The 103,052-nt window shown below is 44.1% G+C and overlaps 11 protein-coding genes, 1 long non-coding RNA gene and 2 other non-coding genes across 19 annotated transcripts; 9 read left to right on the top strand and 5 right to left on the bottom strand.

The window, feature by feature from the left end:
- Window positions 1-10,180: 10,180 nt before the first annotated feature.
- On the bottom strand, window positions 10,181-28,717 carry clic4 (chloride intracellular channel 4). The gene is made up of 6 exons (XM_030357263.1): window positions 28,325-28,717; window positions 17,874-17,983; window positions 14,930-15,055; window positions 13,938-14,044; window positions 12,445-12,626; window positions 10,181-12,061 (listed from the first exon to the last, which is right to left on the bottom strand). Exons 1-6 carry the CDS (start codon window positions 28,391-28,393, stop codon window positions 11,897-11,899), a joined length of 759 nt encoding a protein of 252 aa, XP_030213123.1. The 5' UTR covers window positions 28,394-28,717; the 3' UTR covers window positions 10,181-11,896.
- On the top strand, window positions 13,161-16,303 carry LOC115544358 (uncharacterized). The gene is made up of 2 exons (XR_003976843.1): window positions 13,161-13,212; window positions 14,811-16,303. It is a non-coding gene; the product is annotated as an uncharacterized LOC115544358 (long non-coding RNA).
- A 246-nt stretch (window positions 28,718-28,963) lies between the features above and the next one.
- On the bottom strand, window positions 28,964-38,052 carry srrm1 (serine/arginine repetitive matrix 1). Of its 2 annotated transcripts, none has more exons than XM_030357254.1 (17): window positions 37,899-38,052; window positions 37,088-37,177; window positions 36,838-36,960; window positions 34,762-34,932; window positions 34,539-34,639; window positions 34,222-34,446; window positions 33,935-34,120; window positions 33,701-33,820; window positions 33,155-33,363; window positions 32,915-32,998; window positions 32,006-32,092; window positions 31,690-31,831; window positions 31,483-31,569; window positions 30,874-31,392; window positions 30,323-30,512; window positions 29,961-30,131; window positions 28,964-29,819 (listed from the first exon to the last, which is right to left on the bottom strand). In XM_030357254.1, the coding sequence occupies exons 1-17, from the start codon at window positions 37,917-37,919 to the stop codon at window positions 29,709-29,711; spliced, it is 2,637 nt and encodes an 878-aa protein (XP_030213114.1). In that variant the 5' UTR covers window positions 37,920-38,052; the 3' UTR covers window positions 28,964-29,708. The 2 variants fall into 2 exon arrangements, with proteins under 2 accessions (XP_030213114.1, XP_030213115.1); XM_030357255.1 differs by having other exon boundaries at window positions 32,021-32,092.
- Window positions 38,053-38,384: 332 nt separating this feature from the next.
- tdh2 (L-threonine dehydrogenase 2) lies at window positions 38,385-42,133 on the bottom strand. Its single transcript, XM_030357262.1, has 9 exons — window positions 41,779-42,133; window positions 41,384-41,581; window positions 40,969-41,011; window positions 40,805-40,875; window positions 40,495-40,644; window positions 40,237-40,409; window positions 40,038-40,128; window positions 39,680-39,949; window positions 38,385-39,017 (listed from the first exon to the last, which is right to left on the bottom strand). The coding sequence occupies exons 2-9, from the start codon at window positions 41,565-41,567 to the stop codon at window positions 38,872-38,874; spliced, it is 1,128 nt and encodes a 375-aa protein (XP_030213122.1). The 5' UTR covers window positions 41,568-41,581; window positions 41,779-42,133; the 3' UTR covers window positions 38,385-38,871.
- Window positions 42,134-42,284: 151 nt separating this feature from the next.
- Window positions 42,285-49,386, bottom strand: zgc:154055 (PH-GRAM_MTMR9 and Myotub-related domain-containing protein). Of its 5 annotated transcripts, none has more exons than XM_030357258.1 (12): window positions 48,953-49,386; window positions 48,181-48,879; window positions 47,954-48,010; window positions 47,221-47,332; window positions 46,495-46,620; window positions 45,473-45,646; window positions 44,957-45,177; window positions 44,608-44,769; window positions 44,076-44,217; window positions 43,341-43,561; window positions 42,707-42,858; window positions 42,285-42,593 (listed from the first exon to the last, which is right to left on the bottom strand). In XM_030357258.1, the coding sequence occupies exons 2-12, from the start codon at window positions 48,363-48,365 to the stop codon at window positions 42,493-42,495; spliced, it is 1,653 nt and encodes a 550-aa protein (XP_030213118.1). In that variant the 5' UTR covers window positions 48,366-48,879; window positions 48,953-49,386; the 3' UTR covers window positions 42,285-42,492. The 5 variants fall into 5 exon arrangements, with proteins under 5 accessions (XP_030213118.1, XP_030213116.1, XP_030213121.1 ...); XM_030357256.1 differs by having other exon boundaries at window positions 45,473-45,649; window positions 48,953-49,385; XM_030357261.1 differs by lacking the exon at window positions 47,954-48,010.
- Window positions 48,744-48,814, top strand: trnag-ccc (transfer RNA glycine (anticodon CCC)). The gene has a single exon. It is a non-coding gene; the product is annotated as a tRNA-Gly (tRNA).
- trnag-ccc (transfer RNA glycine (anticodon CCC)) lies at window positions 48,969-49,039 on the top strand. The gene has a single exon. It is a non-coding gene; the product is annotated as a tRNA-Gly (tRNA).
- Window positions 49,387-50,224: 838 nt separating the features above from the next.
- fam167b (family with sequence similarity 167 member B) lies at window positions 50,225-52,655 on the top strand. Its single transcript, XM_030357172.1, has 2 exons — window positions 50,225-50,701; window positions 51,059-52,655. The coding sequence occupies exons 1-2, from the start codon at window positions 50,390-50,392 to the stop codon at window positions 51,320-51,322; spliced, it is 576 nt and encodes a 191-aa protein (XP_030213032.1). The 5' UTR covers window positions 50,225-50,389; the 3' UTR covers window positions 51,323-52,655.
- A 2,136-nt stretch (window positions 52,656-54,791) lies between these two features.
- Window positions 54,792-66,533, top strand: lck (LCK proto-oncogene, Src family tyrosine kinase). Its single transcript, XM_030355983.1, has 13 exons — window positions 54,792-55,000; window positions 55,949-56,070; window positions 56,712-56,772; window positions 57,707-57,797; window positions 58,137-58,238; window positions 58,405-58,508; window positions 58,806-58,955; window positions 59,070-59,222; window positions 60,401-60,580; window positions 63,283-63,359; window positions 65,215-65,368; window positions 65,602-65,733; window positions 65,994-66,533. The coding sequence occupies exons 2-13, from the start codon at window positions 55,957-55,959 to the stop codon at window positions 66,197-66,199; spliced, it is 1,524 nt and encodes a 507-aa protein (XP_030211843.1). The 5' UTR covers window positions 54,792-55,000; window positions 55,949-55,956; the 3' UTR covers window positions 66,200-66,533.
- A 120-nt stretch (window positions 66,534-66,653) lies between these two features.
- LOC115543581 (probable histone deacetylase 1-B) lies at window positions 66,654-72,044 on the top strand. The gene is made up of 14 exons (XM_030355982.1): window positions 66,654-66,802; window positions 67,501-67,613; window positions 67,705-67,822; window positions 67,950-68,024; window positions 68,144-68,282; window positions 68,573-68,714; window positions 68,828-68,920; window positions 69,007-69,115; window positions 69,738-69,878; window positions 69,980-70,088; window positions 70,313-70,443; window positions 70,559-70,711; window positions 70,888-70,939; window positions 71,036-72,044. Exons 1-14 carry the CDS (start codon window positions 66,655-66,657, stop codon window positions 71,061-71,063), a joined length of 1,551 nt encoding a protein of 516 aa, XP_030211842.1. The 5' UTR covers window position 66,654; the 3' UTR covers window positions 71,064-72,044.
- On the bottom strand, window positions 71,831-75,271 carry tmem54a (transmembrane protein 54a). The gene is made up of 6 exons (XM_030355986.1): window positions 75,121-75,271; window positions 74,008-74,204; window positions 73,487-73,546; window positions 73,050-73,241; window positions 72,742-72,879; window positions 71,831-72,381 (listed from the first exon to the last, which is right to left on the bottom strand). The coding sequence occupies exons 1-6, from the start codon at window positions 75,131-75,133 to the stop codon at window positions 72,247-72,249; spliced, it is 735 nt and encodes a 244-aa protein (XP_030211846.1). The 5' UTR covers window positions 75,134-75,271; the 3' UTR covers window positions 71,831-72,246.
- A 57-nt stretch (window positions 75,272-75,328) lies between these two features.
- zpcx (zona pellucida protein C) lies at window positions 75,329-78,331 on the top strand. Its single transcript, XM_030355980.1, has 9 exons — window positions 75,329-75,936; window positions 76,013-76,125; window positions 76,247-76,323; window positions 76,403-76,574; window positions 76,718-76,826; window positions 76,909-76,994; window positions 77,077-77,156; window positions 77,272-78,169; window positions 78,249-78,331. The coding sequence occupies exons 1-9, from the start codon at window positions 75,523-75,525 to the stop codon at window positions 78,265-78,267; spliced, it is 1,968 nt and encodes a 655-aa protein (XP_030211840.1). The 5' UTR covers window positions 75,329-75,522; the 3' UTR covers window positions 78,268-78,331.
- Window positions 78,332-78,591: 260 nt separating this feature from the next.
- pabpc4 (poly(A) binding protein, cytoplasmic 4 (inducible form)) lies at window positions 78,592-87,882 on the top strand. The gene is made up of 15 exons (XM_030355981.1): window positions 78,592-79,188; window positions 82,263-82,456; window positions 82,920-83,035; window positions 84,247-84,386; window positions 84,596-84,690; window positions 84,910-85,047; window positions 85,197-85,292; window positions 85,431-85,706; window positions 85,813-85,906; window positions 86,012-86,101; window positions 86,278-86,408; window positions 86,525-86,615; window positions 86,779-86,909; window positions 87,229-87,353; window positions 87,484-87,882. Exons 1-14 carry the CDS (start codon window positions 78,993-78,995, stop codon window positions 87,328-87,330), a joined length of 1,890 nt encoding a protein of 629 aa, XP_030211841.1. The 5' UTR covers window positions 78,592-78,992; the 3' UTR covers window positions 87,331-87,353; window positions 87,484-87,882.
- A 1,927-nt stretch (window positions 87,883-89,809) lies between these two features.
- On the top strand, window positions 89,810-93,539 carry ppie (peptidylprolyl isomerase E (cyclophilin E)). The gene is made up of 10 exons (XM_030355985.1): window positions 89,810-89,913; window positions 90,353-90,451; window positions 90,549-90,592; window positions 90,691-90,717; window positions 91,124-91,205; window positions 91,288-91,391; window positions 91,546-91,669; window positions 91,891-92,076; window positions 92,878-93,020; window positions 93,375-93,539. Exons 1-10 carry the CDS (start codon window positions 89,883-89,885, stop codon window positions 93,441-93,443), a joined length of 909 nt encoding a protein of 302 aa, XP_030211845.1. The 5' UTR covers window positions 89,810-89,882; the 3' UTR covers window positions 93,444-93,539.
- The last annotated feature ends 9,513 nt before the right edge of the window (window positions 93,540-103,052 follow it).

The following is a 103,052-nucleotide window of genomic DNA, read 5'->3' as shown; positions in this document are numbered from 1 at the left end:
AGCCATCTATCCTCTTGTTTTTTGCTATGTGAATGAACGTCCGCGTCGATGCCTCGATCGCAAGTCTAGTGTTGCGAGCGGACATTGCCATGACATCTAGAAATCATACCGTATTTAATGGGTTGCAGTGGGTGTAACATAATTCACCTACAGTATTTTGTTGTGTTGCAGAAGTGTTGAGACGAAAGATGATCAAGACATTTACAGAATATTCCCAATCACATTGATTCTTCGCACAACCTGCAGGTTGGAGAGACTGAAATAACCCCCAAAATGAGTAATAATGTAAAAGCAGCCAAGTCCCACAAATTGCTTGAACTATTTATTTCATTCCATTGTTTCGTTGATATGCATTATTGAAAAGTTTCAAGCATATGGATTTAATGCAATATCCACAAACGGTTCAAAATGGTACCATGATATGCGGTCACAAGTACATAGTTGTCACCTGACAAACATGTCACGGGTTGAAATCAAAGGCAGTACAAATAGATAAAAATGTAGCTGAAGTTTCAAATGTCTTGTTTATTGTATTAACCAGTTCATTTCTCTTTTGTGAAAGTAACCAAAAGTCCAAAAAAGTTAAACGCAAGGTCACAGGCTAACAGTGGAGCAGTGTTGGGAACCAGCAGCCAAGAGCTTCCATGGAAACTTTCTACCCATGTTAAATAGATTTAGTTGGCAGTTCCTTTTGCCCATTTTTTAAACTTGTGGAAGCACTTTGCAGTACTGGGAGACACCATTTCTAACGGCAATGGAGCTAGATTCTAAAAATATCCAAAGATGCCCAAAGCAAATACCTTTAACCCATAGTTGCGTTTTATCAAATTAAAAAATTTGAGTTTCATTGACCACAAATTCAGCAGAAATATTTTGCATACAAATCTTTAAATAGTTTAACCACATTAAGAAAAATACATTAGTTAATTTTTTTTATTAGTGAAGCCACAAGTTTTGCACATTATCCAAACAGATTACCTGAAATGTTGATATTTTCAGCCCTTTCGGGTTAAAACAAGAGAAAAGGACAACCTAACAAGAGTGAAAAGTTTGGGTTAGGTGACCTATAGTTCAAAGATGTTCCTGGTCAGGTAGACTAAATAAAAGTGTATTCCCAATTGCTCCAGGACATTCGTGTAATTTACTTGTGAGCTCTCCCTCAAGCCTAGAGAGACATCAGTGTTGAACCACCAACTGAAAGGGGGTATTTGCCATTAGTATGAGTGACTATTAATTTCATGGCTATTAATTTAGTTCATTATATTTAGCCGATTTGAATAGACTTTTCTAGCAGGTGAGGCTGTCAAAGAACTAAATATGGAGCAACTACAAAAAGTAAATTTTCAGCATGACCAAATTATACAAAAAGTATAGGAACTGTTCTAGCAGATATGTTTTAGAAGTCTCTTTTGATAGGCAGGGAATAATTGTCTTTGTCACCCTGTCGTCATGCCATCAAATCTGTTGGGCAAAGTACCGCTACTGATTAATCCAGTAGACTCACCAGTCAAGTCCCCCTAGTTAGAAAATGGAAGAAACCCAGTTAGTCATGTTAATTATTCTGTTACAAATGAAGACTAATACTTTCCACATATTGCGATCCAAGTTACTGGCTGCAGTCTTGGATTTTATAGTTCTATATGAATAGATTCAATTTACTAAACTATTAATCATGCTTCAGAAGAATTAACCTTTCTTGGATGGCAGATCTACCACAAGCCTCCATTGCCACAACCTCCAGATGGCTTACGACCTACGGCAACTCCTCGACTACTGCAAGCCAACAAATTGGCTCTTGCACACCAGACACGCATTTTGCTTTATTTTAGGTTTTCAAGCATCTTGCTCCAATACACAAGTCAGCTTATGGCCTACAAGGAAATGCTGAAGCTAGTGATGGCGATAGAAATGGACAAGCTTGCGTGTACAAATATGCAACTAGAATTGCAAGGTTCACAGCCCAGTTGCATAAGTGGTCGCAACCGTTGGATTGTAAGCAAGGGTAAAAAAAAAAAAAAAACTTCCCACAAACTAGTCAACATGGTAAATTGAAAGCCTGTACAAAACGACCCTGGAATAGTCAAATGCAGCGGATGAATTAAGCCAAATTGCATAAACATCCAATGGTAAACAGTATACAAATGCAATCAAGGTTGCACTCACACTAGGCCATCTGGCCGTGGCCGTCGCAACTGTGGCCTGGCCACGGTAGGCTCTTGTACATACGCCATCACGTCGCTAGCATCCAAACAATTCTACCAAACCTTAACCAACTAGTGAAAAATGGAACAAAACTTTAGCACACACCCAGTGACTAATCACCTTGTCCAGGGGTGTTCCAACGCGGTTTACCAGAGGGCCTTGTGGACTTAAAGTAAGCCACACATTTGACAGACAGCACCGAATGACGTTAAACTAAGCTAATCTACAGGTTACCAGTGCTAGTGCAATTACATGAGCATTTTGCACAATATTTGTACTCCAATGCTACGTAAAGCAGGCTTCTTCAGAAACCTACATTGAAGGGCAACTGTAACAAATCCTGACCAAGACCGAAAGATAGCTCTGGAAGCCACTACGGCCCACGCAGCAGGATGTTTGGAAGACACTAGAGTCCCATGGCACTAGATTCCTTTGAAGACTAAGTTGGTATGGGGGGGCCCAAAGGGGGCCCCCCCATAGATCTTGTCAGTCATCTAACACCTGTTAAGAAAAACCCACACACACACATCACAAGATACAAATCCCCAAAGCTAGGTTAACAAACAGCGGTGACATGCATGTCAAGGTGCAAAGAGCAGGGATACTGGTGGCTTGTGTCTGAGGAGACAAAAACGTCAACATTTAATAAAGGAAAATAACTTTTACTCACTGCGGTGGTCTGTTTCCAAGTGCCATGTTGGTAGCAATATTTGTCTGGGCTGTTCAGTCAAATGCCCACAAAAACAAACACGCAACAACGCATACTTTCAGTTTGTATAAAGTGACAATAGTGATCTGCAATCTAGATCGAAAACTTTCAACCCTCACTAAACTCAACCTCGATTGACAAAGGCCGATGCGAAAAGTAAACCAAACCCATTGTGTTCACCATTAATAAAGGGGTGCGTGACAGGTGATCTCAATTAAGAGCTAATCAGAAAGAACACACTGATCGGCCATGAGTGAGACTATCAAAACGAGGACGAGGATTTAACGGAATTGTTACCATTCAAATTCAAATTTCTTTATTATTGGATAGGGTATGATATCAAAAAAAAAAAAAAGTAAGTAATTTGACACTTCTGGGATGATTGCACTGCCTTGTTTGCCTAGTTTGGCTCATCCTGAGACACTCATGCAGCTTCTCATAGGTCATGGAGCAACGTGCCCTTGTTCTGATGGCATTCATATGAGAAAAGCTAGACTCGCACGTATCGGTTGAGCCAAACATTGTCAGAATAAGTGATGCCAGTTCCTGATTGTGGGGTACTGATACTGGCTAGTATCACCGGCTACACACAGAAACCTGATTTGCATGCAACTATGTTTCTCCTTTATTTTCTTTATTTTTTGCATGCAACCTCTTGCGGGCCAGAAAAAAAGTAAGAGGGGCAGCATTTGGCCCACGGGCCGCTAGTTGAATAGGCCTGGCCTAGTGTAAGTGCAGGCCAGAGAACAACGGGGCCAGTTGAGCACGGTTAGGTGTGAAAACGGCCAACGGCCAAGGCCAGACGGCCTAGTGTGAGTGCACCCTTAAAGGGGTGGTTCGGAATTTTGGACATAGGGCCCGATTCCCAAGTGAGCATTGGTATTCTTTATCATTGGAGACAGTTTTCAACACATTTCATTCAGTCCTTCTAGTTGCAGAGTTCGCTCGTGCTAGGCTAGCGCACGGCAACGGGCAATGCTAGCCTGCTATTAAAAACAGTCTTACCCACTCCACAGTTCACCCGAGGTAAATCAATTATAACGCCAGACTATAGATTTAAATGTCTGTGTTGATAGAATAATGTTAGAAATAAAACTAACCTTGCATCGCATGAATCATCGAGGGACTACTTGCTCAGCAGAAGCGGAATTTTACTATGCGCCGGTTAGTTTTGTAACCGAATCACGACAGAAGAACGTAAACAGAGAAGCGTGGGACAGAAGCGCAATTGAACGACTAGGCAACATGGTGGTTCAGTGTGCTTTTAGAAATTGTAGAAATATACGCTACAGAGGGGCACCACAAAGTTTCCACCAATTTCCAGTGCGAGATCCAGAAAGGACTCAACTGTGGCTTGTTGCTGCTGGCTTGGTGCTTAGTCTACGGTTAAAGGAATGCTTTTTATCTGTTGATTTGCATAACATAAAACCTTATTAAGTTTAGATATTTGTGTTCACGACAACATTGTTGGGGCAACTTTAATTGCAAAATAACACTATGTATATACATATTTATACAACGGGGGACCTAAATCCAGCGATCTGATTGGTTCCCAACTGTTGTATAATGAGCGTATACATAACTGCTTTGACGCCCGATCATTTTGTGAAAGTTTGCATATCACTCCGCGCCTGGAAGTAGAAACAGTTACAAAGTAAAACATATGTTGGATGATGGAGAGCGTGTAAATGTTGTTACTCCGGGAGTGAGCAAGGCGATGGAGAGACTAACGAAAGCTTAGGCACACGGCGAGTGAACTGCTCCATAGGATAATTTGCCGGCGAACCGCTCTATCGGAGCCTTCTCTCGGAGGGACGCTAAAGTGTGTTGCATAGCGACCGTCGATGCATAGCGGCAGCCAGGAGGGACTACTTTTTTTTATTATTTAATTAAACGGCTATTTTGACTTTCTTGGTTTCTTTTTAAATGTAGTGTGTCTATGACTTTCGTTTCGCCATAATAGTAACCGTTGTATAAAAGCAATAGATCACTTCAGTCAGTGGCATGTGCTCATTATACCACTGTGAAGGGGGTCGCCGGCCCTCCGCTGCGCGTCGGGGCCGGACAACGCCCCTTAACAGTGGTATAATGAGCACATGCCACAGCCTGGCGTGATCTATTGCTTAAATATATCATATTTTATTTAGATTGTTATTACCTCTTAAGAACTATCCATTTTGCTTATTTATTTTTTTACTCATCCATGATGGAGTGTGAACGTCACTCTATGCTATCTAAGAGAGAACTTCTGTCATTATGTATCAGCCAACAGTGGACCCCTGTCATTCCATACAGTACAAGTGTGGACCATTTTCTGTGATGCAAATCAACAATTCAAATGCATTTCTTTAAAAATAGATTGGGGACTGGAGTACATTGTAAAATGGTAAATTAAGGCTAATTTGGGGATTGAACCATTTCAAAGGTCTAGACCCTTATATTGTATTTGTTTATCATTTTTATTGATACAAATGAATAGATAGGTTTTTTGTTTGACAATTCTATTCCTAAAAACACACTAACAAATCAAGTTTGACAAATTTTTATTACATTAGTTGAGATTACTATCTTTCCCTTACAGTATATATAGTTATTACCTCTTTTCATAAAAGAAGGAGTGTGAATGTCGCTCCATGCTATCTAAGAAGGGACTTGTGTCATTTTGTAATAGCCAACAGTGTCATCCAAATTAAATGTATTATTATTATTATTATTATTATTATTATTATTATTATTATTATTATTATTAGTGGACCCCTGTCACTACATACAAACAAAGTGTGGAACTTTTAAAGCTGAGCCTTTTTTGTTTGATTGTTTCAAGAGACTTTACTAAGTAGTCTGTTTAACAGCCCTCTACACTCTGACAGACGTGTGAACGACTGCAGGTCGTTCACACAATAGAGGAGTGTTTGAAGCGACGTGTATGGATTGGTCGTTGAAAATCAAGCTCTGGCCAGCAGAGGCGCTATAGAGTATGGACTAAACACTCACACACTTTCAGGTCCCCTCTTGGCAAAAGTTGTGAAAATGCGTCAAAATATTTTAAGCATGTTTTTAGTTTTGATTTAAGGCATGACCAAAAGGGGACCTGAAAAATGTCCCCTCTTGGCTCGGAGGTCCCCTGTTGGTGAAGGTGTTACGACGCCGAAGTCCACTGTTGGATAGTTAGGCGAGTACACACACACACACACACACACACACACACACACACACACACACACACACACACACACACACACACACACACACACACACACACACACACACACACACACACACACAATATTTTGACCTCTCTTTCTTCTTTGTAGTGCTTCCTGTGAATTCTGCTGACAATTTTCTTGAGAAAAAAACTCCCCAGGAGAATAGTTCCTGTTTTGTCTTGCACTTTTCAGCTTGCTGTTTTTGGGTGCCCTCTAGTGGTCGTTTAAACGAATTACTTCCGGCCTCTCACTCTGGCCCTGGCAAGGTAAAGAGCGGGCCAGATGGGTACTGTAAGGGCAACCAGGGAAGATGATGAAGCAACATCCCTGGGGCAGCCCAGTAGGGGGGTCCACGGCATTCCCGGGTGCTCCGTGCCGCACTAGCCACCGAGCCCTGGAGGGGAGAAGCCACCGCGCCGCAATTCATAAAGGCTAAAGTAAACAATGGGAACTCACAAAGCCACCCTTGGTTAACTGCAGGCGCTTGGCATGGAGCACACAGAAGGGAGTGGAGCGGCCTATTCTGGTGGTCCTGGAGTGGGGGGGAGCAGCTGACGCCACATGGCGGCCCCGAGGTCTATGAATTCCCTCGAAATGGAAAAACTCACAGTGCCAAATCATTATAAACAATACTGTTAGGAGCCCGAACTGAAACACATCCAGAAGGAAGACATTAAGCCTGTTGTTCGTAGGTATTTACCAACACAGGAAATTATGCCGATTTGACTCACTCGCCGGTTTATGGCAATGGAATAGAAAATGCCGCGATAGGTTGAATTAGCACCTTTAAATTAAATGCATTAACAGATAATAACGATCCTTCTATGAGTTTTCCCATCATGCAAACTGTGCCGTTCATGCTGGTGCATTAGTCTGAACCTCGGCCTATTTATGAGGACTTAAATGGCACCAGGCAAGAATCCCTTGCCCCAGCCAAGAGAGACATACAGAGGAGGCCTAGGACAGGGTGTATGGGTTTCACGAGCCTGGCAAAGAGGCACACCTTGTTGGAGGACAGACATATCACAGCCACGGCCCTCCCGCTATAACAAATCGCAGACATTTAAAAAGGACGCATTGGATGCCAACATATTTTTGGAATAAAGGCCAACACGGCTCTAGATGCAAGGCTCAGATAAAGTGCATGGAAAGCATTAGGGGGGGGGGCTGTGAGAGTTACAGTAATGTAGTCAGTGAGGAATGTCACCGCTCACACCTTCCAAGAACAACAACCCCGCGCCGTGCGCCCGCCATGCCCAGGCGTGGACACACGCGTGTTTCCGTGATTGTTTGTGTGTGAGGTGGCTTACAGAGTATTCAAGATGGCAGCCCCTTGCCAGCGGGCCAGGTGTAGCCTGATTCCTGAACACTGCTTTGTGTTAGGAGGTAGTCGGGGAGATCAACTGCGCTCTTGGCAGCGAATATGCAGTGAAAGTATAACTTAGTATTTATAGGCCTATCTTATTTTAAGGCCGTCACTGAGGTTATGACAGGGGTGGGTGCATTGTATAAACAGCAACGGTATACAGTTTCCTGGCTGTCTGACAATATTAAACTATAGCCTACTTGAATCGGCTGAGATGAGGGAGACAAGACTCAACGAAAATCAACATTTGAAACATTTGGGGGGTAGGCCTAGTGGGTTCAGTACAGGACATTAAGTTTGGATCTGTCCTTAAAGCACACGTGTCAAGTATAGGAGAATGCACACCATAGGCCTACAAATTGGGATACAATTCAATAATATACAGGCAAAAAAGAAATATGGGGGCCTTCTGAGCTTTGAGTCAATTCAGAACTGCATGTTTGATTCTCTGTGACACCATTTATATCAGACAGATTAAGGCCCCGTTTACACGAAGGGAAAACTCAGATATTTTCACACGGTTTGGCCTCTCATTTACACGAAAACGCCGTTCTTGTCACAGAAAACGATCATTTCTAAAAACTCCGGCCAAAGTGGAGATTTCTGAAAACGCCGGTTACGTGTTGTCGTGTCAACGGGTAGAAACGGGGTTTTAGGTTCTGAAACGTGACATTATGCGCCAGGAAATGCTTAACGTCGCGCCTTATGTTTACAGTTTGTTTGTTACAGGAAGACGCTCGTGTTATTCGTTGTTGTTGATTCTGAGGATTCTGATTGGCTTGCATGGCTTTATCCTTCTCCCTACACTGCCGCCCATAGGTTTGGCATAGTTATAATCTCCCAACGGCGTATTTATCCGTTTTGATGTAAACGACAACTTTTTTTGAAAACGATGTTGTGTGCACAATGTTATTTTTGAAAACGGAGGGGGGGAAATATTCGTTTCTATAAATACCCTGCTACGTATTTACGTGGCCTAAGTCAACAAAGAAAGGCCGGCAAACAAGGTCTACAAGGTGAGCCCTACATTATCGCATGCGTGCTTAGAGGAGTCCCTCTCCACATGAAATGCTTGAGATAGCATGCACAACCGGTTTGCTGATTTGGTAACGAGGTCACCCACCGGCTGATTAATCGTTGATGCGACACACCTGTCCTCAGGGCGTTCACCGGGTTGCTGGCAACCCTGCCCCAGAGTGAAAGAATGAAAATATATTTTGTAAAGGCAAAGGGTCCTTTCGGGTCCTTTACAGAAGGTGAAACACATGAATCTGGCACCGGTTTTTGAAAGAAAAATGTTTATTGAGTGATGCACAGCACAATCAAATGCAGTCGAATTCATGTTGGAACTGCCAGCTAAACTAATTTATGAACCAGGAAGTGAGGCGTTCCGTTTATGAATATAGACACATCGTAACATTGAGGGATGATTAAATACAATAAACGTTAAAGTACTCAGACAGTCATCAGAAACAATATAAAACCAATTAAACTTCCCTCCAATGGCTCCCATGGATATAAAACAGTCAAACCAAAGCCAGCAGCACCAAACGCATAAAAGAACATGTCTAGAAATTCCATGAGGTTAAATCCAGCGCAACCAGATCTGTACAAAGAAATAAGTATGATATTTATATCCTTGATGATTATACTTGGTTCAAATATGTAGGCCTACAATGAAATCCTTACCATAAACTCTAACAGCGCTTGTAGGTTCTTGCAGGGCTTGCTTTTACCGTTTGCTGTTGAAAGGCCTTGCAGGTGTTGGTGATCAGCTATAACCTATTGGAGGGAAGGGCCATGACTGAACGAGTTTGTGATCGGCTCATGTTAGGTGTCTTACTATAAATGATAGGCCTACGAAATAAAAAGAAATAAGGAGTAGGCTATATACATTTGCATTAAAGGAGTAGGCTATAGTAGCCATGCATTTGGGACTCGTTGGAAAGAAAAACTTAAAAGCCCTTTTCAAAGCACAATGGAAAAAAAACGGACAAAGTGAGTTTACTTTTAATTCTAATGTTCCTTCTTGCCCTGCTATAGCAAACATGATACGGACGTTGAGCCGGTGTGGTTCACCACCTTCCCCCTGGGTTGGCGTTCATGTGAACCTGGCTGTGAACCCACGCAGGGGTAAACTCATCAGACAACACGTCGTCTCGACTTTGATAGCTTCTCACACTCCTTCAATAGGGGAGCCACTGTTCGTTACAACCATAGACGATTCCAACGCCCACACACCCGCGCCTGCGCAGGAACGGTCGCTCACGTCTACGTTCATTTCCTCGCCATAAAGTGACACGTTTCTACTGTTGGATAAGGGAATGTCTCGCCTGAAACGAGACACTATAATGACCTGGAGACCGGCCAAAAGCCAACACAGCCCCTCCACACCTTTCAGTCTCTTGTGAAATACTGGCTGAAAGGAGGATTGCCGAATCGATTGGGCAGAGATGCTGAAAAACAGCTCTGAAAAAAGGGTGTCTTCATGAGAGCGAAGGAGGAGCTGTCATGGTGGGTGGGCACCCACTTGGGACATTCCTTGGGTCAGTGGGCGCTGGAGGGGCAGACTGCAAAACAAACAAAGTGTTATGCTACGATGTTCCCTGTTTATCATCTGCTGAAAGGAGTGGCCGACCAGACTGGAAGGTTCGTTATGTATGGGTTTAATACTACAAACACACGAGACAGCTGGGCGAGTGTCGATAACGTTTTTATTTCAATTCAATCATTGTTATGAAAAGAAAAGCCATGACGCAGTCTTATTTTCGTACTCAGTGAAACTCATTTCGCAATGCAGTGACCTCTGTAAAATAATAAGCAGAGAAAAAGTAAGGCAAGATACAATTCCTAGAAATAAAATCAAACCGGGCTGAATTCAGCCCTGCTTCTAAAAGTTCAAACAGATGAATGTATAAAATGTACACACTGAACTCTTAGCAATCAAAACATAATATTTACAATTACTTTTATCAAATGGTTTTTTTTCTAACAAATATCCGACAGAAAGGTGGTGAATTTGTTTGCTTGAAGCATCCACTTTTATTTCATTTTATCAACCTAGCCCTAAACTTTAGCGAACATTCCCGTTAACCTTCTCAGAACAGGATGCACACATCCTGAACATTATACAGGGTACTACATGCCTCTCCTTCACTGGTATCTTCTAATCCATTCCTTTATAAATATATTTAGTGTCACTTTTCCTCCTGCCTGACCACAGACCAGCGTCCTTCCTTCCTTCCGTATGACATGGAGACAGGGAGAGAATGTGGTTTGTTTTGTTGAAGTCGCTAGTTGCATTTTTACGAGTCATCCAATCCACAGTGAGACCAGAATAATGTGCCATTTTTAGTTGTTCTTTTTGGTATGGTTTCCATTTAATGTGGATTTAACCTAATGCTACTAACCGAGCACCCAGAGTGAAGACTTCCTAAACCCCACTGTGCTTCGGGACATACATCTGCGGGGTGTTTTTGGCTGCTAGATGGAGCATTTATCCTCAGTGTTTCTTAAATAAGACAGTTTTCCCTTCAGTACAGTCTTCAAATGGGTCTATAAGCTACATTTCTTAAAATAGCTAAAACAGTTGGTTTTGCTTTGGCCACATATTGCGAATAGGAGTCAGAGCATGGATGCCAGTAACTTCACCTGCTGATTAGTTATTTTTGGATAGACATGTATTTGAGCAACTCAGCATTAAAATAAAGCATTTTTCACTTGATATGTTAACCGTAATGGTTTGGGTTAGCTTCTGATAAACAAAAACTTTTGAATACTTAAGCCAAAAACAACAAAACACTGAAGCGTTAAACACTGTTTACACCACCTCTAGCTAAACATGTATAAAGTTATATAATCAGCTTCTGTGATCTGGTCTATGGAGCAGCCGAAATGGAGGCAACTGGTATTAAACAAATATAAATGACAAAAACAAAACAACGACAATGAAAATAGCTCTGCCACCTCAGAGATTTGAAGGTCAACTTGAAGGTCACTTATCGGTGGAGTGAGTCTGCCCGGTTTCCCTACACTGATAGGCACTAGTGCGCGACAGTAAATCAGACAAAAACATTACAACAGTTAACAGAAAATAAGCAGTTTATGCCTGCAAAAATGGAAGGTCATAATTTGCTGAATTTACTTTTCAACCGAAAGTACCTCACCAACACCGGAGAGAGCGAGAGTGAGAAAGAGATAGAAAGTGAGAGAGGGAGAAATGTCAGGGTTCATGCTGATCAAGTGTTTGGCCCTAAAATGGAGGAGAGAAGTACAGGAATCCATAGTTTTTGTGTTTTCTTTCTCGAGGATGAGCAGACATTGTCCCAGCGCTGGACTGAGGGAAGAAGGGGGGGGGGGTCGAGAGAAGTGGGGGGGGGGGGGGGGGGGGGCTGTAGGAGTGGGGTTGGGGGTTTATTTGACCAGCCTCTTGGCTACGTCTCCGTAGGCGATCTCGATCTCGTTGTCGCTGGGGCAGGTGTTGGTGAACTCCTCGCGGGCGTAGGCGTTGTTCAGGTACTTCCAGATGGACGTCATCTGCTTGGGGATGTCGAAGCCCCGGTACTTTTTGGCCACCACCTGGAGGGGAGGAGAGGCAGCGGAGATGAGGTCAGAGCCCGTGAACACGCCGTGTCACACGATGGACGGGGGATCGTTTCCAAAGCCACGGTTCCTCTGTGTATTTTGATACGATTTATTTTTATTTAATTATTTGTCATAATTTAATGGATATGATTTTGATGGAGTGCCTTATAAGCCAATTTGGGATGGGCATCTGAATTGCCGACGGACCTGTATTCAAGTAATTAAAATGCAGCATCAATTGCTCAATGTATTTTCTCAATTACTTTTTGTGATGGTGTTGGCCGACCAGTTTTTATTTTGTTTTGCATCACCAACACTGCCCACCAGAGGGCAGCACCCACCACAATCTCCGCCATCACCTTGACTGTGGTCCTCACCTTGACTATGTGCAACTTGGGGAGCAGGTTGCAGTCCGCTAGCGTCATCTCGTCTCCGTCCAGGAACATGCGGCTGGAGTCCTTGACGTCCTCGATGCTGTTATGGTCGATCTCGTCGGGTAGCGGTGAGCGCAGGTACTCATCCAGCTTCTGCAGGGTCTTCAGAAGACCACGCTCCAGAACTGCAAATGAAGCAAGTATATTATAAGCTCAATGATGACACAACATGTTATTGTAAAAGGCTTCGTGGCAGGGTACAGTGGGAACCCGAAAATTGTTTGTTACAACAAATATTGAAGTCATTCCTCAGAGACCAACAATAATAAATACCCTAGTTAAATTATGGTGGCATCTTGAGTAAACCATCGGCTGACTATTTGTTGGGACAAAGCAAACCCTGCAGCTTTTGTGAAATAGTTCGCTGTTGCGTTGTAACTCTTTCACCGGAGCCTCTCGTCTCAACCCAAGCTGTAGCATCACCACATGGGGGCGACATATCACTTCAATGCGCAGGTTCAGCATAGTTTAGTAACATGTAAATCATTAATGTAGATTAATACAAACCCAAAACTTACATTGTTATGAAATATTTGAAAAATCTAAACGTTTGCTGTTTCTTTCATTTCTTTTTGTGCTGCAGGACAATATAAACCTTTGACTGATAAAAACATGACATTCAACCTCATAACCTTTGCCAACTATTTCTACTGTTTGTACAGAGAGGCGAACTGGCACGATGACTCTATTTCCCAAGGTGGAGTCACAAAGGTACAATTTACAGAATGTTGGACCTCTTTGGGGAATGTAATCGATACCATGTCTAATCAGAGCTGTAACATTGAAATTTCACAATAATTTTCCTAAAGATTTTCCCCAAATTTTCCTGAATACCAAACAATCATTAAACAGGATGACTGCTTCTCCTGTTACACGTATGTTTTACGTCTGAGATCCAATGTAGTAAAAATGTATAGGATCGAATTAAGATTAAAACAATGAAGAATGAAAAAAGAGTGCACGGGTTTGTACAGTATGGCTCAGCTGTTTTCTAGAGAGCTCTGGCAGGTGAGGCGAGGAGACAGAGAGACAGAGACAGAGACAGAGACAGATAGAGAGAGAGAGAGAGAGAGAGAGAGAGAGAGAGAGAGAGAGAGAGAGAGAGAGAGAGAGAGATGGGGGTGACAGTAGTGTGTCAGGAATGGGACTGGAGAGCAGAGGGAGGCGGCACGACAGAACAAAAGCCCTCTGTTCCCCGTGTCAGGCCCTCTTCTGTCTCAAGCCGCCAATCGCCGTGGGGCTAACGCCGTTGCCTGGCGACCGGAAGAAACTCTGGACACCGTTCTGACACAATTGGAAGTCTTCTCGGTATTATCCTCGCACCGAGCCAACTCACCGCTGTGAGAGAGAGAGAGAGAGAGAGAGAGAGAGAGAGAGAGAGAGAGAGAGAGAGAGAGCGAGCGAGAGAGAGAGAGCATAAGGGCCGTGTTACCCACCCTCGTTGCCGTCTGGTTTGGAGTTCTTAATGAAGGCTGAAAACTTGGCGAAGATGTCCATCCCAGCTGTGTTCGACTCAGGGTGCCTCGGGCTGAGCTTAGTGAACCTGCACACACACACACACACACACACACACACACACACACACACACACACACACACACACACACACACACACACACACACACACACACACACACACACACACACACACACACACACACACACACACGTTAAGAGATCTGGCCCGGACACTGCACGATCATGTGGTGATGTGTGGGATCATTGTGCCACAGAAGCTCCCTGCTATAGGCAGTATCGATAACCCCATAATGATATAGGTAATAGATAAACGCATACTAAGGCAATATACACAAGACAACTGCATACTGCTATGGGCAGTATAGCTGACTCCATAATGCTATAGCTAATACAGAAAACCGAATACTGCTACAGGCAATATAGGCAACTGCATCAACGGATGAAAATGAGCAGAAGTGCAATAAGTTAACTATGGGAACACTATGAGCTTTCACGTCGGCTCTGCCTAGGCCATCCCTGTACAGGTAGTGTTTTACGACGGCGCTGTTACTACTAGAAACCACCCACAGCACATCATGGGAAATAGAGTGCTACGTGAAACGTGATAAACATGGTGATCAACCTACACAGTGTGTAAATAAAGACGGCTACTGGGGATATAATCTCACTACAGTCACACTTCAGCTAAAGGAGGAAATAAAAATATATATTAAAAGGTTTGAATAGCCTCAATATCTCTTCACTCGTCTTCTAGTCACAACTCCTTCTGCAAACAGTTGTGCAAACCATATCCCCTTATTTTCTCTCCATTTGTTTTCCATGTTTCACAGTGAGCTCACTACATTCAGGGCATGTCCAGTAATCCTCTCTTCAGCCAGGAGGGCTGTGTGACTCTGCTGTTGGGAAGCAGGCCGGCTGTTGCTCTCCTCTCAGGATATCCAGAACTCACTTGGGTGGGCTGAGGACGTCTTCCAGGAACTCCTCAATCTTGTTGACGTCCGTCTTGACCTCGCCGTTGAAGGTGATGAAGGGCGGGTGCGTGCCTGGGGCCAGATTCTGGAGGTCTGCCGGCTTCCTGCAGGAGACATAACAGAGCCTTTAGAAAGCTCAGATAAAGACTGGATGTTTTTACTTGTGAATGTATAAACTGAAGGTACGTATTGGGTGGTTTTCTGACTCAGCCTAAGAGTTGATGGGAAAGACTAAACATTGTGTTTGACTCATGTGAAACCTGATTATATGGGTATTGCTTGGTGGTTTCTCGTTAAAGGGCTTCTTTTCCTTGTTTTTTTCCCCCGGGGTGAATCATGGTCCCTGGGGACTCACAGGGTGGAATTAACACTGTTGCCCCAGACTCCTCTGGTGCAGCACCGCCACAGCCCTGTTCCCGGAGTCCCTGCTGCTATCGGTGTGTGTGTCTGCCTTCCCGTCTCCCTTGTGCACCGCTAGCTGGCACATTTTCTTCCAGATGTCTCCAGCGGACCAGATATGATAACACATAAGTGTGAGCACACAGACACACACACACACACACACACACACACACACACACACACACACACACACACACACACACACACACACACAAATGAGCATGTGTTAAGTGACACCACACAGGCAAAATATATAAAAGACCCATGACACATTATCCCTCCACCATTCTTCTCGTCAACACTTTCCACGGCAGGGTTTGACCTTGAGAGAGAGAAGCAAAGCAAGGCTCTGTGCAGGACCCTGTCCTTTATCAGGCAGCGCCAACCAAACCCTTGTATCAAGTCCCTCCATACATGAGGATGAAATCTATTCACTGTGCGCTACTACAAAATAAGCAATGGACTTCTATAATAAAGCAAGGAATTTCATGGGCTGAATTTAACACCAAACAGGAAATGTTGGCACACGCGCAGGAAGTGGCGCTCTTGGCTCAGGCCGCCATCTTTCATATGTGACCTAAGTCGGGCTCCTGCTGTGGAGTCCCATCGACGTCTGAAGCCAGCTCAACGTTGCTCTCTGCTCGCTCACAGCACTCGCAGGCCCCTCCCCCGCGCTCCGCTGACCCCAGAGCTCAGGGTCGGACATGAAGGGAGGTTCCTCATTGTACGACTGGAGGGAGTGGGCGGCGCCCGGTACTGCAGTGAGCTGGATACGGTCACCGGGAATCTGAGATCAACAGCTTCTAAATCACAACCAATGGGCTGATTTAAAAAAAAACATCAACGGATGTTCTGTATTTAAATATGTTCTGTAATTAAATTAAAATCGGCCGATTAAATTATAAGCAGTGAGTGTGGCATGTGACTTTGTGAAAATAAAAATCGAATTATAAAAATGCACTGTTCATTCTAGGGCTTACGAAGACCTGAATACAGCACACTTTACTTTGCTTATAGTGATCGCAGATCTGGAGATCCTCGACAAAACGCAAGCCTGTGAAAGCTTTAGAGAAAGCGTCCAGCCAGCGCTCTCCCAGCAGCCCGAACAAAGGCCTGTTTGAGCAGCCAGGGGGTAAACAGACACTGCTAAGTGGGCGGACATCCTCCGCTGCCTTTTGCCAGACCTTTCGCAGGCTGTGTGTTTTTTGTGCAACAACCGCCACAACTCGCAGAGCTGCGGAGGGAGCCACAGCAATACGCGGACCCATCACATCCGCAGCGAGTTACGGTGAAACCACATCCATGTCATGAAGGAGCAGGGTCAGGCAGGTTGCTCAAGGATGCATGAGAAACCGAATCCAATATCTTCTGTGCCTATCAGTCGGGACAAACGCCTAGCCACTATACTATCCTGGTTAATGAGCACACGACGCTCTGACACCACAGGGGTTTTATTGTATGCTTTAAAAAGGGTTCAACCTGTACCGAAACCCAACTGCTTGCACTTTAGAAGGCAGCAGACTTTGGCATGTACAGGGTGGGTTTGTGTGACTAAATGTAGTAATCTGAACACTGCCACTGTGGCTCTATGGTGGCTATCAGGGTGGGACAGGGAGGAGGGCATGTCTGGAATGGAGAGTGAGCCATGCCCTGAGTCTCTCTCATATCCCCCGACATGCCTCACACAGCCACGGTGACGAACGCACATGATGGGAGTGAGAGCCCCGTGGCAGCCAGAGACAGCACCTGACCGCGTCTGAAAATATCCAGCCCCTTGCCAGCCTTGGCCGTGGGTGCGGAACAAAAAACAAAAGCAACGCATGTCTATCCAGATGACTCACCGCCTTCAAAAAGCAAGCCCTGACGACCCTGGGAAAGGAGGAATAAATATATGTTTTCATAATTGCAGATGATTCTTGTTTTTGGATTCGGGGAGAAACTGCATGTTAACCACCTAAAGTCCTGGGCAGGAAGTGAGCGCAAAGAGCACAACCTCAATAAGACTCCCCAGAGAATGTTTCCTTTTTTCTGCCCTTGTTTCCCCTCGGGCTTGGAAGAGGGTCATGGGAAAACCAAATAAGCAGGCGGGCGGCAGCAGCAGCCGGCCAGCCAGCCAGCCAGCAAGCCAGTGGAGCACGAGAGACGGGGCCGATCAAAGCACTCTGCGATTCGTGAAGGAATCGTTTTCGAGCCGGAACGCCCCGGAAAGTTCTGGGAGGTAACAACAACAACAACATTTGGACGAGGAGGGAGAGGAGGAATAGGATGAGGGCGCGATGACGAGGGAAGAATGAATGAAGCATAAAAGCTTTTAATAACCGGCTGCAGATGTTTGTTGGGGGTTTAAAGAGTTGTCTCGCAGCCGGGTGAGGAGGAGGAGGAGGGGGAGGGGGAGGAGGAGGAGGAGGGGGAGGGGGAGGAGGAGGAGGAGGAGGAGGAGGAGGAGGAGGAGGAGGAGGAGGAGGAGGAGGAGGAGGGGGGGAAGGTTCAGAGAAGGAGGAAGTCGTGGTTGGGGGTCACCTCTTTAGGTCCACTGTGGTGACGTTGAAGACCACTCCCTTCAGCCACAGGATCATGAAGAGCCTCTGGGAGAAGGGGCAGTTCCCGATGCTTTCCCCATCACTGCCCGCCTGGGAGGAGAGAGAGGTAGAGAGAGGTAGAGAGAGGCGGACAGAGAGAGGTCCAGACAGACAGAGAGAGGTCGAGACCGACAGGCGGACAAGGCAGAAAAAAGAGTGATTAGATACAACATATATAATGCCGGACAGGTGCAATAGATCCTCTGTAACTGATTGAAGTCCAAACAGGATGTAACCTCTCTTTCATCAGGGGGTAAATGAGAGCCGAGGGTGATCAGAAGCAGAAACACACGGCGAGACACCGGCCCTCTGCAAAGGGATCGGAAGTGAACGATGGAGGGAGGGGCGCCGATCTCTATCAGGGCCCGTCTGACGCCTACGTGCAACAAGGTCCCGCCGTTGGGAGGGGGCCAATCTGTTGCACAACCATAACGACCTGGATTTGTGTTTATTCTGCAGTCCAACCAAAGAAGGGAACCATTTCAGAGAAGGGTTTTTTATCTTTCCCCCTCGCTTTTTGTCACACACACACACACACACACACACACACACACACACACACACACACACACACACACACACACACACACACACACACACACACACACACACACACACACACACACACACACACAGGGAAAGAAGGGTGCTGACACACGCCCCCTCTCCTCCACCTCCTCCTCTTTGAATGCTTGGTTTTGCACACTTCCTCCCCATGAATCTGAACCACTAATGTGTCGGGTGAAAGTGAAACCCTGTGAAGTGATTAAGGAGCGGGCTGCTTCCACATTAGCCATCTGATCCTTGACCAATAAAAGTCAATGTGGAGAAGACTGGGGAGATGGCTGTATTGAAGCAACACTCCTAACCCATTCTGGAGCTCATTGCCTATTGAAGTAATAGTTGCCTTTAGAGAACAACGAGGACGTAAGGGATGGCCGACGACTTGGACATTTGGCTTTCTCAACTCTCCAGCTCTCAGACAGCTTTCATCCATTGCCCTGTTTCCTACCACACAGTTGTGTTACTCTATAGCTGCAATTACTCATCTTTGCAGAGCGAGGGTCGTTCGCACACGTGCCTGTGTACGCATGTGCGGTAAAGAGGGCAGAAGGAAGAATACGGTTTGGATTTCACATCAAAAGATACTTAAGTTGGTTAACAGAGCTCGGTGCTCAGGGCTGAAATAACGTCTCTTTTTGCCGCTGGTTTCAGTTATTATTTCTCATCAGGGCATCTCATTTATTTTACAGTCAGGGTACTTAAGCCGTGCCAGCTAGCTCTGGGCTCATTAAGGGCAGAGTTACGGGCTTTGGCTCACCAAGGATCAGCCTCTTGAAAAACAACAGTGTCTAGAAGTCTTCTCGGAGGGCCGCGGTTGATACCCTTGAGTGTCAGAGGTTATATAGCTGGCGCCGGACAGTGCCAATGGCAGAGCAGCCTGCTGAAGAATGCCTGGCATTCATCCTTCCACAAGGAGTTGTTTGTGAATGAAAGGAATGTGTTCTCTCCATATAGTCTATAACTGTGGCAAGGCCTCTTTGGGAAAGGTTTAACCACTCTTTTAGCAGTTCTCTCATCTTCTGTCCCCCCTGCAGAGGGGATACGCAAACGATTATCCAAGGCCGCACATCAACGAGGTGAGATGCACACGCAAATCACTGATACTGATTAACTGAAACTGTGTCCCTTACTAACGGACAACTTTCAAATCTTCGATTAATTTGATGCAACCGATATTCAATTTAGGAAATGGTTGAGTGAACTATATAGATATGTCTAAATCACACAATGAGACACACAGAGCTTCAATATCCTTCTTCTCTATCTTCAACGGTGTGTTCCAGAAGCCCGCCGGCTGCCGCAGACAGACATGCAGCCTCTGTTCTCAGTGTGACACGGCTCTTGTCCGACCGGCTGGCTCCCATTGTACTAGATCGCTGCTCTCCAGCTCCCTATTCCCTCTCAGTTCAATGTGTGAGCCACAGAAACGGGGCCTTGGATTAGATCAGATAGCTTTGTTTTCCAGGTGAGTGGCCCCATTTTCAGCCTGCGTGATTCAATTCTTCTTATCAATGAGCTTTGGCTTGTGTCATCATTGAGGGGTTTTGTGGCCTGTGTCTTCCGTCCACAAAGCTAGTATAAGCCGATAGCAGTAGACTAGAGGATATAAAAATACGCACAAGTTTGAATGGTGTACGTCCTTGCACTTAAAAATAGTACTTGGCATTATGTAGCATCTTATTCTAGCTATCTTTGTTGTGGACAGGGAATGGGTTAACCTAGCAATTGTTAGTGCTTGGCACTTGTTCTATGAACATCCTGACTGTACCGACAGCAATATATTTTTCTCTTTTTACTGACAAATGTACTAATTTCACTTTGGATAAAGGCATCTGCCAAATGCCCTAGATGTTCATGTAAATGTAGTAAAAGATATCAATGAGCTACTACTCAGCCTACCCCCCTGCCCTCCCATAAACAGTACACCTGTAATGAAATCCATTCATGTTATTTGAGGGTGGAGATTTACCATGCATATCATTACCATGGCAACAGCCATGGCAATGATATGTATGACATTGAGTGCAGCTTGGAGTGGTCTAGCTCCATGTACAGGTAGAAGCCGTTTGAAGCCACCCCTCCCAGAGAGGAAGAAGAAAGAGAACGGGAGAGTGAAGATAAAACACATTCCCATTTGTAAATGAAAGGAGGGTCATTAGGGGCTTCTCTAAAGAATGCCGTGGCAGCTGAAAGAGACAATCCCTGTTCAGCTCAGTCCCTCCGTCTTCCTCCTCCTTCTGTGTGCTCCGTTACCGGGCTGGCCTCAGTGTTTCCCCCAGCACTGTATGGGTAAGGCGGCCGCCTCAACAACAATAGGGCCCCGCCTTGACTACCAATGTATAAAAAAAATAATATATATATATTAGAAAATATATATATATATTTTTTTTAATAAATATTTTTTAATTATTATGCATTAACAAAGTAGAAAACTCTTAGGGAAAAGAAAACCTAAAGATAAATAATGCATTAGCAACAGTGGTCGTGCCATAAAGGTTTTTCTTCGTCTTCGTCTCTTGGAGTCTGCAGCTGAGACCGTTGCCGCAGCCCTGGCCTCGAGACGGAGCAGAAGCAAGATCTGCAGCAGCTACGCAGAGAGAGCGAGTGTGAGAGCGAGAGAGAAAGAATGTAGCAATGCAGAAAGTATTCTTAGCGCAAGAGGCCATTAGGAAAAAAAAGTGGATACTTTTATTCTCACGTTTGATATAGAGGTTGAGAGTAAACACACTGTGCACGACAACAGATGCAAAGATGCAAACGGCAAAAGAGCAGCATCTGGAATTGAGTTCCTGAGTCGTCATGCTACACGTGCATCCTCCCCCTCCCCCCCCCATGCTACTCTTCCCACCCAACTTGGGCCCCTCACTAGTGCAGACAGAGGGGTACTTGGGAGGGGGGGGGGTGGTTGGTGAAGAGGTAAGTGCTGGGGCAGATAGAGGGTTAAACTATGCCAGCAATGTCCCACTACTTGAGGAGAGAAGGAGTGTGGGGGATGCATTGTTTAGTTCAGGAGGCTTGGGAGACCTGCTTCGAGGAACTGCATTTCCGCTGCCTTTAAGTGCACTAGACAGCCGTTACTAGAGACTGTGTCCCGGTGTCTGTGCCGGAGACAGGGACACACACAGCTTGTGTGAATAAGGACTGAGGTCTAATATCAAAATAGCAACGAAATCCAAAAAAAAAAAAAGAGGTATGGTCTAGGCATAGGAAATAAGAATCCTATACGATATAGTAAATAAGATCATGAAAATGTTTTAAATGTTTATGATACATTTCTCCTTTCAACAGAAGGATGTTTTGCCTACTGCCGTCGTTTAATCTAAAATGTTCTTACCAGGGGGGGCATTACTACACTGGATTGAGAAAGAACTTCTGGTTCTTTCTGGTTTCTTCGAAAAGCAAACGACAACAGACTGCTTTCATTCCGTTCTGCCAAGCGCTCCCCAAATTTGGGTGACCAAAGCCAAGGTGAACCCCCCCCCCCCCCTAATAAAAACCACAAATGAGGTTAGGCAATACTCTGAGACCGCTCCTTGTAAGGCTGTTTGAGAGCCTTACCCAAAAGAAAAATAGTTTCTACTTCGAAAAGTTGTAAATTTTTAACAGAACTGATAAATTACTCATTACTGGCCAAATCTCAAACCTTACAACGTGACAGAGTTTGTCGGTGTCAGCAGACGTGTGGTCAGAGTGTTTCCTTATTGCGCAAGTGTCAAACACTGAGTCAGAGCTTGCTGATCTGCCCCATTGCACCCCAATGTGAAGCGGCCATAGCAACGCAGTGAGGAGCACACACACACATGCAGAGAGCAACAGATGACCACTGCTGACCAACTACCAACTGTTTCATTTGGGAGAAGGACACAGATGCCTGTGGGGCGAACACACACACACACACACACACACACACACACACACACACACACACACACACACACACACACCCCCCCCCCCCCCCCCTTCTGGGTCTAAATTTGATGATTATATTACCATGCAGTAGCAGGAGTTTAAAGGACAAACAAGTTCTTGCCTCCCCAAGTTTCAAAACCTATTATGCCCTGGCATGTGAAAAAAGTGGTCCTTTAAAGCCACCCTTAATTTATAACCCTCCCAAATGGGCACAGTACACTTTCAGAGCATCACGCCTTCATAAGATAATGGATATTGTTTTAGCTGGCCGCAGTCCTCCTCCCAGTCTCCCGTCATAGCCTAAATTTAGCAACGCGACAGGCCTGGCCTTCCCCTCCCCGCTGCCTTCATCATCTAAATTGGGTGGCTTGTTCAGACCACACTTTGACCGAATAAGGAACTGACTGGCTCACAAGCGCAGCCGTTTTTCTTCCTGTGGTTCTCCAACACAGCGCAAGGAATGTCCCCTGGGAGGGGCTGGCTGTCGAAAAACGTCAGCAAAACACCTCTTCTCCACACTCGTCGGACATCTTGGTGTACATGTGAACTATACGGGCGGGTTGAAGAGGACAGGTCCCCCAACCCAACCTGTCCAGGGCTGGGTGCGTCTGGGCTGGATGATGTGGCCTATAAATACCAATCCTGTGAGGGAAAGGCCAGACGCAGAACAATTTGCGCTACTGTATTGGACATAGGGTGGGGGGACGCTGGGGCTGGGTGGGTCCCCGGCCTGAGATCATAGAGGGGAGGTGTGTGTAGAGGACTCGGACACGGCGTGCTCATGGAAAAAGGTTTTGGGTCCTGAGTGTGGCTCTGACTCGGGCTGACGTCACCCAGTGGAAAGCTCACATCTTCCAGTCAAACACAAGGCTACTGTGTGGTTTGTTTTGACAAGGTACCCTGAGCCGGGGAGGATTACCAGACAATCATGTTCAAATCATCAAATTATGTTATAAATGCCAATCTGCTGATTATTATTAGATGCGTGGACTTTTACCAACAGACCATGATAAAACTGGTTAGAGTGATAATGATCTAGTGTGGTCACAACATACAGACAGATAGCCTAGTCGGAGAGAGAGTAGGAGGCGTCTGTTGGTTTAATGGTTCCCAGGCAAACATTGCGTGCCATGCAGTTGTGCATCAGAGCTGAATCTGAACTGCTTTCAGCAGTAAGAGACCCATTGACAAGCACAACACAAATACAAACAAACAAACAAACAAACAAACAAACAAACGTCCATATATCGTCCCCGTTCTTCGCACAATTCCCCTTTCTAACCATTTAACAATAAACATTCCTTTATACATTTTTTACAAAGATCATTTCTGGAGATATAAGCGAGCTTTAAGTTGGCCTATAAACATTCACGCACACATACATGGATATCTACTTCTGACATACATAAGCAGAAGATGATTTCCATGATGACTCAAACCACAATGTTGATTCCAAACAGATAGCCTACAGCCAGACAAAGTCTAGGTCTATAGGACAAGCCTGATGGATGCAAATAGGTGTTATCTACACACCATAAAAGCCAAACATCATGCAAAGCACTTGGGATAAGTTTATGAACAACACACCACAATTCATGAAAAGAACAAACCAATAATATCAAATTGGACTGGGTCATGGCTTCCGTCCCAAGTACGCTGAATTTGAGAGTCCTTCTTCAAACTATAGGACGTTGGCTTTGCACATGCTTTGCACATGCTGCCATTTTGACAAAAAGCCAGAGAGGATCTATAGTCAGACATTTGGGTCACTTCACTTTTCAGCCGGGCACACGTTGACAGGAGTGGTGGAGGTTGGGTCATGTAGCTTGCTGTTATCCAATCCTCCATGTTTGGTAAATCTACTACTACGATGCTGCATGGAGGACTAGAGCCTGTGAAACTAGAGCAGAGTGGCCTGTGTCGGGACTGATTGAGTTACACAGGACCAGCAGGGTAGATTCCCCCAGTGCCGGAGAGGGGTCACTCATGGTGAAGATGATGTAACGGCCCACGCCTCGTTTTCTCTACCACTATTTGGTTACTTTTCTTTGCGTTCTTGACCCTTATATTATCTACAATTTGAAGGAGTTACTTCCTCCCCTAGTCGTGCTTTCTCCCCACCGGAATTTCGAGGCAAAGTCCTTCCAATGTTGTTGTACCGCTCGCCCCTTTTCCTGTCGTTGAGCTCATAGGAAACAACCCTTATCGACGTTCCTTGTAGGACAAACGCTTCCTGCTCATAAACATTAAACAGGGCCTTACCTAAAATGGTGATCAATGGTGTACTGACACCTTCATTGTGGGGTTCCGAGGGAAGCTGGAGTCAGAACAAGATTTGGAATTCCCTTCCATAAAGGCTCAGGCCTAAGTTATCATCAGGCGTGGCTTGCTTTGCTTCATTGCTACAGGACCAGTACTGGTCTAACAGTTTCCTTTAATGAAGCAGTTGGAAGTGCATTGACAGCGAGTCCATAGCGCACAACACCAGCTCACACTTAACCACATAACATGGGACACGGGATTCTCCAGCAAAAAACCAACCATTAATCTTTGTCTTCGAACTGATAATGCTGACTCCAGCAGTGCTTGAACATACAGTAGTAAGCTGCTCTATCGATTCTATTATTTAATAAATAATTAAAAGTTAACAGACTGCTCTCTGTGGCTCCAAATACTGCCCAAAGGAGAAAATGTGTTCTAATTAACCAACAAAATAAATGTATGATTGCAAACTATAGGCAAATTCTATTTCAGAGAGACTAGCCATCATTATAATGGCTATTTCCTAGGAATTGCCTGGAGTCAACCTTAATAAAGGTGTGACCCAATGCCAAACAGGGGGAAGTTGTAAATCCATATTACCAAGGGTCATAACTTGTGGATGTTTGTATTCCAACACATTAACAGTGTTTCGGTTTGTCACTGTAGCCATGGCTACCATTGTGTTAATTTGTGGGACACGCGCACACACACACACACACAAACAAACACATCCCTATCCTAGTTTACAGGCCATAATCTCAACTGTTTGGCCGTAGGTAGGGGGCGTGGCAGAGTACGCCTTCACTAATGACCTTGGTACCCTCACAGCCAAGAGGTGCAAGGCTGGAGATACACAGCTGTCGTTTTTCTCAACGCCCATCTACCTCCCACATGAGTGATAAAGTGAGTCACATGCTAGGTGGGGCAGATGGGGCTATGGGAGTGCCTGAAGTATTCAGGAGGAGATTTGCACTGACAATAATTGAAATGGACATGATTGGATAAAGGGTACCATGTTAGGGCTTAGGAAATATGGAAGGCTCTTATGAACCACATGCTTTTGAACCTAATAGTGTATGCACATATTTACAATCATACATTGTATCGAGATCAAACTCTTCCAGAAACATCATGTACATGTTATTCAAGGAAGGGAATCAGAGGATACAGATGAAGCACAGGGGTCGACCCATGGCCTTTACTTTGGTTACTTCAAAGGGAGGGGCCCATGCAGCATAGCCGAGTGAAGAGAGAATGAAATCATATATAATTATATCCTAGTTCAACGGTATTTTGTGTCAAACTTTCAAACAAAGTAAGACCTACGAAGTCCATTTCCTTTTTTATGCCAGAATGAAGAGTACCGGTAATGTCAGTTCCCTGCGAACAAAGATACACAACGTCTCCACAGCAACGTTGTACATGTTGCAAAGTCGACAGATGGCGTGACACTTTTTTTTACTTCAGGGGAACAAAGTGGGAGAGGTGCAAGAGTTTAGTTTCAAACTAAATACCAAGCACATCTCAGCTGCATCTTGACCTAACGTTGGGGCAATCAAGAAGCTGTCCAAGAGGTTTGCCCTCCCACACTTGAGGACAATAAAAAATACACTTCCCTAGCAACAAGGCAGCAGGTACAATAAACAATCCTTGGAAACATACCTGACAATAACCACGCAATAGCACAACAATGTAGCACAGTCAGCGAAGTGTGATGGATTTACAGTGCTGTAGTCCTGTCGACACAGAGAGAAGGTAGCTCATAAAACTTTAGAAGGCCTCAGGCCCCTATACAACACACCAAGCATTCTCCTTACAAACCAGACATGCACACAGAGCTCGCTATCAGCCTTTTCCAGTGCCCGGGGTTACAGCAGTGTGCCTATGGCAACCTGCAGCCTCGCTATCTCTCTACCATAGCAGTGTTTACCATGGCACAGTTGCAACAATGGCACGCAATAAGGGGACATCAATAATGGATATGGCCATGTCCCTACACAACCATTACACACCTAAAAGGACATGGGGTAGGGAGGAGAGACAAAGAGAATTATACAGGCAGGAGGGGAAAAGAAAGGGCCATGGCCCACCACGTAACAGGACAAACTTCTGTGTAACAATATGGGGTTCTGGCCGGGCCCAGCCCAGGACTTCACAAACCCTCAGGTAGCAGGTTTCGATACCCAGACCTCTCCAAAAATAGGACAAAGCAGTCATTCATTCTACAATCCATCAGCTTTTTAATCAAACGTCTAAAAATAACGTTTTGATTGTTGGTTTAAAAAGCTAACAACCTTAGATGTGTCCTTGTACTATGTGGGAAATATGATTTTTGGGGTCTTGTCTTGCCTCAGTGGTTGTTTTTATGTTGTTTTTGTTGTGCGTATCTGTCTATTCACTGTGAAAAATGTCCCCATGGGGACAATAAATTCTCTATCTATCTATCTATTTATCTATCTACCTATCCAGGGGGGAGGAGCTCAGGGAACAGCTCTGGCCTCATGTTTGACCAGGGACCTATTAAAGTGTTTGACCTATCAGGCCTAGGGATGATGTAATCCTGTGGGCAGTAAGAGTTAGCACTGGCTAGCTCTTCGCCACTACAGACTGACTAGACGTAACAGCTGCAGTCAAATCCTCCCAGCTTCCCCACTAGCAGGATCCCATGTTTCTCTACCTCCCAATCATCTTTAATGTTCTGTTAAGAATGTGATGAACACACACACCCTCCTCCTCCTCCTCCTCCTCAGTGGGCATTTGTTGGGGACCAACCCCCTCCCCGCTCTCTCTTTCGTTTTCCCGCCTAGCAAAAGCACCAAGATAAAGAAAGAAAAATAACCATTCTTCTGGTTCCTCCCCCTCATTATTCGCATCACTGCCAATAGAGTTGGAGTTGAATGGCCAAATTTCAGTGATGGCTTTAATTGAGTTAAGACACTAATGAACAAAGAAAAATAATCCAGCTTTGATTGTGTTTCAAAAACAACAAATGTAGTAGTGGCAATAACTGACAAATGAATGTCAATGAATTACATCAATAGAAATGTACAAACTTCCATTTGTCAAAGTCTTCAATTTGTCAAAATACACCTTAGACGTAAACGGCAGAATGACATTAAAGGAGCCCAACAGATAAACAAAACTCGTGCTGCAGTGGAAGACGTTCCCATTGTACCTTACACGATCAAGACTCCCACCGGGGAGACAATAGAGGGACACGGGACTCCCAATCCATCCTCTAAAACGTAACATATACATCCAAATAAAATGACTGCTGCTATCAGTAACAATTTTACGGGAAGCTTCCTTTCAGTAGTTTCTTCAGTGACCAGCTCGATCTTTGCCACGATGCGGGATCCGTATCCGCCCTATTGACACTTCAGCCATGGACCACATGGACATTAAGGCGAGGAGGTTACTGGTAGGACTAGGAAACCACCCAGTATGGCGAGGAATACTGTTCATCAAACGTGGATGCGCGAAAGAATCCCAAGGAGGGACAATGAAAAAATAACGGAATCAAGACAATGGCCGTATTCTCCTTTGTATGTATTTCAATGACGGAATATTTAAAAAAAACGAGACTGTTTATTGAATCCCAAGCGAAAAAAATATAGAACTTATTTCAACGATTTTATTTGACTATTGTTGTCTTACCTTGACAAAGAGCTCGATGACGGGTTCATTGTCAGACTTGATTCCGTTCTGCGGTACCGACAGAGACATCTTGGATTGTACTTAAAGTTCTCCAAACAAAAATACAACTATTTTCTGCCACCACGCCCGATTTAGCTTGGTCCTTTTTTCAGCCACCCCTCTTCGCAATGAAGCCAGATAACCGCTTTCCCAAGATCCAGCGGCTCCCGATTCTAAGCGTGCACACTTGAATAAAAAGATCTCACACGGGTCGGTAAAGTCTATGAACCAGATACGACGTATAGAGTTCCACAGGCTACAGAGTCATAGCTCAACCTTAACGGCTGGTTTACTTCTTGAGTAGTGATGATAGGAGGGAAGCATCGGGAATGTTTAAAGCCGTGATGTCATTTGTGCAGCAGGAAAAAATGTGGGCAGGGTCTTAGCGGAGTCTCAAAGGCAGGATGCCTAGCCCAGTATGACCGTGCTTTGAATCCCACTTGTGTGGAAGACCGAAGTCCTCCACGCAAACACTTCTAGAGATATCTTTGGACAATAAAACAGTATGTAGTCACTTCAAATATAAATAACATTTTAAAATATTTTCATCCGTTCAAAAAAAAACAAAAACGTATTTTGTAAGAAAGTACAACCCCCAGATATTATAAAAAAGGTTTTTAATTTCAAAGGATGTCAAAAGCCAGGTAGGAAATGGTACACGGGCGCAAGATCAACATAACGTTATACCAATTTATTTTGAAAATGAAAGTAACCTCTCAGACTGTTTCAGAGCCATACATTAACAGCATAGTTTTAAGATGCCAAACACCTGTAGAACATCAAATATGAGGCAAGACATTCTGCTACAATGTTGTATACAGTGCACGCAGAAGAGTGGTGTGAGACTGTCCTAGGTCTATGTATAGGTCCTTGTAACAGAATGCCAGTTCCCCTCTACACTCCTAGGTCGTTGGTCATGCACATCAGAGTTATGGAAGTCCTACATGCAGTCAAATTCACATGTAGTCGGCTATTGTGTGTGTGTGTGTGTGTGTATATGTTTGTGGTAGATTTGACATGTTCCCTAATGCAGGCCATGTTCTTTAGACCGTTTCAGTCCTTGAAAACCCATAAGTAGGAACGGGTATGTCACGGTTTAGATAATATACCTTCATAATACACAATGGGTTAAACTGAAATGAGATATCCTGGTTCAAATCAACCTATTAATAACCCCAACCTTGCAGACAAACCAAACCCGTAATAATAATAAAAAAAATATGACTAAAGAACAAATAATTTGTACATTCTAAAGCTGAACCAGGTCAGGGACAAACTTCAAAAAGAGAGAGGGGGGAGGATAAGGGGGAAAGAGACAGCAGAATTAACAGACACGCCCTGGCTCTCAGGACATCTGCGATGGGGAAATCTGTGCTTTCCTCATGGAGCGCAGTGCCTTCTCACGCAGGTGCTTCTCTAGATCATCCAGGCTGTCCTCTACTTCGCTGTCTGATTCCTTAAAGAAAGGTAGCATTAATTATGTCATATTCAAACTAAAACATTGGGACAAACGCTACCTCCCGTCACAGGCAGGCCCCGTTACACTGGTATGCTCCAATTAAGAACAATCCTCACGTATCAGTAAAGCAGACTTCACCTTTTTTGAATCTTGGTCCTCGTTCGCCCCAAGGCTCTCCTGGCCGTTTCCCGTCGCCGGGCCGCCGCTCTTCTCCTTCCTGTGCTTCTTGCGTTTCTTATGCTTCTTCTCTTTCTTGTGTTTCTTCTCCTTCTTCTTCTTCTTCTTCTTTCCGCCCTCTGCGTCCGAATTCTGCAGGAACAGCGGGGACAACCAGCAATTACAGATTATCCACATACCCAATACTGAAGAGCAAGACGGCGTCACGGTAATCCAAGGATTGCAGTGCACCGAAATGTCTTCCACATCCAAAACTACGGCTATACGGCAACACAAGATATTAGGGGGGCATGTCCCCCGGTCGGAGGGATAAGGGTGCTTGCCTTGCTGGGGGATGGGCTGGCAGAACCGCTGCTGGCCTTCTTGGCTGGAGGAGGAGAGCCGCTGGCAGAGCGAGAGGGAGAAGGAGAGGCAGAGCCCGGCGCCGGACGCTTCAGGGCCGCCGGCGGAGCCGGGGAGACGGACCTCGACCTGGAGGACATTCTCTTTATCGGTTGGGGGCTCGCAGAGGACCTGGAGCGTGGACATGGAGGAGAGGACGTCAGAGCTGTGCATTCATTAAAAATATAATCCTACGACAGATATATTCTACAAATAAAATCTGCCGGCCAGACCGTACCTCTCTTTGTGTACAAGAATTGTAGCATTGATACTCCCGAAACCTCTCGCACTCATGACAGCCAAGCTAAGCTAGTACCGTGACAGTTGCACAGCCTGTTACGTTGGACAGAACAGTCATTTCGTTTTCTTAATTCTGAAAGTCTCCTGCCTACTCACTTGGACTGGCTTAATCTTAAACATTAAGACTTTTAAGTGTTCCACCTAGGTGGTAGAATACCATCCCAGCATATGAATCATGGAGACGCGTGCTTGCCTCTGGTTCTTGCGTGGCTCCGGGGTCCTGGACACCCTGCGGATGGCTCTGTTGCCATGGGAGGGGGACGGCTGCCTCCTCTGATTGGATGGAGAGGTGCTGGTGGCATCGAAGCGCCTGGGGGGGCTTGCGGAGCCCCTGGCCCCGCCGCGGCCTCGCTGCGCCGGGGACGGGGAGAGGCGCTTGGCCGCGGCGGCCGGGGACCGCGCGTCCCTGCCGGGCCGCATGGAAGGCAACATGGGGCTCCGCCGGTGCCTTTGCATGGGAGACGTGGAAGACGGGGGCGTGCGCCTCTTCTGGCCGGGCGGAGGGCTCCTGCGCTTGGGAGACCTGGAGACGCGGCGCTTGGAGGCGGGCGGGGAGCCTTTGGTGGGGGAGCCGGACATCCTCCTCTTCTGCACTGGCACCGGCGAAGGGCTGTACCGGCGCTGGATGGGCGGGGAGTAGCGGCGCGGGGAGGGGGAGCGCCTGCGAGGGGGGGGGGAAGGGGAGCGCCTCCGGGGCGGCGGGGACGGGGACCTGGTGGGTACAACGAGGGGGTTATCAGGAGGGCGCTGGTCAGGGGCTTCGTGGGTTCAAACCGTGAGATGAGTCAGCGAGGGTCCGTACCTCCGTCTGGGGGGAGAGGGGGATCTGCGCCGGCGTGGGGATGGGGAGCGCCGCCCGCGTCCTCGTGGAGAAGGAGACCGTCTTCTCCTGATTGGGGGAGAGAGTAGGAAACATTTCAAATCAGTACTGGAGGAAGGAATGATGATGATCGATCTTTAACAACCAGCATAGGGGGGGGCCTCTCTACAGCAGGGCCACTCGGCTGACCTTGGTGACGCGTCCCGGTGGCGTCTCCGCGGGGAGGCCGAGTGGCTGCGCCTCCTGCGGACATCGCCGTTGCGGGGCGCTGGGCCGGGCGCCGGGGGTTTCTTGGCGGCCTCTTCCTCTGATGAGGAAGAAGAACCGGAACCTGGAAAACACAAAAAACAACAGCAAGTCATTCCATCCTTGGCTTCCACGTCTGTATGTATACAATTACAACGGCAAAAACAAAAAAAGAAAATCATAAAAAAAGAGAAAGTGTTGAGGTGGACTTTGTTTGGGAGAGACTCCAACTAAAACAAAAGCAAAATCCACTTCTAACCTGAGGAAGACTCACGATTCTGCCTGCGGTATTGACGCCTTTGTTGCACTGAATCTGCGGTTGCGTCTTTTTCATTTTTATCTTCGTCTGAAAAGTCAAGTTACAATCAGATAACATTCATACACCATGAAACCAGCTGGTCACGACAAGGCATCAGGGCCAATAAATCTTTATCTTATGTAAACTCTGGACACATTTCCGTCCTTGTCAAGTATGGCTCAATATAGCATTCTACTGTAGTTACTCACTGTCCTCTGAGCATAGTATTAGCGTATTACAAAAGCATAGATTACAGGATGTTGACGCGACATGAATTTCACATCTGGGACTAATCAAGAACATCTTATCTTATGTTGATAGTGAACATATTAGAGAAGCATCCTGTCATTGGCATAGTCCACATTAGTATTAGTATAAACTAGAGCTGTCAGTTAAACGCGTTATTAACGGCGTTAACGCAAACCAAATATAACGGCGTTAAAATTTTTATCGCGCGATTAACGCAATTATTGTATTTAAAAAAAAATAAACTTTTTTTTTTTTTTCTTTGGCTCAAAACAAAGAAGCAGTAGCCTGACTGCTATGTTCAAATGACATTTGTTCAAAGCAGTCGTTTAATTGCACTATAGGCTCTTTTTTTGTATCGTCCTGTTTTGATCAGTGTATGCCAATGTTGTTATCAATAAAAAATCATTTGCACAAGGCAAGCCGATGCACTTCACCATGTTGATAAGAGAATTAAAATGAGAAGAACTATGGGACAAAAAAAATCAAGGGATATTTAGCATAGAAAAATAATTTGCGATTAATCACGATTAATCGTGAGTCAACTATGACATTAATGCGATTAATCACGATTAAATATTTTAATCGCTCGACAGCTCTAGTATAAACATTTCAGATTCTCACCGGACTCCGAGTCTTCAGATCGTCTTGGTTTGGGATTGTCTGCTGGTGACTCGGCTCTGCCTACTACTGGTTTTCGTTTTACCCCTGGAAGAATGAATAAAAACACCTTTTAGGGCTGATGTCGACACGTCATGAGGTCCTTGCCTTCACCATCAGTGCCCAGTTCAGAAGTGATTAGGAATTAACAAATGACGAACGTTTGAAGACATTAAAAAACGAGCAGATTAGAGATGTTCATACCGGCAGCTCTGGAAGGAGAGGGGGAGCCGCGGCCCTTCCTGGCCCGCGGGGACGCGGAGCGGCGGTCCTTTCCTGGGGGGCTACCGGCGGGGTCCAGGAGGCGTGGCTGTTTACGGGGCGGCGTGGCAGACGTTCTCTTCACAGCCTTCTTGGGCGAGTGGGACTTGGAAGAACTGCTTCCCGAGGTCGAGGCGGAGCGAGAGCGCCTCCTGTGGCCCAGCAGTGGAAGGGGGAGCGTCATTACAAGCCGTCAAGTCACAACTCAAAACTCACCTGTTCAAACTCGCACACAACATCTAACTGATCACTGTCTTTATTGTTTGTTTTGTCTTGTTTTTTATTTATTTATTTATTTATTATTATTATTATTCCACAATGTTTTGTTTTTAAACGATTTATGATAACTTTATGCTCTGTAAGGTGACCTTGGGTGTCTTGAAAGGCGCCCTTTAAATTAAATGTATTATTATTATTACAGACGTGAGTGGCAGTGCTGAGAGACGGTTAAGGAGGTTGTGGCTGACCATGGATGCTGCGATCGCTTACCGTCGGACAGGTGAGCGCCTGTGTCTGTGTCGGGAGCTTTGTGGGCCACGTCGGGGAGGGCTCCTACGGCGCGGGGACATTCTCCTCCTGGGACTGGGCCTTCTGCGGGGCGAGTAGGATCTACAAGACAAACGCCATACATTAATACGGAATAACGAGGAATGTAAAAACACCGAGGAAAGTAGCATTCTGTCTTAAGTAGGATAGAGAAAGTTTGAGGGCAGCCGGCTTTACCTGGAGAAGGAGCGGCGGCGACGGGAGCGGGAGCGGGATCGGTGGCGGGGCCGGTCCCTCCGGCCGTCCTTGTCCCTCTCCCGGGACTTTGGCCGCTCCTCCTTCTTGGCAACCTTCTCTGGAGAAGGCTGCTTCAGCTCAGGGACAGGATCCACTTTCGCCACCTCCACTTCCACCACCTCCTCACTGGTGGCCGGGGGAACGACAAGCGAGAGGAATCTTAGAGGCCATGCTCCAATGATAGAAATGCTGCAGGATATGTTACATGGTGACAGTTCCCTGCTAACCTGATAGAGGCAAGCTGGGGGACGACAGGTTCTGGAACGGCGCTTGCTGGCACCTCGGGTTCGGGTTGGAGCTCCTCTGGCTTTGGGAGCAGCGGCATCAAAGCAGGTGGGGGTGTACCCCCGGTCACTGGGCCGGGCTTGTGACGTGGAGAGCGCGGGGGGCTGGGCTTCCTGTCCCGCTTCACGGGGGACCTTCGTCGTGGTGAAGGTGACCGTGACTTCCTCCTGGGCAGACATGAGGCGGCCACATTGAGTGGTCTGTTCTACCGTTTGACGTGCAACCCTCTTGAACCCTGCGTTGACCCTATTTGACTCACCTCCTGGGGCTCTTGGACTGAGCTCGTTCTCGCTCCTTGTTTTCTTTTTCCTTCTTGTCGTCATCCAGTTTCTTGAGAGACGCAAGCTTCTCCTGCTCAATCTGCAGGATAACAAAACGGACATGAACGGGTGCAAAAACCTTCGCGCAACACCGAGACAAGATACTACAAACTTCTTCATGCCTGTGGACTTGTAAAAGGGAGGATAAGAGAGTGGATGTACCTGTCTCTGCTTGATCTCCTCCTTCTTCTGCTCCAGGAAGGCAGAGGGGATTCCAGCGATGTTCTCCTGGGCACTGAGCAACAAGGGCCATAGGTCTCGCATGAACTCCCTGGCGTTCTTTCCATTCAGGAAGCCGGTCAGGTTGATCTGCATCATCTTGCTATCAGGGTGCTGCAACACGCACACACACACGCGCACACACACACACACACACACACACACACACACACACACACGAAGGGGAAGAGAACCAACAATATGGCCGTTGAAACATGGCAGAGATAGTACTGGTGGAGGAGGGAGTGTTCCATTAAGGGGACACCCTACCCTGGATCCTGACTAAACTACAACTGCTGTTATTACTGCTATTTCCAATGATAAGTAATTAAAAAAACATTTGCAACCACCCTGGGCCCAATAGTGAACCAACTAGTAACCAATAAAAAAAAAAAAGAGGGTGTGGCTGAATGAAATCATACTCCTGAAAACTGAGAACATAATCTAGATGAGTCTAGACTGATCTAAATATAAAAATATATCTGCATGCAAACTGATGATACACCCACAATTGACGCTGGTACTGCCCTCAAACACCCCCAGATTCTTCTTCTAAAAAATAAAGTCTATCAATGCTTTTTTACAGGGCCCACCCCAACAATGTTAAAACCCTGCACTCCTTGGCACATGTTTTGCCTCCCCATAGTCTAGCACCAGAGATAAACATATAGCCACATTACAGAGTGTAATAAACCCCAACACTGCAAGTACAGTTCCGGTGTCTTCCGTGAGGCCCTGGGATCAGAGGGTACGGAGCTCCCATGGCTTGCTTCCGCCGCCCTACTGCTTGAGACTCAACCACCTTGAGCTTAATGTTATATCATTTATCTAAATTGCAAGAGACGAACAAGCAATAATGAGTACACAGTTCATGAAAGCTGGGTTTTAACAACTGACAAAGATTGTGAAATGCCCCTTTCTGTGTCACTGATCACAACCTCTCATGCCACTAGCATACAGTACCCATTAGACTTAATAGTTACCACCACCCACCTCACGATACCCATTTATAGCACTTTACCGGCGTTCAGCACCAGTATATTGGTGTTTTTTATCACAGAAGTTAATGTGTTTAAAGTGAGTAAAATCCTTAGAGGGTGGGGAAGGATTACCAAAAATAGGTCAACAATGCTTCGATATGGAATCTAACTGGCAACTGCATGAATATTGCCATTGAAAGTTTTAAAGGTTTTTCTGCAAAAATTGATATTAGTGCTTGGTGTTTAGCAGGAATTAATCTTAGAAAGTGTATTCTACCATTTAAAACAATATCACTATATACAAAACATGATTTATATAAATAAATTAAAAAGGGATCATGCACATTTGAGCATTATTAGAATAATAAATAACAGTGGCTTTGCTCATAAACGCAATTTTGCCAGTCAAAATGGTGACTTCCACTGCATTCTTTTGCCAAAAAGAAAGTAAACGCATCTAATATAAATCTTACCAATATGATTATAATACTGTTACAATTATTCTGCTTCCAAATCCCTTCAATTTCAGAAAGAGTTTATGGGATTTAAGGTAACCAAATGATGCGTTGCAAGTATGATATACTATAATATTGCATAGTTCCAATTTATTCACCACTGATATGATATGGCAATCCCTACACATAACTCACCTCAAAACCACACAGTGCATCATGTAGGGAGAGTTGGGCTCAGTGACTTTGGGCTCAGGAGAGAGCTAATTAGGTGTTGGTGCTATACTTCTGATGCAAGGTATAACATCCATATTGGTTCAGGCCTTTTAAATCATAAATCACATCAGCATTAGAAGACGGCTACACAAAGGCACTTTGTCACATCACAGCAACAACAAGATTATGGCATTTTAATTGTTCTATGTTCTGGACAGCACTTTTGGTTAGTCTGTTCTGGTGATACCAAATAATCGTGTTTTTTACTCCAGTTTAATCTACAACCTGTGCTTGTCTGCTTGCTAATCAATTGGCTGCAATCACACATGTGCTTAGTAACAAAAGTAATGTTGTGCATTAAAAGGAATTACCTTCTCATCCAGCTGGTTAAATATGAATTCTATGACAACATCATCTTCGAATCCCAGGATCTCGGTGACTCGCTGAGTAATCCAGGGTTTGATGACCTCCAGGTTTACTTTGGTCATGTCCACCTAAAAGATAAAAAAAAAAATAAACAATCGAGTAATAGATTAGGCCACAACCAACTGTTTTGTTTATTGATTTTCTAAACAAGAAAACTATGGGAGCAGGCAGAATAGTTGTTGATGTGATATGTACCTTCTTGTCCAGACATTCTGCAAATTTGAGTTGCTTTAGTAGTTTCTTATGCTTGTTGCTGAATCGGTTGTCTTGTTCCGCACTCGTGCCCTGTAAAAAGACAAATTTACAACATGATGTACGTGCAAACTAAATACGCCCTTACACGGGATACCTGGCCATATCGTTTTTATGCAGATGTGCTGCCAGGTGAAGAGGATGATCACTATGGTACATGACCCTTAAGACAAGCTAAATAGCCGTTAGCTCCGCTCATGCTAATCTCTGGCCAGAAACTTGGCATAGCAGGTAGTGAGATCCAAGACTATTGCAAATGTTTATTATTCAGCAATGGCGTGTTAAGGACACTTTACGTCTATGTATTAGAATCGATGGGAGTGAGTTATAACACAGATCAACTGAGTGTAAGACATAATGTGTTATTAGTTGGGATGCGAAGACCGTTCTTGGTAACCTAATGTTCGGTCGCCATCTTCGATTAAGGCTAAAAGTCAGCCTGTTAGCTTCACCAAATGTTTTCGCCGACAGCAGCAATCCAAACCCCAGCAAATGCGTAAATAAATGCCTAGTACACCAAGGCTCCTAACTCATCGTGCATTTACAACTAGCTGACATAGAAAGAGCAGAACCCCCCACTATCTGCTTCCGCTCTGAACGCAAGGCCGAGCTACGTTAGCTCCAATCGGCAGCCTAATGGCGCATTAGCTAACTACGTATTATCCAACAATCATCTACACCCAACACAATAATCACAAATAAAGTTTTGTGTACAAACGTGTCAAATCATGGCTATAAAACACGGAGCACTTACGCGGAAGAATCCCGCGTCCATTCCTGTGGAGAGATATTAGCAGGCGCTGCTGAAGAAAGACGGACTACGCCAGCTGAGATCCAATCGACGAGCACTGGAGCCGCACGAGGCATACATCTACAGGACGTCCAGAGTACTGCACCGGCAACTAGAGGTCGCTCGTTTAGTAACGGTGCGCACATTTACTTTACGTAGTGGATACATTGGCTGTATTTGTTTACACAACACCTGGCGACAAAATATAAACGTGCGCAAATTAAAGAAAACAGTTTTGTATCAAATGTAATTCACGTTGGGAAACAGCACACATGCAAATAGATATTAGATGATGACTAGATATTTCGAATCAATATTGTTTTAGTTGTAAAGATGAGACGTAAAGAGTCATTTTTGTGGCAATTTGGTTTAATTTTCAATGCGAGTACACCAAGATTTTTTAAATATATATATATATATATATATATATATATATATATATATATATGCATATATTTATACATATTTTTTATTACTTACTACTTGCACTGCTGAAAATGTTACACATCTAGTGAACAAATCTGCTATGATTAAAGAATATATATATTTGACCTCATTATGTCAAGAAGTCATAGCCAATCAATTTAAATAGTAATTTGGTATATTTATGTGAACATTAAGTACAAATGGTATTTTGAAAAGAATATAAAGTCTAAGCAATTGTAAACTGTTGAAACAAGTTAAACAACAATAAAGGAAGACGACAGGAGAGTCCTTAGAAAGACAGTTGTACGGCTCCCTGAAAACCGTGTGTGTTTGTGCGCATTCATTCCTAGTGTCCGTAGTTAAAGAAGTGTTCTGGATCCGTTTGACCGTTGCATTTTAAATAGTACAGGATTGTACTGCAAAACTCTTTGGTCAAAGCATATTCAAACATAAAGCTCAAGTGACGGGTTCAGCATCAGGACTGCCCCTTCAGTCTGCAGCGCAGGCTTTGCTAGCTGACCGGCAGTCCCTCAACGGTCCTCTTTTCTCGGATGGAGCGGAGCATGTCCGAGACCAGCCCTTCAAGCCCGTAGACCGGTGCCCAGCCCCAGTCTCTCCTCGCGTTGGAGTCATCAAACCTCACAGGCCAGCTGTCCGCTGCAACATGATTAGAACTTTAATATTATTGGTGGTTAGTGCAGGATGGCGTAGTGGCATTGGCTGTGCAGACATTGTAAGAGGCCCACCCCTCTCCAGATTTCCTAAAGAGTCGCCAGACAATAATATGCCGATTCACCATTAGCTGATATATTTTGAATTTCATTTTTATGGAAAATATCCTCAGTAGTTGTAAAAACACAATAACAATGCAACTACTATTCAATCTATTCAATATTTTGGTTTTAGCCAATGATGGTTAATGGCAGTGGACTGGGTCACTGTCAACACTCCCGGGCCCCTGGTCTGTGGAGCAGCCAGACCAGGCAGAGAATGGGTCCGAGCAGAAAGTTACTAACTAAACTGGCTTTAGTCCCAGTCGCCCACAGTCTGCCTGTAGGTGTCCTTGAGCCAGATGTCTAACCCCTTCCTGCTTCTTAATCAATGAATTAAATCTAGTTTTTTTAATTAGATGACCAACATGTACTCAATTTATATTTGATATTCATAATTTGATTCAGAAATTATCAAGCATGATTGCACATCCCTCGTCTGATACTATTTAAATGCTTGCTTTCCAATCCCAAATTTAATCAATGATGCAATGTAATGCCATAAAACGGACCCATACGTAAATAGAATGAGACGAATGAATAACGCACCGATGGTTTGGCGGACTGTGTCTGGCTTGTAGGTGACCTTGAATTCAGGCACATGTTTTTGTATCTCCAGGGCCACCTCCTCTGGGGTGAAGCTCATGGCAGCGATGTTGTAGGTGCGCAGGGACAGCTGGCTCTCCGGCGCGTGCATGAACTCCACGGTGGCGCGGTGGCAGTCGGAGATGTGCATCATGGGAAGGCGCGTGTCGGACCTTAGGTAGCACTCGTGGTTGCCCGTGCTGACGGCGTCGTGGAAGATCTGCACCGCATAGTCTGCACAAAGACAGGAAAAGACCACCATGACCGACGTGTGGTCAACGGGGGAGATACGTGTGTTGTGTGAGTGCAGATGACCCGATACCAGTGGTCCCTCCCCCAGGGTGGGTGTGAGCCGAGATCACACCGGGGTAGCGAAGACAGCGGAAGTCCAGGCCATATTTGTGATGGAGATACTAATGGGAATGAAAAATGAAAAAGGTACTAAAAATAACAACAACAACAACAAAATTGTGCAATATTTTTTTGGTGTGTGAGTGAGTCAGCGTTGTCTAAGTCCTTACCTCCCCCATCAGCTCCCCGTGGACTTTGGACACGCCGTAAATAGTGCGAGGCCTCTGCACGCAAAGGTCAGGGGCAGGGTCGCGAGGAGATGAGGGCCCAAAGGCTCCGATGGTGCTGGGGACAAAGATACGCAGGCAGTTCTCCAAGGCCAGGTCCAGCACATTGTGAAGGCCTGATCAAAGAGCGGAGCAGTTGAGATGAAAGGCCTTTAGAAAGAGCGTCACCAAGACGACACTTTGTTTAAACCGTGTTTCTACCTGAGATGTTGATCTTGCGGGCTAAGGCCACGTTGGCCTCACCAACAGCACTGAGCAGAGCGCTGTAGTGGACCAACCAGGTGATACGATGGTTTACAATAAGTTCTCTGAGTTGTTTGAAGTCCAATACATCCGCATATACAAATGGGCCTGATGAAAGGAGACAGGCATACAGACAGACAGACGGACAGACAAACAGACAGATGACAGGGATTGATTTATTGGAGACGGTATGCTGATTGAATTCACCTGATTATTTCAATTTTATTTGTACATTTGAATATAAATGTTTGATTTTAAAAAGTCTTACCACTGCTCAACACATGTGCTGGGGGTTTCTTAATGTCTGACAGGATTACATTCTCTTTCCCATACTGTTCCCTGAAAATGTATACACACATTTCTTGTTTAATATTTTAATCGATATATAATTTTTTACATGCAGTCAAATAAGAATCCAAATTTGACTTTTACCTCAGTATTTGAGCAAGGCCAGAACCCAATTGTCCAAGGCCACCTTTACAAGGAAAAAATGTTTCAAGCAATGAAAAAGGGTGAAAAGTATATGTTTTTTGTATATATAATATTTTTTAACTGGGCAGTGACGTTGTTGTTTGGACCGAAGCTTAACCATGACAAAAAGTTAGTGCACCCCATTATGCTCCCATAGGCCTACTCGAAGGCTCTTTTATGACAGCAGCGCTGTCTGCAAGCGGTCTATTGTGAACACGTACATCATCGACACGCGCTCAGGCTTCCAGTGTCTACGTAAAACAACTCCAACACACAGGACACGTTCGGCCATGTTTTGAAACGTGCCGATCGACAAATGTCCTTGTTTATCAATGAATAAATACAAAAATAACTGATGGAATAAGCTATACGGAACCTGTGATGAGAACACGCGGACTGTCCCGAGGGGTCACGGATACTTGGCGGTTCCACCTGCTGGTTTGTCTGGGTGAACAAGTTAATTCTCTACAGGGCAACCGGTGCGCCCTGCTAAGGCAACGGAGGGTAGACGGACGAAACACGGCAGTAGATGGCCCACAGACCCGCATACCCAATAACATGTTGAGCAGCAGCCCTAAAAGAAAAAGTCCAGGTGAATATGGTGGTTTGTCAAGTCTGCTTTAGAGAGAACAGACTAGTCTACTCTACATAGTAGAGTAATTACAACTCAGTTGAAATACTACATTTTGTCACGTGCTGTCTCAAATTATAGCCTCAGGTATAAAGACCATAACATTTAAGCTAAAGGGAGACATAATTTAAATAGCCTACCTATCTTTGTTAAATCTGTTCTTGGATCAGATAAACCGCCTCTTGTTGATCCAGGGAAACTGTTACGTTTTGGGCCTACTATTAGCAACTAATCACATCTGTGGAAATTGAACTGTTGCATCCAACCGTTAGAATTGGGGTGTGCGGTGCGATTGGTCGCCGTTTTAGCGCACATAACATCCATTGGATAAGTAAGCAGGTGTAAAGATTCACGCTGGGCATTGTAGTTTTTACACACTCTATCGTCGCCGCGGCCTTTTCCACGTCACAGAAGAGAACTACAGACTCCGGCGGGCAAATCACAACGTGGGCAAAATGCTGACTCAAATGGATTTGTATTGTGTTTACCTGAGGCTGACAGATCTGGTTATGAATGTTAAAGCTGACTAATTTATTGGCGCCTAGGATAGTCTTTTGTACAAATATTTACAACGAAATTGTAACATTTTCTAACTCAACTTTGAAATCAGAACACTTAATTAAACAAACCACAGTACAATATATTGTGTCATGGTTAGAGTATTTTAAATTATTCGACATTATACATAATAATGAACAGTTGATAATGAACAGTAGTACTACATAATTGTACAGTCGGTCCGTAGTCTCTTCATCCGATAAGCATCCAAACAAATCGTGAGGGGTTTCAACATTCTGTACTCTCTGGATCTCCTCTGGCGCCAATCCTCCAGCAGGTGGAGCTACAGACACACTTCACCGGACCGCTAACCTTCCCCACTGGCAGATCATGTTCCTCATTTCGTCGTGGGCCTCTTCTAGATGACGTCCTTGTTGGCTCCACCTCAGGAAAAAGCCTGCGGACGACATGACTAATTTCAGTCAGGAAAAATATCATTCCTACCATCGACAGGATTGTTATCAATAAAGGTTATTTTTCATAAAGGTCAGGAAAGCGACATAGACTTGCCCCTCCAAAGTTGCAGGGACTGGGGGTGCACCGAGGGCCAGATAGCCAGCTCAGTGGACTCATATAGGGGGTTGCTGTAAAGCTCTCTCTCCTCTGGCTTCAGCAGGGCCTGGAAAAGACAGTGAGTCTTCTCCTTCACACCAATGGCACACCTTCGAAAACACATCACAGACGGATAGAAATAGGGGGAAAGTATACTTTCACTCTTGCAAGCTGTATCTCTGTCTGTATATGCATCAACAGATACTTTCTCCCAACACACCTTTACGAGGTAATTTTATACACTGTGTGTGTGTGTGTGTGTGTGTGTGTGTGTGTGTGTGTGTGTGTGTGTGTGTGTGTGTGTGTGTGTGTTTGTGTGTGTGTGTGTGTGTGTGTGTGTGTGTGTGTGTGTGTGTCTCTCTCTCTCTCTCTCTCTCTCTCTCTCTCTCTCTCTCTCTCTCTCTCTCAAGATAATGCGCTCAAAATTGGTTGTACATTTCTGAGGTGTGTGTGTCTGTGTGTTTCTTACTATAGTGGCATACACTCCCAGTCTCTCTTTTTGTACTATCTCAAGAGCTCCGACACACTTGACTCCAAAATATTCTAAAACGTACAATCCTGTCTACATTGACTCAGGACCGCAGCGACTGACCTCTCCCGGTCGCTGTTACAGAGGAAGGTGCCATAGTCGGAGGCATAGGCCTCAGTGGCCAGCCTGAGGAGCAGGTCCTCGGAGAACCCCAGGGCCAGGGGGAACTGGTACCACAGCTGCCACGCGCAGTCCAGCAGCAGCAGGAACACAGGGGCCTCCTGCTGCAGCCGGGCGTGGGAATGGGCCGACCGGGCACAGCGCTGCTGAAACGGGTGGCCGCCCTGTGGGGGAAACACACGCGTCCTTTATCCGGTGTGTGTGGATGTTCAGACCGCTCTGCATGTTCCCTTTTAGTCATAATGTGGAAGACCTTTAACGTTGGCGGAAAACAATGGTTTCACTTTCGTTTTTCGGGATTTCTTTTCACGATGTGATTTATTTTTGCTCTGGTTATTTGTATATTCTATTATTACATTCATTTAAAATAATGTAATTCAAAATGTTTACCAAAAGCCAACCATTATATTACGAAATGACGTTACCTTTGCATCGAAGAGGATGCGATTATGAGAGCACTACCATGAAGCACTTTATCATTCCTTAGGACTTAGAGAACTGCTTGTACACTCTCATCACATTTATACACACACACACACACACACGCACGCACGCACACACACACACACACACACACACACACACACACACACACACACACACACACACACACACACACACACACACACACACACACACACACACACACACACACACACACACACAAAACATACAGACCTGAACCCACTCCCTCTCCAGCAGAGTAAGGAAGCCTTCCAGCGTGCGGCAGGTTGGGTCCATAATGAGCTGTGCCAGAGTGCTGATGAGCAAGGTGCAGTCTGTGCCTTCAGAACCATGAACCAGGACTGAATGGCCGTCCCTGTCATCACAAACACAGTAAGGTGTGGATGAAAGGAAGATAGGTAGCGGGACTGATGTTTAAGTACTTTTACATGCGATTTGGTTCACATGCCAGGTGGTTGATTTTTCAGTTTTGAGAAAGAGGAAACAACTTGCTAACCAAAACCAGATCATCAACGCCCTTTAGCTGTATCAACAGGAATGTAATGCGTTTACTTTTGCTTTAGCTTTTACTTCTGCTATAAAATATATTTCCGACGATGCTAATGGCTTAAAGGTCCATCTTGTTATCTGAATGAGTCTCGTGATAAAATGTTATATTAAGTTGTAATAACTATCCTCCCCATCATTCATAACCTCTACATGGGGCCATGCTTTGTGTAGTAAACACGACTCATGTGGAGCCTACCTCTCCACGCACTCTGCCAGCAGCCCAGCCGTGGACAGAGCAGTCTGGACGTGGTAGAGCCACTTGGAGTTCTCCAGCTTGCTGAGCCAGCGGTCCATGTTGTTTGTCTGGTCCCCGCAGGCTTCCACCACTTTAATGAGGCTCTCCTGGAGGGATTTACCCCTGGAAGAAGAACCCAACGTCACACACACATGCACGCACGCAAACACACACGCACATATACACAGTCAAGAACACACACACATGGACAAACACATAGTTACATGTGCACAGACACATACACACAGGTGAACTCGTTGTTTCCATTAAAGTACATCAGCTCCAGCTAAAAACCATTGTGCAGACTCACTTTTCCATCTGCCTGTGCAGCCTTGTCCAGCCAGGGTAGCTGGATTTGGACTCAACCCCCCCCCCCGCCGTCATCCTGGCCTGCTGTGCCTGCTGACTGGAGCGAGTGTCAATGATGTAACCTTTGTCCGAGCCATCAATCACAGCCTGGAGGAGGAGCTCGTCCTCCTGGCAGCGTTTCCTATTGGCTCCCGTCAGGGGCTGACTGCTGCGCATGATAACCTGGGACACCAAGCATTATAAGGCTTGATTATCACTGTGTGTGCCAATCGGTTAATATGCATACTTTATACCCAAACTAGAATGGTACGATTAGTAAAATAGTTAAATGTTTAGAGCTGTGGTGAAGTTTAAGATTTTTTTTGGTTATATATGGTTAGACTATCAAACTAATTTGACCGCTCTAGTTTGGGGATTAATACTCTCATAAAGACTGCATACTATGTAGTGCTAGACTTGCAAGTGATGCAGATGCACAGACTCTCACACACTTCCTTCCTCACATGACCTATTGCACCTTGCCGTTCTTCCTGTGGTGGTAGCAGACGACGGGGAAGCGCCCCGCCTGCCTGAACCTGGCCACCTTCAGCAGCACCTCATCGCTGATGGCCTTGGGGACGAGCACAGTGGGCGGGTAGGAGGGACACACTGTGTGGTCTCCGTTCACATAGCTCAGGCGCCACCTGCCTCGCTGCTGGGAACACCACGGAGACAGAGGGGAGGGTCAGGGACGGGGGGGGTGGAGGGGAGGTTGATGGACATAGAGACGGGAATAAGCAATAATAATAGTAGATCAACATAGTTGAACAATACATATAAGCCCCCCCCCCCGCCCTTACTGCCCCAACCCCATAAAACAAACAATTGAATATTGGAAGATAAATATACTAATGCAGACCTGAGAAACAAAAAACGTTTCACTTTCATTTCTGCAAAGCGAAAATTTCCTTTGAGGTACCGAACAAAGAAATCAGGTTGGAGCATGTCGTTGTTAATGGTCTATTCGTTTTTATGTCCCCCTTAAGCATCTTCATAAATCTTCCCTGTATAGCAACTAATTAATTATTGTGACTACAGAGGTAAAACTTTGTCTTCCAAGCAAGGAGTTTAAGCAAGTCTTTATAGAGCAGATCCAGTTAAAGCACTTTACAGCATTGGGACACACAACTGCTGTTACCTATCCCCTACCATGGGGGATCGGTGTGTCAGTATGTGTGTGTTTGTCTGTGTGTGTGTGCGCGTCTGTGTGTGTGTGTGTGTGTGTGTCTGTTTGTGACCCCTACATTCTGTTGGCCCAGCATTTTCCTGTCATGTGCTCCCTGTCAACATTGGTGGAAAGTGTCGGTTATCGTGTAAAGAAAACACACAGAGCGAGTGTGTGTGTGTGTGTGTGTGTGTGTGAGTGTGTGTGTGCGTGTTTTCTTTTCAGGGACAGCATTGTGTGTGTACAAACACACCCACGTGTGTGTCACTGTGTTTGAACAGGGATGACTGTTCTTGTGTGTATGTGTATAGTTTTGACATGTGTGAGTTTCTCACCAGCGCCTCCATTTGATGGTACTGGTGCTGGGGGCTGGAGAGACCCCATTGGTCCTGTAGGCTGGCGTCATGGGGCCTGTGAAAGAAGGGATACATGTCTGCCACTTCATTCATGGAGGACAACGCCTGTTAGGGTGAGAAACAGGGAGAGAGAGAGAGAGAGAGAGAGAGAGAGAGAGAGAGAGAGAGAGAGAGGGAGAGAGAGAGAGAGAGAGAGAGAGAGAGAGAGAGAGAGAGAGAGAGAGAGAGAGAGAGAGAGAGAGAGAGAGTGAGAGAGAGAGAGAGAGAGAGAGAGAGAGAGAGTGAGAGAGAGAGAGAGAGAGAGAGAGAGAGAGAGAGAGAGAGAGAGAGAGAGAGAGAGAGAGAGAGAGAGAGAGAGAGAGACAGAGAGAGAGAGAGAGAGAGAGAGAGAGAGAGAGAGAGAGAGAGAGAGAGAGAGAGAGAGAGAGAGAGAGAACCATCCAGGGAAAGAAAAGAGGGGCAGAAGGGAATCAGCCTCATGTAAAAAAATAAATAGGGTTTAACAAATGATCACATTGATTTTTCAATGAGTGTGTTTCCAACTGAGTTTGAGTATAGAATACCATACCCTGGCCATACCCTCTAAATGACTTGGCTAGGAAAATGAACTGCCAAAATATAATTACATCATTCTGAAATGTTTTTAACAAATAATTTGATGACTTCTGTTTACAATAGGGGACTGCACAGACGGCTGACTGGTACCTCGATGGAGTGAGCGATGTTTAGACACTGCTCCATGCCCGGGATGTCCAACTGGAAAACACACAGGTCCTTGCACTTAATGGTGAGAGTCCCGGAGGAGGGTCCAGGTGCCCTGTACGCAGGCGTACACACCACACACACACACACACACACACACACACACACACACACACACACACACACACACACACACACACACACACACACACACACACACACACACACACACACACACACACACACACACACACACACACACACATGCGTACATGCAGACACACACACACACATGCAAGTACAAACCAGACAGTTTTAAAAGTTTGCGTTATTATTGTACAACTAAAGTTGAGGCTACTTTAACTATGGCCTCTGCTGCACGCACACACACACACACACACACACACACACACACACACACACACACACACACACACACACACACACACACACACACACACACACACACACACACACACACACACACACACACACACACACACACACAAACAAACAGATAAACTAAGCCTATTTATATAGCAGCAGGAGTTGAAGATGGCAGCGTCAAAGCTGTATGTGTAAGGGGCATTTCACATACATTTTCAGTTGACATCTATGCTGTCCTTACCGCAGTGAAAGCACATTAGAAAGGTAACATACAAAGAGCCAAATGAAAATATGAGCATTTGATCCTTGCATATGAAAAACAATATCGCAGAACACATGTATGCCCAACCTTTCCTTCCATCGAGCACTAGAGAGGAGACCGGAATTCCCCAAAAGGTTTTCCACGCTGATAAAAAAAATAAGATTTGAGGGACACCGTAATTAGACATTAATTAGACAGCCAATCATTAAATGGAAGAAAAGAGCCCTCGTTATTTGATTAGTCGTTGATTAGTCTGATTAGTTGTAACAAGTGAAAGTTGTCAAACTTGGACTCAACTGCCTGTGTACCCTCACCTTTTCTCGATGGCATCGATATTCCGGAGGAGCAAAAGTACTTGTCGACAGCTCTGGCTCTCTCGATCAGAAAAGATAAGGTGGTGTCCGGTTATGCATAATGTGCCTTTGGTCGATGGATGGAACGGCTGTCGCAGCACCACATTCTCCACGTTTGCGGTCCTTATATGTTCAGAAAACTCCATCAATTCAAGAGGCACCCAAATCTACTGCCAAATAGGCATCTCCTGCAGTCAAATTTAAATCACTTCCTTTGCTCCTTTCAGTCAATTAATTCTCAGATCTATCTATTCCCGTTGCAGTTTTTTTTTTATCAAAATGCTGACGGCGAAGCCAAACGCAGGGCAGTTTGGCTGATAAACTTTGTATTGATATTGGCTTGATGTTTATACCCCAATGAAGACCTACACGTTCAGTAAAGCATGTCTCCAACGGCTCTGAATGTGTGGCCACAAGATAAGGAAGTCAACGTTTCCTGAGTGAAAATGAAATGCAACTTGGTATTGGTAACACTTTGTTGAGCAAATGATTTTCAGAAAAACATTACCAATCGCTGTCAGGCTGCGCCGCTGGTGTAGTGGTATCATGCAAGATTCCCATTCTTGCGACCCGGGTTCGATTCCCGGGCGGCGCACGGCATTTTGATGATGGATATTATGCGCATGAATACCGATCAATAATGGACGAAGAAAGCAGTCGCTGAAATTTAAAATCATTAGTTATAACAAAATAGGTGTAGGAATGGCAATTCGAATTGTTAATAAAATATTACCGAGGACCGGAGAACTGCGCCGCTGGTGTAGTGGTATCATGCAAGATTCCCATTCTTGCGACCCGGGTTCGATTCCCGGGCGGCGCACGGTATTTTGATGATAAATATCCTACTGTACGATGAAAGCAGTCTTTGAGATGGACTTCAGTTATAAGACAATAGAGGCTACAACTAATGGTGTGACGCACGCCGTCCCTGGGCTGTTTTACATGGACATCTGTAATTTTAACGTCTAAAAATACGCCGCCCGCTTCTCCTTCTCCCGCGTGGGGCTCTCTAGTTTCCCTCTCCTCTCTGAGAGGCAGGTGGGCCAGGGGAGACGAGATAACTCCTCGTCTCCGAGTAAATCATCGACGTGCCCTTTGACCTCTGGGAGGTGGGAGGTTGTTGGAATTCTCTTTTGCTTGGGTCCCCTTTCTCTCTGTCTCGCTCGTTCCCTTTCTCTCTGTTTCGCTCGTTCTCTCTCTCGTTCTCTCTCTCTCTGTGTCTCTCGCTCTCGCTCTCGCTCTCGCTCTCGCTCTCGCTCTCGCTCTCTCTCTCTCTCGCTCTCGGTATGAAAGTGTTCATCTGAGAATGATACTATTGAGTGTCATGAGGACTGTGGATAGTTATAATCTTGCGGGGCCGTTTGGTTAGCGTCCGACCTTGTAAATATAGGCACAGGACGCACCGCACTTCAAACCCACTTCTCCATATTTCACCGCGGCCCCCGGAGCGCACCATTCTGTCGCCCTCACACCCAGGACCTCCGACGCACACCTGCCTGCTTTGTCTCTGTCACGAAAACGATACATAAGGGTCGAAGAAAGCAGTCTTTGAGATTTATGGACATTAGTTAGGCTATAAGATAATAGAGGCCACCACTAATTGCAATCATTATAGATAGCAGCGACATGGGTGCTGTTTCAAGAAACCATCAGTAGATGGCAGCGGTATCTCAAAAACAGAGTCCTACAGGTTGTATGACCAAAGTAGAACCAGCATTTGTAATATAATCTTTATGCGCTACATAAAAAAATATATATTACAAATATAAATCAACGAAACAATAGTTATTAAACATATTCCTGTGAGCCGCTACAAATTGATACATTTAGTTAATATATACAATTATAATAATGATTGCAAAACCAATTGGTTTATTGCAGCTAGGCCTATAACTTTATCACATGTAATTCAAAGTTAGTAGCCTAACTTAAAGTTAGTTAAGCACTCCCAACTATACTTCGTAACAGCCGATATGAGCAGCTTAGCTCGGATTGGGAATATGGGCGGTCACTGGTCCTTTATCCTCTATAAAGGAGCACAAGGAACCTGGCTCTCAACATATCCATATTGCTATCCCAGTGCAAGCCAACGTCGTTACGAGGACATAATCAAAGTCTCGGTCTTGCTGCTGCTGCTGCTGCTGCTAAAGCCACATCGAACGTTTCGTCAATGGAATTTAAGGAGTTGGGAGGAGAAGACAGCTCCGAGGGAGACACAGAAGACTTGGACAGTGTCAAAGCGCTTACAGAAAAGCTGAAATTGCAAACTCGCAGACCATCTTACTTTGAATGGCAGGAGAGCTTACAAAGTGGCCCGTGGAAGGATTGCTCAAACTGTGCAAAAGAAAGTGCCGAAGAAAGTCAGGATGTAGCCGCACTGGACAGCGTTATTTTGGACCGTGGGAATTCCGACTTGGTGGTCCGGAATATTTGTGGTTTTGAAACTATCGATGATGCCTTGGAATTTATTAGGAAGGAGCTGGTAAGTTACCAAATGAGCAAACGTTTCTTATATCCAAATTTGTTGCATTGGTCGTCCTGTAGGCAAAGTGATGACTGTCAAGATGTTATCTTCAAATGGCATTACTCATCAAATAACAGCACCATGAACGAATTAGCTACCTATAGAATATAAATCAATAAAAACCTTATTGTTTGGAGTAATTCCTGCCAAAAGGGCCATGTCATCATTTCAATCAGCTTTTCTTGATCATGTTTATGATGATGCGAATGATGATGCTGCGACTGATGATGACGATTTCGAGGATGATGAATATGAGGAGGACGACGACCACCGCGACAATTCCCACATGTCTCATGTCCTCCTCTTTCCCCATAGAGGGAAATGCAGCTGCAGGACAACCGCCTGGCCCGGCAGCTCATCCGCCTCCGCACGGAGATCCACCGGCTGAAGGTGGAGCAGGTCTGCCACCGCCACAAGGAGATGCTGGACAAGGCAACGTACGAGCTGGAGGAGTGCGGCGAGGAGTCCGACCTTCTCTGCGACATCCCCATGAAGGCCGCCTTCGCTCTCTCCACCCCGCTCAAGCACCTGGGACTGACCAAGATGAACATCAACTCACGGCGCTTCTCGCTGTGCTAAGGTTTCAACACCTCCACCATTTGACCTCCAAAGATCTCCATTTGAGAGGATCCTCTCTCCTGTAGGAACACGGGCTGCTTTTGGTGGACGTGTTTATATTCCACTGTGTTTGTGTGTCATGGTGAGATTGGAAGAACATGCGGAATTCATAAGGTGTGTGCTTGCACATGCTTGTAGTAGGCAAAGTCTAGCTAGACACACCCTTAGCCATGGCTTTTAATGAAATGCACTGATTGTGTGTTCAGTACAATTCGATTACATTGTGAAAGCACTTAGCCATGATGAAGTGATAACGTTCAGACTTAGAGCATAGAGTTACATTTTACATTGAAATGACAAAACAGCATAGTTATTTATAAAAAAAAAAAAACACTTTTACATGTTCACCCAGGCATGCATTTTCTCCACACGCCAGCACGTTGACCAATGTTCTCAGGGTAACTTCATGGCTTCATCATGAATGTGGGGTTATTTTGTCTGACAAGTAGCCTAAGATAACGCGAAAAAGCCATCGTCCACTGGCCCTTATCGAGGCGACACCGTCCACAGATACCGTCCATATTTAGTTGAGAATCTGTGAGTTTGGGATCATTTCCAAACAGGATGCTAGGGATCACGCTCCGCAGTTCTCACACCTCCTCTCCTCGGACCAAAAATAACAGGTCACCGTAGCGATATAGCCCCACGAAAGGTCGCGCCCTACGGTTTAGATTTCCATGACGCCGTCCAGATGTTGATGCGAGCGCAGATCTCACATCCATTGCGGTGTCGTTAAAGAGTAGCCTTTCATACAAAAAGCCTTGATGCATATTATTTTTATCCACTAGATGATGTAGGCTATATAAATACATTTATTAAAAGATATTAGAGGAGAGTTATGGTTTTTAGAGTTAGATGCCAAAATAGAATCCTTCATCAATTCGTAAAAATAAAACATTTCAAGAGCGCCAAGAATTTTTTTAATTTCTTAGTGGCTCCTCTCTAGACCTTTTAAAGTTCAAACACTGTTGACATGCCATGACTAGTGAGTGCTCTTGTTCTCCAACGTGTTCTCACTTCAAAACAGACATGCATACGCCGCAAATGCTGCTGCACATGTGGGCTCGCATCTCAAGGAAATCAAAGATGTTTAACCCCTTTTGGACCTGAACTTAATTAATTAAACTCAAGACGTTTCCTTTAAAACAGCGGTAACACTGTTAATTGATGTACTTGTATTTGCATTTTTCTGTCATATTTTAAAATCCCACTACGGGCCAAATGCACGCTATCTTTTTTTGTATTAACTGAAAATGTAGATATAAACTGCTTATTATTAAAAACTTGAACATAATATGGGCCTTTGGTCTCTGTTATTATCCAGGTTAACCAGCTTGATTTTACTCTATGGAATTCACCCTATTTGTTAAGATCTGTAGTCCTGTAGTCACAGTCCACAATGGTGTCCCCTTTCCTTTTTTTGACATTATCCCCCTGGTACCGTACTACTGAAACGGGGCCAAAAACATGCTTTCGCACACAAATAGCCATACTACAAAGTAATACGCTGTTTTAGCATGAAACTGGAGTAAACCAATCAGATCTAAACCGAAGACTGTGACGTGTGTTCCCACGTGGCCTGGAGGACGCTATGAACGGTATCGTATGAGGACGGGATATAGTTTTCGACCTCAAGGCTGTATTTCAATGGGCTGTCTTCCATGCGTTTCTCATGTGACCCCACCTGTGTTTCTCATGTCCACCTCTTCCCTGCAGAAATAGAGACGTTGTGTGTAACGGTCCCTCAGCGTGAGAATGTATAGCTGTAGTGAACTCAGTTTACAAGGTTTACAGTTTACAAGGCTTTGCTCTGGAGGTAGAGCAGTTGTCTTGTAACCTAAAGGTTGAGTGTTGTGTCCCTGAGCAAGACACTTAACCCTAACTGCTCCTGACGAGCAGAAATCTGGCCTTGCATCGTTGACTTTGCCGCCGGTGTGTCAATAAGTGTATTAACTGATGTAAGTTGCTTTGGATAATAGCGTCTGCTAAATGCCCTAAAAGTAAAAGTAAAAAGATGGATTAATTATGAATAAAAGTAATTTCCAGTTAAAATTTGATTTCATAGACATTTCAGACATGTCTGATGTGGATTTGAGCAATTACCTTATCTATATCATTATCCACTTCTGCAAATCTCACGTCCATGCACATAGGTTATTTGCATAATAAATGATCCCCAGACAGGAATATGTGATTCATGCTCAGTGCGCATCAATCCGCATTGACAACACTGAGCTTGTTGTCCTGACCTGAAAGCAGTCAGCACCTGCAATACCAGACAAACCGTGGAGGAGTTGGAAAGCGCTTGATGTTAAGATGTCAGACCGTATGTGAAGGGGAATTGGATTTCCAACCGCCAGTTAAATTGGTGTCATTGGTAGAATAAAGGAAAAAGGGGAGACCCATTGTGAGGGCGTGATGTCTGTGGACACCTGTAATGCATGCAGTGTGTGTCAATGCAGCCATTGTGCCACTTACATTCTAAAGTGGAAGAAATATTGAGTTTAAAATGCAGATAAAGACACAGCATACCTTTCAAATTACAGCAGAATCGCAATACTAAAACAAAGTAAAACTGTCAATACAATGTGTACTGTATATATTGTATTCGGTTGATATACAAAAATGTTGAAGACAGAAAGTACATTTCATCACATGCACTGTCATACTGCATCCTCTCAGTGTTGATGATGGAAAAACTCGGTTACCTCAAGCGGTTTTGTATAAAAAATACTATTTACGATGCGACAATCTTCTAAGCACCTATGTCAGCGTAGACTCTATGCAAGGTTTGGACTGGCTTCCTGTCATTTTCTCTAAAACAGCACCTCCGTCACCACAGACATCCTTTGGTAGCTCACAATGACAGCACGGACACACAGCATGCAACACTACACAATTTCACCTTAAAATGTATTCATGAGCGAATGTTCAGAGGTGCGGTGGTAAAGGTGTTACTATATGGAACCTTAGTCCACTGGTCAGTGTTATAATGCTTCAGTAGTTCAATAAGTGGTAACTTTTTTCTAACCCAACAACCAGGCGACCAAAATTCACCTGCATAACACACTGGAAGGTACCATAACTCATGATAGCTTCACACATAATAAAAGAGGCCCAAATGGATCAGGAGCCCCTCTTGACTGTTAGCAAATGCTAAAGTTCTCAATGCTAACATGCAGCTGCAGCGCTCGCACCTGCTAGCAGAGTGCAGAGCAAACTTTCAACGACAGGAAGCTCTTTGGGTAGCTATCCCTCAACCAGTTACTTTTTCTGATGTCAACGTGACTCTGTGTGTGTGTGTGTGTGTGTGTGTGTGTGTGTGTGTGTGTGTGTGTGTGTGTGTGTGTGTGTGTGTGTGTGTGTGCGTGTGCGTGTGCGTGTGGCTTTGTGTGTGTGTGTGTGTGTGTAGATGTGTCTGTGCATGGGGATGTGTGAGAAAGAGAGCAAGAGAGAGAGAGAGAGACATGCATCAGAATTCTTTGGTATGTGGGCAGACATACTCCATACCATATCAGATCATTATTTTTGGGCAAAGCAAACACATTTTTTTGTGATGAAATTTAGTCATGGATAACAATACGACTGCTAAAGCAATCTGAAATCATTGACAACAGAAGAGATCAGTTAATCCAACAGGTAAGTGACAAAAATATATGATTGCAGTATGATCCCAGTAAATGTATTTAAAGCAACAAAATCACCCAGCAGAATATATACATGATTCGACAGAATTAAAATATAAAGTTTGGTAATCAATAGTGAAAATATTTATTTTCATTTTAGTAGCGTACGATTTTCTATTAAGATTTTCTATTAAGACCATTCGTAGTTTAGCGAATGTCTTATTGATATTTAAGTGAACTGTTTAATGCAACACAACCTTAATCCAAGAAGAAATGCTCTAAACCATAAACCAGGTGTTTATTTTGTTTGTAAGTGAAATACTTTGGCATGTACTTTGGCAAGTAACAAGCAACAGTTTAGCACAGCCTTAACCATGGCCCTTCATTACCATGATGCTAAGCCCGCTGTAAGGCACATTGCAGATACAAATCGTCGGGTCACCCAGGGACTTCGTCTTTGAATCGTCCCTTTGGGTACAACGGGGAGTTGATACCAACAGGCCAAATCCTCCCGCATTTTTCTCACGGCTTTTTGGGCCTTTGGGACAGACGGCAACTGTGATTAGCCCAGTGACCCTGTTACATGAGTGGGCTGTTGAGGAGCCGGGGAAAGGCTGGGGGAAGCTGGTTCATGCAGCACGGCGTAAAACACAGTAGCCTACTCAGCACATTTAGGCACAAGATTACTCAAGATTACACAGTACTTAGGATGACTTAGTCAAAAATCAAGATCCGAATCTAAACAGATGATCCGAATCCTGATGAATATTCAAATAAAGCCTGTTTTTGATCTTCATTAATCATAAAAGGAACGTTTATGTCTGTTTATGATTGTGTCTGTGTGTGTGTATTTGTGTGTGTATGTGTGCACGTGCGTGTGTGAACATACTTTATGGATGTAAATGTGTGTTTGATGGTCATAGTGTTGTTTCGTCTGTAACCACTTCCTAAAACTTCCCAGTTTAAAAGATGGGATGTAGCTGCAGTTCAGATAATTCTTGCGCCGACGAATGGGAAGAGCACTTGGATGATGAATTCTGCGAGCACTGCACCTGTCCAGGGCGTCCCCGGTCAGGCAATCCAGTGAGTTCAAGTGTTTGTGCGTATGCATGTGTGTCTGTGTGTTATCATTTTGTCTTTTTGTTTGTATCCTTCGATAGTCTTTACATATTCACACTGGACTAGCTCAAACATGCATTGATGCGATCAAATTAGTGTGCAATGGTCTAGTTAAGGGTGTGCGTGCTGTGTTTATTTGAATTAGATTGTTAATTAACTGAATTGATATGCCCTTCATGTTCATGGAGGACATATATACATTGTGTTATCTGTCACATCAGTCATAATGTTGATGTCATAGGACTTGGTAAGTAACCTTTGAAGGATTTTAATATGTTCTTATAAACATAGACCATAACAAACTCCAGCCCCCAACACACAACCTGTTCAGTGGTGCCTGAGCGTTTTGTATCCGTTTTGATTTTGACGACATTGTGATAACATTACAATACAGGAAGCTGCCTTTTGTTAGGAGGGCATCTATTCCCTTGAGGATTTGATTATCCATATTGTATTCTGCTAGCGAAAGAGGAAAGCAACATGTGTGCACCACATTAGTGGGAGCCCTGATGTGTATGAACAAAACCAAACAACAAAGATGATGAAATCCACTTTAAATGTTCTCTTTCTGTATCACCTCATATCACCCTGATTCTCTCTACCAGTACACAGATGAGCTGATTCCAAACCCATCACATTGTACTCCTCCCACCTCGCCATTACCAGGTAATGTGATACCCTGTGTGTGTGTGTGTGTGTGTGTGTGTGTGTGTGTGTGTGTGTGTGTGTGTGTGTGTGTGTGTGTGTGTGTGTGTGTGTGTGTGTGTGTGTGTGTGTGTGTGTGTGTGTGTGTGTGTTTGTGTCTTTACATCAGCCAAGAACACAGAGGAGCTCCCTATATTTCTTTGGTTGAAAACAAAACCTCTACCTGACAGCTGACACCCTCTATACTTTCCATACACCTGTTTCCAACCCCGTCAGTCTTGCAGTGAAGATAATCTTATTCCTGCCTTTTCTTCCTGGCTCTTTCTCCTGACCATAAACGCTGAGAGTATTACATTACATGCATTGTCAGCTCTGTCTTCACAACTTACTTCTGTGTTTTCCTCCATTGACAGTGAGCAAACAATACTTTCATACAATACTCTAGTTTATTTTGTCTGTTTCTGTGTTGGGTATATATATATACATACAACACAGAAAAATATACATATTTAACTATTATATATAAGTGGATAATGGGGAAGAGTGGGGAATATTCCCCACTATTCTTGGAGCCTGAGGTGAATAATTGGTATATAGTATTTAATGGTAATTAGTATATACTACACGTGAAAAATCCCAAAATATACAAGATAACACTTTTTGCCGGGATATATTTATTTTTATTAGCGAACAACCAGGACATTTTGCGATGAAAACAATATCACGAGTTTGAGATCTCAATCATTGGATATTGCCCTTCATCCCGAGATAGCAAACCAATCAAATTGCGCCATCTTAGGAGGCTCATGTGTAGCTTATACTAAATAAATAAAATAAAAATATATATCTATATATGTGTTTGTGTGTGTGTGAATATGTGTGTGTGTGTGTGTGTGTGTGTGTGTGTGTGTGTGCGTGTTATGACCGCCTATTTATTGATCTATTTATTTTACAGATAACGTTGTCCTGGCGATATACAAATATGCACCCACTAGCAAAGAGGAGCTGGGCTTTGAAAAGGGAGACCACCTCAAGATCATTAACAAGTAGGAAAATTAATACATTGTCAAATTTCCCTTGTGATGAATAATCCACCTTTCGATCCGAAGCAAATGGTTGTCATTCATAAACAAATCAAACTATAGACAGACAGGAATAGCTTTACAGAAAATGGATCTGGTCTGTTCTGCAGAATCGGTTTATCATGTGCACCCTGCATCTCATGCACCCGGAATGCTCACCGCAGTCAAAGAAATTCACATGAGCCTGCTATTCGTCGTGACGTTTTCTACCCAGAGACTAAGGGGATTTGTGTCCAAGTTTAATGTGGCATTCCGTGAGTGCATCACCACATGCTCTTGTTACTGTCTTGTGTTGGTTACCAGGGATGATCCAGAGTGGTACATGGCAGAGTCTCTTATCACAGGCCAGAGGGGCTTCATCCCATTCAACTTCGTGGCGGCCAGCAACACAATGGAGACCGAGTCGTATGTGATACAGGAAATCTGCACGCCATTCCACACGCTGTACAAAAACCGAGACACCCCTTCTCACACGATGCACGCTAGTGACGCGTCGACAGGCACTGAGGGGAACGGATGTGGTTAGCCTAGGGGTAGAGCAATGAGAATCATTTTTCTATTTTGGCGACAGGTGGTTCTTCGCAAAAGTTTCCAGAAACGATGCCATCAGAATGCTGCACGCTCCAGGAAACATGCAGGGATCCTTCCTGGTCAGAGAGAGTGAGACCACTCCAGGTTTGTTGCTCATCTTTTTCCTGAGATTTACTGCTCCCAAAAATGTGATCATAAATAAAAACCTAATATATATACATCTCTCAAGAGACGCATTTCCCTCAACATCATACCTTGGTTGGCACCACATACATACACATACACACACCCACAGACACACTTACACATGCACAAACACGCCTCAACCCTGGTCAGGCAAGTCTATGTCTAGGTTACTGTATGACTTAGTCATTTAGTGGACATGTACTTTAGGGTAAGGCTGCATGATCTCACCAGTGTGTGCTCCTGGTGGTCCTATAGGTTCATACACCCTCTCTGTGAGGGACTTGGACCAGGACGAAGGGGACGTGGTCAAGCACTACAGGATACGCAACATGGACGACGGGGGCTTTTACATCACGGCCAAGATCTCCTTCAGCACCATCAGGGAGTTGGTCAAGCACCACAAACGTACGAGGGGGAGAAGGGGTCCACACTGAGGGTGGTGCACGCTAACACACCCTCAATGGGATCATTGACATCGGAGTGACTGACGCCAGGCCTGCTTTCTCCTCTGCGCTGCAGGCGACGCGAGCGGCCTGTGCACGAGGCTGCTGAGCGCGTGCCAGTCCAGGGCCCCCGAGAAGCCCTGGTGGCAGGACGAGTGGGAGATCTCCCGCGACACACTGAAACTGGAGCGCAAGCTGGGCGCCGGCCAGTTCGGAGAAGTGTGGATGGGTGAGTCAGGGGCAAAAAAATAAAGTCATACTGATAAAGGTTGGTTTTCGCCTGGAGGGGGGTGGGGATGAAGCCACATGGGAAATGTGGTTGTCAACACCTTCTGCCTCATAATCAAAACCAAAACCACCTTGGTGTGTGGCATTGGCTGTTTCGGAATACCCATTAGTAATATGCCAGTTTCTTCCAAAGCCCCAGATAATGTGAGAGGCGGTTGCTCAATCCGGCTCTGGGCCTGGCTCTGTGTGTGTCAGCCAGAGCAGCTTTAGCCCTTGCTGCTCCCGCGTCATACGTGGTGTTCTCCAAGCAAAGCCTGCTTCACGAGGACTTGTCGGAGCCGGTCTACCCTTGAGGGTCGGGATAGGTTTTGGGCTATCAGCACTGATACGCAACAACACTTTAAACGCCTGGGACTCCTTTTCAAACGGATCCATGTGGGTGTTACGTTCAAAAAATGCTCGCTTTACTCTACATTGTGAGTGTGGAATGTAATCATTAAGAAAGCTTGCTGAAAGCTTTGGGTGAAAGGGAGGATAAGTTGATAAGATCCTTGCCCCAATACTTTGTTATTACAATTAGTGGGAGGGCTTTCCTACTTTATTTCCAGCCCAGTTTGGAAGCACAATACCGCACTCAAAACATCCCATTGTATCAGAGCCTAAAATAGCTCTGGTTATTTTCCAGTCACTATCTATTTAAAACTTCCTCATCCACATGGGATATGGGCATTTGGTTTCTCAACAGTCACACCCCCACGATTACCACGTCATGTTTGCTCGTGCATTCAGAATTAAAAAAAGCTTCTCAGTATTTGTTTAAAGCTTTATTGCCGACGGTAAATTTGGCTGATGAGGCGTTAAATCCACAAACGCTACAATGTAATCACATAGCAGCGATGCGATTGGATTATATTAGCTATTAATGACATAACAATGACATAACCCTTCTGCTTGCGCTACTGCCTTAGACATGACCTCAACCCCCCCCCCCCCCCCCCCCCGCCTTCCTAACACTCTAAGCAAAGATAAAAGATAGCTATAGAACGCCTACCTATCGCACCAGAGGAACCACAGGGTACAGGCTTTGGTGTGCGTTCATTCCTCTGGTGGTTAAGATCCTCCTTTCTAATTCGATGGCACGCTGACAGCGAAACCGGTGTTAACGTGCGACTCCCTCAGGCATCTACAACAATGAACGGAAGGTGGCCATCAAGAACCTGAAGATCGGCACCATGTCTGTGGAGGAGTTCCTCGCCGAGGCCAACATGATGAAGGCCCTGCAGCACCCCCGGCTGGTGCGCCTGTTCGCCGTGGTGACCAAGGAGCCCATCTTCATTGTGACCGAGTTCATGGAGAACGGTGGGTTGCCCTGTTTGGACGTTCAGATAGTGACACATGACATCGACGAAGAGTCTTTCACTCTTCCACGCTTCCTTCTGTTTATTCATGCAATCTCCTCTTACGTAGTACAATTTGGACGAATATGCAATAAGGATTTATTAATTGCACTAAAAACACAAAGTATTTATGTGGTGCATATTGCAAAATGGATAGAAAAAGTATTTAATTCCACCACCTTCTGTCAATTCAGTCAGCCATAGAGAGCAGGCCGCAGCCTGCTTTACCTCAATGATTTAAATCCCTGCCCTCTTACACAGCACAACACAGACTTCAGAGTCATCGAGCTCCGTGCCTGGAGCTGGGAAGAGTTTGGAAAAGTGTTTTTACAGTCAGTACATTGTCATAGTCTTCAGGATCAAACATGCTGTCCTATTATGTGTGATTTGGGGGCTGGAGCACATGTTCAAACACAAGATCAAGGAGGTAACCTGCATTGCATGCGTGTCACTGCTCTATCCATGAGTCATGGCCTTTATTCACATGAACTCTTTCGCAATACTCACCGGGGGATTTTCTGTTCACCTTACAGTTTATTTTATTTATTGTGAGAAAGGAATGGTCTGTATTATTTACAATGCTACATATTTATATGAGAGAGAGAGAGAGAGAGAGAGAGAGAGAGAGAGAGAGAGAGAGAGAGAGAGACAGAGACAGAGACAGAGACAGAGACAGAGAGACAGAGAGAGAGACAGAGACAGAGACAGAGACAGAGACAGAGACAGAGAGAGAGCCTCTCCTAATGACCCTGCCGCTATGGCGCCCCGCTGCAGCACCGTGAACCACCTGACGGCGGGAAGTCCCTCCGCACTGGGGCTTCTTGAGGAGGGGCTGTTAAAGTAGGAGAAGGTGATTCACCAGCCCATTGTTCAGAGCGGGGGCCAGTTGACCTCTGATGACACATGGCTACCATCTAGAGTCTGCAGGGCTCTCTTCAAAACACCGTACCCGCCGAGGGAGGACGGCACGCAGACACACGCAGGCCGACTAGGGCAACGGCGATACGCAGAGGAACACACAGCCATGACACACACCATGAAAACCACACACACACACTCACCAACACTCATGTATACGCACGCAACCCTAACCCTAACACCCATATTATCCCGCACCAAACCGCCCTCGAGACCTTTGCCCCAGATTTTCTTCTCTTTCTCACATTTCAAAGACACAAATACCAGGAAATGTCTTACAAATAACCTGGCCGACCAATTAAAGGCAGGCTATTGTGACGGGTGTGCATAGTATTTAAGGCCCATTCAGAGATCACCAATGTCAGCCTGCAAGCGGGAAGAAAAAGGTGTTCATCAAAGCCAAAAGCCATCGTGTGTACTTTTCCTGTCAGCCGTCAAAGGGCTAGCCATCTTTCCCAGTCCTTTACACCATTGGGAACAATAAGGAAGTGCATAGGAGTTCTGTTGTCTCTGGCGCAACAACAGCCTCGCTCTATGGAGCTGAATGGAGTGGCTTTGTATGCTCTTCTATGAGAGGCCTGTAAAGCACCAGTAGTGTTGAGCCTTTGTCCGCCAACCACGTGTGTGCAAAGGACACAATTGTCGTCTCTGTACTTAGGAGAGAGGATGGGTTTACCATCCCCATCCTATCAAATTGTTCTGTTCTTTCATTTATTATTATGATTATCATTGTAAGGTGGAAAACAACAGGCGAGGGGAAGCAGCCACGATTCAATCGGTGACCTTGATAAAGGCGGCTCCTCTAGGCTTTCAGACTTCAAAAGACGGACCCAATCCGGAGCTACAGACACAGTCCTCCTCTTCCTCTTTCCTGGTTGTGACCACGGTCCTCGCTCAGGGTACTTCCTCTGACCTGACTTGACAGACTGTGAGGGCCCCTTGAAGTATTGTTCTGTCTCAAACGTCCCGATCAAACCCCGAAAAAGTCGAGCAGTGGCCAATGGCCAACGGCTGTCAAAAGCACACGCAGCGGCCTGAGTAATGCTCGCTGCACTTCCTGGCACCGTTCGGATATCAGGTTTAAAGAGCTATTCTGGTCCACCGCCACCTATTTCTGTCCTGTGGTTGTAAAGACAAAAATGATCCAAACAATGTACGCTTTTAAGATAACCCATGTGACCCGTGTTATTTTTACTCCCTCTACATTGTTGTTTCATAAGCCTTGTTCCACCAGCAACTATAAATATATTACTATAATAATTATGTATTATAAATATATCAGGACAAAGAAAAACACACCTTAGTTAGCTTGATTCTCACCTTAGTTCCGAGGTATGTTTCCACTCTGAGTGCTCCCTTCCGTAGGATTTAAAGCAAGACATAATGGGATGTCAGATACAGCATCTCACCACTGACCACAGGGAACACTATACAATCCCCCCCATGGGAATCCCCCCATCCCATATCTCAATCGATTGCGTAGGTTACATGGAATACAGCGCAGAACCAATGCAGTCGTAGGCTGGGTTGGTGGGTCAAATCCAACTCAGTACATTTTACTTTGAACTTTGTGTGTGTGTGATGGATGGTTTTAAATGGACCGTCTATCAGTGTATGTGCGTTTGAATGAACCACGTTATCTGTCAGCTGATAGGCGAGGCATTACTAGACCAGCTACGCCCATTTGATAGGAACACTAAATCATTTGGGTTCAGTTAAATAATTGTATTAACTCTTGTTTCACAGGTAGTCTCGTGGATTTTCTCAAAACGACAGAAGGAAGCAATTTGACTTTGAGCACCCTGATAGACATGTCCTCTCAGGCAAGTGAACCTCTTTCTCTGTACCACCTATCCTTTAGGGCCTAGCAGCAAACAGACTCTCTCACTTCCTATCTATTTACTCTCTCACTTCCTACACACACACACACGTGTGTGTGTGTGTGTGTGTGTGTGTGTGTGTGTGTGTGTGTGTGTGTGTGTGTGTGTGTGTGTCTGGCTATGGGGGTTGAACAGAAAATCAACAATACAAGTCTAGACATCAATAGTGTGTCACAAACTACTACCTCAGGGGATAAAGAACCCTTGGTTTAATCACTTAGGACAGCAAACAATCAAACCCTACATCTATCTGATATAAATTTTCTAGCACTGAGACTAATGGGGTTCTATACTTCAAGGGCCACGATCCAGAAGTTGAGTTGTGTGTAACCAGATATAAACGAACACCAGGAAGGGCTTATGTTTGACACCGCCTCACCGTTCTGGGCAGAAATGTGCGCAGGTAGTGGATGAGGTGTGAAACCAACCCACACGCCTGCATGAATCCACACGCGTGCAAAAACACACACACACACACACACATTAGCACACACACGCACACACACACACAACCATACAACCACACACACGCATATATAGAAACACAAACAAATATTAGTCACATTGGAAAGTCAATACAAGAAACATTTCATAGGTCAATTTCAGATGTGAAGAACAACCAAGTCAGACTGGGCACTGAAATGACCTTTTACCGGCAAATACATATTAATATAAGCAAAACATTATGCAACTAGCATAATATTGTAGAAAGATACAATATGAATGAAAAAAATAGCAATACAAATATATATATATGTACTAAAAAGCCTGTAAGAGAAATAATACACATGAAATCAAAAACGAAATCCAATTATAAACTAAATCCAAATTCCCATTATGTACAGAGCCAGTCAAAAGTCAAAATGATATGCAACTATGAGCTAGAGTATCCATTATTATGATATTTAGGTAAAAAAGGTTATAAAGTGACAGGTAAATGAAAAGTATACTGTAATAGTGTGATATGGTATAAGAGTTAGGGCACCACATGAAGGGATAAGCCCAGCGGCGTTCATGTGGTTTCATGTCATGAGGATGGTTCATATTCAGGCTAAACAAACATGGACATCTCAGTTCTCTGCCAAGGGCCAGGGGGGCTTATGTCACCTACATGGTAGATCCTCACGTCTGAAAGGAGCTCCATTTCCCCAGCCATGTCCATGCTGAGTATTCACACATGCACACATAGACATACATACGAGGTATGACACATAAATGCCAGATTTCCATCGCTCAAACTGTGAACTAACGTGAATGTGGGTTGTTTTTACATGCCAATGATACTTTCATCATGCAAGCCCTAAAATGACTTCAAAAGTGCCGTCATATTCATTGGAATTCCCGGCCAGTCTGGGGAACGTTGTAAGGTGAAAGATTTGAGTCTAATCCGGAAAGAACACCGACCTTTAGTAGGAACGGCTGTCTAACCTGGGTGGAGTGCGATGGCAGTGTTGCTGAGGGCTAACGTGTGGAAGTGGAACTCCATTTCTGCAGGAATCTCTCTGTTCTCTGCCTGTCACTTTCACTAGCTAGTGTACATCCTGCACATACAGTAGATGCCAATCTAGGTACTTCTGCATGCACCTTATCTGTAACATCTAACACAATACCTATATTATGATGGCTGGAGCAGACAAAGACCTCAACACAAATACCAACAGATGTATGATTTGGACACACACACACACACACACACACACACACACACACACACACACACACACACACACACACACACACACACACACACACACACACACTGCAGTGCACTGTGCTAACCGTGTAGTATCCCCTGCAGGTGGCAGAAGGCATGGCTTTTATTGAGCATAGGAATTACATTCATCGAGATCTACGAGCTGCCAACATCCTGGTGTCCCACCAACACATCTGTAAGATTGCTGACTTTGGACTGGCAAGACTTATCAAGGACAACGAGTACACGGCCAGAGAGGGTAACGAGTTCTCTGCATCTATTTCCACATCTTCCCTTCAGACCTTACGAGTTACCTGACCTTTCCTAGTGAAATAGATTTAGATAGCGGATGATGATAACATTCGTATTCACATGCATGTTCACAGAAACACACTGTTTATCATTTGTGAAGTGAAAAATTTTCCCAGTGGACACTCAAGACATTTAGAAAAAGAGTCTCTGGCGCCACCAAGTGTTTCCTTCTCTCCCTAGGTGCAAAGTTCCCCATCAAGTGGACTTCCCCAGAAGCCATCAACTTTGGCACGTTCTCCATCAAGTCTGATGTGTGGTCCTTTGGAATCCTCCTAACAGAAATAGTGACGTATGGGCGATTACCATACCCTGGTAAAGCGCTACCCTTTGTATACGTACATGATTATCATTCCTCATGCAACACCTATGTCTACTTAATATACAGTAACATTTCTACTAATGTCCTTGCCAAATGTTTCCAATTCAAATCACAAACTAACAACTAACATATCTAAACAACTACCTACCTAACAGTATAAAACACTGAGTCACAAGTCAACACTATTCAAACATCCCTAATCTGAGATGATACGGTACTTCCTAATATCCCACTCCATATCCTCTCCTTCCAGGGATGAGTAACCCGGAGGTGATCCAGCATTTGGAACAGGGCTACAGAATGCCACGGCCGGATAACTGCCCAGAAGGGCTCTACAACATCATGTTAATGTGCTGGAGTGAGGAACCCGAGAACCGCCCTACCTTTGAGTACCTGAAGAGTGTTACGGAAGACTTCTTCACAGCCACAGAGCAGCAGTATCATGACCAGCCATTCTGAAGAACAGAGAAGACAGACCAAAGATTAAAAGGACTAAATGTAATGGGAAACAACGTTGTTGTTGTTGTTGTTGTGATAGCTTCTACAACATGGGCCTCTTCTTGCATAACATCCAGAGACCGATCCCTTGCCTTATTTATTTGGGCAAGCTCTGCACATGGAAAATCTGCCAACTTGCTAGAAATGCTGCAGAATTAAGAGTTGTAAATATATTGCTTAATCTGCTTTTCACTTGTAATACTTTTCACTTAATACCAATACAGTTACTTCAGGTTCTTACATTGTGCAATGATCAATTAATAAAGATCATCCATGGATCTTGGATGTAATTCAAGATGTTTTGCACAAGAAAATGAGACTGTTTGGTTTGGGGCTTGCTGTTCCTGAGTGGGGCTGGTTCAACCTGGTTGTGGCGGGATATAGACGTCAACGCCCCCTATTGCCAGGCTCGACCTATGATTGGCTCTTACGACGTGCAACAAAGTATCATCTCTAGCGCTTTTACAAGGCTTTTTTTTTCACACACGGTTTGCAAAGCCATCAAAAAGACTAAAATGGCGCTGAGTTCAAGCTCCAAGAAAAAAGTTTGCTACTATTATGATGGTGAGTGTTTAATTCGCTGATAATTTAGCTGGTGCACGCTCTTATCAATGGCATCTGGCGTGCCGATTAAATAATATCCTGTGAAATGTGTGTACTGCTACTAGCCATAGCCGACCAGCTAACAGCTAGCCTGACTCGAAAGCTTTCTCCAGCCAGACATCCGCAAGACTAAACATAATGTTGCAAATTGAAGCCATTATCCTTTTTTAGGGAACGTAACGCAATGTATACGCTTACTTCAATCCCCGCTTCAGTATTCCGCTTGGCTGGTTAATCGTTAATTAGCGTGGCCTAATTGAGTTGTTCATTTAAGTAGTAACTAGCAAACGAGCTAACAAAGGATGCGACTTGATCATCACCTTTAATTGCAATGGCCCCTACTCCTTTTTTTTTTTAACTGCTGGTTACGTAGCTCAACACTGTTCGTTGAATGAATGCATATTCCAGTATTCGGGTTTTTTGACGTTATATTGACGTGATAAACAATCCTATTCCTGTGATATCAGCCCTTAGTTTTGCAATGCCTAATTACATGCGTAATCTGCCGTAGTTGGTATCACGTTTGTATAGTTATTTGAGGGAAACTCTTAATGCTGCTTGATGAGTGCATCAATCATTTGGCTGTTGATTTTGATTTTGTCAAAATGATTGTCTTTTGGTGATGGCATCTAATATGTGCGGTATTTCCCCCATTCCAGGTGATGTCGGGAATTACTACTATGGCCAGGGACATCCAATGAAGCCCCACCGCATCCGCATGACCCACAACCTGTTGCTGAACTATGGCCTCTACAGAAAGATGGAGATATATGTAAGTTATGTAAACCACTCCCTATATGAGTAAGGAGACATTTTGAAAGCAGTTGATGGGCATTTTTAATCTAATTTGGTGTGTTTTTCAGCGTCCTCACAAAGCCAATGGTGAGGAGATGACCAAGTATCACAGTGATGACTACATTAAGTTTTTACGATCCATCCGGCCAGACAACATGTCTGAGTACAGCAAACAGATGCAGCGATGTAAGTTTAGCCCTCCTATTTCTTTTCATAACTTCACTTAAATAATATAATTTTGTAATTTCCTAATAAAACCCTTGTCCAGCCTTTGTCATTGTTCTAAGTGCTATGCTTTACTGTTGGTCCACAGTTAATGTGGGGGAGGACTGTCCAGTGTTTGACGGACTGTTTGAGTTCTGCCAGCTGTCCACGGGAGGCTCTGTTGGTAAGGGTTCCTATGTCTGCTCCTCCGCTGTATGCCATAAATCCATGCCTACCGGACCTTGTAATTCTTTCTCGTTGAGTGCATCCATAAGCAATGTGCTAATTATCGGACTGTTCCAGCGGGTGCTGTGAAGCTGAACAAGCAGCAGACGGACATAGCCATCAACTGGGCTGGGGGCTTGCATCACGCCAAGAAGTCCGAAGCCTCGGGTTTCTGCTACGTCAACGACATCGTCCTGGCTATCCTCGAGTTACTGAAGTGAGTATTGCCAATGCTAGAGCCGTCAGTGGCATGCTTGTCATTCAATGAAGTGAGGAGTGTGCAGCATGGAGACTATATCTAACATTCCACTTTGCCATATGGAGGGAAGCCAGTTAGTTAAATGGTTCTTTAATAAACCTAATAATAAAAAATGCTACAATCTTATGCTACAATCAAATTTCTAATATCTACAGTTGGGAGAGTGAGAAATAAGTTGGCAACAGGTAGCCCCTATGGGCATGGTGTCAGTGAATCAGTGGGTAAATGTTGGCGTCTCTGCTCCCCAGATACCACCAGAGGGTTCTCTACATCGACATCGATATCCACCACGGAGACGGCGTGGAGGAGGCCTTCTACACCACGGACCGCGTCATGACCGTGTCCTTCCACAAGTACGGGGAGTACTTCCCTGGCACCGGAGACTTGAGGGTAAGGCTCACCAACACATTCCAAATGCACCTCTGGTCAGCATAGTGACTGTGTGTGTCAATGGTCATCTTGCTATATTTGTTAGATGTAGACGGTTTCTTTTTAAAATTCAGGACATTGGTGCAGGGAAGGGAAAATATTATGCAGTGAATTACCCACTGCGGGACGGGATCGACGACGAATCGTACGAAGCCATCTTTAAGCCGGTGAGTAAAGCAGTGCTTGTGTGACATGTTTTCTTGGGTGACATGTTTTCTGCAATATTTTAACTGACTTTGTGATGCTGGTGTAGATCATGGCCAAGGTGATGGAGATGTACCAACCTTCTGCTGTGGTGCTCCAGTGTGGAGCAGATTCTTTGTCTGGAGATCGGCTTGGCTGCTTTAACCTCACCATCAAAGGTACCTTCAAAGTCAATGCCAAAGTTCCTTCCCCCCAATTCTTCTCAACCATGGCCGAGTTATCCCCCACTACGAGTCTTTACTTGTGGAAGTACCAGAGACGTCAGACACAGTCTTTATTATTCATAATATCATCCAAGGCGCACATAGCTTTTGACCTTGATATTAGATGGATTATATAAATACCTGTATATAATATTATTATTATGTTATATTATATAGATATAGAGCTCCAGGAGTCAGCAAACGGCAACAATCCCTTCTCCTCCATGCTGTGGTTCAGTCTGACAGCTCATTGGTCAATGGGCAGCAGCTCATTTGCATCAATGCTACAGACACCAGAAACAGCACATTCTGAAGGGACTGAAACAGAGGGTTATAGCGGTAGACAATATTTTTTTCCCTAAAAGCTATTTCCAGCAAACGGCTTAAAAACATGTTTTCTGGAACTCAAATACTATGTTTACTTGTTGGGAAAACACCATAATATGTCACCTTTAAATCATGGCAATATTCCATGCGGAGTGTCCCATCTTGCTGATACGGACTGACAATGGACCCTCGGTTGTGTCAACCTTTCATTTAGCAATAATTATTTGCGTTGTCTTCGTTATGAACCCAGGCCATGCCAAGTGTGTGGAGTACATGAAGAGCTTCAATCTGCCCCTGCTGATGCTGGGCGGCGGGGGCTACACCATCCGCAACGTGGCCCGCTGCTGGACCTACGAGACGGCCGTGGCCCTGGACAGCCCCATCCCCAACGGTCAGTGTGAAGCGCCCTACACTTTCCCCTCCTCGCTCCACACCCTGGCCATGTTGCGTCACTGACCGTTCACTAAAGCGACGACGTGCTTGGGCCCACAGAGCTGCCGTACAACGACTACTTTGAGTACTTCGGGCCGGACTTCAAGCTGCACATCAGCCCGTCCAACATGACCAACCAGAACACCAACGACTACCTGGAGAAGATCAAGTGAGTGGTCTACTGTAGTGGCACGGCCTGCCATGACGGTCCTCATGGGGTATTTTAAAGCGTGGTTGCATTGTTCGTAATGGCCTTAATGACACCGTGTATAATGGTGGGTCCAGGCTGTGTCAGGTGTGTGTGTGTACACAGCTGCAGGCTGGTAGATGGTATGACTCCCTGCTACCAAAAGGTCTGTGTGTGGAGTGCAAACAGTGTTCTGCGTCCCACAGGCAGCGTCTGTTTGAGAACCTGCGCATGCTGCCCCACGCGCCCGGCGTGCAGATGCAGGCCATCCCGGAGGACGCCGTGCAGGAGGACAGCGGCGACGAGGAGGAGGACGACCCCAACAAGCGCATCTCCAGTGAGACCCTCCGCCGCCGCCCCTGCCCATCAAACGCCACGCGGCGTCTCGTTGCTTCTGCTCCCCGTGCGGCCCTTGACCGAAGCTCTTACGATCGCTTTTCGTTTTTTCCTAGTTCGGGCCCACGACAAGCGGATAGCATGCGAGGAAGAGTTCTCCGACTCGGAAGACGAAGGCGAGGGGGGCCGGCGGAACACGGCCAGCTTCAAGAAGGCCAAGCGCACAAAGACGGAGGGCGAGAAGGAGGCCGAGGAGAAGGAGAAGAAAGGTGTGCTTCTTTCCGCTTTTTGTTTTTTTTGTTGACGACGTTAGGGTTTACTGTGTGTATTATCTGTCGGTTGAAATCGGAGGGCCGAGGTCTGTCAGCTCGTGATGCACCCCATCCCAGTCTACTTTTTTTTTTATTATTATTATTATTAAATTATATGATTGTGTCCATTACAGAAGTGAAGGAAGAAGAGAAGCAGCCCGAAGAGGAGAAAATGGACACGTCGAAGTGAGCGAGCGCACACAAGCACTCACATTGCCTGTCTGGTGGAGGGAGTGGCCAGTAGGAGGTCTAACCCTTTCCGTACTCTTCCTTCTTCTACAGGCCGAAAGAAGAGTCCAAGACGCCCTGAGATGGCCGACTCCTGGGAGACCGGGGTCAAGTGTACAGAAGGAATTTGGAAAAAGTGGTTGTGTTTTATTGGCCCCCTCCTAACCATACGTATTTTCGGTGCCAAACTGGAAATTAATGGATGAAAGACTATACTTTTTAAAAGGTATGACCCTTGGGTCCTTGTAAGGTTTAGTTTTTTTTTAGGTTAACTATTGAGTAACATTCATGAACTTGAGGTGATGACGTTTTTATGTATTTTGTATTTGTACATGTTATTTTTTCATAATCTGCGATAAAACCTTGCTTTGATCCTTAGAGGTCGGGTAGAGTGTAAAAATGGTTTATTACATGTATCATTTTTATACGCGTCCTTTTGCATTCAATTAATTTAAGTCATCAAAATTGTGGCTACTTCAATTTTATGTCTTTTAGTCCCATTTTTGTCCTGTGCCTTTTTGACAAACTTGACATAATATACCCCTAGCATTAAAGGAATTCAGTCCTCGTAAAGGACCTTTTACAATATTAAGTTTAATAGGTTGTATACATATGAAATGGTCCTAATGGAGTCACTGACACATTAGCTGGAACCTTTCTGTGTGTTTAGCCTAGAGACATGCAGAACTCTGATCCAATAGTCCCCTAGGTTATCTTGGGACTTGAATGTCCAATGTGCTGTATTATATTCTTGTAAAAGGGGAGGTAAGAGTGGTATATATTGTTTTGTTCTTTGAACGTTGTTCCAACAGCCTGCTCGTGACTTTCGTAGCATTCTGGGACAAACTCTGGTGTATAGACCACGTTTTAATAAAAAAAAATAGTAAATAAATGTTCACTTGAATTATCATCTTGAGTCCAAAAGCATATTGTGCACATGATGAAGTTAACAGTAGTTCCTACAATTACAAAATAACAGCATTTATAACATTGTTTACAAAGTACTTATACTTTTGAGAAATTGATATTTTCTCATGTGAATAAAGCAATTTGATCCCACCAAGTCCTGAAGGGTAGTCACTTATTTCTGTGGTTGCACTACATCCTTGTATGTATCGACTGTCCAGTTCATCATTAGACGAGACTAGTCCTTAGCGTAACCGTTGACTTATCAGCTCCCTCTGGAGTTGGGCTGGAGTTTTCTTCAGCTACAGTGTTTCTACGCAGCAGGTTTTAAGTTCTCTCTGGAAGGTGACCTGGCAGGTTCAGAGCCAGTCACTCGGTCCTTCTGAAGTGTGACGGTCCAACAGTTCATGTTGCTCCGGAGTCTCCAGCTCGCTGTCTGGTTCCGGGGCCGAAACCACTGACGGTGCGGTTTGATGATGTCTCTGAATGCGAACCTGAAATGGTAAAGCAACCAGCTTATTACATGGTTTACTGAAGAGCATGGAAAAAAACGGAAGGACATCGCCGAAAAGGTGGGTGTGTTTCAAAGTGAGTCACAAACGTGTCTTCCAAAATCTCCAGATGCCAACGAGTACTAATGTACAAAAAGTAAGGAACACCTGACAAGCAGCTGAAAAAGGCATCAGACCGATGATATCTGTATCCGACTCAGACTATTTGGAAAAATGAAGGTCATGATTTCTGCAGGTCATCCAAAGGTAAATGATGCCAACCGGAGCTGCTTCAACTCGGAAGCTCCACACTGCTCCTGTCTCCATATGAGTAGGCTGAACGACGCGCGTAGCGTGGCTTACCCTTTTGGCGTTGCGAGGCCTCTTGTGGCACGGGCATAGATAGAGGGAGGAGGTGCAGAGCGCAAAGCAGCGGAAGGAAAACACCAGCTGCACCACGGACAACACGATGAGGGGAATCCAGAGGACTATCGTGGTTCCCTGGTAGAGATATCGGGGGAAAAACAGCAAGTCGTGTCATCAGGTCAAAATTAAAAAAATACTTAACGTTTCTGTCTTGGCTGCCTCTCAGCACATGTAGGCAGTGTTTACATGCATAGGTATAACTTTATTAATCCGCTTTAGGAGAAATGTGTTTGTCTTTAACTCACATAGATTCGGGTGGGGTCAAAGGGGCATTCGTAGGTGATGCTGGAATAGCCATCAGCATCAGGGAACTTGCAGTGGGTCAACAGGCCCCGCCCATTGTGCATTATGGCCTTCACCGTGGAGGCCATGACACCAAGGGCAGAGGCCGTTCCTAAGAGGCCCGATATGAAGCTTGTGACCAACAGGGACCATTTCTACAGGAAGAAAATTGCTTTAGGGAATGTCATTGTGATCAACCCCCCACCATACACGCTGATACTAAAACGGTTGTCCCACTCCCATCTTTGCAACCATTATGGTAATATGAATCTCCCAATGAAAAAGAAAAAAGTGGGATGTGTTTATAATGAATTAGTTTTCCCTCTATTACTACAAGAACAGGATACACACTTTCATGAGACAAGTTTGAACAAGTGTTGGGTGTAGGATGGTTGCCTACCAGTGGCACTCTTTTCTTGTTTTTGGACAAAACAATGGTAAGTATTCCACAAATGATTCCCTGCAGAAGAGGGAGGATTACCAATCAGTATGTTAGATGGCAAGGGTATGGTTAGTAAATGCATGGTAATAGTGTGTATAAATATTGGTGCATAAACACAAAGACCAAGAGAGTAATTCTCTTGGTAGCAAGCAGGTCTAGACTTTTCTAGACCTGCTGGCTAATAAAATGCAGGCCTGCTATCAATATTTAATATTTTTTCTTCTAGTACTCTTTGTTTTTCTTTGTTAAAGATGTCTTAAAGTAATAATATTATGCCACCAGGTATTAGTGTGATTAGCAGTAAGGCACACAGGCTAATCACACTCACAGGTGGCATAATATCCCCCCTTAAACAATTTGTTATGAACATTGCTACCAGCACTGTCCTCATGCAGGCCTGTAGGGGTCAGTGTTCGGTCACAAATGTTGTAAAGTGAGCTTTTTTCCGCTTTGAGAGAAAAGGTGTCCTACTAACTCACCAGAAGGCCAGCCACAATAGCGATCACATTGGCGATGGCGTACACCATGGTTCGAGCCAGGGCGTGGACGCTGATGTGCCTGAGCACAGCACCGTGCACCAGCGCACTCAGCAGGAAGTTCATGTGACCTACCAGCACCAGCCCAAGGCCCATCTTCATCAAGGCCTTGCTGTCCTTGAGGCTGGTGCAGCATACTCCTGTTGGGGGGGGGGGAATGATCATCCTCATCATCATAATCATCATCAACACATGTCAATTCTCACAAACATCTGCAGGGAGACACTATAAGGGTTGATTGATTAACCATTAATTAACTTTAGTTTATGCAGTAATAAGAATTATTATGTTGCATAAACATAGGGTGAGGGGAAAAACTTATTTAGTAATGTTTAAATTAATAACTTTGTTAACATGAACACCATTAGTAAACATGAGCAACATCAACAAATGATTACCAGACACATTTAACTGTTTATTATCTGTTAATGCTTACGACTGCATTATCTAGTGTTAATTGTTGTACCCTTATTGTAAAGTGTGACCATTTTTTGTTGTTGTTGTTAAAACGGATGATAAAGTAGAACTATGTTGCGTCTAGTCACCCACACTGGAAACACGAAAAAGAAGATAATCAGGTTTAGGGACAACTGCCACTTTACGCCAAGCCCCTATTGGTCATTAACAAATACATTTAGTCGTATCCGGATCAAATTTAGTAGGATACTCCGAGGAGAGTAGGCGAATGCAAATGATAGGGAAGTTGTGACCTGGACCACACATGTATATTTGGCAGTTTTTAAAGCGTAAAGGGTAGGGAGTTAAACATTTACCAACTGGTAGCCCAAGGTTCCCGGAAGGGAATCTATCTGTTCCTCCACAATTTCACCTATGGGACCCATTAAACTCTTTCGCATGTTGATACTCGGCATATCATGCTCTTGAATATGAATGGACACTGAAAAAATACATTGCAAAGAATGTATTTTGACTGCGCGGACCAATTTACGTTACTGCACTGAGAACCACGCCTAAAAGGTTGTCGTTAGTTTGGTTTGCGCTCTGTTGCTTGCATAGGTCTATAATAGTAACGATAATCAGTTTAAATATACTTACCAAAGTTTACCATGATTTATTCCCGGTTATCCTACAATTATTTATATTAGACGCGTCATTGCCTTCCCTTTTAATCCAAAAAGCTTCTCCTTCTTCTTCTTCCTCTTCTTGTCTCCTTCACCTGTGTTAGTAGTCTACACAGCAGGGGGCGGAGTCTCGGCCGCAGCCCCGCCCACCGCACCTGGGTTGTTGTGAGTTTCTCAGAGCACGCACTACTCTCCAAAAGATCCGTGGAGGTGGAGGTCAACGAATACCTACGTAAGGTGTCGTTCACCAATAAAAATCGGATTTGACTAACTAGCATTATTGAATTGATTATTACACACACCTGTGTGTGCTCAGTGTGCGCTGTTAAAAGCAGACTTGCTTGTTTTTTACAGAGTGCTGAAGGAGGTAGTCTGCATGATGTTGACGCTAGGTGTATTCTTGTTGTGTTTTGGCACGGGGACTCTTCTCCCTTTCCACTCGACATTGGAGAGCCAGATTGCTGAATTGTCTCAGGGGATTTTTGAAGATGCATTCCTTTTTCCAGCTGACATGAATTTTCAAGGACCATTCGACACAATGTTCAGCTCCTGGCAATCTAGCAGACCAGATTTCCACATGCTTACAGAACTGCCTCCCTTTATGAGTCTTCCGAATGTCCAGGTGTTGTGTAATCGATCAAAGATAACCTTGCTGGTCGATAAGGCATACGGTGGTGTCCAACTCAATGGAGATGAGGTGCAACTTGGCAAAGGGTGCAATGTGAATGGAGTTCTGGATAACCAATTTGTCTTGACTTACGACCACACAAAGTGTGGCACTATTCGTGTGGTGAGTTGTAGTCCTTTTTAAAAAAGGATTTCAATGAATAAGTAGGGTATTTTCTGATGCAGACTTTGACTTGTAGGTCCAGAGTGGTTTGGAAGTTTTCTCTAACTATCTCCATGTTGATCCCAAAAAATCTGTCTTCAACTGGTGGCCTACTCCCTTCACCCTGCCTATTTCCTGCAGCCCAAACATGCAAGTCTTGACTTAAAAATCTTGATTCAGAGATACCTACTGGTACTACAGATTGTGTTCGTTTAAATCAAATTGGACCTGACTGGGCATTTTACAATGCTCTGACTCAAATGTTTTTCAGGCGTCCTAGTTCTAGCTTTCCATTCCCACTGGAATTGCCCAACGAAGAGTGGAGCTTTGTTATGCAACCAATGAATTGTGGGTACTGCTCACTTTTTTTTTAAATTTTGGTTTGAAATTGTTTGGTTACTAATAAACCCTTTCTTCTTCCTAAAAGCGTTCTGGACCCAGACTGCCCAGTCCAACTTCTATGAAAGGGGTCAAAATATAAATGTACAGGTGATGGCAAAATCAGGTGTCCGACAGCAGCCCTTCCTTCAGGCCTGCTTTGTGTCTCCATCCCCTGACCCCCACTTCAAACCTCGGCAGGCCGTCGTGATAAATAAAGGGTAAGCTTTTGGTAGAGCGGCACCTGTCTCACCCAGGTGGTGGTTCAGGCAAAAGCCCCATTTGCCACCCGACACTCCATACTATGACCCCTAAACACATTTGGCCTATAAATGCTTCCCAAGAAAATCCTTTATTCTTTCAGGTGTGCTTCAGTTTCATCTGACTCGTCTCCTGCACTGGTGGAATACGCTGCTCCGACAAGCGAGGGTGCCATTAATCTGGTCCTGCACACATCTACTCTGCATTCAGAGGTTGGTACTGTCTCCGGGTTCTGTGCTTCAGCCGACTCCTTGCTTGGTGGGCTTAGATGATTCGTCCTTTTTTGTTCACAAGGTGTACATGCACTGTAGTGTGCTGATGTCTGCCTTCGGCATCACCCCGGGGTCCAAGTCATGCAACTACAACAAGATGGAGTCCAGGTGCATGAAGATGTTAACACTTTGGGTATACGCATGTGTGTGGGATTGTTATCTTGCTAATGGCCGACTTGTCGTTCTCCAGATGGGAGGAGCTGAGTGGGGACCTGGAAGTATGCCGCTGCTGTAGCTCACGGTGTCAAGCAGTTAAACATCTTAACATCGGTGAGTGCTTGCTTATTGTAGAGCACCAAATTAAGACGCTTCATGGTAAAGTGTAAAAGGGCTATCCAGCTTACAATGCTTGCTGCAGTTTAGTTGACTTGTCTTGTCATTTCAGCTACAAAGGCTATAGTCACTACTGGTCCTTTCTACTTCGTGGGGGAGGAAATGGCGGAGGCACCTCTGACATCGCTGGACCATCTTGGTGACTCCTCCCTGAGCTCGGGTGCTGAGGCCATGCAGTCTGACGCTGCTTTCGCTGTGGTGACTGAATACCAGGCCCCCTCAGCCCCCAGTTTGCAGGACAGCAGAGTGCAGTCTGAAGTGAACGAGATCGCAGAAACCCCCATGGATCCTCCCCTAGGTGAGCCTCGGGGTATGGTGGTCCAGAGCCTGGGCCCAGTGGCCAGGCTAACCATGTGGCTACCGAGGGGGTTGAGAACCACCCAGCCATTACCTGAGCCGGAGAGGACCCCTTCCATGCCAAATGCATCAGAGGCCCCAGACTCTAGACTAAATGAGATCCAAATCAACCCTCGTGCGACGGGCGAGGACTTCCTGCTTCCTGGCTCTGACAAGAGCGATGGGAAAGATGCATCAAGTGATTCTGATATGGGAACCCCAGCAATGGTCGACGGCTGTCCGATTCCTGAAGCCTCGGAGAAGACCTCTCTCCTGGAGGAATCCAAGAGGAAACGGTGGGGCTGGAGGCCCATGGTGACGGGGGACTTCAAGGGCCTGGTGAATGTGAACAACCTGAGTGAGGAGAAGCGGCCTGAGAAGCGCTCCAACCGACGCAGGGATCAGAGGGACGCGAGCAGCTCTTCTCCTGTAATCCGCTCTCGAGTTCAGTTTACAAAAAGCGTGGACGGGTCTCAGACGCTGAGCTACGAGGAGGACGTCGTCATCAAGCAGAAGGAAAAGCCCAAGATGCGAAGCTTGGGGAAGGATGACGTTGTCAAAGGGATTCAAAAGACGGGCCAGAGGGCGCTCTATACCTTCCTCGAATTGTTGAAGTAGGTTTATCAGAAACTTCTCACATTTATTTGTGTTGAAAGATTTAACACAATTTGGACTAATTTATTTTGTTTTCAGGAACATCAGAGCGGAGTAATTCTACAGAAGCTTCAGCTGTCTTATCTACATAGGCCTTTATTAAAATAAACATTGCCTGACTCCATGTTTGTGGTCTTGATCATTTTGCACTTGGATTATATTTGGTTAGTCTAGTTGTACTTCTATTTGTTATTCAAACGCCCACAGTCTCATGTAGCAGTCTCACCCAGATGTCGCTGTAGGGAACATGGCTGTGTGGTTGCGACGACAGTGTGCGCTCTCCCTTTTACACTGCCCGCTCCCCTCTCCCTCCCCCTCCCCTAGCCCAAGTTTGACCCTTCCTCTGTACCACCGCTCGCCACTATAAAGTGCACATGTTTTCGTCCCGCAGTCTCTTTCCCCGGCCACAAACGAGCGTGGGTGTCAACTCACAGTTCTTGAAAAAAAACTTAAAAAATATAAAAATTAAAAAAAATCAAAATCTTTATAAAAACTAGCGACATAATTAAATACAAAAACGACTTTAAAAAAAATCGAAAAATATTTACTTAAAAGAAAAAAAAATACAAGAGTCCTCGGGCTTAACCCGAAGTTGGCGTCAACCGGCAGAAACTCTTATTGGGGTGTCATTCCTTCAGTTTAGTTTTTAGGGTTAGGAAGGTCCGGCCAAGGAAACTTCTTCACCCATTAGCGAACCCAAGGTACTTTTAACATTGGACACGGAATACATCATCTGGTCTTCGTGGGAGAAATCGAGTTCATATTCTTGGTGAACTTCAAGTTATGAACACTGCGACAACCGGGAGTTATCCAATGGCTTCTCTCTATGTTGGCGATCTGCACCCCGATATCACGGAGGCTATGCTGTACGAGAAATTCAGCCCAGCTGGACCGGTGCTCTCGATTCGGGTATGCCGGGATATGATCACCAGACGTTCTCTGGGTTATGCCTACGTGAACTTCTCCCAACCTGCTGACGGTAAGTAGCCTAATGCATTAATGCATCGGGGAACCAATGTATTCATTGCATATACGCTTAATAAGAATTCATTTGAAATCAATGCATTAACTGCTACAGTAAGTAACGCCTCCACGTGTGCCATGGCATGGCCGTCCTGCTTGGTTTCAAACGAATCTAAACGAAACTAAATGCATGCAGTTTATATTCCATACTCAAAACAGCATACATGTACCGGAGAAAATGCCGCACGACGATTTCATTATAAGCTCTTGCCATACGTTATGATTTGATATTATCATTTACAGTAGGCCTTTGTATGACCCATATAATTGCAATGATCCAGTTATTGCAGAATAGCAGACATTCTTAGTTGCGTTAGGTCGGTCCCTATTCTATGAAACCTAAATCAGTGCGTTTTATAGGAGCTATATTCCACTATAGGGCCATCATTTACAGTGAGGGAAGTAGGCATTCTCGATATTCGCACACTAGACAAAAATGACCCAATTCTGCTCCTATTTAAAGGACCACTAAGGGACATTTTAATACTGAAATTATTCCCTGATGCTCCGGTTTCTATAGCCTACTCACTGAAAAGACAACCGGTGGCGAACAACAACACTGAATGACGTTACAGTGAGACAAGGCTGACATCTGCCACCTTAGGCCTAGAATATCAAATAACTATCTCCCTTTGTTCTTAAATACATCTAGCTTATGTTCGATTTCATAATTTTCAACAAAGGCAGGCCTATTGGTACATACTATAATGACCCCTTTCAATTGTTGAGGATTCAGTTGTATTGTTATAACAATAACTTGGAAAGGCTTTTTTTTTTTTTTTTCTCAAAGTCATGTCCCCTTGGAATAATAATAAGAACTGGAGGTTGGGTTTGTGAGTAGATTGTCTGCAAAGGAACAAGACTGCTATTTGGACAAGGAAAGACTTTAAGACACTTTATCCCATCATACACATTGTGTACACCTGTCACTAGGCCTCCATGCTCAAACAGTGGGCTTTTTCTAGTTCGAGGTAGGAGAGTAAGTATTTCTTAGTATTTGAACACTCTAGCTATGAATATTAAGGTCATTTAAGGCATATAGTTCAGGCTTATAAGGTATAAGTCACATCATTATGATTGGAATATTTATGGTAACTAAGATGTGACACCAGTGTGTGTAAACCTTTTCTATCCTGGTTGAATGTGTTTTGTCCATGTCCATGGTAGAGAATGTTTCTAGTAACACGCCAGGCCAAATAGCTCCCAGGGCCCCACTCTAAATTTAGAACCTTGTTTAGACCCCCTTACATTTGCCTGGCCATAATGGCTTCCTTGGCTCTTTAGTCTTTAACCCAGAAGATGAAAGAGACCACATGGCAAACTGTAGGCACAGAATGATTAACTCTTGTCCAGTAGTCTACAGTTAGCACTGAATATTTTTTGTTATAGACTGTGTTGATTCTGTGACATTTATCTTTATTCCTGTGCTTTATAACATGTAGAAAATCAAGCACCAGGCAGGGAACCATCTGGAATCGGTCCCACACGTTCGACACCACACACCTTCTGTGGCCATATATGTTGTGAAGTACAATCGCAGGGAAAACCGCTGAGGCCAGCAGTCGCACAGCACCTCTGTTTTGTTTACCCGACATTTCTGCTGAAAAGCTGTGTGTGTGTGTGTGTGTGTGTGTGTGTGTGTGTGTGTGTGTGTGTGTGTGTGTGTGTGTGTGTGTGTGTGTGTGTGTGTGTGTGTGTGTGTGTGTGTGTGTGTGTGTGTGTGTGTTGACTCTACAAAGGGAGGCTACCAGGAATGTGGGCTCTGATGGCTTTGAAAGCTAACCTGGGGACATGGCTATAGAAAAATAAAATGTTAGGATTTAGAAAGAGATAAAAAGATTCTGACAATTTTGTTATCAATGTTAACAAAATTAACAATGTTAGTCATTCCTAAAAAATATATACAGTGTAGTCCAAAAATCGAAATAATTGCACCAAACACAAACATTTATATTATGAACAAATATTACATTCAAACACATTATCTTTGGTCAGAAGTGGTCAATGGTCTTCTTGACATGTGAGGGCAGAAGCATGTGTGCACTTCAACCCCCATGTGTGAGTGAGAGGCCCATGTGCTCACAGCTAGGCTGCACCAGCTGCCACCTTCATGCCAACTGTCCCTCATGGCTCTGAGGACCACATGCTCTTTACGATGTCACACGTGGCTTTATAATGGTGTCTTCCCAAAGGCCGAGAGCTGCAACTGTCGTCGAATGCACTCACAACGTTGTGCTTATGGTGAAATGGTAGAACAGTAATTAACGCTTGGAGTGTCGCCCAGTGGTGCATTCTTTTCTTTTTTTGGTGGATTTGTGTAGAGGGAACTCACTTATGGTGCCTTCAAAACAGTCTAGAGTTTCCGGGAATTTCGGAGGTTGGGACGTTAAGTTCGGAGGAAATCACCTTAAACACTCTGTTAAGTCGGAGATTTCCCTCTGAACTTCGTGCGGGAGTAGAGCAACCCGAGCCTCCGAGTTGACGTCACAAGTTAACAATGGCTGCCAATTTCATTGATGGACTAAAGTGAACTTGCAGCAAGCACTAAGAGGCAAACCTAACACCCTTTCTATCATTTGCACTACGATACATTGTAGCTTACAATTATAAACATCACCTGATAAATTCTCCCTCATGTTCAACCATCGCAAGCAGTTCTAATAACTGATTCATCTGATTCAGCAAAGAACGCAAAGAGGTCCCTGCGGGCATCCATACTTTGTTGTTGTGAAGTCTAGTCTCACACACAATCTGTTTTTCCAGTTTTATGTCATAGCCTACGAATGTTTCCTGAACACTCCTATTTCGGAAGAAGGGAAGGTTTATGTAAAGACACGTAAGAGCTTCCGAAGCTCCGAGCTCCCATTCTGTAAACTGTGGAGACAAAGTTTAGAATGAACAAACAAGTTCATAAAACAACAACGGCAAGTGAGGTGTTGTTGTTGAAGTGCACATGCTCCCGCTCATCACCCTTACATTGACCTCTTTGACCCCTTCTCTGCCCCCCCCCCCCCCTCCCACCACCAACAGCGGAGAGAGCCTTGGACACCATGAACTTTGACGTGGTGAAGGGGAAGCCCATCCGAATTATGTGGTCCCAAAGAGACCCCTCGCTCAGGAAATCCGGCGTGGGCAACGTGTTCATCAAGAACCTGGACAAGTCGATCGACAACAAGGCCCTCTACGACACCTTCTCGGCCTTCGGCAACATCCTCTCATGCAAGGTAGGAACTGGAGTTGCTTTCACTGTGCCCTTTCAGGATTATTGCGTTTTAATGTTTCTGTTTATTAAGTAGAGTGTATTTAGGCCTCGTGACCTCTCCCATGAGTGCTTGCTTCTGAAAAAGGTGTAATTTCTGAAATATTTGTCTTTAATTATTTTGAATTCCACGTCATGCTACACTATGAAATTTTGAACACATGGTAGACAAAGTGTCTCTGAAGCTATTGGATGGCTTTAATATACACTTTTTGATATACTTCTAGGATTCAAAATGGAAGGCACAGAGAAGGATATTTTCTTTTAACAGTGAGCTTTGCCCATGCTACTTTTGACCAAGAATCTGCTTGTAAAAAACACATCATAACATAACCAGAAGGGGAGGGGGCTTCCACGGCATTGTTTTCATTTCCAGGTGGTGCATGATGAAGGTGGCCCTAATCGTCTACATGTCCTCTGTCTCCCAGGTGGTGTGCGATGAGAACGGCTCCAAGGGATACGCCTTTGTGCACTTTGAGACCCAAGATGCGGCCGACCGTGCCATTGAGAAGATGAACGGGATGCTGCTCAATGACCGCAAGGTGTGAGTGTCTCAGCGTCGCAAAGCCGGGGGGGGGGGGGGGTTTGGGGGTGGTGGTCCCTCTTGAGTTGGTGACGGTTTAAGAAGGTTGTACAGTCCTTCTTTGCTGCTGGCTGTAGTTTCACTCTTTGGATCCTGAAGGGATTTATGTTAACTTTAAACCTGGCCACTGAAAGAAAAAATGAGCACCTCTGTATGCAGTGGGAGAAGAAGAGACTACAATTTCAGGAAACGATTTGAGTATGGCAATATTTGTTATGCAAATGAGATGGTCGCTGTGTTTATAACAGCTGGCAGTGTCGGGTTAAGGTTTCACCGTCTCCGTCTCTATGTAGCTTGTTCGTCCTATGTCGAGTTTTTAAGTGCTTTAAGAAGCCTTGTCCCTTTTGCATCGTGTTGCACCGCATTGTTGCTTGTTTCCTTTTGCGTGAATAACATCACTAAGAAGCATATTTCTTACAGTGTGAAGAGTCCTCTCCTTACTAACACAACCAACAAAAGAGTGTACTCTCCCTGCGCCAAACGTGTTCCCCGCTTGCCAACCTGTCTTGGAGTGTAACCGTCGCCGGGTGTGTACGTGTGTAATGACGCTTGTGTGTTTTAGTGATGGATCGTGTGCAGGAATGCAATACTGGAAGGCGGATTGGGCAAGGTGGTCCTAGCCAGGTATATACCTATCATTTTGGTCCTCCACAGCTTGCCTCTGCCTGCAAGCCTCTCTCCCTCCACCTCTCTCCATCCGAACCCTGCCGCCACAGTCTCAGGGAAACGGACTACGATGGATGTTCCCAATGTGTTGTCTGTGTTGGTTTTGTGTGACCGGTCTAATTGTTTGCCTGCTCCAGTGATATTAACAGTGAGTGTTTTGGTTTTTAATTGATAATCCCAGACTGGCAATGTCCCATATTGCAGTGTGGCCGTCAAAATGTGTATTGTTTATTGTCTTTTGTGTTTTCTGGTTTTTATTCGTTTGGTCATGAAGTGTAACTTCTCCTCCGTGCTCCTCTTGTGTGGTCAGGTCTCCCTCTATCTCAGTGTGGTGAGGATCCTACCTGGAGGCTTGGGGAACCACAGTATATTAGACTGGGAAGAATAAACGATTGGCCCTTGGTTTTCCCTTCTCTTTTCGGACCATTTTACAAATGTTTCTGCTATCGCTCTCTCTCTCTCTCTCTCTCTCTCTCTCTTGCTCTCTCTTGCTCTCTGTCTCTCAGGTTCGTAGGTCGTTTCAAGTCTCGCAAGGAGCGGGAGGCTGAACTGGGGGCCAAAGCCAAGGAGTTCACCAATGTCTACATCAAGAACTTTAGTGACGATATGACTGACGACCAGCTGAAAGTGCTCTTCGACCAACACGGTAATCCCCAAACCTTAATCTTTCTTACATAGTGTATTAATACAAATATGTACTTCTTTTATTTTGAAAAAAAGACTTTCTCTTGCTTATATTTGGAAAGATCCTTTCAAAATAAGGGCAATATATATTTGCATCAACCAAATTCCTTACGAAATCCTCAGTACAGGGGTGATTGTTGGCTATAAAGCAGCCTCTTGTGTGCCTTGCAGGTAGAACGCTCAGTGTGAAGGTAATGACAGACCCCTCCGGCAAATCCAGAGGCTTTGGATTTGTTAGTTATGAGAAACATGAGGACGCCAACAGGGTATGTGTGATGACAATACCACTTGGTAGCATGCTTGAGTCTTACTTTATTATTTTTATAATTTCGTCACATCTTGTAGATCTAAATGTTTTGTGTGTGTGTGTGTGTGTGTGTGTGTGTGTGTGTGTGTGTGTGTGTGTGTGTGTGTGTGTGTGTGTGTGTGTGTGTGTGTGTGTGTGTGTGTGTGTGTGGTGTGGTTATGGGTGTGTGTGTTAAAAGGCGGTGGAAGAAATGAATGGCACAGAGGTCCAGGGCAAGACTGTGTTTGTGGGTCGCGCTCAGAAGAAGATGGAGCGCCAGGCTGAGCTAAAGAGGCGGTTTGAGATGCTAAAACAGGAACGCATCAGTCGCTACCAGGTCAGCCGAGAGTGGTGCTGTTCATTGATGGCTCTATTTGGGTTAAATGTTCAGTTAGCTGCTAGATATATGAAAACAATATTACATAAAAAATGAGTTTTGAATGAATTTAAGACGCCTTGGCTTGCTTGTTCTACTTCTTCTTCCAGGGTGTTAACCTGTACATCAAGAACCTTGATGACACCATCGATGACGAGAAACTGCGCAAGGAGTTCTCTCCATTCGGATCCATCACCAGTGCGAAGGTAAGACAACACCCCAACAGCGTGTTGTGTTCAAGGTAATCCCCAACATTGACCCGCAACAGTGTTGAGAAGCACACTCTTTACATGAAGCATCCTGTTTGACGCTGGTCTGAGGTGTGACGCGTCCTGGTGTTTCAGGTCATGCTGGAGGAGGGCCGCTCCAAGGGGTTCGGCTTCGTCTGCTTCTCCTCCCCGGAGGAGGCCACCAAGGCCGTGACCGAGATGAACGGCCGCATCGTGGGCTCCAAGCCCCTCTATGTGGCCCTGGCCCAGCGCAAAGAGGAGCGCAAGGCCCACCTCACCAACCAGTACATGCAGCGCATCGCCGGCATGAGGGCCCTGCCTGCCAACGCCATCATCAACCAGTTCCAGCCCGCCAGTGGCTACTTCATGCCCGCCGTGCCCCAAGTTGGGGTATGTTAGACCCCGAAACAAAAGGCCTATGATGATAATGGATAAGCCTTGTCAAACACTAAGCAGTGCTATTCAAAGCTTGACTGGAATTGCTTTGTGTGTGCAGCAGGCGCAGAACAGGACCACTTACTACGCACCCAATCAGATGGCCCAGATGAGACCCAACCCACGTTGGCAACAGCAAGGTGGACGGGGTCAAGGTGAGCACGTCGCCCGCTGGCAGTCGTACACCTAGCTAGCCTATCAGCATGGCCTATCAGCCGATGGAAGGCCCTTGTAGACCTTCTCCTCTGCCCCTCCTACAGGGGGCTTCCAGGGAATGCCGGGCTCCCTGCGGCAGCCGGGACCCCGCGGCAACATGAGACACATGTCCCCCAACTCTAACGCCCCGCGAGGTAGCCTCACACGAGACACATCCGCATGACCTGTCTCATGAGCAGATCCACTGTAGTAGATCCATAATGAATGGATCCATAATCTCCTATCAATAGCTGGTCCTCAAGTTGATACAATACTCCAGTCTCTTGTCAGCGGCCGATCCTAAGGCTGACCTCCTTATCCGTACCTCCAGGTGGCGCCCAGCCCATGGGTCCCCGTCCCTCCATGGGGGTCGCAGCTCCCCGGGCCATGCCACCCTACAAGTACGCCTCCGGGGTGCGGAACCCCAACCCCCAGGGCGTGCAGCCAATCGCCTTACAGCAGGTAGCGTCTACGGTCGCGTCACCGCCCACGTCACGCTGCTTCTGTAGCCTTGGTGTGTTGATTTGTGTTTTTTTTTTTTTGTCGTGTAATGTGGTTCCTCCTGCGCCCTCCTCCAGGCTCAGCCAGCAGTACATGTGCAGGGACAGGAACCCCTGACATCCTCCATGCTGGCGGCCGCTCCTCCCCAGGAGCAGAAGCAGATGCTGGGTAACCACGACTATATATACTGTACACTGAAAGTGACACGACTGGGATCCAAGTGCAAAATGATCAACGCTACGTTTAGACCAAACCGACCGCAATTGCGATGGCAATGGGTGTTGAAAAGTCGATGCATTTTGTAACCCTTTTTCCCTGTCTTTCTCTCCAGGGGAGCGTCTCTTCCCTCTCATTCAGTCCATGCATGCCAGCCTGGCAGGGAAGATCACCGGCATGCTGCTGGAGATCGACAACTCAGAGCTGCTGCACATGCTGGAGTCCCAGGAGTCGCTGCGCTCTAAGGTAAGTTATCCGCGTTCTTCATGACCTCATTCTTCTTTCATGCAATGATAGACAGTGCCATCGGACCAACGCGTATGGAAGCTGAAATCTTTAATATCCTGTTTTTGTTGTCGATTGTTGTTTGTAATCTTGGTGAGGTGTCCCCTGAAAAATAGACAATTAATCTCAATGGTACTAACCATGTTTAAAATAAGATAAAATAAATAATGTGTTCCTTGTATTTATTGGACTTAGTATGATCCACTTCTTGCATTGTATCTGCCAATGCGTACGTCATGAGTTAATGTGTGAATGAATACTGGTGTCTGTGTTGTTCCAGGTGGACGAGGCTGTCGCTGTCCTGCAGGCGCATCAGGCCAAGAAAGATGCCACACAGAAAGTCGGGGGCCTCACTTCCACTGCACCTGCTGCCTCCTCCTAAAGACACAGCGCTTTGTTGCAATGGTAGGAGCGTGTTGATTTACAGCATGCATCCGTGCTATCCAACAGTTGATGTCAAATGGGGTAGTTTCACTCTTGTTTGTATGAGATATGCTTTCGATCACATTATGTCTTTCATATTTGTGTTTTTCAGAGCACAGACCATGTTCTACACTGGATCTAGTCTGCCAGTGGGAATACTTCAGACAAAGGATAATGGAAGAACAAATTTAAAAAAAAAACGAAATACTTTTCATTGCACTGTAATAATTATGCCAAACTGTGTACCAAAAGCATTAATGCAAATAACAGCCTGTTCTTTTGATTCAAGGCCCTTAAAGTCATGGCCAAGGACAGACTTTTTTCTATAAACAGAATAGACATTGCTCTACTTCTTTGGTTGAAAGTTTTATGATTGACTTGGTTTAATTTAATTAAAGGGACGTCCTCATCCCAACATGTTATCAGGGGTGTGAAGTGTTATCAGAAAAATAATATAGCAAATTTACCAATGATGTGTACTTCTCAATAAAAAACTAATATTGCAACTTTCCAATGTTGTGTAAGACTTTCTTTGATCTACTATACTATAATACTATGATTTACTCAAAAAACAATTTCAGATAGGCTTATTGGTTCATGGATATAGAATTGACCTACAAACTACTACTAATAACACTACATTTTATTTTAAAAGCACCTTTCAAGGTACCCAAGGACACTGTACAAATAAAGTGCATATACTCAAAGTACATACATAGTCAACAGCAGTCATACACATGATCAGATAAAACTGACAATATGGACATAGTACACTCAGACAGGGACAAAAAAGTGAATAGGACAGACATGGACACGGGCTGGGTACATTAAAAGGCATAAATGCAGTGGATAAATACACATAGGTACACTCAGTGGGGGTACAGTCATGACATTTGGCATAGAGTGCAAACAAGATGTAGAGATGAAAACAAGTAAAACGGGGATATAAAAAGAGGTGGGGCAAGTAGAATCAGAGGGCGAAAAGGAAAGCTGAACTAAAAAGGTGTGTTTTAACTTAAGTTTTAAAAGTGGATGTTGTTGTTCTTTGGCGCATCACAAGCGGCAGGGCATTCCAGAGTTTGGGGATTGCCAAACTGAAAGCCCTGTCACCCATGGAGCGAAGCCGGGATGAGAGGACTCCAAAAAGACAGACAGCTGAGAAACGAAGGGTGTGGGTTTGCTGTTAAGGGGTAAGTAGGTTTGATAGAATGATTTTGTATTGAATGCGGTAGTGGACAGGGAGCCAATGCAACTGTTAAAGGATGGGAGTGATTTGATCCCAGGGCCTGGTGCGAGTGAGTAGCCTTGCAGCGGAGTTACTGATGCAGATACTGGCTCAATAAAAGTAAACTCAAAAAAAGTTTGAATTAGTAGTTGTGTTAACATATTTGTGTAAAAACAAACAGTGCTTTTTAATATATGATGATTACTTTGATTTAATTTAATGGGAATGGAAGCATTTGATGCTTTATATTTAAAAAAGTAACTATAGACCCTTTTACAGCCAACGTCATCAAATAGTTGCGTGCGCATGCCGGCAACAGAAGTGGTATTGTTTCCCAGTGGTTCTGACTCACACACGAGGTAGCAACTGACTAGCAAGAGTTTAAAAGTGGATCAAAAAAAGTTTCCAGCATCAAAATGCCTGGTTGTTGCGTATATGGTTGTCAGAATCGATATTCCACCGGCGGACTAAAGTTGTATAGGATTCCGACAGGATCACAACCATTTAAGAGCAACCGGCGGCGTCTGTGGCTGCAGGCGATTAAACGTGTTGACTGGAATGAGGACATAATACAAAATTCTGATTTCACCACATAAAACTCTAGTCATGTCATTTGACGTTCTGTACATGACCACAGACAACGTATTCATAAGCATCATCCAGTGACTTATAGGCTCGTAATTTCTCTGGTGTACAAGCTCGGTTTCTCTATTAAATACGTAAGGGATAATGTATAGAACGCCGGTCATTATCGAGAAAATAAGCCCCGACAGGGCGAACAGGACACCTCCGCTGCGCGTCGGTGTCCTGTTCGCCCTGTCGGGGCTTATAAAAATAATTCACCGCCGGAAGTTGTGAAGTGCCCATGCAAGTGAACGGAACGATGAAAAGACCCGTGTAATAAGTATATATATATCTGGCCACTGTATATTCGGCCACTTGCTGACGTCTTCAACCCATTCATTACTAGTACACGGATCTGGAAGTCGAACACCATTTGTCAAAGTCAACTTGTTGAAGTAAAATTCGCGATCTTGTGTTGATAATTCCCTCGCATAGCTTAACAAGCTGTTGATCTCTGCCATACTTCTGTTGCCGGACTGCGCGCGCATGCGTTCTACGTCATCATTGTGTACAAACAGTAAAAGGGTCTATTACTATCCCTGTTATATCCGTACTGGGGGTAGATGGCGCTACAACACGATGTAAACGTCATAGGCGGGCTTTGAATACCATCCTCCAATGAGAAGAGGCTATGGGGTTATAGTTGAAAGTTCATATCCAACATGGCGTCGACCAAACGAGTGCTTTATGTTGGTGAGTTAACAATAGTATTTCATTGATTCATGTTTTACTGTTGTAAATATCCGTAAGGATTTTATCTAGAAAGAAAAGCTACTTGACTCTAGATATGTGTAGGTTATATGTTTATCTGTAGGTTATCAACGAGTTAAATACGCATTTGTTAAAGATGTAAACTACATCCTGCGTAAAGTTGTTCAGCCCCAAAACAAGAACTCAAAGACAAGAACTTTGTAATGCCACGTAGTTAATGGTGTTCGGTTAAATGTGATTTATAATTGGTGCGAGAAGACCACATTAGCTAATACTGCTTCTATTGTGCCACATATGCTATGCAATCAAAGAGTTGGCTGCTACAACTTCACCGATCATCACTACTCAATGAATTTCTTCCAAGGCAGTCGTTCAGTATATTTGCCTGCCGCTTTTCCTCAACCTTTGTTTTTTCTGACAGGTGGTCTAGCAGAAGAGGTGGATGAGAAGGTGATGCATGCAGCCTTTATTCCATTTGGTGATATCACAGACATCCAGATACCGTTAGACTATGAAACGGGTAAGGATGAAAACGAATCACAGATGTTTCCATCAGACAGGAGATGTAGATATAAAAATGGCTTGATAATATTGCTTGTTTTCCTTCTCATTTACAGAAAAGCACCGAGGTTTCGCATTTATTGAGTTTGAATTGGCAGAGGTATGTGCTGGCTAGTGAGTCCATTTGTGTTGTGCTGTTGCCATCTAGTGGGTCACGATTGCTATCAAACTTGCCTACTTTCTTTTGTACTTTCTAAGGATGCTGCAGCTGCAATTGATAACATGGTGAGTTAAATACATAATTTAAACCTGGTTTGATTACCCTTATATGAATACGGATCTGACGGATGGTTGGCAGTAGCCTATCAGTCTTGTAGACCACATTTTTAATCATCCCAGTTGAAATGATACTACTCTGCATGACTACTCCCTCTTTTCTTGTTTCTTATTGTTTATAGTTAGACACATGAATTTATACTTCTTTCTATTCCTTAAAATTTGTCGCATATTTATTTGTCTGAATGAATCTGCGGCCTTGTTTTAAACAATTTAATGTATTTGGTGGTGTTATATTCTAACAACAATGAAAATTAAAAGTTAAATTTCAAGCCCTGTATATATGCATATTTTTGTGACACCAGCTTTGGCTTTCCAGTAAAAGTTTTCTTAACATCCCTTTTCTTTTCCACAGAATGAATCGGAGCTCTTCGGGCGAACGATCAGAGTGAACATTGCCAAACCTATGAGGATCAAAGAGGGCTCGTCTCGACCAGGTAAATTATGCTACAAAACCGAACCCCAGGGGACTATCAGAGCCCAAGTCCTCGTCTTACTAACTCCTTGTGTCCACCGCAGTGTGGTCGGATGACGACTGGCTGAAGAAGTTCTCTGGGAAGACTGCAGAGGAGGGTGAGGTGGAGGAGTCAGCGGGGCCCACGGCCGCTACTGACACCCAGGAGGTGAGGCTTCTCATGGGCTGGATCAATATAAATGGATGCTAATCCTAATGATCCATCACCGGGGAATCAATTGTTTTGCTAGATGTGCGTGACATCTCCTCATAGAGGGAAATGGAAAATGATATTTATTTATTATTCATTTCTTTATTAATAGGGTGAACCACCAGCCAAAAAGGGCCGGGTAAATCCCCAGGTCTACATGGACATAAAGATTGGAAACAAACCCGCGGGCAGGCTTCGCTTCCTCCTGCGGGCCGACATCGTTCCAATGACAGCAGGTGTCCACACCACTTCCTCCATTCAATGCCAATGACCTCATGATTTCACTGGAATAACATACCATTAACTTGTTTAACCCCAGGTCTTCTAAAATGAATATTGATATACAAATAGGCAATATATAAATTGATTGCTTTATATAAATGAATCTGAGTGTCTTTGATGAAACAAGTGTTTTCCAGTGTTTTTCAACCGTTTTTTTCCCGTCGCCCTTTTGTAGAGAACTTCCGCTGCTTGTGCACGCATGAAAAGGGCTTCGGCTTCAAGGGGAGCTGCTTCCACCGCGTCATCCCCCAGTTCATGTGCCAGGGAGGAGACTTCACCAACCACAACGGGACCGGCGGCAAGTCCATCTACGGCCGCAAGTTTGACGACGAGAACTTTGTCCTCAAACACACCGCCGCAGGTGAGGCTTTTTTCTTCAGCGATGGTGGATAGCTTGGGAAGAGTATGGCCTCCATTTGGATGTTGGCTTTTTTCTTGTTTGAGTCTGTTTACCTTATTAATGCCTTAGCGATAGTCTATTACATGCATTGAACGAAATATGAAGGTACTTATGGCCCGGTTCCCTGTTACATTTTCGGTGCAGAACAATAAGTACAATAAGCAATACGTTCTTGCCTATCAAATACAGTGAGACAATTGACATGTCAACATTGACGTGTCAACATTGCTTCTTAATGGAACGTGCCCCTTTTGGGTCTTCAAACATAGACATGACATGCATATTTGTAGCTCAATATTTCGGCCTGCTCTCCAAATGCACCCCTGTAACTCTGGGGATCACATGCTGTCACCACCGCAGATTATTGAGATCAAAATACACAGGTCCTTTGAACCACTTTCTGATGCCGAATCAGTCAATTGTAAATAGTTGTTTTCATTCAATACTTCCTTGATTTTTTTTTTTTTTGTCCATTGTTTTGAGCAAAGCATTCCAAACATGGCTGTACTCTGGCTGTATTAATAAGTACTGACAATGCGACACAAGTTGATATTCCCTGTGTAGTCATGTGTTCATGAGGAGGGTTGGTACTTTCATGTACCCAATTAGACATTAGAAAGTGGTCAAAAAGACCAGGGTAGTTTCCTCCCCAGCGATCATGCAGGTTACTCCATGGGTCATGTAGAGTGCAGGGGCAGATATGGAGGCTAGCATATTTTGGCATGCGTATATCTTGACCGTGCTTCTCTCTGCTGCATCAAGGTCAACTGTCCATGGCTAACTCGGGCCCAAACTCCAACGGCTCCCAGTTCTTCATCACAACAGACAAGACTGACTGGCTGGACGGCAAGCACGTGGTGTTTGGAGACCTTGTGGAGGGCATGGATGTGATCCACGCCATGGAGGTAAAGGCCTTCACCGAGGCTGCACCTTACCTGTAGGCAGCTGTTGCAGTGCACCGAAACCTACAATAGTCATTTGTTCATGTTATGAACAAGTGATATTGTTGCTACTGAAGTTTTTGTGATAAAAATAAAATGCTTATATTCTGAATCTAGTTTTTAAGGAAGTAATGGTTGAAATGATGTCCAAATGCACATTTCTAGAATTAAAGGCTGGTCTTGTTTTACGCTTCTTTCAATTGTACGTAATGTTTTTTCTTGGCTTGAGCTTTCTATGAAAAACAGTGGCCTTGGCTTTACACTTTTTATAAAAGTAAAGGAATACAATTGGTGACCCGTATTTTTCTTCTCTCACAGGCACAAGGAACAAAAGATGGCAAGCCAAAACAGAAAGTGATCATATCAGATTGTGGAGAATATGTTTGAAAATGTCTCGCCAAAAGGCATACGAGAACTGTGTATGTGTTGCTTTTGCAATTCTCTGCCATGTAAATATTTCAATAAAAAAACTTTTATAAAGAAGCTGAATCAATCTTTGTAATTTTCTTCCAATATCTAACCTTGTAATGGGTGATCCGTCATTGGTTAACCAAAAGATTATATTATTTCAAAATAATATAATCAGTTACCACTTACTATTTTTTATATAACAACTTTGGTTCTCTTACATGTTTGTTCCATGACAGAATATTCCAGTGCGTGACTGGCAGTATCTTGTATCAGTTATCTTTGGTTTCTGACGGCATGACATTTGGGAGTCACCTTTTTCTTTGGATAAGCTTTTAGGGAATCAGATTATCCTGAATACCTTTTTATTTATTTTACTTTATCGATAAATGTTCAACATGGACGACATAACCAAGCAATAACCTAAAAACAGGAAAAATATAAATGGTAAACAAACATGAGGTCATGGGATGTGAAGGAAATTAAAAAATTAAAATGTCACATATGAAACGTACTAGGACATATGAAAGATATGAAGATTAATCATTTTATGAAACGTCTGTCACATTGGCCAAATAAATACTACATTTTCCACACCGTCTTTCTCCAAGCTCTTCTTGGAACCGAATGGAGGGGGTTGTCTGTTCTAAGAGATGGAGGTTATTAACAAAATTGACAAAGAGGCCAGCAGTAGGGCATTATTTCTGAAGCCAGTATTTTGTTATGGCCTTTTTGCTTGCTGCCAACAAGATCTTTAGGAGGAAAGCATCATCTTAACTTAGCCCGTCAGGTATATGTCCAAGAGAAAGGGATCTGAATGGTGCACTGGAATGGAGTCCGCAACCCAGAGTTATCTAAATTATTGTCACTTCCTCCTTCCAGAAAGTCTGATTAGAGGGGCAACAGCAGCATTCATGAGCATGATCCACCATGATTCCTCCACATTCCCTCCAGCAACATAGCTGAGTTCCAGTTTGTTTAGATTTAGATGTTGGAGTGATAAAGAAGCAAATCATGTTTCTCCAGCAGAAATCCCTCCCGGTCAGGGAGTTGGTGGAGGATGACTGCTGAATACCATTATTGACCAACCATGACAGCCTAAAGGTGTGCCTTCATGCCATTTGAATAGTTTCACTTAATTATTGCTTTGTATAAACCTTCGCAATCTTGGGGTCCCAATGTGGGGTAACCTGACATGAAGATGGGTTCGAGGAGCATTTCTGACTTTAAACAATATGTCTTTTTAGGGGGATACACAGGGACTGTTCCAAGGACAGGGCCCCTAGGAGCTGGGTTCCTGAAAACCTCGGACAGGGAAAGGTCCCAGAACATTGTCCACAGTCCCAGGAGGGGGACTTGGTTCCTGCCTTAAAATGGGGTCCAGGTTAAGTGGGGTCCACTCTCTCCTTCCTCCCCCATGTTAACCATATTACCAAAACTGCCTTTTTCCACCTCCGAAACATCGCCCGCCTCCGCCCCAACCTGTCAACTACCGCTGCTGCGACACTCATCCACGCTTTCATTTCATCCAGGCTTGACTACTGCAATGGTCTTCTCTACGGCACCACCAACAAAGTCCTCAAAAAACGTCAATGTGTCCAGAACTCAGCTGCACGCCTCCTCACTGGTACCCGCTCCAGAGAACACATCACACCTGTCCTCCGTGAACTCCATTGGCTTCCAATTAAACACAGAATCCACTACAAAATCTTACTCATCACCTACAAGGCCCTCAACAGCCTAGCCCCCCCCTACCTTGCCGACCTCCTCCATCACCACGCCCCCTCCCGATTCCTCAGGTCCAATTCTGCCAACCTGCTACAAGTTCCACGGACTGAGCGACGGACTTGGGGTGATCGGGCCTTCTCAGTTGCTGCCCCCACCCTTTGGAATTCACTCCCCTCCCACATCAAAGTCTCTCCAACCCTCTCTTCTTTCAAATCTGCCCTCAAAACATACCTTTTCACACTAGCCTTCCCCACCTAACTCCCACCTTATTCTTCATGTTTAACCTCTGTTTTTATTCCTAGTCTGTTTTACATAGTTTTGATAGGCCAATATGTAAAGCGTCTTAGAGTACCATATTAAGCGCTATATAAATTTCATTTATTATTATTATTATTATTATTATTAAAACAAAAAGCTTGTGAACCCCTGAACAATAACATTAAAACATTATTCTACAACCATAATCTCTTATAAAAAAAGGTTTTTGTAGTTTGACAGAAATTGACAGAAATAAATAATTATAGTTGGAATTAAGTTAAAAGCAGGGCAATAATAGTTTAATTTATCATAATAAATGAAACAATCATAATACGATTTTGTATTACATCAGGAAATACAAATAGGAGTCCTAACTTATTGTATAGATGATCTAACATTAAGTGTTGACTTACACACATTTTTGATTGCAAAGGCCAAATGCAGATGACGGAGAGCGTGCGACTTGGCAGCAGGGACGCGGGAAGTCAGTCCGAGGGGGGCGTGCTGAGAGAGAGTCTATATAATGACGTCATAATATATTCTGCGCATCATCCATTTTTTTTTTTTTCTATCCATATTTTGTTGCCAACCAGTATACGTGCGGGATTCCAGAATCAAAACGATAACATTCAACGTGTCTATTAATATGGCAGCAACATTTGACACCAGTTTTAGAATGCAGTTTTAGAATGTACGACAGATGTTGTACACCAGGGCTATTCAACCTCCTTAACAAGTGGGACGAAAAGGAAAACCACTGGGGGTTCATGGGCCACACAGAGTAAAACTATGTGAATGAATCGCTACAAATAAATCTTACTTAAAGTAGTGTTAACTTAATATATATACTACATGGAATAAACTTGTCAGATGCATTCCATCCTTCTTCACTTTTAATCAAATCATTATAAAAGATTTTGTTCTCACATATTTTGGACACGTATTTAGAATTCAACAATGTTGTTTGAATCATCACAAAACAGAACTACTGTACAAATGAGACATTTTGAGCCACTGAGTCAGTGAGAAAGATTGCACCGACTGGTTTGCCTAGTTTGGCTCATCCTGAGACACTCCCTTGTTCTGATGGCATTCATATGAGAAAAGCTAGACTCACACGTATCGGTTGAGCCAAACATTGTCAGAATAAGTGATGCCAGTTCCTGGTTGTGGGGTACTGATACTGGCTAGTATCACCGCCTACACACGGAAACCTGATTTGCATGCAACTATGTTTCTCCTTTATTTTATTTATTTTTTGCATGCAACCTCTTGCGGGCCAGAAAAAAATTAAGAGGGGCCGCATTTGGCCCACGGGCCGCTAGTTGAATAGGCCTGTTGTACACCAACATGCTTACGTAAAATCAGCATAGTACCATATTCAGCTATGGACAGTTCTGCGTTGTGCGTCATAGCCTACGTCAGCCTACACAGACAATGTTCTAAATAAAATGAAATGATAATATGATAAATATCAAAAAAAGGGTGGATGTCAATAATTTAATGAAAAATTGTGTTGTATGATAAAATTATACAAAAAAAAAAAAGTATTGATTTGTTCAGAAAACGTTCTCACTTGAAGTTACAGCCAGGGGCCGCAAAGGGGGGGGGGGGGGGGGGGGGGGGTGATGCAGCACCCTAAGCACCCCCACTTCCCGCGTCCCTGGGTTACACTGTTGTTTTTTATTGGTCGTCATGAAAAAAACAAAAGGGGTAAGACTGTCGATATTTATCAAATAAAACATAGAGGGTAACACTGTTGTTTTCCTTTGGTCCTCATGAAAAAAAACACAAGGGGTAACACTGTCGTTTTAATCAAATGAAACATGGGGTAACACTGTCGTTTTTTATCGGCCGTCATGAAATAAACATAAGGGGTAACACTGTCGATATTTATCAATTAAAACATAGGGGGTAACGCTGTCGTTTTTATCAAATGAAACATGAGGGCTGACACTCTAATTTTTCTTTTTTTATTGGTCGTCATGAAAAAAAACATAACGGGTAACACTGTTGTTTTTTAGTGGTCGTCATGAAAAAAACCATAAGGGGTAACACCGTTGTTTTTTATTGGTCTTCATGAAATAAAACATAAGGGTATACATAAGTAGTGGTGGTGGAGTGCACTCTGCCTAACCCACTGGAGACCGTGGCTCAATTTCTGTGGAAAACACAATATCTTTAATTTTAAACAAACTTCTATCATGTCTATTGCACTGTCATATGTAACCTCAGACTAATTTCAATTACAATTCTCAGTGGGAAGTGGAGAGAGCTGTGAGCTAACCCCCTGGAGACTGGGGTTCAAGTCCGGTTGATGTCATCTGTTGGAAAACTCTTATCTCTATTTCATGCGAATTATAAAGTCAAGTATAACCTTTGTGATGACCTTATCCGATGTCTTCATGGTGCATTGTTAAGTTAGGATGTTAACAAACTAAACAGCTCATGTTCGGATCCCTGCAAAAACGTTGACAGTGGTGCCACTGTTGTTATTTATTGGTCAACATGGAAAAAACATGAGGGGTAACTGTCAATTTTTATCGGCCGTCATGAAATAAACACAAGGGGTAACACTGTTATTTTTATCAAATGAAACATAAGGGGTAACACTGTCGTTTTTTATCGGTCGTCATGAAAAAAAACAAAGGGTAACACTGTTGTTTTTTATTGGTCGTCATGAAAAAAAACATAAGGGGTAACACTGTTGTTTTTTATTGGTCGTCATGAAAAAAAACATAAGGGGTAACACTGTTGTTCTTTATTGGTCGTCATGAAAAAAAACATAAGGGGTAACACTGTTGTTTTTTTATTGGTCGTCATGAAAAAAAACATAAGGGGTAGCACTGTTGTTTTTTATTGGTCGTCAAGAAAATAAACATAAGGGGTAACACTGTTGTTTTTTATTGGTCGTCATGAAAAAAAACATAAGGGGTAACACTGTTGTTCTTTATTGGTCGTCATGAAAAAAACATAAAGGGTAACACTGTTGCCTTTGTCAAATAAAATATAAGGGGTAACACTGTCGTTTTTTATTGGTCGTCATTAAAAAAAACATAAGGGAAATAATAGAAATACACACATACATTTTAATGTCATGTATATCCTCTTTATTGATTATTGATTTTTGTGATTTGTCATCAGTGCCTCAGTGGTGCAGTGGAGTGTACTCTGCCTAACCCACTGGAGACCGGGGTTCAAGTCCGCATGATGTCGTCTGTTGGAAGGCTTGTGTCTCTATTTCATGTGAATTATACAGTCAAGTATAACCTTTGTGATGACTTTCTCCGGTGTCTTGATGGTGCATTTTTAAGTTTGGAGGTTAACACTCTAAACAGCTCATGTTCGGATCCCCGCAAAAACGTTGACAAGGGTGCCACTGTTGTTATTTATTGGTCAACATGGAAAAAACATGAGGGGTAACACTGTCGATATTTATCAAATAAAACATAGGGGGTGACACTGTCGTTTTTTATCGGTCGTCATGAAAAAAACATAAGGGGTAACACTGTTGCTTTTTATTGGTCGTCAAGAAAATAAACATAAGGGGTAACACTGTTGTTTTTTATTGGTCGTCAAGAAAATAAACATAAGGGGTAACACTGTTGTTTTTTATTGGTCGTCATGAAAATAAAAATGAGGGGTAACACTGTTGTTTTTTATTGGTCGTCATGAAAATAAAAATAAGGGGTAACACTGTTGTTTTTTATTGGTCGTCATGAAAAAAAACATAGATGGTAACACTGTTGTTTTTTATTGGTCGTCATGAAAAAAAACATAAGGAGTAACACTGTTGTTTTTTATTGGTCGTTATGAAAAAAAACATAAGGGGTAACACTGTTGTTCTTTATTGGTCGTCATGAAAAAAAACATAAAGGGTAACACTGTTGCCTTTGTCTAATAAAATATAAGGGGTAACACTGTCGTTTTTTATTGGTCGTCATGAAAAAAAACATAAGGGGTAACACTGTTGTTTTTTATTGGTCGTCATGAAAATAAACATAAGGGGTAACACTGTTGTTTTTTATTGGTCGTCATGAAAAAAAACATAGGGGGTAACACTGTTGTTTTTTATTGGTCGTCATGAAAAAAAACATAAGGAGTAACACTGTTGTTTTTTATTGGTCGTCATGAAAAAAAACATAAGGGGTAACACTGTTGTTCTTTATTGGTCGTCATGAAAAAAAACATAAAGGGTAACACTGTTGCCTTTGTCAAATAAAATATAAGGGGTAACACTGTCGTTTTTTATTGGTCGTCATTAAAAAAAACATAAGGGAAATAATAGAAATACACACATACATTTTAATGTCATGTATATCCTCTTTATTGATTATTGATTTTTGTGTATTGTCATCGTCTCAGTGGTGCAGTGGAGTGCACCCTGCCTAACCCACTGGAGACCGGGGTTCAAGTCTGCTTGATGTCGTCTGGTGGAAGGCTTGTGTCTCTATTTCATGCGAATTATAAAGTCAAGTGTAACTTTCGTGATGACTTTATCCGGTGTCTTGATGGTGCATTTTTAAGTTTGGAGGTTAACACTCTAAACAGCTCATGTTCAGATCCCCGCAAAAACGTTGACAAGGGTGCCACTGTTGTTATTTATTGGTCAACATGGAAAAAACATGAGGGGTAACACTGTCGATATTTATCAAATAAAACATAGGGGGTGACACTGTCGTTTTTTATCGGTCGTCATGAAAAAAACATAAGGGGTAACACTGTTGTTTTTTATTGGTCGTCAAGAAAATAAACATAAGGGGTAACACTGTTGTTTTTTATTGGTCGTCATGAAAAAAAACATAAGGGGTAACACTGTTGTTTTTTATTGGTCGTCATGAAAAAAAACATAAGGGGTAACACTGTTGTTTTTTATTGGTCGTCATGAAAAAAAACATAAGGGGTAACACTGTTGTTTTTGATTGGTCGTCATGAAAAAAAACATAAGGGGTAACACTGTTGTTTTTTATTGGTCGTCATGAAAAAAAACATAAACTGTTGTCCTTTATTGGTCGTCATGAAAAAAAACAAAGGGTAACACTGTTGTTTTTTATTGGTCGTCATGAAAAAAAACATAAGGGGTAACACTGTTGTTTTTTATTGGTCGTCATGAAAATAAACATAAGGGGTAACACTGTTGTTTTTTATTGGTCGTCATGAAAAAAAACATAAGGGGTAACACTGTTGTTCTTTATTGGTCGTCATGAAAAAAAACATAAGGGAAATAATAGAAATACACACATACATTTTAATGTCATGTATATCCTCTTTATTGATTATTGATTTTTGTATATTGTCATCGCCTCAGTGGTGCAGTGGAGTGCACTCTGCCTAACCCACTGGAGACCGGGGTTCAAGTCTGCTTGTTGTCGTCTGTTGGAAGGCTTGTGTCTCTATTTCATGCGAATTATAAAGTCAAGTATATCCTTTGTGATGACTTTATCCGGTGTCTTGATGGTGTATTTTTAAGTTTGGAGGTTAACACTCTAAACAGCTCATGTTCGGATCCCCGCAAAAACGTCGACAAGGGTGCACTGTTGTTATTTATTGGTCAACATGGAAAAAACATGAGGGGTAACACTGTCGATATTTATCAAATAAAACATAGGGGGTGACACTGTCGTTTTTTATCGGTCGTCATGAAAAAAACATAAGGGGTAACACTGTTGTTTTTTATTGGTCGTCATAAAAAAAAACATAAGGGGTAACACTGTTGTTTTTTATTAGTCGTCATGAAAAAAAACATAAGGGATAACACTGTTGTCCTTTATTGGTCGTCATGAAAAAAAACAAAGGGTAACACTGTTGTTTTTTATTGGTCGTCATGAAAAAAAACATAAGGGGTAACACTGTTGTTTTTTATTGGTCGTCATGAAAAAAAACATAAGGGGTAACACTGTTGTTTTTTATTGGTCGTCATGAAAATAAACATAAGGGGTAACACTGTTTTTTTTTTATTTGTCGTCATGAAAAAAAACATAAGGGGTAACACTGTTGTTCTTTATTGGTCGTCATGAAAGAAAACATAAGGGAAATAATAGAAATACACACATACATTGTAATGTCATGTATATCCTCTTTATTGATTATTGATTTTTATGTATTGTCATCGCCTCAGTGGTGTAGTGGAGTGTACTCTGCCTAACCCACTGGAGACCGGGGTTCAAGTCTGCATGTTGTCGTCTGTTGGAAGGCTTGTGACTCTATTTCATGCGAATTATAAAGTCAAGTATATCCTTTGTGATGACTTTATCCGGTGTCTTGATGGTGCATTTTTAAGTTTGGAGGTTAACACTCTAAACAGCTCATGTTCGGATCCCCGCAAAAACGTTGACAAGGGTGCACTGTTATTTATTGGTCAACATGGAAAAAACATGAGGGGTAACACTGTCGATATTTATCAAATAAAACATAGGGGGTGACACTGTCGTTTTTTATCGGTCGTCATGAAAAAAACATAAGGGGTAACACTGTTGTTTTTTATTGGTCGTCATGAAAAAAAACATAAGGGGTTACACTGTTGTTTTTTATTGGTCGTCATGAAAAAAAACATAAGGGGTAACACTGTTGTCCTTTATTGGTCGTCATGAAAAAAAACAAAGGGTAACACTGTTGTTTTTTATTGGTCGTCATGAAAAAAAACATAAGGGGTAACACTGTTGTTTTTTTATTGGTCGTCATGAAAAAAAACATAAGGGGTATCACTGTTGTTTTTTATTGGTCGTCATGAAAATAAACATAAGGGGTAACACTGTTGTTTTTTATTGGTCGTCATGAAAAAAAACATAAGGGGTAACACTGTTGTTCTTTATTGGTCGTCATGAAAAAAAACATAAGGGAAATAATAGAAATACACACATACATTTTAATGTCATGTATATCCTCTTTATTGACTATTGATTTTTGTGTATTGTCATCGCCTCAGTGGTGCAGTGGAGTGCACTCTACCTAACCCACTGGAAACCGGGGTTCAAGTCTGCTTGTTGTCGTCTGTTGGAAGGATTGTGTCTCTATTTCATGCGAATTATAAAGTCAAGTATATCCTTTGTGATGACTTTATCCGGTGTCTTGATGGTGCATTTTTAAGTTTGGAGGTTAACACTCTAAACAGCTCATGTTCGGATCCCCGCAAAAACGTTGACAAGGGTGCACTGTTGTTATTTATTGGTCAACATGGAAAAAACATGAGGGGTAACACTGTCGATATTTATCAAATAAAACATAGGGGGTGACACTGTCGTTTTTTATCGGTCGTCATGAAAAAAACATAAGGGGTAACACTGTTGTTTTTTATTGGTCATGAAAAAAAACATAAGGGGTAACACTGTTGTTCTTTATTGGTCGTCATGAAAAAAAACATAAGGGAAATAATAGAAATACACACATACATTTTAATGTCATGTATATCCTCTTTATTGACTATTGATTTTTGTGTATTGTCATCGCCTCAGTGGTGCAGTGGAGTGCACTCTGCCTAACCCACTGGAGACCGGGGTTCAAGTCTGCTTGATGTCGTCTGTTGGAAGGCTTGTGTCTTTATTTCATGTGAATTATAAAGTCAAGTATAACCTTTGTGATGACTTTATCCGGTGTCTTGATGGT

Source organism: Gadus morhua, chromosome 5 (assembly GCF_902167405.1).
Source record: "Gadus morhua chromosome 5, gadMor3.0, whole genome shotgun sequence".
Classification (NCBI taxonomy): domain Eukaryota; kingdom Metazoa; phylum Chordata; class Actinopteri; order Gadiformes; family Gadidae; genus Gadus; species Gadus morhua.
This window is presented reverse-complemented; position numbering and strand designations above follow the sequence as displayed.

Excerpts from the sequence above, each read along its gene's own strand:
- lck (XM_030355983.1), top strand. The coding sequence starts at position 55,957 with ATGGGATGTAGCTGCAGTTCAGATAATTCTTGCGCCGACGAATGGGAA. Across the intron at positions 56,773-57,706 it reads TCCCACCTCGCCATTACCAG|ATAACGTTGTCCTGGCGATA; the intron begins GTAATGTGATAC and ends TTTATTTTACAG. Across the intron at positions 59,223-60,400 it reads GTTCGGAGAAGTGTGGATGG|GCATCTACAACAATGAACGG; the intron begins GTGAGTCAGGGG and ends CGACTCCCTCAG.
- srrm1 (XM_030357254.1), bottom strand. The coding sequence starts at position 37,919 with ATGGACGCGGGATTCTTCCGC. Across the intron at positions 34,640-34,761 it reads AGGAGATCAAGCAGAGACAG|ATTGAGCAGGAGAAGCTTGC; the intron begins GTACATCCACTC and ends GTTATCCTGCAG. Across the intron at positions 34,121-34,221 it reads CCCCAGCTTGCCTCTATCAG|TGAGGAGGTGGTGGAAGTGG; the intron begins GTTAGCAGGGAA and ends CCCGGCCACCAG.
- pabpc4 (XM_030355981.1), top strand. The coding sequence starts at position 78,993 with ATGAACACTGCGACAACCGGGAGTTATCCAATGGCTTCTCTCTATGTT. Across the intron at positions 85,707-85,812 it reads CCGCCGTGCCCCAAGTTGGG|CAGGCGCAGAACAGGACCAC; the intron begins GTATGTTAGACC and ends TTGTGTGTGCAG. Across the intron at positions 86,616-86,778 it reads GGAGCAGAAGCAGATGCTGG|GGGAGCGTCTCTTCCCTCTC; the intron begins GTAACCACGACT and ends CTTTCTCTCCAG.
- zgc:154055 (XM_030357256.1), bottom strand. The coding sequence starts at position 48,365 with ATGGAGTTTTCTGAACATATAAGGACCGCAAACGTGGAGAATGTGGTG. Across the intron at positions 43,562-44,075 it reads TGGAGAGGGAGTGGGTTCAG|GGCGGCCACCCGTTTCAGCA; the intron begins GTCTGTATGTTT and ends TTTCCCCCACAG. Across the intron at positions 42,594-42,706 it reads GTCCCTGCAACTTTGGAGGG|GCTTTTTCCTGAGGTGGAGC; the intron begins GCAAGTCTATGT and ends TGTCGTCCGCAG.
- ppie (XM_030355985.1), top strand. The coding sequence starts at position 89,883 with ATGGCGTCGACCAAACGAGTGCTTTATGTTG. Across the intron at positions 90,593-90,690 it reads TTGAGTTTGAATTGGCAGAG|GATGCTGCAGCTGCAATTGA; the intron begins GTATGTGCTGGC and ends GTACTTTCTAAG. Across the intron at positions 91,206-91,287 it reads AGAGGGCTCGTCTCGACCAG|TGTGGTCGGATGACGACTGG; the intron begins GTAAATTATGCT and ends TGTCCACCGCAG.
- tdh2 (XM_030357262.1), bottom strand. The coding sequence starts at position 41,567 with ATGTTATTGGGTATGCGGGTCTGTGGGCCATCTACTGCCGTGTTTCGT. Across the intron at positions 40,645-40,804 it reads AGCACATGTGTTGAGCAGTG|GCCCATTTGTATATGCGGAT; the intron begins GTAAGACTTTTT and ends TCCTTTCATCAG. Across the intron at positions 39,018-39,679 it reads CACAGTCCGCCAAACCATCG|CGGACAGCTGGCCTGTGAGG; the intron begins GTGCGTTATTCA and ends ATCATGTTGCAG.
- clic4 (XM_030357263.1), bottom strand. The coding sequence starts at position 28,393 with ATGTCTCTGTCGGTACCGCAGAACGGAATCAAGTCTGACAATGAACCC. Across the intron at positions 14,045-14,929 it reads GACGTCCTCAGCCCACCCAA|GTTCACTAAGCTCAGCCCGA; the intron begins GTGAGTTCTGGA and ends GTGTGTGTGCAG. Across the intron at positions 12,627-13,937 it reads CAAACCAGACGGCAACGAGG|TTCTGGAGCGTGGTCTTCTG; the intron begins GTGGGTAACACG and ends CTTCATTTGCAG.
- zpcx (XM_030355980.1), top strand. The coding sequence starts at position 75,523 with ATGATGTTGACGCTAGGTGTATTCTTGTTGTGTTTTGGCACGGGGACT. Across the intron at positions 75,937-76,012 it reads AGTGTGGCACTATTCGTGTG|GTCCAGAGTGGTTTGGAAGT; the intron begins GTGAGTTGTAGT and ends TTTGACTTGTAG. Across the intron at positions 76,995-77,076 it reads TACAACAAGATGGAGTCCAG|ATGGGAGGAGCTGAGTGGGG; the intron begins GTGCATGAAGAT and ends GTCGTTCTCCAG.
- LOC115543581 (XM_030355982.1), top strand. The coding sequence starts at position 66,655 with ATGATTGGCTCTTACGACGTGCAACAAAGTATCATCTCTAGCGCTTTT. Across the intron at positions 68,025-68,143 it reads GTCCACGGGAGGCTCTGTTG|CGGGTGCTGTGAAGCTGAAC; the intron begins GTAAGGGTTCCT and ends GGACTGTTCCAG. Across the intron at positions 68,715-68,827 it reads CTGGCACCGGAGACTTGAGG|GACATTGGTGCAGGGAAGGG; the intron begins GTAAGGCTCACC and ends TTTAAAATTCAG.
- tmem54a (XM_030355986.1), bottom strand. Across the intron at positions 73,547-74,007 it reads CTATTGTGGCTGGCCTTCTG|GGAATCATTTGTGGAATACT; the intron begins GTGAGTTAGTAG and ends CCTCTTCTGCAG. Across the intron at positions 72,880-73,049 it reads TTGACCCCACCCGAATCTAT|GGAACCACGATAGTCCTCTG; the intron begins GTGAGTTAAAGA and ends TATCTCTACCAG.
- fam167b (XM_030357172.1), top strand. The coding sequence starts at position 50,390 with ATGGAATTTAAGGAGTTGGGAGGAGAAGACAGCTCCGAGGGAGACACA. Across the intron at positions 50,702-51,058 it reads AATTTATTAGGAAGGAGCTG|AGGGAAATGCAGCTGCAGGA; the intron begins GTAAGTTACCAA and ends CTTTCCCCATAG.